The sequence below is a fragment of the Helicoverpa armigera genome, chromosome 3 (assembly GCF_030705265.1).
Source record: "Helicoverpa armigera isolate CAAS_96S chromosome 3, ASM3070526v1, whole genome shotgun sequence".
In the NCBI taxonomy this organism is placed as follows: Eukaryota; Metazoa; Arthropoda; class Insecta; order Lepidoptera; family Noctuidae; genus Helicoverpa; species Helicoverpa armigera.
Genome location: NC_087122.1, coordinates 3,011,801 through 3,155,979, shown reverse-complemented (window position 1 = coordinate 3,155,979; position 144,179 = coordinate 3,011,801). Strand labels below are relative to the sequence as shown.

Genomic DNA, 144,179 nt, shown 5'->3' with positions numbered 1-144,179 from the left:
TTTTTGGTGGGTACGTTTTCCAACAGCATATTTCCTCCTAATTAGCAATTCTTTCCGCCGCGCGAGAATCTTCGCAGACTCAGTTCCATTTCCTCTGCCACTCGGCTACGAAACGTTTGGCTTTTCAAATGCATTTTTATTGGTTACTTCCAGCGGTTTTATTGTGAAGCTGAGAGAGTTTCTGAGCAGCACAGAAGGAACTGCATAGATTGTATAATTTTTTGTTCTTTATGGTCGCTTTTTGCTGTAACGATTTTTGTGGTAAATAATACAGTTGTTTAAGTACATAAAATGCATGCTTTTTTGTACGTTTTCCTGGTAATTACATGCGTCATTATTCTTTTATTTTTTTTGGTAATAGGTATAGACAGTTTTATGTCTTCGAAAAGTAACTCGGTAAATCTTTACCGCTTACATAAAGTTGTGTTGTATGTACTTGAATTTATCTTATGAAACAATTCTTTTGAAAAATACTGAATTTAAAATAAAAATATACGGTTTGTGTTAGCTTATTAGCAATTTCTTCGCTTGAAACTTGTTAGTGTAGCAAGTTCATTTACGAAAGAAAGTGGTTGCTATTCTATTTAAAAAGTTTGTGGTTGAGTAATAAAGAAAACATATTAAGGGACCCCGCACAATGCAGATCTCAACGTCAGTTGACAATTTAGTTTGTCAGTTTTAAAGATAGATGATCGTGAATTTAATCAAATTAGGTACCATTTATCCCCATACTCATTAATAATACTATAAGTTTGCAGTGCAGTGTGCGAGAGCTCTTAAGATATATATGCATATTTCCAAGAACATTTGCGACAATTCTCAAGCTACAGCAATTGTGTGACAATAAAAGTAAAATCATACCTCAAAGGCGACAAAGCACATATTTTGTACTCCTTTTAGAAAATCCAATGCTGTCACATTTCCATAGACGTAAATCAATTTTATTTCTATTTCAACACGACGCAGTCACAAAATTCCTTTGATAAACCAGTGATCGTGGCTTCCGTGTAGAAAATTGTATTTCGAAATCCTTTAGAGCAGACTGCAGACTTTTAGTCGGCCGATAGTTTGTTTAGTCCCATTAATCAGTATGATGATAAATGGTAGTACGCGCGTTATAAAGATCAGAGTGCTTAGTGCGAGTTTTGGTGAATTTATTTAGGGACTCACATGAGAGCGCGTATACTAAGATTTGTATGGAACAAAAACAGCTCCGCCTAGTGTCAAAAATTGGAACCTAAAGTAGCGAGTGCCAGTTTACAAATTTTCGAAATCGAATCGCTCGGACTCTCAAGTGAACGTGACAGGCACGGGATTGGTTTATTTCTGCCGTGATGCGAGTGCGAGATTCAGATTTTGACAGATCGAATAGTAAATAAATACAAACGCGATCGAATTTAACCAAAAAGTTCTCACGAAGATTTTTGTGGTGAAAGTGAAGTGAATATCTCCATTCGTATATCAACAATTAAGTTTTTATTTAGTGAAAATAATACCAAAAATATGGCAGGACGCTTTTTCTTTGCTCGGAGGATGTTTGCGGCCGCAAAGGCCCAAGATGAACGCAACAAAAGCGCCAGAATTGGGGCAAGGGCTTGCGCATTTTTTAATTCGTTAGTTCACCTCACGGAGACGCAATTTAGACATAGATATAGATTGTCCAAGAAGATTTTTAAGTTCTTGTGCAGTTAACTGAGACAAAGCACAAATCTAAAATCCACTCTACGTGTTTCTTTGGAACATAAGGTACCTATTTATCAATTCATGTAAGTTACAATATCAATTTCCAAAACAAAACTAGGTATGTATATGATTGAAGAAACTTTCTCCTTCTTTTATTTGCAGGTGCTTACCGCTTTATTCTTTTTTGCCACTGGAACCTATCAAAGGCCAATTAGAGAAGCAAAGCACGTATCACACAAAATGTGCAGTGTGTATTTAGAACAAGTAACTGAGGTTCTGACTCATAGAAATATACCTATAAGCTTCCCTAGCACTCCAGGTGCTAGACAAGAACTTGTCTTCATTTTAAATTAATTAATTTAAAACAACTAAAAACTTTTTTCGGGCGTCGCGTCAAACATAAACAAAACATCCAAACAATAACCCCAAAAATTTTGAAAGACAGTCGTCCCATACGATTACATGCTAAAATGACGTCTTTCTAAATTTGGTAGGTTTATCCCACCAAGCGAACGGAACACCAACCTAACAAAAATGATCATCGCTATTCGCCGTGAGGAAACGTGATGCGAGTAATTTGCGAGATGGCAACTCGCACTCGCTTAAATATTGCATTCGGTTCGTTTGAAGTTGACTCGCTAAACTCGACAGTGACGTCATTCGCAAAATTTTGTTCAACTCGCACTAGGCACTCAGGTGTTTAGCCGGTATCAGTCTGACTGAAAACTTTGATTGGAATTAAGATATTCGTTAAAAAACTTTTTTGCCTAGCATCAACTGTCGGTCGACTGTTTAGTCTGCAGTTTGTGGGTACTCTAAGGGCTTTTTTGTCACCTTTGCATGATATATTTATTCATTTATGCGTCTTAAAGATGATTGGGTGTTAGGGATTGGGTGATATCGAAATGTGTGAATAAGCTGTAATGTTATGGCTTCTGGGATTTAGATTTCATTAACGAACTTTTTGTTTCATATGGCTGAGTAATTTTTACCTTGGAGTTTTTTTTTAATATATTTGTAATTTCTACAGTGGCTCCATGTAAAATACTCAGTTGAATTCAGTTAAATTGAAAACCAACCAACTTAGTTGTGAAAATCAGCAAATAAATGTCATCGACAGCTTTATAATTTCAATCTCCAGTCTCATTAGTAAGAAAACTTAAGCAATCAAATGTCGAACCTACTATATTAAATTCTAAAACGTACTAGAACTATTAAAGTCTGACTATTTCGAGAACAACTTGAACTTTCGAAGTTTTCCTCAGCTATCCTTTTCCCGACTCTCGAATGAAACTGAATTGCTAAGGATCGTTCAATTTGACCCAGTTAACCGATTCCAATTGAAATATGGTCAAAGTATCGAGTGCTACTTAGAATCGATAGCAAATTGCTAAGTTTGTTATACAAATCATGTATCGCGTCGAGAAATTGTGATGTTAGTTTGTGGTATGACTATGTATTGTAGGGAGCTGGGTTCACGATAAATTATTGCTATATAGGATTATTTATAGTTCATGGATTCTGGTTCTGGATTTGGTGAGAAATAAATAATTACACTCTTTGAATAAAGGAATACCTACTATTAATCAATCTGTAGGTTCATTTTGATTATATGAAGTTGATGCAAAATATTTAAGGAAAAATTGTGCAATAATAAACTTCAAGTTTTTTTTTGTTTGTACTTACCGTAAAAGCTATCATAGGCTAACTGCAGGTTTTAATAATCGATCTATCTGCAGGACTAGAGAATGGACATCGTCGAAGCGATGGATAGATCGGTATATCAGGAGCATGATAGTAAAATGGTCATCTCTTATGTACCAAATTGGAAGATTCGAAATGCAAATTCAATTACCTTCCTACATAAATAACTCATGTGGACCAAATTCGTAGTTTAAGCGGTGCTATTGTCAAAATAGGGATCCTTGTAGTTGCGAGGGGTCTTGTAAGGGTCTTGGGTACAGAATGCAATTTCCTTGACAACTGCCCCCAGGCGAAGAGCCCTTGAGAGAATTCGGCCGGCCCAAGTGTTTGCTTAAACGATTTTGAAAGAAAATTTTCGTTTTACATTAGAATTTACGTAGGAAATTACAAGTGAGTGTGAATGATATTTAATATAAAGGTAATATCGTGCCTGTTGTAATGTTAAAAGGTTGATTCATTTCTAAACACATATTTAGAATCCACTACACAGTGTTGGCCTTTAATAATTCCACATGAATACATTTCATTTTGATGCAGCTAGTTTCAGTAAATATTGACTACACAATACATGTTACAGAAAAAAATTCACTGAATTAATAATAAAAATAGAGTGTCAATTACCTTCAACAGTTTTAAATATACTTCTCATAATTGATATATCCTTTTTAATTGAACTGTAATTAATTTTAACTACCTTCAAACTGTGTCAAACTAATATTAAGTTTCTTCACAAATTAAGAAATAGTTCACAACCAATTAAAAGACACAAGTAACAGTTATATAGACAGATATCGTTTTCTAAGCGATTATCTAAATTATAGTTGGAGTGACCGCGTCATGTGTAATACCTATTTGAAAATTTTATACCAAGAAAGCTGTTGGGTATCAAATTGTTTCCCACTCATTGGTTTAATACTTATCCCAATTTTAATAATGATGGAATAAGAAAATAGTTCGTAAAATGGCGAAAATGACTTCCATCATTGTTATTAAAGTTTACGTAACAACTAATATAATCTTCTACCAATAGGTAATTTAAATAAGTGACCTGTGACCCATTCAGAGTCTATTCAAGCCTAACCATTGTAAACATAATTTACAACAAAAACATGAAAGAACTCGCATGACCTACTGTATTTTCATTGCATTATTAAAAAGGTAAAAAATGGGCCACCGTAATATGTGACTCGGCAATAATGAAGGCAATCGTAGATAATGATTTAATTACTTAATAGCTTTTAAACACTTTCGATAAAACGTTATTAGATATAATTAAATTGTTTTTTCTTCGTTGTTTTTTTTAGTTATTATGGTGTTAAATTAAAGCCACGTGTTATTTAAGGGTGTTTTGTACATATGTGTCATTGTGTTTTTGTTACGGCTGAAGCCCGAAATGTAGCTGAACCAAGGTTTAGCCGGCTTCAGCTAGATGTAACCGGCCATATGCGGGTAAACTTAGTTGTGTCCTCTAATCTTCGGCGAAAACTAGGTGTAAATCATAGCAAAAGAAAATGTATAATATCAATATTAGTAGATCTTGGAAACTGCATTTTTCAGTTTCTTTTGTAAAACTTTTTCAACTCTACAATGGTCAGGGGTCAGGGAGGGTCTTTTCTGAATCGAATACTTACATCAATATTTTCGAAAAATATGTACTAAGAAATATTTTCTCTAATTCGAACCAAAACCAAACATTCCCTCACCTGTCAAACAAATGACCTTTCAGAATCTGTCAATCCATGGAAGACCGATATTGATCAATCAGTCCCCCTGGGGTCAACGGCCGATGATTAGCATCATTGACAACCGGCTAGGTGTCGAACGAACCAAATAACCGAATAACCGCGGTTACACGTAAATTGCGAAGGGGGTTATGTTGGTGTAACTTGCAGTTTGGGGTTGAAAATTGTAGGCTGCGTGCGGTTGTGGGTTAAGATGTTATGCACAGTAAATATTGCACTACAATTCTTGCTTAAAGTAATGTATGGGACCATAAGTAGTAGCTAAGATTAGCGATCTTAATCTCTATCTATACTAACATTATACTTGTAGCTGAAACGTATGTTTGTTTGTGTACTTGAACACGCTAATTTCAGGAGCTACGATGGTCCGATTTAAAATAATCTTTCAATGTGAGACCATTTATCAAGGAAGTCCAGTATCCTGAGGGACGCAATTGAAACCGATAGACAATGTACCTAACCTAAAAAACTGTCAACAATGAATTTAGAGTTGCTAAAATTTCAAACATACCACGATATTTTGCCCAAACTAAACCTCAAAATAAAAGACCACAGGCATATGCTATTGTCAAAATAAATCATAACCCTCTTTTTCGTACAAAACGAGCACAACGATTAAATACAATTAAATCCTATGAATGCACGGAGTGTGCAGGCGCGATAGGGTTGTGACGTCATCCGTGAGTGATTGTGTTCGGGAGAGCGGTGACGGGTTAATAGATTTCAGTTTAGGGCTTTTTAAGATACTTTTTGGAGGTGATTTTTATAGAATAAATGAATGAACAGGGCAGGAAGAAGAGAGTAATCATAAGTAACGTTTTTTTAATCGAGAATATCGATGTTTGTCGTTAAATATAATTTGTCTAGTTCATAGCGAATATCAGTGAGAACGTAGATATTTTTTTCAATTTCGTGTATAGTAAGTATAAGAAGTAGAGTAGGCATAAGATAGTACTAAGTATAAGTATAATAGATACGTGCCCTCCCCGTCTCCCCCCCTCCCTTTATTTTTACTGAAAATAATAATTTCTAAACGATAATTTAAAACACCAATCAGTGTATTCTTTCTCCTATTTACCAAATTAAAAAATACGTGCAATATAGAAATAATGAACGAATCGGCACTAGAGTCTACAAATGATTCGATTGAAGTTTTTATTTTATAAATAACAAGAGCGTTCGTTCGACTGGGCATCGTTAACAACCTTTAGCTGCGGGCAAAATTAAATTATTAATAAAAAACCGATTGATCGGGATTGTTTCATTAAAATCATTAAAAAAGATTTTTTTGTGAACTAGGTGTTATGGGATATTTTATTCTGTTTGGATTATACCAAAATTTACTTATATTCTTCGCTCTTCTCATTTGTGGAAACATCCGATCCTATTAGATAAAGTTGACAAAATTATCAGGAACACCCTTTCTCTAATATTAAATGTGGCCCTGGACGACCGAGCCTGGCAACAGGCCTCACTGCCTATTCGCTTGGGAGGCCTCGGCGTCCGCAAAATTTCCAGTCTTAGTTTACCGGCATTCCTCTCCTCGGTCCACAGCACCGCAAGTCTCACTAGGAAAATTCTATCTTCCTCACTGGTGGACTTTGGGGTGCCGTGTTTGGCCGATGCGTTGAATACTTGGAAAATGACTTGCCCAAATACGGTTATGCCCAGTGACCCCTCCTCTCAGAGACAGTGGGATGGGCCGCTCTGCAGCATCACACGGAATGATCTTCTTAATACGTGTAATGGTGCTGCCGAGCGTGCTCGCCTGCTGGCTGTGGGAGTATGGGAATCTGGACTATGGTTGCAGGTTATTCCGTCAACCAGCATAGGCACTATGCTGGATGACAACACCTTCCGGATAGCTACATGCCTTCGATTAGGCGCTCCCTGTGTTGCTCCGCATCGCTGCCATTGCGGTGAAGCTGTCGACAGCCTCGGGCACCATGGTCTGTCGTGCTGCAGAAGTGCTGGTCGTATTGCACGGCATGCCAGCATTAACGACATTATCCGTCGTGCTCTTTCCACCGCCGGCGTACCAGCTGTTTTAGAGCCTAATGGACTGGTACGTGACGATGGAAAGAGGCCAGATGGTATGACGTTGTTGCCATGGAAGATGGGTAGGCCCTTGGTGTGGGACGCAACATGCGTCGACACCCTGGCGCCATCACATCTTCCTAGCACGGCAGTCTGTGCTGGGGCGGCTGCAGCTTCTGCAGAGACCACCAAGCGGCGCAAATATAATAACCTTATTGGAAATTATAGTTTTGAGCCGTTTGGGGTCGAAACGCTCGGACCGTGGGGCCCGAGTTCGCGGTTACTTTACAAGGACATCGCGAAAAGGCTTGTCGACGCTTCGCGTGACCAGAGGGCTGGCTTATTCTTTGGACAAAGAATTAGCATTGCCATTCAACGTGGCAATGCAGCCAGTCTTCTGGGCACGTTTCCGGAGGACAGTGATGCGGAGGAATACTTCGACGCCTGATCGATGCTCTTTTATATTATGTTTTATGTTTATATACATTTTGTATATAGTATTTTATTTTTAGTTTTGTATAAAGATAAGTAGCTTAAGTTTGTATATATGTATAGTTTGGATTTGGTTTTAATTAATAGTGTAAATTGCGATCATGAACACTTAGGTACTTTTATAGCGTTAGTGTAGTTATAACACCGAATATTGGTAATCTTTTCTCGGCTTATTTAATTTACGCAAAAATGTTTTGCTTAATAATACATGGAGACCGTATATCGGCAAATTCCATTACTCTCCTCAGATTCAGTATCAACAATACTTCAAAAAAATTAAGCACACGCAATCGAGCTAAGAGCGTCCGCAAACATTGCCTAACACATACTTTTCGATACCAAACATCGTCTAGACGACGACCAACTTAACAAGACCCCTCGGCCTTCACATCATCCCCCTTTAATTCTACAGATAGTTGGTAAATAGAAGGAGGTGCGGGAGGTCAAGTTAGACTGGTCTTTGCAAAGGATAAGGGTGCATCCAGATTAACAGGGAGATCGACAAAGAAATGCAATTAAATGTAAAATAGGGGATGTTTCACACGAATGTTGACACGGCGTGACGAATGGGGCAGATAGGTGTCAGTCCATTTCGTTTTTAAGTGATTTTTTTTAGATTTGTTTGCAGTCGTTTTGAAGTGGAGTTTATAGAGTGTTTAGCATATTGGAGCGGGGGATTTGTTTACTACTCAGATTTGTTTGAAGATTTTTATTTATAAAGAACTGCAGCACTCTCCAGTATTTTAATTATGTGCCTTCTCAATCTTGGGAATAACGCATTAGACTTAGGGTGGTTTTTCAGTAACAAACAATATGTTTTACTTCAAATTAGAACCTCTATAGCATTTTTTTCTAAGCCAGAGTTTAACTACTATCTCATGGCCAGCAACAAATCGTCGAAAGTGGATCATACCTCTTAAAAGCTACCACGTAAATTCAAACATCTTGATTACTAGAAATACATAATTTCAAAAATTATCTGTACGTGTACGACGTACGTATCCCGCGTCATATTTCCAGATTTTTCGTCCCAAACCAAGTGCGACCGTACCCTAACAGCTATCATATTCTGGACATAGATAAATAACATCCCCGTCCACTAGATATCGTATCGCCAACGATTACCTATTCATAAAACGGAAAGTTGAAACTCTCGGGAATCCAGTTACCGGACCGACTGAGCCAAGGAGATTTATGCATTTTAAATTACTGCTCAAATCTCGTTTTGGCTTCACGGTACGGTTACGATACGATTTTGATATAGCAAAAAAATATATTTTTTTAATGGGAAATCATCGAATGGGGTCATTCTCGTTGTGGGTTAGCAGCGTGAGGGAGTGTCAGACTCTTACTGATTAAAACCCATCATGTTCCTTTTTAATTCCTTTATGTAGTCGACAGCTAGCATTTAAAACCTACCTTTACGGTCTTCAAAGTATTGTAATTGGCTTTTGAGTAATTAATACCTTTATTAATTTAATATTATATGAAAATGAATATTGCTTAAATATAAATTATTGATATTTCTGTCCACCGCGGCTGATGCGACAATGGTAATTCATCCTCCGAGCCTTTTTCCCAAACTATGTTGGGGTCGGCTTCCAGTCTAACCAGATGTAGCTGAGTACCAGTGCTTTACAAGGAGCGACTGCCCTGCCTGACCTCCTCAACCCAGTTACCCGGGCAACCCGATACCCCTTGGTTAGACTGGTGTCAGACTTACTGGCTTCTGACTACCCGTAACGACTGCCAAGGATGTTCAATGACAGCGATGTTCAATGAATGCGACAATGGTAATTACCTTTAGTGAAAAGGAAAAGAAAATATGAGTATTAATGTATGTAACCGATTCCAAAGCCAATTTTATAGCTACTTATTTACAATTTCATTTGTTCACAAACATTTTACAACTACAAAATGAAAAAACAAACCATATTAAATGCTTCTCAACTACCTTTTTCAACTACAAACAACAAACTAAATGAAATGCTTATTTAATTGTGCTAAGCATAGAAATAAAAACATAATCAAAAGCTCACATTTCATAACCCTTTTAACATCTACAAAGTCAAGCAAACAAAAGTCATAAAAAGTCGCACAGTCTAAAACCGTTCCCGCAATGGTCAAAGGTCCAAACTTAACATGATAAAGATTAACTTTGATACGATGTTAAACCCAAGTTAGTGTAAGCTTAAATTAACGACCAGCCCGTTGCTAAATAAATCTATGTTTAACTTAATTATAAGGCTGTATGTTGTGTTCTAAAAAGGTTCTTTGAACATGACAATGTTTTTTCGACGATGCGGTGTACTTAATCTCATTTTTAGGTACCTGTAGCATTTAGAACAAAATGTCTTGTGGAGGTGTCAAGACGCAAAATCACCTAGTAAAGTAGCAAGCCAAAAACCAGGTATTCAGGGTATGAGGAACGTTACTAGCTTCGGCTTAACATGCCTTCTATTAGAAACTATTATTTTGAAAATAAAATCACCAATAGGTATATCCAAACCAATCATTGATAGATTGGTTTTACTTTGACAAGGACCCTGAACGCCTTGTTAGTTCTAATAACTAATCACGCCTAAGTTGCTTGACCTACAAGAAGGCGTCTGACCTACCTTCCTCGGGACACCTTAGCTATCTTTCCTCCCTCCGTGATGCATCGCCATTCTCTGTTAAAATCAAGTCCACAAAATAGCAGCACAATTTTTTCTTTTATTACAAAAATAAAATGGGGAATGGGGTTACACGGTGAAATTCCTGATATTTAACTACATACAGCACATCATTATCATAGGGTGGACGTAAGGGTACCTCATTAGCGATAAAGTATACCGTTTCGGACACGCATCATAATATTTTTTACTTCATTAAGGTAAGAGATGACAGACAGTGTTTGTTGAATTAATTAAGTAGGTATGTATTTTTTATATGAACATAAATTATGGACGAAGCTTTTCACGCAAGTTTTTTGGGACATCTTTATCGGCTTTTATGTTTGATTTATTTTATTAGCGCATAGTTTAGTTATTTGGGTGTTTTGTAACTTGTACCACAAGCTAGTCTACACTATCAATGATACATAAAATGATACATTTAGGTGAATCAATTATGTCATCTGGAAAAGAACTTTAACGCTCAACTTGTCTTTAAAAAGCCTGTGTGCAGGAAAGGCTCCAAAATATATCTAATAGTTTATCTATTAGATATATTTCAGATCCATGTACTAATATAATACAGAGGAATTTTTATTTGTGTGTGTGTGTTCACGTTTAGGAAACTAGACTATCACCGAATAACATAGGGTAAATTAAAATCCGGGTAAGGGCGTCGTTTCTATGGAACGCGAGTGAAACCACTAGAAAGCAACTGCATATATTATGACTGATAATAAAACATACCAAGTTATTATTAGATTCACCAATAAGCTAATGTCGTGATGGAAGATTCTCGGCGTAAGGTCAGCAGCACACTGCATCACTCTCGGAGACGCGTCATCAATCACTGCCCAGTGGACGACTATGTTTATGTATGCATGTCCTATTTACGATTCCAGAAAATTGCGAGGAAATCTGGAGAAAATGTGCAAGGAAATGTAGGGAAAATATTTTTATTTAAGAAGCAAATGAACAATATTATAACAGTGTTTAATGTCGTAAGGTATAAGTAATAAAAGGTTCGTCGATTTTTTGAACTTTGTAATAATACATTATGAATCCTCTGGTGTTTTGGATGTACTGCATTGACGGTAATCTACTATTCTATTAGGTATTATAAAGAAGAACAAATTTTGATTTTCATTGGTTATAATATATTGGTATCTTATAGTCAGAAAACTACAGAACCGATTTAAAAAAAATATTCGCTGTTGGGAAGCTACACTATCACCGCGTGGCACCGGGCATAGGCTGTAATTTTTCGGGAACGAGAAGTAGCTCGTCGCTTATATTCAGGCGACCCGTTTGTTCATGTACGCCTCTATCATATAAAAAATATGTTCTAAGTTCTATGTAGAGAATTGAAAATTCAATTTTGCTAAATGCTAGAAGTCAAACTATGTAGTTATAAAAGTTTGCATTTTTATGATTGATAGCATAGTTGCTCCTTATAGTTCAAGTTTCCGTTGATTTATTCCATAACTCATATAGTTGTTACGATAGGCAAACATAAGGATAGAATACTTAAGGCTTTTGGGACTTAGTTTTAATATTTATGAGGCATAAAAACGCTAAGAATACAAAGAGATCAGTTGAGAAAGAAAAATATTTTTACTTATTGAAATATTTTCTGAGGTGGTTTTCTTTTCGATTAGTAATTTTATGTGAATTTATCACACCAAGTGGACCTTTCTGTTGTTTTTAAATAAACGAATTATTATTATTATATTAATAGGGAAATATTTCAAATATTGGATCATAATATAAAATGGAATTTAGCAAGTAGTTAAGGTCAGGACAACGGTTATAGGTATTTCATTTGTTTCGTATTATTTTTTTAGGAGGCATGCGAAACCATGGAACACAACAAATGCAGTTTTAATGACATAAAATACAAAATTTTCAATCACAGTTTTATTTATAAAGTCGCTTAGGTAAACAAAAGTAATTTCCTAACAATACTGCAATAAATTGCAATATAATGAGATTACTTTCACAAAGAAAATCTTTAGAACATAAAAAATAAAATTAAAGGTGTACATTCACAGAGAAAGTGATTTTGTAAAGGAAGGGAGTTGCACCCTCTTGCAAGGGATGATATTAAGCAAAAAGTAAGCACAGGTTAGATATTTGCGAAAGGATAAACATGGACATTCCTTACCGGTCAAAAGGTTTCAAAATTATGTTAGAATTATGAATTTCTTGACTGAAATTAGTCTGCCGAATTATTTATACCCAAAAATGGTTTTAAATTATAATACAGTAAAAGTCCTGACTAAGACTAGACCCACATTTTAGACTGAACAGTCGGCCGACACATGACCCGATGGAAGGGAAACCTTTTTATACCAAATCTTGTTTTCTGTCAAAGTTTTCACTAGTTTTGATACCGTGTAAATAACTGATCTTTGTAATTAGGTTATTAGGGTAGGGTATTCAGCTGCATAGTGATTTATGAACAAATTCCAAACAAATTACCAGCCGAATAAAAGTTTGTAGTGTGACAACTTTTCCAAAGTACTCCAAAGCAAGGCATCGTCACGTCTTATCCTCGCTAATCTTACTCAAGCTGTGAGTATCGCGGCTAGAATGACAGTTTGATTCACTTAGCTCGTGTTACAACGTATAAACGCCATCAACTGGGGTTCGGGGTTGTTTTTATACTGCGGGTTGACAGATTTTTTTGTTGAAATATCGATTGGGAAGGATTTTGTGTTGTTGGAAATTATTGGTGTAGTTTTTCTGAACAGTAATTATGTAAAATCGATCAATTTTAGAAGTTTATACCTAAGTATATCCTAGTGTTTATAAGCCGATCTAATCAGCACGGACGGACAGACAAGGAACCTCTCAAAAACATAAAAAAGATTATGACGAATTGAGAACAGGTGGTTTTCAATCTTTCCCGACTTCTCAAAAAGGAAAATCTTTGAGAAGTCGAGTTTCACGGACGGTCCTGACTTTCAAATCTAAATTCGATTTTTTTAATACAGCCTACGTTACTTGAAAAGAGTGCAGCTTTCCAACAGCGAATGAATTTTTCTCCGCTCAGAAGTTTCGGGTACAAAAAACAATTTCGGGTACAACTTATTACAGTAAAGATTTCTACATACATTTTTATACAACAAAACCAACCAAGACCGTTTCACTCGTACCTACAACTACAAAGCTACTTAAACCCTGCATACATTGGTGCCAATATTGGCGCCCCAGCGTGCCGCTGACCGCCGCACGCGGTTTCGCAATTTCGGACTAACAGTCCGCGTTGTCCGCAGGCGACGACAGGGTTGCAACTACGTATGGTATTGCTATTGCTATTCTAGTTTAGAAAGGTGCAATGGATGCTCGTGAGATGACGGCAGAAAAGAATGGAAGGAAAAATATGCTGCGAAGATCCCAAATAAAATTGTGATCAGGGCAGGAAGATGATCATTCAAGTTTAGAAAGGTCGTTTCTCATTTTTAAACAGAAGAGGAGGATCCTATCGCTTTAATAATCCTAAGGAGTAGACAGAACAGGTAGGTAAAATAACTAAGTATATACATATGTAGATAGAATACGTGGGCAGGCGTTAATATGCATGGGTTTTAAGAGTATTATAAAACGTAGTCACTTTTACTATACTTACTATGTATTTTGACACTTTATGTTAGAACACAGACTGTATTTTAGTTATATACGGGCTGATCTTTTTATAATATTAGTGTACTTACTAATGAAAACAGTTGATATACTGATAGGCATAAACAAATGAATATACATACAATGTCCATACCAATTTCTATCGTCCATATCCACACGTAGTTAACCCCGTCAGCTTGTCCGCAGGCGTGGATATCTGAAATCTGTCGGCCGTGAAATCCTTTGGCTTAAATCGCTTAAAGCGCTTAAGCATCGCCTCATCACGCTGACCGGTCCCACATAGCATTTATTTGTTGCTTTTTTTGTTCATACAAACCGATTTTAATTTCTATTCAGTAGCATTTTTGGGAATAAAGAAGCCAGTTGTTTTTTTCTTGATGGATAGAGAATTGTGTTGTTCAACAATCATCGTATCGTATCGTATTTAAATTTACTTACATTGTACGCCTAGGCTTCTAACATAAAAGCGAATGAAATTCAGGCTTGCCCAAAAATATGTCATCTAATGGCCGATGGGCCCGTGCGGCAGTTATACAGTCAGTATCACCTAAATATCTTAAGTATCTATGTTAATATATTTAAAGAAAATAAGATATTTAATTCACGTCGATGTAGCTAGGAACAGGGACTCACGGATCCAATCGGATGGAAGTACATTAATCCGTTCGTTTGTCGAGAGAATTGATTTGAGTGAACACTTATTTGCTTCGTTTGATATTGTTTCTTTGTTTTGACTTTAACTATTTCATTAATATTTAGTAACTCTGGCATTTTAAAAAAATAATTAAAAAATCTGATTCATTTTCATACACTATTTTCTAAGAGAGTATAGTAAGTTCAACTCAGTCGTGCACGCGGCCTTATGTGTGGGTAACCCTTGTACATATACAGTGACTTTGTGTGCGTGACAAGAGGTACAGTCGGGTACAATACAGTTATTTAGGGGTTGTATACGGCTGTTTAAAGAAAAACAGTTATTACGTAATTTAATGTTTATTTATAATGATTATGAATCGCTAGTTGAAAAATCAAATGATGAATTTCCGGATTCGCTACTCTCCAAGGTGAATTACAAATTCTGACTCCATGTCAAAATGTCTATAGTACTCTTCTTTTTTCTTTTGTAGGTACATGTCGACAAGTATTACCCCACATCCCTTCATCAATTTGACTTAAACGTTCATTTATGAGTTTCATTATTTCCGTCTTATTTTGGTCGACATTATGCGAAGCAATATAATTTTTTAAAATTCCCCACACATTTTGTTTACATTATTATACTAGATTGTACCTCTTTTTACATTCTTAGTCCACACTTTTATTTATTGTCCGCGTACCCCGAGCTAGAAAATATGAAGGGAGTAAGTATTTAATTCTTAGATACTGTCAATGTCAATTTGAAAAGACGTATGAGAAAATAATGAAAAACTATATTTAATAATAAAATGCTTTGAATGTTGTTTCATTTTTTTAAACGCTTTACCTGACTCCTTAATAATTTCTTCGTGAAGAACTAGACATTTTTGTAAACGACTGTACCCATAACAAAAAGCGATAAGAACACGTCATGCTCGGACGACGTCACTGTCACACGAATGAAAGTTGTATATTTACAAGCCGACGCACACATAGGGCCGCGCGCAAATCTGAGTTGAACTATCTATATTCAGGTTGATCGGTTATCGTTCTTAACAGGAACTTAAAAAAGAATTACTTTACTATACCCAAAAATTCTTATTTATCTGCCTTCTATACCTAAGGGATACAAGTCCTTTATCAGCACTAATCACCACAGCATACCTTGGTAAATAAAAAACTTGGCAAATAAAATTTATTCTAAATACCAAATTAATCTTGAAACTAAATTAAGCGTTAATTCCATTAACAAAATGGTTTACCATGAAAATAATTAATGTATTTTCAAAATGCCAGGTAGAAACGCTTGGTATAAACCGACCACATTTAGAACGTACCACAACACACGTCGAGTGCATGCAGAGCTAGGGACTTGCGGTTTTAAACGATTACCGTTCTAATTTGTTCGCATCATACACACCTATGTGCTGACGGAGATGAATTAATTGGTTTTGAATTATGTATTTAGTAAAAATAATTATGGTGTAGTTCAAAGCTTGTTTAATTAATAAATCTAGCAAAATAGTACGAGGCTACCAATCAAATCATGCATTGCTTGGACTATTAAAACTTTTCAGTTCTTCTAGGTAAATGGAATGTTATGTGGTAAATACTTATCAAGACCTGGCCGAGTTCCCTGGGAACTATCTCCCCCGCATCCTCTAAGAATGTAGCCTATGTTACTCAGGAAGAGTGTAGCTTTCCAACAGTGAGATATTTTTTCAAATATATTCAGTAGTTTCAGAGACTTAGTACAAACAAAGAAACCTACAAATGTTTCCTCTTTATTATATTATACAGTACAGATGAATTTCGAATGGTAGTATACTGCTACTTACAGTATTATCGAACCCACCATACTCTTATATAAGGACTATTACCCAAGAGCGAACATTGTTTTACTCCTCAAACTCAAACTTCCATGACAAAAACAAGCTCCTACTAATAAACTCTAGTAACAAACTCTTAAGTAACTGCAAGTGTTTCCCAAAATTCCCGATATACCAAAATAAACCCATTAGAATAAGCCTTCAAACTTCACCACCATGGAACCATGGAGTAAGGAAATATGAACGGAGATGCCATAATGCAGGTAGGTCAGGCGTCTTCTTCTCGGTCAAATACGTAAGGTAGTCATGACCAAAAAGTTCAGTCACGAGTGAACTAACGAGGTGTTCAGGTTCTTTGAGACAGCTATCAACGATTTTTGGTATAACAAAAAATGTTCGGGTCCAAAGAAGGTGTATAAGGGCGAATTCAGTAACGTTCCTCGTCCCCCGCATGCGTGGCGTGCTACTTTCTTAGGAGATTTACCGTTGTGGCTCCTCCGGTCGTAATTTTGTTCTCCATGATAAGAACTTATACTTCAACGCGAAGTAATTATGGAGTTAAGAAATTCTATGCGAACTGATAGTTGAAGACTTGTAATCACTTAAGAAATTTATAGAAGACTTGCTTTTGCTAGCGGTTTCGCCTGCTTTTTTGAGGGCACTAATTTCTGCACCAAGATAAAACTTAGATTTATTTTGATGTACGTCAAAACCCATTCAGCCGTTTACACGTGAAAAGCTAACGAACAATATTGTAGGACTAGGCACACACATAAGCACTCACAATCTTTACAAAACTAACGATCTCTGCATACGTTAGAAACCTGATGAGTACTATTTATTGTATAAATCCGCCTGAACAACCGTTCAGCAGTTTTAGAGTTCATCATAAACACACATACATACTTACATACCTATATACGCGACACTTGTATAATAATAAAAAATATAGTGACAGACAGATACTTCACAGTGCTATATTCTTATAGTGATTTAAATAAGCAACTTTGCTTCGAACATTCTAGAAGGAAATGCATTATGCTGTAAGTGAGTTTGTAATTGTTGGTGATAAAGTTCCCTTGGAGCTGGGAGGTGAATCTGAAGGGGTAATTACTTCGGTATAAGATTGGGTGCTGCTGTTTGAGATTGCAGTTACCTTGCTGTGGAAACCAGTGAAAAAAGGTACTTGTGCTTTTGGTATTCCAAAAATCATGTGGTAGTTTAAAAAAAAGATACACTCGTTAAAAATATTTTTCCAATGAGCGTTTGCCACCTATTTTTACAGACCAAAAATACGAAACAGAATTATGCATTCATTCACTTACATTTAACAGTAACATTTTTACCACAGAGTTTACAAAAATGATAGCCTCTGCTATAGGTACTGTATAGCTTTAAAAACATAGCAAAGAGCACTCAATGATGATTCAGCTATGGTCATGAAAAGAAGATCCCGTCAGATTGAGAACCTCCTAATTTTTGGGTAGTTTGTTTAAAAAATACAATTAAGGAATGATCACTATAATGTTTCTAAAACAAAATAAATCTAATAGATCCCTAACCCCACCTAACCCATGTAAATCTACACTAAACACATAGATATACATACATATAGACAGTGCAAACTATGCGCAAGTCAAAATCAAACACGCCTGTCCTATTTTCGTATCGGCGAATATTCGGCGATTGCAAGCTATTTGAATAGAGTTAACCCTCTTCCGGGCATGATGGAGCGATGATTGATTCCTGTTTACATTGGGGTGGGTTGCAATTTAATATCTTATTGTTAATCGTGGGCCGCGTAGTGTTGACTCTGTGGAAACATAGGGAATCGGGGCTGAGGATTTTAGACGGGACCGTCATTTGTTTTAAAATGTGACGTTGTTGGACATTGAGTTTTGCAAATAGTATTTTTTTAGGACTAAAGACCTCTGCAGAAGGCGACGAAGGACTGGTATGATGATGATGATTGTTAAATATATCACAATTAATAGAAATTTGAATTGATTGAAGTAAAAGATTTGATTTTATCACTATTGCGAAATACCTCCTATGGCACAGGAGGGTATTATATACACTTTTAAAAGTGAATACTGGTTTTCATAAAAAAAACAATTGAAGTCAACATTGCAATGCAATAAAAACACTTTTAATGAGAAACCACTCGTTTGACTTTTGTTTTTTCCTGTCGTTTTTTACAGAAACTATTTGTATTTATTCTGTTCAGGCCAAACATTGGTTGTTCACACCAGTTCGTTGAAAACTGAGAGCTTTTTTGTACTGAAATTCGATATCAATTTGTTCTCTGTTATTTTTAACTGTATTTAAAATACAACAGAGAGGTTTTTTAACTAAAACTACAGTTTTAGAAATGTTTTGTGGTTTTTGTGCGAGTTAATTGCAATGGGTTCTAGTTATCACAAATTGGTCCAATTTAATAGCCATAGGTACGTACTTTGTTTGATCAATATATGAAGTCATGTTTAACATAATGTGATCCGTTTCAATTTATTTTATATACAGATACATATCAACATCACTTTCATTCTCGGCAGACTGACCTTTAGGTACTTACAAATATTTTTAATTAATTATATTCCTAACTATCTGTCTGACTATCAACTTGATTTTGCCAACACAAAATAGACCATCTTTACATACTCACAAAGTCCACTTTGCAAAATCAAAGATTCCATTGCCTGATTACCGACCGCTGACGTCCCATCTTAACTCCCGTATATTTCATCCTTCTTGATTCAGCCGTTTACTGTACGGCTCCATTGTTAATTATTATAAACGCTTTCAGTTATTGTTGTGTTTGGTGATTAAAATTTGGATTGTAAACTGAAATGAAACAATCCGAGAGGAAAATTTTCAAAATGTAAATGTTTAACTTGAGAGGTCGGCAATAGGCTGAGTTGCAAGTTTTAATGTTGTTTATGTCTTTCTGTTATCGGATCTAAGGAATATTAATGTTAAGCGTTTAAAATGTAGATGTTTTGGTGGAGCAAAGATTTGCGCAGGGTAAGCCGTTTTTGAACAACGAGAAGAGTTTTCTACGATCATTGACATTTTAATAAGCGGGAATTAAAATGTCATAATTAAAAAAATGCGACTGTACTCTGCTTGTATACATTTTCCCATAAATACAGTGGAAACAGGCGTAATATTATAGGGCATAATAGTGTAAGCACATAAAATGAAAACTCAGCTGATTGTCATCGGCAGCTCTCGGATGGTTTCTAAAATTGATTGGTTTGAACTCCCTCAAGTCATGTATGACGGTGTCCAAATTCCCTTTAGCACTAAGGTTAAGAACTTGGGTGTATACTTTGATAGCCGAATGTCCTGGGAGCCGCAGATTCAGAAAACCAGTCGACGGTTATTTGCAACTGCAGGATCCTTAAGACGGCTGCGAAATTTCTTACCCATTGCCACAAAAATTGCGCTTGCACAGTCTCTTCTTCTTCCTATTCTTGACTATGCTGACGCCAGCTATCTTGATCTCAGAGAGGACCAGCTAAATAAACTTGAGCGCCTTTAGAATGTTTGTATAAGATTCATATTTGGATTACGCAAATATGATCATGTGTCAGAATTTCGTGTTAAGCTCAAGTGGCTTCCAATAAGACTTCGTCGGAACGCTCACATACTCTCCTTGCTATATAGTATTCTTTTTCACCCTACTTCCCCTTCTTATCTTAAGAGTCGTTTTGAGTTTGTTTGTGATACGCATTCAAGATCACTCAGGTCATCAGAAAACCTAAAACTTAAGATGCCAGTGCATTCCACATCATTTTATGATAAATCGTTTGTTGTACAGGCCACTCGTCTGTGGAATGCACTGCCAGTGGCAATAAGGCGAGCGCAGTCGATTGCAGTATTTAAAAAAATGGTCAAGGATCACTACTTGGCTCATTGACTACTATCGCTGTATTGTTATTCTTTTATCTTTACTCTTCTATCTTTACTTTCCGTTTATTGACTATTATTTATTTTTATTTATTTTATTTTTTATTCTTTCTTTTTGTTTATATCTTTGGTATTTGTCAATTATATATAACCTATATGTATGTACACCCCAAACTGCCCGTTTTTCACTGTATTCTACAGATAAACTCCATCCAAAGGTTGTCTGGAAGAAATTGCTATTTAGCAATAAGACCGCCGATTGTACTGTGTTTTTGTATGTTGTGATGTCCTGTGTTGTGTCTTGGTGTACAATAAAGAATAATCTAATCTAATCTAATCTAATCTAATCTAATCTAATGAGCGAAGAAAATAATTTACATAAAGATGACTATGGATTTAAACCACATGTTGAAAATCAGTTGTAAGTCCGCTGGAAGTTGATTTGAATGAAAAATTCTTTATTCACCAACAACCAAAATTACACCTTTAAAATAATATGTACAATGATCTGAGTGCTCATCCTAAACTTCTAAACCACTAAACACGCATAGATATTCCATAACCAGCAACATAGTAACTCCATTACACAAAATCTAATAACGATATCATCAATCTCAATGAACAGTGGTAAATTCAAAACACTCAGCTGATTGTCTTTGTAGTTTAAAACAAACTTGTGCATTTACTGCGAGTGTGTCGTGCATGGTCGGCGACCGCGAAAGGACTTGATCGTTTTGTGATATACGGCTGTTTAAACACGGTTATATGCGAATAATATGTTTCAGGGCAATACGTGAGCTTATCATTTCCAAATGATGATGAATTGATGTGAAATTTAAGTTTAGTGGTTAATTGACTTTAAGTCGATGTAAGCCGAATATTCGATGAAAAGATACGTTATAATTTATTAATCTTCATATTAATTTTCAATTTTCAGGTTTACTACAGTGTGGGAAACAGACCGAAGATATTAAATACTATACGCTGTCTGAAGATTATACAATCAATTCAGATATACTATTCAATTTATATCCAAGTTATGTTGTGTCGGTGTTTGCTTCCGATTTCGATACGGTATTGAATCAACCTACTCTTGAAGATGTGTCACCCAACTTGCTAGCCATCCAATCAAACAATGTGTATCCCAAGTAAAGAAAATTCCTAATCACATTAACGTTGTTGTGGTGCAACCCACGAAGTTAGTCCATTATGGTATTATCGATGGGTTTCAAATTGCATCAACTCTATGGGGAATCAACCCCATAGTTTTCCAGGGGGCGTTAGTTTTTTCGGAGACCACAAATTTTGGAGTAGATGTCCCTTGAAATCGAATTATGCATTGTATTGGAAATAATTTTGTTATGATTTTGAAGAAATTTCTTTGAAAAATATTCATTTCTTGGTGTTATGATTATAACATGTAATTACTTAATAATTTTAATAGCAAAAGCGGTGTTACAAACTTTGTTATCTTACCCCAATTTGCATTTAAACGCAAAAATGTTTGACACAAAATTTGTCCCTGCATAAATTCCCTATGTGAGCTCCATAGAAAATCCTGGCCGCTATTTGACTTGCAAATTAGAAGGGCACTTTCAGGGCCAACTTAATCGCCGTTAAGTTACCACCCCACTTTAAGTTAACGCAAACTTATGTGATAAAAACATACCTCTGTGCGGAGTCCCTGAAAATTCGGAGTAACTGGCCAATTTAGTGGGCGGTGGTTCACTTGTTAGCAGAACCCGACAAGTGGGTCCAAGTACTGGCCAAAAACTTGCCTGAAATTTGCTTCGAAACTTCGGTGGGTCAAAAAGTTATATACAAGAAGACCAAATTGGTTATCTACGTTATATTCTCGCTCGCATTAAAGTTAGTCGAGTTTATTGAGTGAAAAGTTTTATTTTGTCACCAACAAGTTATTTTTGCGTAACTTTTTCGGGGAAAATAGTTCACAACGTCCTTGAACAAGTTTGTGCTTTTGATCTGAATGGACGAATGTTGTTGTGGTCAATATTTTACATTGCTTTGAAGTTGGACGTACAAAAAGTTAGCAGTTTTTGAAAGTTGATAACGCCTCGTGTTACTGTTTATGATTTTGCGGATAGTTTTGGTCAAGCTTGTAAATAAATAACAGCCTTGTTAGATTAACCGATCTTATTCGCATCTGTAACAATCAGACAATCCATATAATCCTTACGTTACTGACACACCTTGCCCTGGATATTTTGTAGTCTAAAAGTTGCTCCATATTCATTGCCAGAAAAACAAAAGAAATCCGTAATGGCCTCGACAAAATCCACCAACTACCTAAACCCTACTCAAACATCCATTACATAATGTTCTAGCGTCGATTTTTCGGTGCAGCACGGCCGTTCAGAGACAAACTCTATTTTCTGAATATATGCCAGTTCAAACTTGGCGAATGTCGTACGAATTTGAAACGATGCCAAGTCCCGCAATCAGAACAGTATGTAGGCCAAGAGGCTGCGGATGGCGGCTTTCGGCTTTTTTGTCTGGAGAAAACAAACACAGGTCAGGCGTGAGGGTTTAGGCTATTTTCGTGTACGTTTTGAATAGGGAATCTTAAATGTCTCTTGTGGCAGCCCTAACGATGTGTGCCTGTTATAACTGAGTCAAGATGGCTTGGTATATGTAAGAATAAAAATAAAACTGTGTATTTAATATTATAAAGTAAGTATGCTCTGTCTGATCACAATAAGTTTATAAACAAAATTAATTGTGCCTAATTGTTCACAAATGATGCAAAGTTCCAGTCTTATACGTAGATACTCTAAACGTAATACCTAAATTGAAAATGAAATTAACACTTATTAAGTACCTGTGAGTATTTAAAAACCATTCACTGACATATTTATAAAGAATGACAAGTGTAACATACCTAGTTAAGTTTTGCATGTCATTTGCAGAAATATATACCAAAGTAACTGATTTCTTCAACTAAAATAGAATCGAAAAATAAACATCAAAACCAGTGTTAAAAATATCTATCATCTACAAGATATGTGATACACATTGCACCCCGTATTTGTCGGTAAATATGTCTGGCCGATCAAACAACATATCTGGACGAATATTTGCTCGAACCTTTAAGATTCTTGTATTGTTAGGGGATTTGAGGGAAAAGCGGGCGCGTTTTTATTGGGATAAAAACAGATAGTCCCCAGGCCGGCGAACAAATTTTTTTTTGATACATATACATTTAAGACTTTGTGAGTGCCTTCCTTACGATGAGTCCGACAAACTTTTCGAATGCGCAAATTTTGGTGCCGCTGCGTTTTTTAATGCTTGACTCCTGAAATTGTCGATATGACGTCACTATGGCTCTTCGTACATACACGTTTCATTTTTTGAGATTCGTTTAATAAAGTTGACTAGAGAATGGTGGTCAACTTGTCCGATAAAGATCGTGCTGCGTTTGGAGTGTCCACCATCCTGAAAATGTCGGTATGACGTCACTACGACTCTTCGTACATATACGTTTCATTTTTTCAGGTTTGTTTAATAAAGTTAACTAGAAAATTGTAGTCAACTTGTCCGATAAAGATCATGCTGCGTTTGGAGTGTCCACCATCCGAAACATGTCGATATGGCGTCACTGTGTCTCCCCATACATACATGTCGGACAAATACTATTCTGATAGATAATACTATTCTTATTGCAAATATCGACTTGTCCGACAAATGTAGTGAGTCAAATAGTCAGTTCGACAAGAAAATGAGAAAAAAATATTACAATTGGAAGAAGTTTATTCTTTTTGTCAATTTCTGACTTAAATATTCACGTGAATTATTTAAGTATATTAAATTGGCATACTACTTACCAATTTTAATTACTATTTTAGAAAAAGTAGCCTGACTAAGACGTATTGTTGATAGTTTATATTATGTTAAGGAATAATATCCCACATCTATTAATGGACTATATATCAATCAAAAGGTCTTTTTAAGTGCAACATTTTGTCTTAACATACCACTTATCAATTCTTAGTATTTTAGAAGATATAGCCCAAATAAGGCGTATTATCGATAGGTTTTACTATGTTAGGGAATAATGTCCCACCTCTAGGTATGAACTATATGTCAATCGAAAGATCTTTTTAAGCGCTATATTCCGTCTTAACATACCACTTACCGATTCTTAGTATTTTGGAAGATATAACTGACCTAAGGCATATTATTGATACTTTACATTGTGTTAAGGAATAACATCTCACTTGAAGTTATGAGCCATATCTCAATCAAAAGATCTTTTTAAGCGCAAGGTTGTATTAACATAACTCCGACAAATTGTTAGTACTTTAAAAGCTAGAGCTTTTCTAAGAATATATTATCGGTAGGTTCTGTCAAGCTAATCCATTACTTCTTAAGTAACAAACTATATATTATTTGAAAAACCTTTCCAAATGAAACATTTCGTGTTAACATACTTCCGACAAATTGTTAGTAGTTTAGAAGCTAAAGCTTATTTAAAATTATAATTATTGATAGATGTTTTCAATTAAATAAATCCCATCTCTAGTAATGAGTTAATACATCATTCAAAAGACGTTTTTAAATGCAATATTTCATATTAAAAAAACTTCGGCGAATTGTTAGTATTTCAGAAGCTAGAGCTTATATAAGATTATTTTATCGATAGGTGTTTTCAAGTTAATAAATTCCTCCTGTAGTAATGATACATATATCATTCGAAACGACTTTCTAAATGCAACATTTACTATTAACATACTTCACACCAATTGTCAGTACTTTATACCAAATCTTAAAATATATCTATATTTTCCGGACGGTGGACACTCCATATGCAGCATGATCTTTGTCGGACAAGCTTACCACAATTTTCTAGTTAACTTTATAAAACAAATCTCAAAAAATGAAACAGGTATGTACGAAGAGTCGTAGTGACGTCATACCGACATGTTTCGGATGGTGGACACTCCAAACGCAGCATGATCTTTATCGGACAAGTTGACCACAATTTTCTAGTTAACTTTATTAAACAAACCTGAAAAAATGAAACGTGTATGTACGAAGAGTCGTAGTGACGTCATACCGACATTTTCAGGATGGTGGACACTCCAAACGCAGCACGATCTTTATCGGACAAGTTGACCACCATTTTCTAGTTAACTTTATTAAACGAATCTCAAAAGATGAAACGTGTATGTACGAAGAGCCATAGTGACGTCATATCGACAATTTCAGGAGTCAAGCATTAAAAAACGCAGCGGCACTAAAATTTGCGCATTCGAAAAGTTTGTCGGACTCATCGTAAGGAAGGCACTCACAAAGTCTTAAATGTATATGTATCAAAAAAAAATTTGTTCGCCGGCCTGGGGACTAAGAATTAAAGGAGCAAATCGAAATTTTATGTGTAGCTATGAAAGTTAATGAAGAATACGGATATTAATTAACAACAATCTAAACCACGAGAAAAGTTACCGATGCCTATTCAGGGTGGCTTCTTCCAAACCGTTACCCTGAAGTAACAATTTTACAGGTTAAATTTTTTTTTGGTTTGGTTATTGCTATCTCGTTAAATGGTGCAACCCATTCTCAGAAAGAACCTTGCACACCTGTATTATTCACACTGAATTAAAAAAAATTAAATAAAGGGAAATAATTAAAAAGGTTAAATGTATAAAGGAGCAGGTACCTAGCTATTTTGGTGCACAGCGCACCAAAATAGCTCAAATGTTATGACTTGCACACTAACATAGCGAAGAAACAGGAATAGTGAATAGTTTCACTTTTCTGCACCGTTGAGCCGTACGCCATGAATATACGGGCAACTTTCAAAGTGGAAATCATTGCTTCCAGAAGAATGAATTGGTGTATTTTTTTTAATTTCATTTTTAATGTCGCTTCTAATTGAGAGCAGTGAACTTAAGTCGCGAGTTTATTTTATATTAACGCTTATTTTAAAACTGAATAGAAAAAAAAAACTACGATAATAATGTTGGATCTGAATTCAAATTTGTAGAAAGCTACAAAATGAACGAAACCACACTAAATGTTTGCATTCAATTTACTCTCTCAAATAAAATGTTCTCTAAAATATTTTAGCAAAACGTTAAACAAAGGCCTCACTATTTTCCGAAACACTTAAAAACAAATCGTGAACAAAACATACAATTCGTAGTTCAAAGTGACGAACAGTATCTCCCTTACGGGCCAATTGTCGCACTTTCCAATTACTACACAAAGCGGGTATCGCACCGTTTCGCACATAACAAAGGGTGGCTTCAGCCACTTAGCCCCCTTTTACTCTTTGTACCGCATTTTAAAATTCCATCTATAAGTGTGAGCTACACCGGAGTGTAATTTTGAGCTACGCTTTGTAGGTGAGAGCTGAGGTTCTTTTTTTAAAGAGTGTTTTTTTTTCTTTCGGTAAACATGTCGTCTATGTGACACCTACTGGTGAAATGGGATGGCTTCTAAAAATGAAAGTAAGATAAAGTTTGGAACCTCAAAAATTAATCATCAATAATACCTATATACAATTATACAAATATCAGTACCTATTATTTTATTAATTATTTTAATGCCTTAAAAATAATAAATATGAGTACTTATGTCAGTTAGTTACAGTACGGTGTGAAACACAGCCTTTCCAATGCTGAAAGCGCACCGATGCGTTTCGACTCGAGCAATTATTTTAGTTTTCACTCGCTCGAGCGCAAAACTTCTTAGATTCAAAAACTTTTGTTAGATAAAGCTGGCTGGAACTATAAGGTAATTTAATATTGGTAGTTTTGTGCCAGCAATAGTTCTTTATACGGAAGAACGGCTTTTTATTCTTCGTTGCTCACTTTTTTAGCGCGCAGTTGGCACAAATATGATGAATGATCTTCGATATTTTATCATTTGTTTTATTGGTGTGACAAATAAGTATGGGGACACTAAAACACACGCAATATCTTTTATGGGAATATGTAGTCAATAAGTAGTACATTATGGTCGGTAAAATATTTTTTAAATTATTATCGACCTTATCTGTGATACCTATTCCTCGAAAAATTATCGCCATACAAATCAAAATATTTAAACTAGGTACTTATAAACTTTTTGTTTACACCAGGTAATTTGAAAGTGTTCTAATTTGTGGTTAATTTTGTGAAAACAAGAAAATAATTCAATTTAAAAGTCCTGTAAATTAAATTCCGTGTTTTTTAGCAATTAAAGTAAAACGTTGATTATTGTTACAGAGTTTTCTTGGCTTATTACTCGGCTGGACTAGTTTAAAAAGCAGTTCACACGTTTATTGGTAGAAGCACGACCAACCTCCTTTTATAATATTTTTTGATTGTTAGCAAGCAAATCTAGCCTTGGAAAGTTATCTCGAATGTTTTATAAGTGACGCAGAAGAAGTGTATCGATACATTTACGAGTATTTATAAGTGGAGCTAAAACTAATAAAAACATCGTTGTTTACGACTTATGTTGAAAATCGATACCCATGTTTTTTCTTGGTCATCCTCCGAGCCTTGTTCCCAAACTACGTTGGGGTCGGCTTCCAGTCTAACCGGATGTAGCTGAGTACCAGTGCTTTACAAGGAGCGACTGCCCTATCTGACCCCCTCAACCCAGTTACCCAGGCAACCCAATACCCCTTGGTTAGACTTGTGTCAGACTTACTGGCTTCTGACTACCCGTAACGACTGCCAAGGATGTTCAATGCAACAAGATAAATGCACATATTTATAAACAATCGGAACTTAGACGCGATACTACGTATAAAGATACTACCTATAGGTAGTTTTCTCGTATCGCGTTTAAGCCCGATTGTTTATAGTTAAATACATGTTCAGTCCCGATTATTTCTAAATATGCATGTACCAATCGCGAGAGGTAAATACAACAAAATCTTTTTTTTTTTTTTTCGAAAACACTAGATGATTCCTCCTTGAGGAAACTCCTTGGTGACATAATAAAACGTTTCTTGACTTTATGTCACGACATTCACAAGGTCGTGTCTTCTATGCCATTTCACCACATCATTCCTCAACCACAAGGCTGTTCTTTATAGCTCACTTCGCACATACGAAACCTACCTCGTATTAAACGCTGAATAAACCACATTAAATGCGCATAAAATTTTAAAAACTTATCCGAGCGACACATTATGTCCTAGTAGCATGCTATGTTCGCATGTCTGTCACCCGTTTGATACAATGCCTATATTGTGGTGCAATGCATAAGACTTTATTCTTTTGTTTTTTTTTTCTTTTTGGAACTTTTCGTCACGATTTGAATTTGGAATAGAACTAGTGCATTGAAGGAAACTATTGCTGGTTTGATGGATTTTATTTGTAGCCAGTGTTTTAGGAATGGTATGTATGCAGCTTAAGTTTGGTGTCGTAAATAAATAGAATATGCTGGGACTTGGTTAGTATATTAGAGTTATAGTAGGTTAGGTAGTAGGTATAGGTAATAATGGACTGGATTTTTCAGGAAATATACTTTATTTAGGCTTACCTGTTAAAAGGTTTTCTTTAAAAAAAAACAACTTTTCAGAAGAGGGTGAGTTACCGAAATTTCAGCTGATTCTTGATCTCTTGTAGTCATATCTATTTGCTACTGGCAACCCTCTGCCCTTATCCCATTGACTGTTTACAATAAGTATCTAAATAATCTGCTCTGTATACGCATTTGTTCTCTCTACAACTTATAAATTAGACCTCATAAACAACAGAATTCTGAGGACCAGGTTTCTAGGTTTACGACTTTATAACGACGCGCTAACCAGTGAAATATGTGCTGTATGTGTGTACTACATGATTATGTAAATGCGTATACAAAGACTTAGGTGTGTGCCCGTTATTATTCTGAACAAATAACTTATCTGTAATTGCTTTCAGTTACAATATTATGGCTTAATGTTAAGGAAGTGGAAGGATTTACAGTACTCAACGTACGTATGTGTGTAAAATGGATTAGAACTTGCATGATAAAACGCAAAGATATTTTTAAATCTACCGGTATTGTAAGATGATTTCTACGTAAAGATAGCTTAGACTACATTCTCATGTTCTTTTGAACTAAGTAGTTAGGTATCTATCTTACTAGTTTACGTACTTGGTAACTTTTGAAGTAGCATAGATGGCCCAGTAGTGAATACTTTGTATCAGAAAATGCCTCATCCATAATTTATAGGTAATACCAAAATGTTACCTATGCTGTATGTTACCAGTTAACTTATAAACATACATGTTACAGGTACAGAAACTCGTAAAACATTTCTCTGTTGAACCAAGTATTCACGATTCCATGAATCGAGCTAACTGCATTTGAATTTCGAACATGGCGCCGATTTCAATGGCCAGCACCTCTTACCCGGAACGCCAAGTTTACGATACAAAGTCTAAACTATCGCGGTTCGACACTGCTACTGCTCTAGCGAGATTAAGCGAACTTCGGCCAACTTCGGCCAACTTCGGCTAAGTTCGTCAGTGAACCGTAGCTAACGGTTAAGAAGCAAAACAATACAGCGTGTTGTTTAGAAAACTGTTGATGAAGTTTCTTGCCCTGGTATTTTAAAAGCGATACGTTTAAGGAAATAATGCTTTTTCGCAAAGTTGCTTCAGTATAATCTTATGTGTACTGAACAGTCTCTTTTACCTACCAACTTTCATCAGATATATTAGATATTTCTTATATTGTGTCAGTAATATGTGGTATATATAGATAAATGGTTCAACTCACCGTAAGTCTGTCTCCATAGACTGCGGGTTGTTCGAAAGAGATAACGCGGCCGTGGTACATAAAAGGCCTATGACGGAACACGACGGTTTTTAGTCAGTAAGAGTCTGACACTCCCTCACCACTGCTAACCCACAGCGGGATGATCATTGATGATTTTTGACGTCGTTAAAAAAAAACAAAAGTCTGTCTCCATAAAACTTCTACTTAAAAAAAAAAACTATATTTAAAAGTTCTCACAACGTCATCATGTCATTCTAAATTCATACCGCTCTCAAACTGAAACCGTTACACAAAACAGGTAGGTAGTAGGTATACTCAAAAATTAATCAAATGTAATTTCCAATCCCATTTGCTTTGGTCCGTTTTACACAAAATAGACGCGGTCAGGCCGCGGCTTGTGCCCGTCAGCCACACACTTACGTGAATGTTAAGGTTAGCTTCCATTGCGGTGTAGCACAGGCCAACACGAACACACGAACATTGTTAGGTACAGGACTGTTATGTGTCGAAATTGTAGCAGCCATTTTGTTTTTGTTTACGAATACACCGGTACATAAGGTACGCCCTTGGAAAGGAGTCAAGATTATGAGATAGGAAATGATTGCTCTATCTTGTTTCAGTCAAAGAATTATTGACTTTAAAATAATAATTAAAATATTAGAATCTAATAATTTATTGTTTCTACAGTATCAAATAGTACGACATAGTGACCGAATTTTTTTTTTCTGTTACAGCTATTATTGTAAAGTATGTTTTCACGAATAAATGAATTGAATAATAAGTAGGTATGTCAATGGAGAGCATCTCTTTTGGGTGTTTAGTGCTCTTTTTGGTGGCAAAATATTATATTTTCTGATTAAGTTTTATGCATTTTTACATTGCGTATATATTTGTTAGTATGGTGAATAAATTCAGTGATTATGTACCTACGATATGTTACAAGAGCTACAGCAATCAAAACAAAATAGGGACCGATACTCATCATGAACAGTGACCCTAACACAGATTGCATTTTGTGGCAGTGCTTGCATCTAAACAGAATTTTGTATGAGAACTGTAATTTACGTTTGTAGTTATAACCAGAAACCTATTTGTGCGAGAAATATGAATTGAAATAAGCCGTGCAGTAGCTCGGAATTATTCCATACTATTAATTGCATGTCTAGGCTTGCCTTCCGAATAGACTGTTGTAATTTAGTTCTGAATATTTTCGAAGTGAAGTTATGTTTCTTTTCAGTATTTTTTGGGTTTTGAGGAAGATTTTTAGCGGCAACGTTATTTTTGTCAGTTTCGACAGTACAATTTGTCGAGAGTGTTTGAAAATCTTCATTAAAATTAGCAAGTGTTATTCGCAGTAAATTATTATAACTTAAAAAACGAATACATTAGAAACATTTAGGTTTGTATATAAATACTTATTGAAGTGCAGTAAGAACACTCACAAAAGTAGCCTCAAATATCCAATACCATCAGAAAGAGACCATTAAAAAATACAACACAAAGTTCACACTACGCCAGCTTTTCATTTCACCGACAGATAACAAAGTACGTTCCGAAACCTCGTTTGAAATACACTGTCGTTTATTTGAGTTGCCAAACAAATTGTGGGCCTTTTTTCGCGGCAATGAATGGGTACTGGCTGGACTGCACATTTTGTCGCCCAAAACTTTTCATTCGAATACTGTTGATTGTCAATTGTTCTTGTATGTTGGGATGGGTGTTGTCTGGATGGAGTAAGGGATTTCGTTTTCTATGAGTTTGGTGTATTGTATACTTATGTCTTGCTTGGGGCTCCGTTTTCTATAAGTTTTAGTGTTTATGTATATTGCTTTATGGAACCACATATAAAATTATAATGCTAACACTGGTACTCAGCTGTATTCGGTTAAACTGGAAGTTGACCCCAACGTAGTTGAGAAAAGGCTAGGCAAATAATGATGATTGTTATGGCTTATGTGAGTAAGGCCTTAGACACCTTTCATCATCATCTTCAGAACCTTTTCCCAATTATGTTGGGGTCGGCCTCAAACACCTTTCATCATCATCATCATCAGCCTATCGCAGTCCACTGCTGGACATAGGCCTCTCCAAGTGCACGCCACTGAGATCGATTTTCGGCTTCTCGCATCCAGCTTCTGCCAGCCATTTTGCGCAAGTCATCACTCCACCGTGCCTGAGGACGTCCTACACTACGTTTGCCGAGGCGTGGTCTCCACTCTAGAACTCGTTTGTTACCCCAAAGGTTGTCATGACTTACGGAGCCGAAACGTGGCCGGTACGGCTGGTCCACAAGTTTAAAGTTGCTCAGCGGGCTATCGAAAGAGCTATGCTCGGCATTTCTCTGAGGGATCGCATCAAAAATGAGGTAATCCGTCAGAGAACCAAACACCTTTACAGAGCTTAAAATATTATAGAGTATGTAAACATAACTAGCTAAACTATAGCAAACAATATTCAAAGAACAACACTTCTACATAGTGTTCATACACTAAAAACACGGTAAACTTGAGAGGCTTGATATCGCTAAGTTTGAAGTGGTGTGTGGCAGTTTGTACTATCTAGTTCAGTGAGCACATGCGGACTAAGATAAGCAGAACGAGTTCAGATGAAGACTGGACATAGATATCTAAGTATAATATTATGTAGATAAAAGATATACAAAGTTATGCAAAGATATGCTTTTGCTTGATTTCTTAAGACTGTATAAATACCTACTTCAAAAAGTATGTTTTTGAAGATTGATCAGAGGTATTTTGATAGTCCTACTCATATATTTCAATTTGTTTTCGTTACTACATACCTACTCCTGATAATGACAATCTACGTTTGAACGTAGTCTAGGGCATGTCACGCCATTAATTTTTATCTGCTCTTTATTTTCGAAAAAAGTTTTTGTATTAGACGAATCAAACACTTTGTTAAAAAAATTGGAACTATTGAGTTATCTTAGGATTTAAATGCAATTAACTTTGTTCACGAGGATAGTGTACTCGTAATTCAAAATCAATAATTGAAATAAGTGCTTCAGCTTCGTAGAGGCAATGCCACTTTCCACATATTCATCTGTATATAGGTACCCATTGTTATTTATATGGTATCTATATGTAGTTCCGATAAATACATAATAGATTAAACAGCTTATCCAATAACCGATTCCCAGTACAAACGGAGGAAACTAATACATTCGCAGAATCGGCTCTCAAAATAGATGTAACGTAATAAAACATGTAGATAAACAGTCGTCCAATATTGTGAGAGATCACTAAATGTTTGTCGAGATGAGACAAACAAATATGGCGTTTCCTATCTGGAGAGCAAACTAACGTGGATGAAAATATTTTGTCGATACGGATGAGTCAGGCGGGTATATGTAAATGTTGTGTTTGTTTCTGTGTGCTGTTTTGGCATTAATTTATATTTTTGGATAGTTATCCTGTCTTATAAAAGTGCCATAATGTGCCTAAATAAAACATACATAAAGTATATTACTTAAATAACAAATTGAATATTTTTTATTAAATCAATATAATTTAAATTTAGAATCACACGGACCATTTTTGTCACTTATCTGCGCAATCAAAACTAAACTTTTGAATTTGAATTTCGAACCATAGCGCGTTTTTTTTTTCCACTTTGCAAATAACATCAGCCAGTCATAATTTCCATCCAAAGAGTATCGATAGGAGTCTAACATTATTGCATATCTTATCTATCATGTCTTTCTATTTTAGAATAATATATTTGACTTTTCAGCTTCATATAACATATCTATTCGCAAAATGGATAGATAGTTTATAGAATTTCGCAGTTACCGTAACAGTGCACAATAACTAGGATATGTGGATATGTGAAGCGATGAAATGTGAGTCTGTGAGCGGTTAGGGTTTAGGCTAAAAGCTTAGTCTTGCTCTCAGGTTTAGTGCTTGGGTAATTGTTAATAGAACCACACCAAAATAGTACCGTTTCTAAAAGTCGCCTATAATTTAAACCAAACTTTTGAATTTAAATTTCGAACAAAAGGGTTTTTTTTCGGTTGGCAAATAACATCAGCCAGTCATTATTTCATACCAAAGAGTATCGATGGGAGTCTAACCTTATTGGATAACTTATCTATCATGTCTTGGCGTTTTAGATAGAATTTTGACTTTTTAGTTCCATATAACAGATAGATATGATAGATAGATAGATAGTTTATTGAAATCCGCAGGTACCGTAACAGTGTACAATAACTAGGATATGTGGATATGTGAAGCGATGAAATGTGAGTCTGTGAGCCGTTAGGGTTTAGGCTAAAAGCTTAGTCTTGCTCTCAGGTTTAGTGTACGTGCTTGGGTAATTGTTATTGGTTTTAAGGGAGTGAGAGGCAATAATTTTGACACGTAGATGGAATTTGTGGTCTTTTACGTTGGTAATGTTAAAAGTCACATTTTGCTACTACATTATTTAGCTACTAAAAAACTGCAAGAAATTAGAAAGTCTTAAGCCCATTTTATGACTCCCAGTTTTTAAGCTTCGCTATTTGTAGGTACACATGTTTATTAATAATCGGTACTTATATAAACGAGATACTGCAGGTACATAAATAATATGTTGATACATAACATGCTATTTCAATTATTTCTTCATAATTATAAAAGTTTCATATACAGCGATTATTATTAACCCTTAAAACTAAATTATTAATTGGTAACTATCCAAAGTATCACCATACATATAGGTAGGTACTAAAAGACACTAAAAATTAAACCTTTATCTACCAGACGGCATCGAAGTGCAAACCTTCATACTAGAAACTCTTAAAACACTATAATAAAGATCTTTTAACGCAACTGAACTCGCATGACCCTCCATAAAAGATGGAAAGACGTGCTGACGCCATTTCTACTAAACCAGCAACTTTTCATTTAATTAGAAACTTTTATGTCTTTTGTGCACTTAAATGAAAACTGCTAAAATAATAATAAGTTCATGAAAAATAAATAAGTATTTGGAATTGTTTACTACGTTTATAGGTATTAAATTATATAGTTGGTACACCTATGTACCTTCATGAGCTTGACTTTTTGGATTTCATTTTTCTGTAGCTGGACTTAGTTGGGACAGGCTCATACTTAGACTTTCTCAATGTCATAATAATTATTATCACCTGTTGTAAATAATGTAACTATATTTATGATTCGTACTAGTAAACAATCATTTTAATTAAAACACGTAATATACGAGTTTCCATAAAACAATTAAAAATGCGCAGTTCAAATCAAATCAGTCTATCCTATTCAAAACTCGTTCATTCATAGAACCAAATTCGAATTTCAAATCCGTATAAATTGTCGTTGGCACGCGGACCGTAAACTCGTTATTCAAAAAAAGGTTCCGTTTTTAAATAAATGAAAAAAAAAACATAAACTTCACGCCAGCCGTGCATACTTCATAGTCGTATGAGTTCCCAGAATTTTCCGCAAGAGTGAGCGCCGATCGTCGTCTGCTTACATTATGTCGGAGATACGTTGAACTAATGTTATTGAATTGTAAACTATTTTATTTAAATATTTGAATTCTGGATTTTATTTCTACAGTTTCTCTGGATGTTTTATATTTAATTTGAAATCCAAAAGTTAAGCACTTTTACAAGTCTGGGCTTTTAACTATATAATTATTGGAATACAATATACTTAGACCCTAAAAACAAAAGAAAGGAAAAGTGTATTTAATCTTCCTTTTCTCATTTGCGAATTAACCATCAGCTCACCCATCCACTGAAACCACTAACCGATTTACCCACCACCCCACCCAAAATAAACTACAATAATTAACATTATAATCACAATACTAAGTTCCCTTATTAAGTGGGACCATACATCAGTGCCAGAACGAAGCGCCGCCATATTACTTATACATTCGCGGCAAACGGCTAATCTGAACGCAGCGGTAAGTTTTCTCAACTTACCGTGTTTTGATGTATCGCTTTGTAGATAGATTGTGAACGCAGCTGAATGTGTAATGGCTGGTTTTCCGTGTGGCCAGGATCACACAGGATTTAGATTATGGTTTGTGTGAATTGGTCAATAATTATTAAGTTTAAGAAGATTTTTTTTATCGATTAGGTACTAAAGAGCTTCCGAAATTATATACGAAAGCAGGTACCTAACCCTATTTATTTAGAACTGGAAATAACAAATTAATTTACTTATTATTATAATCGTTGTTAATAAGCTTCCTCATGAATTGTTTTGAAAGTTTCCGAATTGAAAATTGGATTTCAAATTTTAAAATTCAATGGTGCTGCCACCATTGTATAGCATGCCCAATATTAGAGTTTTTAAGAAATTTACCTACTTAATAAACTGTTAATAAGTTCACATCACTTCAGGGCATTATCTATAGTCAACTTTAAAACACAATATACTCAATTTGCATATTGACGGAAGCTTCTAATTTAATCCGATGTAAAACGGAACTTGTATTAATTCCCCTTAACTAAGTTACAGCTGCTTTTCACAATATAACGCTATCATCCGTTCATAAAATCACACTGTAGTTTTTTTTTTATCGTGTCCGATAGAAACTCTTGCGTAGCACTCTACTTATAAAAGAGAATGTAATTTCATTAGTACTCACAGAACGGTCCTAATGCAAAACGGAAACGCCTCTCCCTTGAGACAAACTCAATTAATTCCCTTTAAAACACGAGTCCCTCTCAATAAAAGCCTTTAAAATTTAAATACATTTTGACTATTTGAAAGACGGCGTGTTATATTCTTATACATTACTCTTCTTGTGTGCCAAAGTTTATGAGTGTCCAAGTCAAGTCTTCGATGTATAATAGAAATTTGAGTTTGGAATGATAGGGTTGTGCTGTGCGCATGTCAGTGAGTAACTTGTTGGTTCGCCGAGCTGTGTTGAACGGCAGTGCGGCGCGGTACCGCGAGCGTCAGACTTGTGTCCGCTTGTGACGTGTATCCGACCGGCTTCCGAATTCGAAAATTTTCCGGTCGGTTAGTTTCGAAGCGCGTTTTAAAATTCGAATGGAGATTGCTTTTTGTTTTATTTATGCAGTTCCAATTTAGAATTTTATGTCCAAGCATTTAGAATGTTTTTGCCAAAACTTTTTACGATTTACGAATAATCTATTGTCTTTTATTTTTATTTCAGTTCTGCAATAAAAATGTGAACTTTAAAAAGTATATCAACTCTATAGTCCACTCCAATTTCAAATATGCGGACCATTAAAATGGATACAACGTAAACAAACTTTTGTTAAATCAAAAATGTGTTAAAATGTACTCGAAAGTGAAGATAAAATGACTGTAAAGTGAAGTGGAATATGGCTGCTAAAATTCTTGTTATCGCTTGGGCGGCCTGTGTCGCGTTGCCATTGGCAACGGGCCATCTGAACGTGCTCATAAGCCAAGCTGAAGTGATGAAGCTGTTAGGTAAGAATCGATCTAATTACTATTCCGATACTGAATTTGAAACTATCGATTCTTGGAAATGAGTTGTTTGCTTTGATTTGTTTAGTATTGTGTAAGCTGTTAGGATGGATGTTTATTTAGTTTAGTTAGTAGATATTAGGTATCTAGGGTTTATAGATAATATAGTTATTTAGGTATTCAACTAAGATCCTTATTTACTACTATAAGTGTTAAGATAGTTTAATATTCGCCGACCTTTTAACTATTTTTGTAAAAGAACTTTCGAACTTATGTTTAAATAAGAAAATATTTGTTAGCTATATCATTATCTAGGACATTACGATGTATTACTAAGAACCTGTACAATCGACATTTAACACAAAATATCTCCCCTATAATGATTAAACTGTTTATCAACCTCTTTCCGAAACTTTTCAACATTTAGACCTATTTCCGTCAACATCTATTACAATAAGCGACTACAACATAAAAACGGAACCCACGCCAAAACACCCCCAAAACAAATTAAAAGTAACCTAACACCTACTCCATTACGTTCCAATTTACTAAAAACTTTTTCACGCATTCCTTGTACAAACACAGACTGTGACGTCATAGCATTTACCCCACTGCGCAGGGAGGGGTAATGTTTGTCTCTATTTACACACGTCTCATATCTGTGACACTATCGAAGCATATAATACAAAAGACTTGCTTTAGACGTCATCCCCAGCTTCCGAAGATCAAAAAATGTAATTATCTACCCTCGATCTACCCTCAACCATTTATATTTGTTCTACAAATTCGACGTATTTCGTACGCAATTGGGTTGGTGTCCACTGTCACTATATGACAAAATACAGGAAAGGAATTTTTATAAAATAAGGCATATTTTATAAAAAATATTTTAGATCTTATTTAGATCTTAGACTTAAAATATACAATGCAATTTTAGTAACCAAAATAGCACAGAAATCTTTAAGATTTAAAATAAAAAAAAATCATTATTAATTAACATTAAATTCAGTATCTAACACCTTTTGTTGTACGATAATTTAAGTTATTTCAAATAGCCCACTAATTCGCTAGTAATAAAATTTTACCTCTTTAATTATTTTCTATATTGCGCCGACCCCAAGTAAAATTTGGGAACTGGGCAGGAGAAAGAAATAATTATTTTCTATATTATATTCGCAAAAAATCCGTCCTTTCCAATAATTTCCCGGATAAGAAATTTCCCGCACCGTAACACAACGAAAACGCGCCCCAACCTCCACTCTGCCACTAGTTTATTACTTTAGGGAGCTCGCGACATCAAGACTATCCGAATTGGAATCTTATTACAGATAAAAGAAACTTGCCACCGTGCAATGCATACGCAACGAACATTCCCGAACATTGCCGAATATGAACGAATAACTCCGATTGACTCATAAACTTACATGTCATGAGATAAACGGTATAAAAATAAGTGTAATATTTATAAGCGATTCAGAAGTCGGTACTCCTAACTACCGATACTTGTGCTCGATATTGGTGGCTGCCTATTTTTTTATATTTTTGAATGCAAGATATTTTATTCAAACTTGGCTGCACAACCGCACTTTTTGAACGTTAACATTTTACAACAGACAGCCCTGAAAACGCTCACTTTTCACAATATTTTTACATATTGCTATTGTTTAAAAATAGAAAAAAATGGTATGTATTGAAATAAATAAATGGAATAAAATAGTGTTACAAAAACTCTAGATAGTATATTCTTGGTTATATTTATGCCGATTTCCAGCTTATAAGCAAATTCTGTTACGGCAGAACGAAATGTAAATTCGACGTAGATAATATTATTTCTTAGAAATTTGTGGGTTTTTGGAATAATATTGGTGAGTGAATTTCCATTGTAATTTCCCGCAGAAGTGTTGATGGAAATATTATACAAGCTGTGTTAATATGAACTTTATTTTTTATGTCCGAAGAGTTTTTGTTTACAAAAATCTATACTTATTACAGGTATCTACATATAGAAATAACAAAGAGGAAACATTTTTTGTTGGTACTCTAAAAGCTCCGAAACTACTGAATCGATTTGAAAAATTAGAAAACTACATTTTTTTCTAGTAGCATAGGCTATATATTTTATACCGTAGTAGTTCCTACCGGTCACGGGTGAAAATGACTAGTTCGTAATAATTTAAAAACTTGATTTAATCGTTAAATAAAAACTTAAATGGTAGACAGCGTTTAATGCAACTATAGTTAACAAAGTTGGAATTAAAACCGTTTCTATTATTTCATGGCCGTTAAAAAACTTCGTCTGTAAGAATTGGAGCCAGTTACTTTATTCTTCTTTTACCTTTTGGCTTTAAGTTACAGTTTTAAAACTTTCAAGTTAGCGTTGAATAAGAATTACTAGGTATTTGCTGGCAAAAGGTTCCAGTTCTAGACTTCTTAATATTACTTTCTTAGATTGTCTTTTGTCATATTTTCTAATACACTCGTAATATCCCAAATTTTCCTACAGTCTTTGCATGTACTTACAATTTTGAAACTTTTTAGAGCCGACTTTTCAATCATCAGTTAACTTTATCTGAAAAATAAATATAGCTGTTTGACATATTTTCTTTACAAAAGTTGTCAAAGCGTAAAATTTTTCAGTTATAAGTCATCTAGCGATAGAAAATTCCGATCCGATTCTTATTTTGACACGCACTAATATTTCTATCACTACATCGTTGTGACTCACCATTAAACGCTACAAAATTATCTCTAATCAAATTCTCCGAATGATTCATCTCGACCACACAATTATAATGGTTCAACAACCCAATCCTTCATTTGATCAACGAAATAAAATGACGACAAATGACAGCTAGGTGTCAAAAAATAATAGACTGCAGTGACATCTGTCAGTGGGGGGAATTAATGACAGTTCAAACATCAATTTGGGAGGGACCTTATCGCGTCGCCCCATATGGGGTGGCTACTACTTACTTGTGTGATGTAGGGAAGACAGAAGGTTTATACAAAGTGGTATATTATGAGTCTTTGTATAGTTTGCACAAAGAATAACATGGGTGATAAAGTTGATGCTGACAGCATGATCGCAGCGGTGTTTAATTAAGATTAATAAGAGATATTTTATAGCTAAATGGACCAAAACAGCTCAAATTACATTAAAACTATCCAACAATTACTTAAGGGCAATTACTCAAACAATATACAAACTGTTCAGCAATTCCAGCAATGTGCTACACAACTATGTATCTACTTTTAAAATGAGAGTAATTTTAAAGAAATGACAATCCAACTATCAAGAAAGCTGTGGCATAAGAGAAAAAAATACATATATAGTAATCAAAACACGAGTACAAACAGAATCATCTCTAAATCTGTGTTCTATTGCGATTGGTACTTCTCACTTCTATTTCCTATCATCTTGTCTGCATACGTCGGGCAAGATAATTGGATGCCGTTTTTTACGTATACGACTGCACTCAGAATGGAATGCGAATGAATGTAATTGGGATTTAATTAGTTGGTGTTTGAGTTCTACTCGTTATGGTGTGATTTGTGATTTGAGGTTTAAGATTTGATTTTAATTTTCACTTACTGTAATTTTTTTATTGCTTCCTGTACCTACTGCTTTCCTAAAATGTATTCATATGTATATATCAGAAAACAATTAGCCATAATTTAGGACATATCGTGTCATAATGTGTGCACAGATTAGTGGTTAAAGGCTAAATTGAACCACTAATTTGCGGACTAATAAGACACCAATCGTAACATACCCTAACAAATCTATTGGGTACCAACAAGTCGAAAAACATGACTACTACCCCAAATCCCCTTACAAGAAAATCTTTACAATATTATTACTGCGCTCGTAATGGCCACATATAAATTTATCAGTAAGGATGTTTGCACCATATTATGAGGAAATAAACCACTTGTTGAGATATCGTGATGGCAACACATTATAGTAGACCGAATTTATGGCAGAAGGTAATATTGATATCTTTGACCTTATTATTACGCCAACTATTATAATGAGGGAAAAGAGAACGTAATTTGAGGAAATTGTTTTTCTAGGTCCGAAATTAATTTTAATTTATTTTGTAGGAAATAGACATAGGTCAATGTTTTGTAAAACCGAAGAATATGTAGTTGTAGTTCTCAAAATATTATTAGAATGTTTATTCCGGTAAAAACAGTACTAGCATTACGTACATAAGTCCTGCTATTTTGTACTGTAATAAGCGTTAGTTACGTAAACTATGCCTTCGAATAATTGTCACTTCTCCGAATCAGATGAACATAATGTAGTAACCTCTCCACTCAGAGACATTTAATGATTACTTAAGTCACTCTTTAGTGACGGAATGTCATACAAATCCTTCACTAAGGAATGGCTTTTATTAAGTAACCATTAAATGTCTCTGAGTGGGGAGGTAAGACCGAGTAGATAAAAACTAATAGGTATTAACAAAAATACACTTCATCCTCTTACACTTTAGCTTACATTTGACCCAAAATTACGAGATTCTAAAAATATCTAGATCGAAGAACTTACAAGATCGGTCCCATTGATAAGTCGATGAGGTATTGAAACGACCGTCGATTTTATTACTAGCTTGAGATTTTTTGCTATCTTCTTCAAATTCGTGCCTAATCGAAGTTAACCTTCATAAATTCTTTTTACTGTGAATAAGGTTTCATTTTTACATTTCGGTAAAATAACTGAGAGATTTCCCAAATATAAAACCTTGCAACTGTAAAATACTTGTGAACTTGTGTTTTATTGGTTTAAAAAATATACTTATGAATAGTCTATCTATGTCTGTAAAAGACCTAAAATTACTAAACATTAAGCTGAAACTGACTGATAAATTAGAAAGGCTACATGTAACGCGTCAGCCGAAACAGGAACAGTCTAACAAAAGTGACCTTAATACATACCAAAGAGTAACATTTGGTTATCTAACCCCAAAGGCAAAAGCGAGGCATACGTTACCCATGTACGACCAACTGTAGGTACTATACTTACTAGCTAAACATGTACCTATTAATGACAGTATCTATTAATACCTGCCAGATAACTAATAGTTATCAGGATGTCCTTAAAACGTGACAGTTGATTAATATACGTCTTGTCACCTTATGAAACTTCCCCTCTCTTAATTAGCTTTTTCCGTTTCATATTCCATTTGCCTGTTATGTCTCCAGTATCACTTCACTCAAAAAGCCTCCGATCCTCTAGCCTCTACGGTTTGAACTATGAATGTGAAGGAATAATGAGTGCATCTCTATCTGCACAATACTTATGCTTATGCACTATTACATTATCTTTTTGGTTATGGGCAATCTTTAAATGACCCATCCTGTGTCTGAAACTCAGTTCGGTTCCTTTTGGAGTAAACAAGACTGCTTTAACTCTTTCGTTCACTCGCTCAATATCACTACACAAATTTATTAACTTCAACACCATAGAAAAAACCCACTAAAAACTACATATCACGGTTCCAAAGTTCCGACTAACACGAGACACGAGACACGTGACAAATATGACTAATGTACCGTCAACCGTTCCGAATCGCGTTACAATATAATTGGGCATATTTTCTCCTACCATATTTCATATTCTGTTTTGAGTAGCCATGCCCATAGATCATGGTGTATGATTGAAGGGGTATGTGGTAGATACAAATTGACTAGAAGCTGATGTGTCAGGGTGTCAGGAGTAATGGCAGGAGTCATTGATGATTTTAATGGTTTTGATGTTAAATGAGTTCGGTCGTTTGAGTTTTGGGTATCATTTTTAGTGTTTTGATTTATGATTTAAATGCTTATTCGTTTGTTTTCTGTAGTTATATTTTAAAATATTATGCTCAAGATTATCGTTTTGTTGTTAAATACGCCCTTCGCATTACTTTCAATGCCCGTTACTTTTCATCCGCCAGTCTCAATTTTTTGTTTATCAACTTGATTATTTAAATAAAAAGATCTTACAAGTCTTAAAAAGCTGTAAAATATTTATTCTTAGTCTTAAAACTTGGTCCCCAATCAGGTTCATCAGCCCCAACTTTACTATCATCATAAAACCATAATGAAAGAACCAAAGGCATCAAAGAAAAGTTTTTCGCACTCAATAAAACGTTTGATAAAATCTTCCCAAAGGTCCTCATAAACTAGGGCCAATGAAATGACTTCGTTTATACAATGAGGGTGATAATTCAACAGTTATCATTTTTGGCCGCAATTTGCGTTTCGGGGCCCACTGGGGGCCGTTTGATTGGACATGGCGAGTTATGGCCGTTTGTTTTTTTGTACACAATTTATTGCTGTTGTGTAGTATGTCGTTTGGAAAGAATGGTATTTTGGTCATATCTTTTGTATTTTGGTGCGTCTTTTGTATTTTTTGTTTTATAGATACAAATTTTTGGACGAAAATGATTGGCCAATGGTAATTTTTTTTTATCATACATTAAATATACATATTTAAAATATTCATATTTCAAGAAAACCTTGTATAAAACAGAGGGTATAAACTCCTCGCATTTTTAAGTATGACATATTTCGACGTCCACAAGCGGAAAGACAAAGTTTTCTTTACACCGAACCACTTAACGTCACCGCTGTAAACAGTAAGACAATTTACTTTCTTCCTACAATTTCCCTTAAAACACCAACGTAATAGAAAATGTCAAAGAACCAATTACGCTAAACGTCTAAAGTCTAGGTTCCTTCTATAAATATAGGTCTGGACACCGTGGGAAGGACATCTGGTGTCCGTCGCGACGTACGGAACCGTTTGTCAAGGGTTGACAATTACTATTTACGCGTCTACGGAACTCTGAAAATTGAATGTCATTCTTGTAACTGTAAATGGTCGTTGAGGTAATAGCTTGTGTTTATGTCGTGAATAAACTGTGGTAGAAGTGGTGTAATGAATGGTAACGTAAACTGGGTGAGGGTTTGGGCAGTTTGTTATAATTTTAATCGATGACTAATGACTAGTATTTCTTTGGATGTTCTTAAACAGAATTTTTTCATAGATGATATACTACGGAAACCAAGATACTTTTATCATTTGCGAGAGGACTGAAGACTTTTTGAGTTTAATCCATTACCTAAATAGCAAGTTGGTTAAGGTGAGAGATTTTTTGGCGATAACATATATTTTATCTTATTTAAAGATTTTTTATTAGATAAAGTTTTATCTGGTATCTAGTGGGTATCAGAATCATTAATACATCGTCAAAGGCATATAAAAAAACTACAAAACATTTCAGGATTCTTTATTTAAGAGCAATTTTTTATTTTATTCCCTAAAATTTATCTTCTATCTAGTGGGTATCAGAATCATTATTGCAGGTGCATATCTCTAACCCAAACAATCTGACGTACACTTAGTGGCAAAGTAAACGAACCGCGAAGTGTTTACGTTTCGTGCGCCTCGAGTGTACGCCGTGAAAGTGTGTCCTTAACTTGCTCGAGAGTGCACGTGCGTGATAGACTTATTGCTTGCTTATAATGGCTGATACGTTTTATATTTAGGTAGTCAGTTTTTTTGACAGCGAGTGTAATGCTGCTCGTTAAAAGAGGTTTGGGAATTTTGATTGTATTTTTGTTGAATAAAGTATGGGAGCTTAGCTTTATAAAATCAAACACAGTCTAACAGGATGTTGACTTTGCATTTTAGGTAGGTAACACACAAAAAGTACCTTTCAATTTAAAATATATAAAAATTTTCAATTTAAAATATATAAAAATGGGTCCACTTAAAAATATGATCGAATAGAACTCGCCACTCGTTGATGACAAAATAATTGTCATGACAAAACACGTCACTTTTTGAAGATATTTATTTTTCCTGCTATGAAGTACCACTTTTTTTTTAAATTGGTCATTATTACGGAATTTTCACACATACCTAACATACCTACGTAGATGAGATTTATATTGAAAAAATCTATTTCTGTACGCAACCAAATTAATAAAAGAAAACCACCCAAAAACCGGCCTGAAATTCGACATCCCCAATACATTACCAGCGACATATTACCTTTTGCTTCGTCGGTCAATAATACAATATTTGGTCTCCCAAACGTAGACCACTTGTTGCCAATGCGTACGTGCGTGAATCCTCTTGCTCCTAAAATAATGTCATTTCGAACCCATCTGTAACATCGTCGGGAAATTAACTGAAAACCAGATACTTTTTAGGGTTCCGTACCCAAAGGGTAAAACGGGACCCTATTGTTTTCGCTTCTCTGTCCGTCCGTCCGTCCGTCTGTCACCAGGCTGTACCGTAAACCGTGATAGTTAGAAGCTGAAATTCACAGAAGATGTATTTTTGTTGCCGCTATAACAACAAACACTGAAAACTAGAATTGAATAAATATTTTGGGGGGCTCCCATACAACAAACGTGATTTTTTTACAAATTTTTGCTCGATATCGATAAATAATTATATAGAATATTAGTTTGGATGGTACGGAACTCTACGTGCGCGAGTCCGACTCACTCTTGGCCGGTTTTTTTATATAAGTATTAGAAAACATTATTAGATAGGTTTACAGATATATTCTTTTTATATGACAATAGAGGTTCTCATATTATATTTGCGATACGAGCCGAGGTTTATTAAAGTCTATTTTTAGACGAGATTTTATTTACTTTTGTGTATGTTGAAGGAATATGTATGAGGAATATATTGGGTAGGTATGGTAATTTTTAGGTTATTCCTGTAATGTAAACGGGTATTGAATGTCATATGATGAAGACTTTAAATAGCTTTAATAGCCTAACCGTAGATCTAGGAAAAGATCAGTGAAATCTCCTAAGACATAATCAAACAGAGAAATATATGTAGGTTTTTCTGTTGTCTTTTAGCTTGATAGATCATAATTATCCATTACCAACCACTGCTATTTTCACCTAAAGGTAGTCTGGGAGAAAATGTCTGAGGCGTTAAGTCCGCCATTGTAAAAAATATGCATGCAGTATAAGTAAATAAATATATCACTCCACACAATTTTTTTATTGATTTTAGTTCAAAATTTACTTCAATCTAAACTACCACTTAATCAATAGACCCACAGAAATATGTCTAGCACCTAGACGTTCTATCGAATGTTTTTGCTAACTCACAAGATTTGACTAATGGGGCGCTTGTCTGCTACACCCGTGGTTTCCCACAGTCACAGTACCTACGAAGTAATTTGATGTACACTAATCCTTATAAGACTACGTAGCTTGGTTTGTTTTGCAGGGTGAGCTTATTTAATTAATTTTTACTATGGATTATGGATCTAATTAGGTGTGATTTGAAGCGCTTGAGCTGTGTTGTTTTTGTAAGTGTTAAAAAATCTGTTTGGTTTTAAACTACGTCAAAAGCGAGAAATATTGACATCAAAGTTTGTATTATTATAAGATTGAATAATTACAGTACTTTGTTACGTTAACACAGCAAATATTACAGTAATTTTGAAGAACCATTACCCAAACAGCCAGAAAACCCGACCAGTACCTACAAAAAAATAAATTCAACATTATTTTAAAATAAAAACTGTGGAAGCATTGAAGCGATGAATCAACTAAGACGTTAATGACGTGAAACTTATCAAAAGAGTTTTTTTTTCAAAAAGGGGTGATAATTAAAAAGGTGAATTTTAACGAGGACGATTGTGAACGCCTAAGCAGGTGTCATCAGCCATCAGACTTCGCGTAATGAATATATTTTTCTCTCATTTTCATATTTTTTTTAGAAGATGTTTTATGGCTTCGTTTTGTGACTTGTTTGGGGCTTTTGTGACAGTTTTAATGTGAAAATGTTGAATGAGAGAAAATATAATTTATCTGTCACCGATCGCCCAGTATATAGGATGTTCTCAACTTCTCAGCATAGCTCTTTTTGATATTAAAATTAGCATTTTATCTACGTAGGTATGTGCGTAAGAATATTTGCATATCAATAGGGTACTTATGCTTTTTTAGATTTTTTTGGTTAACAACTCGGGTTTATTGTAACAGTATTGTTTCATCGACATCACTTTACTAGTTGCATTGTTTCCACTTTTAAAAAACTACAACTCTCACCAATTGCCAAAATAGGAGTGTGTCCAACAAAACTACAATGGAACATTAAAATTTACATAGCGGAGTTGTAAAACAAACTTTTACAATAAAGTCAACAGTTGTTGCCAACTAAAATTGTTACTGAAAAACTTAAGTCTATAAAAACAGTGGACTAATAGTGAACACAGTCACTTTGAATTACGATCAGGAACTTGAAAATGTAGTACAAATATTGGGAAAAGATGCTTGTAAATATCAAGGTGGGGGAAAATATTGAGAGGAAAAGTTTTTATTCAGAATTGTTACTTCTATTTTGATAATAAAGCATATTTACATAATATATAATTTGGAACAAGAATACTTTCTTGAACTTAATTTTGAGAGAAAAGTTTATTTGAGTTTCGCCTAAAGTTATTAATATCAAGCGAGCCTGTTTCATGAATGGGTAAACTTAGATGAAAGATCAAGTCTTTGATCTTAATACAGATTAGGAGAAGAGAAGAATCATCATCTCCCGAACCTTTTTCCCAACTATGTTGGGGTCGGCTTCCAGTCTAAACGGATGCAGCTGAGTACCAGTGTTTTTGTTTTTTGGAGAGAATATAATATTCCTGTTAGACCCTGAATCCAATATTAAGACTCTGTTAATATTGCAGTGTCTCATAATATTTGACGGCAATAGTAGACATAATTAGCGCTTTTGTTTAGATACGAGCAATCAATCAGTAATTAATGTAATACTATAATTACCGCGAAAGCGCAGTGATCATTTGACGTTAATTATCATATCAGATATACGGTATCATTAACACAATCTGATCTTATGTTTAATTGTATTATGTGGTTGATTTATTATTGTAGTAAAATCAGTAGATGCTTCTGGTATTAAGGTCTTATGAACAAGATTGGTCTTACTTACGGACGATAGTCTTAGATATACCTAGGTCTCATAAAACAAGCGAAAGAAAAACGACTTCTTTTTTCATAAAAATTAGACATTCATTGCTGTATTAATTAGCAACATTCCAAAGTTTTGGTTATATTTAACTGATAGTACCTGAATCAACATGATATTCACTTTCCATAATCTTATGATTACCTATAGCAGCATTTTGCGCACTTACAATTATTTCTTATTCAGTCGCATTTTGTTTGCCTACAATTATCTAATCCTACATCCGACAATAATAATTTACAAGTAGGTACATAAGAATAGCAAATTCAACATTGCCAGCAGAATGAGGCACAGCGCAAACTTGAATTTATAGCAACGATAACAAAACTCCGAAGAGGCGGCATAAATTCTGTTTGCAAGACTTCGCGTACAGTTTGCTACTGAAAGTTAGGTGTTAAAAATAATTCAGAATTCTAGGTGACAAGATAAAGGAAAGACTTGAATAATAAACTGGATTCTTTGTTAGTTTTATTTAATCTAAAAAAAATAACATTCGATACGTACTTTTCTAAGACCAATGTCAAAATATTCTATTGTAGTACCTACCTAACTTTGATCTTTCTAAATAAAATGTTTTTTTTACTTAATTCTTTGTTTCAACTATTTTGAACACGAATTTAGAATTGTTAAAATATTATTTTATAAAAATTAATAAATCTAGATTATAACCTATTAAAAACATTTACATTATTTATTTTATTATTCCCAATTACCGTTCACAAAATAAAGCTACTAAATGTTATTTGCTCATTAAAGTTAATTCGTAGTACCAACATTATTACGACGTCAAAAACACGAGTCCCATTTTATCTCTCAAATACAGAAAACTTTTATGTTAAGTAATGGTGATTTCTTATTCAGATGTTGCTTAGTAACATGAATATAAGTATATACCATGGAGGCAGGAAAGAAAGCAGAGATGCCGTTAGGAAGGTAGGTCAAGCGCCTTCTTGTAGGTCAAGCAACGTACTGTAGGCCTGATCAGTTACTAGATCTAATCAGACGTTCGAGCTCCTTGTCAAATCAAAACTAGTCTGTCAAATCGGTCTTGATTGATTAGTGATTTTATTGTGAAAATGATGGACGGGTTCCACAGAAGTCATATTATTTCTTGACCCCCGAACACCCACATTTTCGCGCGTTACTTTCTTAGGAGATTTTGTATTTTGACATCTCCGCCAGTCATTTGTTCTCCATGCTGTATACAGTCCTTGAAAGATCTTGCTGGCTTGCAGCCAATAGAGAAAGTAGTACTTATGTAGCAAGTAACAAGTTAGTATATTACTCTACTATCTGCTTCCCCTTGAGTAGGTACTTGCGTGCAATTATGTAGGGGCACGCAAATCTACTTTATTATAGTTTCTGTAGTGAAGTATTTTGCCTGTAGTTTTATGAGTGGTTTATGACAAATATTTTTGAATAATAGTCGTGGAAGTAGTAATTTTGTAATGTATCTGACATGAGACTACATACGTTTTCTTCGTTTTATTAATAGTACACTAAACGATCATTTCCAGAATTATTCAATTATGTATTTAGTGAAAAGTGGCCTTTTACAAAATTCAACAACGAAGTCATCTATTCCTACCCGTGGCGGGCTAAGCTTTTTTTACTTAGGTATTTAGATAAGACAAGCAAAGACCAAAAAAAAACTTTTTCGTGCAAACCAAAACACCGCAGCGGTTAATTCCTTAAGCAGGGGTGAATCAGAGTCGCGGAATCTTCAACATTCCTTCAGCATTATCGCGTCAACCCAATTTAAATTCGTGGCCAAAAAACGACAAAATGGCGTTCGTTGCTCGCGTGCTAACCGAACATGGAGACAATAAATAAGCCTTTATCGCCATTTTAATAAATGTACGTGGAACCTCCTTAGAATAAATAAACGGTGTTTAGCAATAAACGGAGGCTCGAAGGAGAATTTCCTTTGCTAGAACTGTAGCGTTATGAAAACTTTTGTTTGGTAGTTGCATTTTCATATAGGTGACAAGTCATTTGTAACTACAGGATAGACCGAAAACATATAGGCCATAGGTAAACCATGATGGGTAAAGAAATGCACAATCCTTAATATGTTTGCCGTATACACCAATTATGGAAAGCAAGCGAGCGATAAACATTAAGACCATGGTGGCTTTAGGATTTCTACGTATTGCTAGGCTTCAATCAAAGACCGTAGAACACCATAGACACAAAAAAAATCTAGTAAAAAAATGCGTAAGTTCAAGACATAAAAAAACTACACAATGATCTACAAAACTGTCTCTTCTTACCACACCTTCTTTCAAACCCCAGACAAACTCCAAAAACCAGACATAATCATAAAGCTTACTAAAAGACACTTCGTTGCCGCTGACGCCCAGCGGTGTCGTATCACCTGACGATTCGGAGTATAATAGTTCATTAAACGACTTACAAGTAGTTAAAAAATAAAAAACATATATCTTCTAAATACTATCTTACCAACCTCAGACAAGTCCCAAAAACCAGACATAATCATAAAGCTTACTAAAAGACACTTCGTTGTAACCATGAAGCCCAGCGGTGTCGTATCACCTGACGATTCGGAGTATAATGGTTCATTAAACCCTGGAACCGGAGTGCGTATTCTCGTCACAGTGGACGAACTTTATGGGGACATTAGTGTCATTTACCTGGTCGTTATATGCCTTAAAATTACGTTGTGATGGTGTAGTTTTTTTATGGAGAGAATTTTGATTGGTGTTAAACATGAGCTTTTTATGATCATTGATTGGTATTTGGTTATGAGTATCAGTAGTCAGGATTCATGACCTTATTTTTAAATTATGGTATGTCTTAAATGGATCAGTTTTGATACACTGTCAAAGGGAGAATTTGATTGGTGTTAAACATGAGCTTTTATGATCATTGATTGCTAATATGTGTCAAGATTTGTAAGGTCTTATTGGTTTTTATAGTATGGTATGTCTTTATTGACGTTGAAGTTTTAATACAGTGTCAAATGGTATTGAAATTGCGACCCTAAAATTATTTAAAGACTATTTTGATACTTCCCTAACTATCTATTCAAATTGTAAACTCGTACGTAGGTATCTAATGTCATTAAAGTAGCTATCTATATTATGTGTGTTTATTTGAGTACCTAGCATTTTGTTATACTATTCCAAAGAGCTGGCCTAACGCAAAAAAACTTCCCTTAGACTAATGTAATTTGCCTACTTCATGCCAATTGAATATGCATGCTATAATAAATCAAATAACTATGTAAGTGCGTGTTATTCAGGTCTATTATTCAAATGTATCAGTTCACTGACTCACCGGTAATTAACTTAACATTCTACAAAGCAAAAAGGATAAAAAACCAACTGAATAACTCTGAAAATGTTAATTTGATAAACTAATTCAGTAATTTGCATACCGCTTCTGGGAATAAAAAGACAAATGCTCGCATTTTCAGATTCTTTTTTGTTTTTTTTTTTTATGCTACACTAGAGATAAAATGCATTCTGGAATGCTAAAATTGGAAGCATATGCTCATAATAAAAGGATGCAATTGAGCTTATAATTTTTACATCGTGTTTAAGCAATATCCTTGTCGATATGACGGGCAAACGAAAGGTAGGCATAGAATCTGTTTTTGACAGTTTCCATTAACGAAATTAATTATAATATCGAGTCTATTAAAAAGTCAATTTTTCAGACTTCCCAAAAAGATTCTGTTTCATAAATTCTTCTTTACTCTTCTCACTTTTAAATTTTTTTGTCACACCATTGGCCATCTTGCTTTTAAATGGTTGTGTCCCCCAAGGCTCGCTCCCCCAATCAAGCCTCATTACACAGCTCCAACTGGGTGCATTCACGCCTTTGAGTAATTAATACTAAATATCTGTTAATATAACAGACTCATTTCCTTTTTTACTTGTATTTTTATGTACCTGTTTCATAAATTCTCTGTTCTAAGTTTTGATTTTCAAAATTTTAGTTTCACGCTATCGGCCAACTTGCATTTAAAATGGTTGTGTCCCCCAAGACTGGCTCCCCCAACCAAGCCTCATTACACATCTCCAACTGGGTGCATTCACGCCTTTGAGTAATTAATACTAATATCTGTCAATGTAACAAACTTATTTCCTATTTTACTTACATTTTTATGTACCTACCTGTTCCATAAATTCTTCTAAGTTTAAAATTTTGGTTCACACAATCGACCATCTTGCTTTTAAATGGTTGTGTCCCCCAAGGCTCGCTCCCCCAACCAAGCCTCATTACACATCTCCAACCGGGTGCATTCACGCCTTTGAGTAATTAATACTAATATCTGTCAATGTAACAGCTTTGAGGTTAGCTAGCTTAGCTAGGTATTTAGGTTCATCTATAAGGGAGTCTTTTTGTTGTTTTTAATTAGATGTAGCTTCATTATTAGATTTATTATCTAAGGTTTCTATTTGGTTTATGTTTTCAAGTCGAACATTGTTTTTCTGTGTTTGTTTGAATTTGACGATCTTGGCAACTGTGAAGCCAATCTGTCCTTTAAGAAGCGCCGTACATATTATTATGTATTATGATTCAATGGCATCTCATTTACCTAGCCTTTTCCCAACTACACTGTGATCGGCTTCTAGTCTAACCTGAAACTGAGTTTCAGTATTTTCTTGAATTCCATCATCATTTAAATCATAATCCTCAAGCAAAACATCATTTACGCAACTTACCATTTCAATTACTAAAAAATCCTCCTCCAAGCCTCGTGTTACACTTGGAATTATTCCGAGATTACTCCCTCCGCTCTCATTACACTGGTACAATTGTCTTTGTGTAATTAATACAAAGACATAGCTGCAAGGCTCTCACGTATTGTCTTACGGTAAAACGTGTTATTTCAATTTTTAGATTCTACCTTTTTGTCTAGTGTCTCATTATTTTAATTTGCTTTAGGTGTTTTTGTTTTGTAGTGTTTACATCATATTTTAGGTTTTATATTGGGTGGTCTAAATGGTGCCACCAAGCTACTAAGTCTAGATTCCTCATGCTTATGTACTTAAATAAAGTTACCCAATTTACATTTATGTGCCACCATGTTTAGATTGATACATTCACTGACTGTAGTACTACCAATATTTCGTTATTTGATTCAGGTTCATTTTATTTAGGTCTTTATTTCGCTAAATTTATATATTCCTAAATAAAAATATTGTGAATCCTAACTGTCTGATCTCTTTAACCCAAGACCAACATTTTCATCCTCATAATTTTCATTCAACATTACGTATAATTTTCATTAACAGTCCCTCAAGCCTCATTACATCTCAGTACATTATCGTTTGAGTAATTAATACAAAGGAATGGCTTCGGGCTGCATGTTGTCTGTCATTACTAGGTTTCAATTATAAACGTGACCGCTACAAAGGATGCCGCGCGAATGTGTGAATTGCTTGATGAATATTTTATTGTTAGTGTTTTGGGTATAGTTAGTGTTAGATAGTTTTAATTGTGTTTAGCTTTGTTCGATTAGGTTTTTGAATTGTTTGATTAAATGTCTCTTATTGATTTCTGACACTTACGCGAATATTAGACATTTAAATAAAACTACTTTTACGGATCAACATACCTCTACAAGATGCGGGTGTATACAAGCTTGAATGTGATTGTGGTCTCTCTTACATAGGCCAAACTAAAAGAAGCATAGGGACCCGCGTAAAAGAACACATCGCCGATGTCAAACACCGCCGTTCCAGACAGTTAGCAGTTTGTGAACACACACTAGACAAGGCCCAGCATTACATCAGATTTGATAAACCACAAGTCCTTGCAAAAGAAAACCGATTCCTACCTAGGATGATTCGCGAGGCTATTGAAATTAGCGGAAGCGGGCCTCTCTGGGATTGCTAAGTGGTTAAATTCGCACCTATTAACATTAAACACCTCTAAAACAAAATACATTGCATTTACAAAATACAATCACACTCAACCTGGGCCTGAAAATGACCTTAAAATCCACGGTTGTGGTAATCTTCTTGGCAGAAACTGTACTTGTAATGTAATCACCAAAGTGGCTCAAATCAAATATCTGGGCATCATGGTTGACCAGCGTTTGTCTTGGCATGCACACTTAGATATGGTCATGACTCGAACTAGAAAGCTCATCTGGATTTTCAAAACGCTAAGACATGCCACCTCAAAGACTCTTTTAAAACAGATATATAGTGCACTGGCTCAGTCTGTGCTGATGTACTGTATACCTGTGTGGGGCGGGGCTACAAAAATCAAATTTCTCGAATTAGAGCGAGCAGAGAGATCTCTGTTAAAAGTTATGTGTTTTAAACCGTTTATATTCCCAACTGAAAATCTGTACTCAATAACCGATCTTCTCACGGTCAGAAAACTTTATGTGCTACATATAGTATTAAGATTTCATAAAACTCTCCCCTACGACTCGAGCCTAGACACTAAAAGACGGAAGCATTATTTTGGTTGCACCAACAGTCACCGTGAAATCGGAATATGCAAAGAGGCAGTATGCCAGACAAGCTGCTTCCCTTTACAACAAAATAAATAGACATTTACATATTTTCCCCATGCGATTTCGTGACTGTAAAATATCTCTAATAAACTGGTTGAAAAGCAAGAGCTATGATGACATTGAAACCTTTTTACAAACTATTACGTAATAATAATATTATGATGCAGTGTTATACGGACACATGTATATCCTTACATACACAACACACTTGCACTTACCAACCCACACACACCCAAAACACACACACATACACACTCACACACCCACACACACACACCCACACATACACATACACACATACACACACACACACACACACACACACACACACTAGAGTTTACTGATTTGTTTTTCTTTGAGTACTTTTCTTTTTCCATTTCTTTAGTTTTTAAGTTAAAAATGTAAACCCCTGTAATTAATTAATTATTAGCACACTCCTACATACTACTGTTACTAGTTTTGAAGAGCGGGGCCTCCTAGCACAGGTATTTTTAATACTTAAAAGGAGACCCCTGCGTAAGATTTATTGTAGTAGTTTTTAAGTTGCTGAATAAAGATTTATTTATTATTTTGGTTTTAAACGATCGTTTTCTCAGGTTTTAATTTAAACCTGGTCTTTTTAGGATCTTACGGGCAAAGCCAAAGTGAGATCCTAATACTTAGGATATAGATCCCAATATATATATTCTTAGAGGTCAGATCAGAAGTGGTACTTGAAAATGAATAACACACGTCTATAAACATTTAACCTGGTAAGGTTTATTTCTTACAAAGGATTTAGCAGAAGCCAACTTTGAATAGCAAATACAATATCGATAATTAATTATAAGATCACGATGTGACATCTTCAACGTCCGTCATCCTTCTATCCGTCATAATTTCTTCTTCTATACCAGCCCGGTCAGGCCAGGTTGGTAGCAAGGAGGATTCATATCTAACACGGCCGTTCCTGACCCTGCGGCGTCCTCGCCAGCAGTATTATTCGACTCTTCAGCATCAGATCAACTCCCCATAAGCTGATCACCGACATGTTGCTCATGATCTGAAACATGTTAAGCAAGGTATAAGTAATTTACTCGTAGTAGTCGTTTTTGTGTAGGTATAAGTCTGAAGCAGGAGAAAAGGAAGGGTAACAAAAAAAATGTTGCATGTAATTTCACAAATTCATAGCATAGGCACGCATTTAGGCTATAGGTTGCATACTATGACGACGTGAAACAGAGACCCATGCGTCCGTATGTTCTCGGTGACAGAGGCTCCCAGTTTGCTTGTCATTACACACGCTCATAGCATAGGCACGCATTTAAGCTATAGGTAGCATACTATGAAGACGTGAAACAGAGACACATACCGTCGTATGTTCTCTCAAAGTGGTCTAGACAACTAGCACCATCAGTATGTCAAAGTCAAAATCAAGGAAAAGACCATTTCTAAGCTAAAATTACAGTCAAGGTCAAAATCAGTCATTGAAAGTAGGTCAATTAGATCAACACATCAATATTCATGCACCCTTTCATGGCACGCACACAAAGACTCATGTACATTCGAACGTCCTCAAAGTCCTTGTCATTGTCAAATTGCCTTGCAGCTCTCAAAGAAAGCCAAGGAGGTCACATTTCGCTCGGCCACTGCTGACCATTCATTTGAAGGATCTAAGTTTTCAAAGAAATAAATCCATGACTTAATTATAACTTTGACATCATCATCATCATCATTACTCATCGTTAATCAAGTGCCAACAAACATAAGTGATCAACGGTTAAAATTGACGTATGCAGTGTTAATCATCTTTTATAAATGGCAAAGGTCACGATGGTGATTCAATTGACGTTGCCACCTTAGGACACCATGACGACCACAAACAAGGAACTAGCCAGCAATATTGGGCCGCGCTGTGGGCCGCGCCGACACGGCCATCCTGCGCTTTACACGTCCTCGTGTAAGTGCACTGTAATAGAAATAATACCAAGGAACATCTTTGAACATCTTTTCATGACGGACGTTGAAGATGTCACAATCTTCAACGTCCGTCATCTTTTTATCCGTCATAATTTCTTCTTCTATACCAGCCCGGTCAGGCCAGGTTGGTAGCAAGGAGGATTCATATCTAACACGGCCGTTCCTGACCCTGCGGCGTCCTCGCCAGCAGTATTATTCGCCTCTTCAGCATCAGGTCAACTCCCCATAAGCTAGTCACCGACATGTTGCTCATGATCTGAAACATGTTAAGCAAGGTATAAGTAATTTACTCGTATTAGTCGTTTTTGTGTATAAGTCTGAAGCATGTAATATGTTGAGAAAAGGAAGGGTAACAAAAAAAAGGTTTCCATATTTACTTCTACTTGTATGTAAATCATACTATGGGCGCAAGTGTGCACTCAAGCGCCCACAGGCAAAGGCATATTGAAAGGTGTTATGGTAGTAACCAGCTTCAGACTAAACACGAATAAAAAAAAGTGCATCGTGAATGACAGAATCCGGACTTCCATCACTCGCCATACACCGCCAGGTGACAGAGGCTCCCAGTTTGCATGTCATTTTACGCATTCATAGCATAGGCACGCATTTAAGCTCTAGGTTGCTTACTATGACAACGTGAAACAGAGACACATACCGTCGTATGTTCTCCCAGTGGTCTAAACAATAGTCCCACTCAGAAACAGAGACCCATGCCGTCGCATGTTCTCGATGACAGAGGCTCCCAGTTTGCTTGTCATTACACACGCTCATAGCATAGGCACGCGTTTAAGCTATAGGTAGCATACTATGAAGACGTGGAACAGAGACCCATACCGTCGTATGTTCTCTCAGCGGCCTCCAAAGTAACACCGCCACGGTATAAAGAGAGCTCTCAAAGTGGTCTAGACAACTAGCACCACCAGTATAGAAAACCAAAGAGCCGTAATCTCGTACGGTATAGTAGGGTATTTCAAGGTCAAAATCAAAGAAAAGTCCATTTTTAAGTTAAAATAACAGTCAAGGTCAAAATCAGTCATTGAAAGTAGGCCAATTAGATTAACACTTTTTCACATCAATATTCATGCATCCTTCAATTAGATTAACACTTTTTCACATCAATATTCATGCATCCTTCAATTAGATTAACACTTTTTCACATCAATATTCATACATCCTTTCACGGCACGCACACATAGACTCATGTACATTCGAACGTCTTCAAAGTCCTTATCTTTGTCAAATTGTCTCGCAGCTATCAAAGAAAGCTGAGGAGGTGTCCACTTCCATCGCCGTATGCGGACGTAGTGGCGTTCTAATAAACTTTTGTAAGAGGCACCAAGACACAAACAGCCAGCAACATTGGCACACTGCAACGCAGGCAGCAGTTCTCGAAGTTGTTCGGGAATATGTATACCTCGGGCAGACATTGCAGTTAGGTAGAAACAACTTTGAGGACGAGGTGAATAAGAGAATTCAGTTGGGTTGGGCTGCATTTGGGAAGCTACGTCGAGTCCTAACATCGTCGATCCCACAGTGCCTAAAGACAAAAGTCTTCAATCAGTGCGTCCTACCTGTCATGACTTACGGAGCCGAAACGTGGACACTGTCGGTACGGCTGGTCCACAAGTTTAAAGTCGCTCAGCGAGCTATGGAAAGGGCTATGCTCGGCATTACTCTGAGGGATCGCATCAGAAATGAGGTAATCCGTCAGAGAACCAAGGTCATCGACATAGCCCACCGAATCAGGAGCAGTAGGGCTGACCACGGTCTTAGCAAATATCCACCTCATTCGCTTCGTGTCCACGAGCACTGCCAGCCGATAGCTAGCACATAGTGTGACTCTTTGCTGTTATTATACGCGCAAAGGCTTAGCGCGACCAAACATGAGTCATGCATGATGTTTGTTTGCAGAGATATTACAAGAAGCATGGAGTGATAATGCCTGGTGAGATCAATCCAGTTCTTATGTATCCCATCATGACCTTTTACCATTATTTTATAAAAGATGTACAAATGACAACTTTGTCAGACCTTTGTTTTATGTGAGAATTACGTAATAATTTTCCAAATCGGTTGACTAGATCCAGAGATTTCCTCAACGTCACAAACTTTACTTCTTTTGTTTAGATAAATAGTCACACATCGCCGACACGGCCATCCTGCGCTTTACACGTCCTCGTGTAAGTGCACTGTAATAGAAATAATACCAAGGAACATCTTTGAACATCTTTTCGTTCGGTCACTTCTGACCATAAATTTAAAAATCGGTGTTCTTAAATAAATTGTATCCAATTAATCTTTAACAAACAAACAAATTCGCCCGACCCGGGGATCGAACCCCAAACTGCACAGCAGTCGTGCTATGCGTCTGCCAGATCAATGAGGCGAATGCGAACTCAACTTGAGAACCACATGAAAAATAAAACAGGTCACCTGATCGCCTGAATGCATGATATACCAGGCATACTGTCCACTCGCTCTCATCATTCGAGCAATGTCGCGCGATGTGCTGACCGGCGGCACTCCGCACAGCATGCAGCAATAAAGCAAGCGCAAGAAGTGTGTAACTTCAGCACATACGTCGTCAAATTATGTGCTTCTCACGTAGTAAACCTCGTTGTGTTTTCTGGTTTCAGTTTATCTCCGATATCTGTAGTTAGAAGGTTAAGGAAGTAGGCTTTGGACTAGATTCAGGCATCTGAGTGTTTAAGCATTTAATTGACGAACTCTCATGCATTATTAGTAAGGAGTATAAGAAATAAAACTTATTTACGGTTGAGATGTAGTTTCAATAACAGAACAAATAATTACTGAATTTAGACGGCAAACGAAACGGTAAAGAACGCGTGGCAAATCCCACTTCTGATCTTAGAGGTCAGATCAGAAGTGGTACTTGAAAATGAATAACACACATCTATAAACATTTAACCTGGTAAGGTTTATTTCTTACAAAGGATTTAGCAGAAGCCAACTTTGAATAGCAAATACAATATCGATAATTAATTATAAGATCACGATGTGACATCTTCAACGTCCGTCATCCTTCTATCCGTCATAATTTCTTCTTCTATACCAGCCCGGTCAGGCCAGGTTGGTAGCAAGGAGGATTCATATCTAACAATATATAATACTATTGGGTTTGGGAAGTTTGCTGGTTGTTCTGTACTGCATTAAAGTTATTATCTAAATCTAGTTGCAAAAATTTTCTGACAATACGGCATGTGTTGAGGATAGCTGCTTTCTGTAGAGTGAGGTAAGTATATTTGGAGAGATCAAGTGCGGCAAAACTATTAAAAATTTGTTTAGGGACTACACCTGTGGTAGATATTATTATCGGGACTATTGTTACTCTATTCATTTTCCAAACTCTAGTTATTTCTTCTTGCAATTCTGTATATTTCCTTATTTTTTCTGTGATTGTTTTTTGAATGTTGTTAGTGTTTGGGACGGCTATGTCAATGATGAATGTGTGTTTCTTGGTTTTATCTACCAGTGTGATATCAAGTCTATTGTTATAAATGGTGTGGTCTGTAATTATAGTGCGGTCGTAATACATTTTAAAATATTGATTTTCTAAGACAGCTCTTGGTGTGTATTTGTAATATGGTGTGTAAGGATCTTGTGCGAGTTTGTGTTTTATGGCGAGTTTTTGGTGTATTATGTTTACTAATTGGTTGTGTCTGTGTGTGTAATCGTTTTGTGTTAGTGTGCTGCATGCTCCTGTGATGTGTTGTATGGTTTCGGGCTTACTATGACATTTTCTGCATAAATCACTCCTAACTGTACTATCCCTAATTATATACTTTCTATAGTTCTTTGTGTTAATGACTTGGTCCTGTATGGCTAGCATAAACCCTTCTGTCTCTGGATATTTATTATTATTAATTATCCAAATTTCAATAGAGAAGATGGCTGGTGCATACCACCTGCTCGGAATCCCATCATAGAAACTATTAAATCAAAATCCAAGCCTACAACTGCTCGACCTAAGGATACAGTGAGCTCGTTTTGCGTGAATCGGATTGTCAATAATAATTAACAAAATGTAGGGTAGCTGTTTGTAACTAATATATCAAGACGACCAACACCTTAGTCTGCCCGTGACCATGGATGCTGTAAAGGATCCGAAACGTCGGGATTAAATAATATAATATAACCGCGAGAAAATCCGTAAAAGTAGTTTTATTTAAATGTCTCTTAATTTCAGGACAGGTTGAGTTTCGGCTCAATGCCTTTTTTATATTGCAGTTGACATCGTTAAAAATATATGATTTTGTTGAACTTCATAGTTCTTAGCAAGGAGAATTATGTTTAACTTAGAAAAATAACACAAGAAACACAATTGCTTAATTTACTCGGAAACAAAACATGTAAACAGCGATATTAACCTGTTGTGCAAAATAACACTAGCGTCTTGGTTAGTCGGACTCACAGGACGACTTTCAACACCATTATCAAACACAGGACGCCTTGCCCTGTAATGTGCTTCTTCATACATCCTAACAACATTCGGTTTTGTACTCACCTGCTTTACATACTGACGGGCTTTCACCCTAACAAAAAAACTCTTAGAACCATTTTACACATTACATAGCTCCTCCCCATAGCAAAAGCATCAATTCAAACTGCGAACCAAAAGACTGGCATCTAAGAAACATACAGAGTGTTCATCTTTTGTATACCGTTCGGATATACAGGGAGTGCAAAGTAGGGGTGTGTTCGCGAGTATTTTGCACTCGTTCCGTACTAGGGTGGTGATTCATCAATTGTGCAAAGTGCCACTTCATATACGTTTCGTTTCACTGTCGCTTTGCAACCAAATGTAGGTACGCTGATTGGATCATCAGATTTTTTGTGACGTTTTTTCGCGATTAATTTTGACGTTTGGTCAAGCGTTTTGAATTGAGTAGCTATTAAGTTGGATTGGGGCGTTTTATTAACATGTAGATGAGCGACGGTTTTATTGGTTTTGGAGAGATATAAAAGGTGATCCAGATTGTACAATTTCGTTTGATTTTTATGATCGATTGACATGATCTTTTTGCTTTATTTTGAGATGAGTTATCTTTGGTAGGTAATTGTATTTTCAACAAAATATATCGATCTAATTTATAACGATACACTTACATATAGTTTCGTCCAAAACTAAAGAAAGATTTTAATGCATAAAGTATCAAAACTGCTTCTCCGCGCTACAGTAACACTTCTTTTCGGCTAAGCAAATAGAGTTAGTTGGATAATTTGACGCGCTGTCCCCCCGGGAATCGAACCTGCATCTGTTAGAGGGAAGCAAGCTCCCATGTACGGTGCAATCGTCCGTAATGCACTTTGAATTAGAATAATATGATTTTAGTTTCCCCACTATGCGTTTGAAATTTTTATGAGTTGTGTTAGTTATTCCTGAAAACTTTTTTTAGAATGTAATTAGATTTTCATATTTTTTTGTGAGTGTTAGCATAATAATCATGCATTAGTCAAAAATGTTGTTCATAACAAACGTGAAATATTCTAGTATTTATGTGTACTTTACTCTTGGTAATAAATTAATAGCATGTATTCAAAGTTTCGACCAAACAGAGGCTGTTATATATTTTCACTATTCTTTTCTGATCAACGAGATAAACTCAAAAAAATATATGTTCATCCTCTCTCTACTAAACTCATTAGTGTTAGCAACTGCTACTTAGAGTTGAACAAATATTTCAGTGTCTATTTATTGAAGAAGACCATTGAATAGTGGCTCTAGTCACTAGAGTGGTTCGTATAAAATATTCCTCCAAGTTTTGCTCATATAATATTCACTCTAATTTCTATTGTCTCAGGTCTAGATGCAGAACTGTACTACGTGAGAGAGGGCGTGGTGAACAAGTACGCGACCAGCTTCATAGTGCCCGTGCCCGCTCATATCGCCGACCTGCAGTTCATGTGGCAAGCGCTCGGCGATACACCCGTGAGTTTTACTTGTTTTACTCAGAACTGTACTACGTGAGAGAGGGCGTGGTGAACAAGTACGCGACCAGCTTCATAGTGCCCGTGCCCGCTCATATCGCCGACCTGCAGTTCATGTGGCAAGCGCTCGGTGATACACCCGTGAGTTTTACTTGTTTTACTCAGAACTGTAGTACGTGAGAGAGGGCGTGGTGAACAAGTACGCGACCAGCTTCATAGTGCCCGTGCCCGCTCATATCGCCGACCTGCAGTTCATGTGGCAAGCGCTCGGTGATACACCCGTGAGTTTTACTTGTTTTACTCAGAACTGTACTACGTGAGAGAGGGCGTGGTGAACAAGTACGCGACCAGCTTCATAGTGCCCGTGCCCGCTCATATCGCCGACCTGCAGTTCATGTGGCAAGCGCTCGGTGATACACCCGTGAGTTTTACTTATTTATTTAAGTAATAGCAGTACTGAAAGCCAACCCTAAAGCAGTTAGGACAATAACAAAACGATTTCGGCCCGACCTGGGAATCAAACCTCGTGCTCAGCAGCCGGGCTTGCGGTAGCTAGACCCAACGAGGCAGACATATGTAGATATAACAGTAGCCAATATGCTATTCTGATTATGTAAGTCATATTACTGCCAAGTTATGTAGATAAAAAACAATGTTATATGTACAACAAAGTTATAAATATGACAGTAATTTCAAATCCCACCCAAAACAAAAATGTGAAAGACTGCCAAGTTCGATAATATGGGAATGCTTCGCCTATAAAAGAAGTGAGATCTGAATAAGTACCAAGTTCCATACACATACCTCAGTTAAAAATAGTTACTTTTTAATGATGTTACTTGGCAAGTTTTCATACACCTTGTTATAAACCTACTAAACGCAATGGATCAAGTATTTAATTTTCTATTAAAACTTGCCAAGTAATCATCATTAAAAAGTAACTATTTTTAACTGAGGTATGTGTATGGAACTTGGTACTTATTCAGATCTCACTTCTTTTATAGGCGAAGCATTCCCATATTATCGAACTTGGCAGTCTTTCACATTTTTGTTTTAGGTGGGATTTCATTTATTTTTGTAAGGTTGTTTATTTTATTTTTTTCTTATGATGAAGTTAGTTAAAGAAATGTCTCATTTATACTATCTTTTAGATTTTTTAATATGCACTATGTTTCTTACAAAGAAATGAACTAGATTAACTATGACTAGATTTACCTACTGACTGACATGACATGTTATCATATATTATGTTCGTGGATCAAAGTTACACATTCGTTATTTTCGAAAGTGATTCACACTTGGCCGTTTTCAGATTTTTACTTTACTTTGACTAAATACAAACCTTTGTACCATTCGAAGATATATTATATAAATATAGATAAATTTAGTTCGTTTTAGTTCCTTAGGGGTATAAATTTACACCGGGTATAAAACACCTTCATTATTTTGAAACCGACTCACACTTGGCCATTTTCAGATTTTTCCCTTTACCTTGACATAAAGACCTACCTCCATGCCAAATTTCAAGTCAATACGACCATTGTAAGTGGTCTAGGTTTTTGATGAGTGAGTCAGTGAATCAGTGAATAAGTGAATAAGTGAATCAGTCAGTGAGTGTATAGTAAAAAAAATAGCGATTTCCTGACGTCAATATCTCAAGACCTACAATAGGTATAATAATGAAATTTTGTATTTTAGATAAGTGAGGGGGTCTCAACAGATACTAGAAATTTGATATGCGTAAATAAAATAGATTTTGAGTTACAGGGGGGTCGAATTTGGCCCGAAATGGTTCGTGTAATATAACCCACGGCCGGTGAGTCGCCTTTTTTGCTCGAACTTGGCGGACACACTGCCGTGTGTCTAGATTGTGTCGCTTAAATGTGCGATCAGATATCGCAAGATAAAACAATATCGCTGAATATTGAAAAAGTGCTCGCGACTTGAGTGCATTTAACTATCCCTTATATAAAATTATGAGCACCGTTTACCTATGATATGTTTATTCAGATTTTATTCTACCATTCCTATTTACAGTTGTACATAAGAATATTTACCTACCTACTTTACTTCACTATCAGTTTTACTCACCTTCTATTTATAAAGCAAAATAGAGCAACCTGCAGATTGTTCAGTTAGCATGAACATTGAAATTATTTACTATAAACAACAAAATAATTTCATGCAGAATTATTTAAAGTATCAAATTAAATCCGCTGATTTACACAATAAAACTACAAAATTAATACATTTTAGCTCTCTCTTTCAGTAATCCGTAAAGTTAACAATAAATGGATCGTTTTAATTACAATAATTCTTTAGTACAACAGCGTGAACAGAGAATAATTTTATTTTCAAACTTGTAAATTAAATTTTGTATTCCATTGAGCAAACATTCGTCCGATATTGAGCGTGGAACGTTCCGTATTTTCCAATTTGGTTGGACGCGATTTAATTTTCGAAAACAAAGGACTGGATTAAGTCGTAATTTTTTTCTGTTCCTGTTATTTAGGGATTAGGAATTTGTATTATTGGTTTCCTATTCAAGTATATTATTTGAGAAAAGCGGTTGTAGTAAATATAGTTCTTACTCATATATATAGTTCATTTAAGATTTCTAAATCTGTTCTAGTCAACAAAATTAATTGCATAATTTTTATGAAGCAGTTGATTTTTTGTCAATTATCTATTCTTCCAACATACAAAAAAGTATAGTAGGGAAACTTTTGAAAGAACCTAATTAATCGTAAATACTCTGAAATAGAATTAAGCTGCAAATGGTTAAACATGTTTAAAAACCTAATACAACGTGATCATTCTAAGCCATTTCAAGTGTAACCTTCAAAAACATTTTTCATCCTTCACACGTCACTCACGTGTAGAAAGTCAAACACCCTGTCTATATTAGTACCCATATTGATCGTCCTGTCGATAGACTGAGGTCATGGTGCACTGACTCATCGTGAATAATGTGTTCTAATGAGAATAGATGTCTTTAATGTCTTTAAGCGCCATGGAGATGGGTAGAAGATTAATTTGGAGGTTAAATGTGTCAAAGAGATCTTTGTATAGGTACAGCTGATGAAATTATGTTTTATTATTTTTCAATGTTGATATTTTATTAATTTTATTATTAAGTTCAAATAATGAAGTGATCTACAGAGAATATTACTAACTAAAAGTTTGGATCATAATTATATCATCATTATCATAATTATAATGTTATGAATATGGTGGCAATGAACTGGATTGTACGTAGGTACATAGAAGTTACGCTCATCGCATGGTAGTTAGAAATCACCAAATTATATTGGAATGCTTTGAATAATGGAGTTTGTTTTAGCTTTCAAATTGTTGTTTATTCACCAATACATAGGTTTAGTAGCTATTACCATATTTCTATACTTACTACAAGAGAATCGTGCCAGTCTTTGCCCTGATACTATTAATTGCTTAAAGGTATGAATTTGAAAGGTGTAAAAATTCTCTGTTAATTTAATCAGACCACAGTTCTGCCGATGTGTCCATTTTTGAGGCTTAAAATAAATTAACAGAGGCTGACGCTTTTGATTTAGGATTTTGTACTATTTATTTACCTACACATACGTATATAAGTACGTATATTGTTCTAGAAATTTCCACGACATTCATAGTGGTGTTACTCAGCAGTTGCCGTACGTGATGGGTATAGACTACGAGAGCCGACAAAATTCTTGTTAATATTTCCTTTTGTGAAATGAAAGACACGTCAAACTTATAACAGCCCGTTGTTTTTGCGTCTGTGGTTAAAAATAATGAAGTGGCAAAAATGTGCGATTTGACCATTGCTTTTGCACCAAATGAAATATATTTTTCCTTCACATACCTAATTTACATATGTTTAAGTATAAGTACATATAAGTTATGTACGTAGATTGTTCTAGAAATTTCCACGACATTGATGGTGTTGTTACTCCACAGTTGCCGTACGTGATGGGTATAGACTATGAGAGCAGAGGCGCCATGCTGCCGCCGCAAGTCAATATCTCTGAAAGAGGGTTTGTGCCTACTACGCTGCAGACTTTTAGGTAAGCTAAATGTCATGTCTTAATAATAGTATTTATTTATTTATGTATCCTTCAACTTAGCAATCTGGTTCCAAACAATAATCTAATAATTTGTTAGGTTTCCCTTGTCAAACTGTCTTTGGGTGACTTCACACCTCATATTCTGTCTGTGAATCTACCTTACAATACTCCTTGAAATGCCACCATGTGAGTCAGTCCCTATGTAACCCCTGTCTAAAAATATTATACTGAATATTCTTATGTTACTAACTAGTTTAATTAGGATATATCCAGCCTAACTTGAATGTATGAACTGGTTTAAAAGTTATGAGCTGTATAAAACGGCAACAAATATTTCCTACTTTTTTAAACCTTGAAATATAGGAATATGGGTGCATCAGTAATGAGGATGAGTCAATAAGCTCACAATGGGCGCTTTATTTATATACTGCGATTTTTTGTCGCAATTGCTAAACCAATGTCGAGTCAGAGCCTCTAGTGAATAATTTGAGGCTTTCGTACTATCCATATTCGTACGTAAAATAACAGTCGTGTCCCCAATTAACAAATACCATATCACTTGTTTGTTTACCTTATTACCCACTCAAAAGTACGTAAATAAGAGAAGATCAAAAAATCCCATGAAAATAAAAATTGTTTACAAACTTTCAAAGTAATTTATTTCCGAGAAGTATCACAAACAAAAATAAAACAAGGAAGAAATGGGAGATAGATTGGAAAGTGATACGCCCTCGTTGTCTCGTATTTTTAGGTGTACCTATCATATTTTTGTTCTTGGCACAAGTTGTTTAAGAGTGCTTCATTAACTTAGACTGCTAAAATTATTTCTTGTGTTAAAAATAAGGCTTAGGTAGGTACTATTTTAGGCTATCGTAGATTATAATCTTTGTTGTAAGCTTTTCTTTTTGTTTGGACAAGTTAGAGTTATTTTTACCAAAGATATTAAAATTCTATCTCATTATATACATTTTATGTGTGAGAGGAGGCCTGTGTTCAGCAGTGATACGATAAAAAGGCTGATGAAACCAATAAATTCTCCTTTGCTATGGAAACATAACAGTAGTACCAAATTTATACATATTTTATTAATAGTTAAACTAATCTTGTCATGCTCTCGGCCGTGCTCTCGCTGTGCCGGCATATTGGGCTGACATAGTGTAGTCTCAATATATAACATGTCATCGACTCGAAAGAAGAAGAAACTAATCTTTGCTTCTCCAACAGGGTTCGTTTACCATGCACGGGTACCAGGAGCGCAGAGATCCTCGTGACTATGCAACTGAACATATCGGCCCCGGATCGCGCGCACAAAGACGTGCGGTTACTCTTCAAGAGGAATAAAATTTGTTTGAAAGGTAAGAAAAACTAAATCTCTTCATGTATTTTATTTTTGACTAGCTTCTGTCAGCGGTTTCACCCGCATCTCGTAGGAACCACGGCACGAACCCGGATAAAAAATAGCCGATAGCCTTCCTCGATAAATGGGCTATCTAACACTGAAAGAATTTTTCAAATCGGTCCAGCAGTTCTTGAGATTAGCGCGTTCAAACAAACAAACAAACAAACTCTTTTAATTACCCAACTTCGCAGGACAAAGTGCACAAGCATTTGCGCAGACACAGGTGCACACGCTATTCCTTCACTCTCATAGCCCGATGGGACGGCAATCCGACATGACCGGAGAGAGATCAGGCGCAGGACAGATATTTACGTGCTCTCCGATGCACGTGTGAGTCAATCACCAACTTCAAGGCTCCGGGATGCTTTGTGAAACTTTCTAAAATCTACAAAGACATTTCGGCTCAACTCGGGAATTGAACCCGAGACCCAGTGCTCAGCAGCCAACAAGGCAGTTTATTTGTATCATGTAATTGATTGGGTTTTGTTTTTTCTTTACTATATACCTACAACTAAAGTCTCCTAGTAGTAAAACAGAACATTTTATGTTTTTATCGAATGAAGATTGATTTGAACGATTAACCCCCTATGGTGTGCTTATTAATGGTGTTCTGTGTAACACGAGAATAGTCTTATATTGATGCTATGTATCTCCATCTACATACTTTGGGTATGACCACAATGTTTCAATATTAAACTACGTTGTTATAATGCGTTACATCTATACTAATATTATAAAGCTGAAGAGTTTGTTTGTTTGCTTGAACGCGCTAATCTCAGGAACTACTGGTCCGATTTGAAAAATTCTTTCAGTGTTAGATAGCCCATTTATAGAGGAAGGCTATAGGCTAATTTTTATCCGGGTTTGTGCCGTGGTTCCCACGGAATGCGGGTGAAACCGCTGGCAGAAGCTAGTTGCAAATAAGATCCATAAGTCATTTTTTTAATCAGTGAAATAAGTTTTTTTTTAGAAGCATATAATATTTCTCATATATTTGGAACACGAGTTCCCAGTTATGTTCCTAACACAACTATTTCCAATAACACTTAAAACTAAGAAAAGTTATGTGACCTCCTTTCTACAGTATCATATACTTTTGTCTCTGGTGTGCAGAGTTGTACGGATAAAACTATGTCCTTGGTTTACTTAACTAAAGTTACGTAGTTTATACTTGGTCCTACAGGAATTGATTACTGAATACTGGGGTAAAAAGTATCTTGTTAAATTGGTAGTGGGGTTATTATTGTGTCATTATAGGTACCTACTTACCTATCAGTAATTATAATGTTTTAGGCCGTGTAATTCGAGGCATTGTTTTAGAATATAGATCCTCTATACGCCAAATTCTATAATTGAATGTTCAATTTAATGCAGAAGTTTGATAATGTTTTTGTCGCTTTATTTAAGTTAAAATTGTGACTAAAAATAATTAAGATGGAAGAATTACCTGCCTCCAAATGAATGTGCAAAAATAAATTCAGAACATAAGTGAATCGATTCACAATAATTATAAAACCTTTAATATTGTGGCTAACATTTGTTTCAGTGATACTGTGACAAAGAGCTGTAATTAAAATATTTCATACAATTATGGATGAGCTGTTCTTATAAACTGAATACTTGATCCCAAAGTCTTTGTATTTTACAACAATAATTAATAACCACTTAACCTAACGCGAATTCAGTTAAGTGGAAACATTATTCGCGAACTTTAAAACTGGACTTTATTATTCAAGACTTTAAACTTGGGAGCAAAAACCGTTACCGTAGAAATGACTTTAGTTTAATTTAGAGCACACTGCAAACTTTTAGTCGGTCTATAGTAATGCTTGGGCTCATACATCAGTTTGAAGATGAATGGTAGTAGGTACGCACAATTCAAAGAACAGGTATTTAGCTGGTATCAGACCGACTGAAAGCTTCCATTATTTAGAAAATGGGCAAAAAAAACACGTTTGTTGTATATGAGCCCCCCAAAATATTTATTTTATTTTAGTTTTCAGTATTTGTTGTTATAGCGGCAACAGAAATACATCATCTGTGAAAATTTCAACTCTCTAACTATCACGGTTCTTGAGATACAGCCTGGTGACAGACGGACGAACGGACGGACAGAGGAGCAAAAGGTAGGGTCCCGGTTTGACCCTTTGGGTACGGAACCCTAAAAATATACAACCAATGGGTGAACTGTCGACTGTTTAGTCTGCAGTGCGTTGGTGATCAAAAGCTGGACTTTATTATTCAAGACTTTAAACTTAGCAGCAAAAACTGTTACCATGGCAACGCCTTTAGTTTAATTTACTTGTTAAGTAGTTTTTCAGTTGTTTCTCACTCGGCTCACGTTTCTCTCTCTTTACTTTGTTTTGAAATATTCAGCGAGTCATGTCAGAATATATCATGTGTTGTCGTCTTTATTGTCTTTTGCTGTTCGTAGGAATTTTAATGGCCTCTGTATGAATGTTAGATATGCCATAGGTTGGAAGTATATGTGAATATGTGTCTGTTTTGTAGGCACTATTTTCTGAAAGAAAAAACAATGGTTTTTGACTCCTAAAAGAAATTAAAAGTCAACAACCCATTTATACTAACACTAGCCTTCGTCCGCGGTTTCACCCGTGTCCCGTAGCCGGATGGTGACAAAAACTATCCTAAAACCTCCCGGGTCTAAGTTATCCTCGCATATATCTCAGCTTTCTGAGGGTAGGCAATAGATTGGCTAGTAGGCTATAGGTGTATGAAACTGCATGTGGAAGCTAGTAAGTACTATACGTATAAAACTTCAACGATTTCTTCGAACCTTCATAATAATGTTATTATCAACTACCCATTCTACAGACAGTACCGCTATGAAAACGTAAAAATACTGCATATTGGAATACAAAGGAAAATAAAAATTTCCATTTCAAATAACTACAGTCATAAAGTTATTGAAAAACTGACAAACTAGTTCCCCCTCCGTACAAATCATTTTATAACTTCAATTGACTACTAAACCCATAAAGATGGGTGCGAAGTTTGTATGTTATTCACCGCAATAATAATAACAATAAATTTCTGAGAATACACTCAAAAGCAACCCTAATAATCCATCGATAAATATGTGGAAACTTCGAGTTTTCAGTTAGTTTACGGAAATAATTTAGTTGAGTAGTTTCTTGTAGTTACAAGAATGTTAGCTGAGATTTAGGTAGGTAGCCGAGGTTCTCAAATATTGCAGAGTATATATTTAGACATAATATATTATTTGCTAAAAGCCTGAATTGAGATTTGTAGGCATCTAGACCTCAATCACCATTCATATAGAATTATGGTAATGTCTTTTGCATCCTATGTTGTAATTGCGCAAATAGCAAAAAGGTAAGACATTTTAATCGGCAAATAGGCATAGAACCAGATACGCAACTTACTACTACGCAACAATATATATCACATTTTGGCAGAATAAATTTATATCCGCGGACGGATGACTAAGCAGACGATAATATTACAGAATCAAGCTATCAAAATACACAATCATAAAACCCTTCAAATTCTGAACAAGCCATATATACAATATACATACATAAGTAAGCCTACTTGCAAATATATATCATACTCCACTCAAGTCAAAGTTACGAACGCAAGCAGTAATAAGAAACAATAACAGCGTCAGTATATCCTTATCGGTGGCAAGTCAGAGTTGTGCCACAAATCACTGCTCTCTTTATTAGCATGTAGACGCAACAGGATATTCGAGGGATGGAGATGTATCGAGAGGGGATCATGTAGGGCTGTCAGTTTGGTGTACTTAGGAATTTGAATTTCGAAGATTATTTTGTGTATATGTGTGAAAATGCATAAGTGTGTGGGTGTTTCTGTATGAATTAGGTTCTAGAGGGTTAAGTATGTATAAAAGTATACCTACATCAATGAAGTTGAATATCCTCTGTGTGAATTGAAGCTCTATTGCAGGACGTTTAGTTGATTTCAAATTAAATGAAAACTTTTCGTGGCAATGTTATGTGTTACAGCCTTTTTATAGCCCACTACTGGGCACAGGCCTCCTCTCAGAAGGATTGTAATTAATTCGTAATTGTAAGTCGTGGGAATAAAATAAAATAAAATGGGAGCAAATTAACAAAAATACAAAAAGCATTATCCATAAAAAGCGGTTTTCTTACCTATACCTACTTACATGTTTTTACAACACATGGGGTAGGACACCCTATATCAAATTTTCTCTCAAAATCCTCAATAATCCTTGCGTTACAGTAATCTCAGGAAAATCCTTTGCCAGCCCTACGTACCCTCTTTTAATGTGTTTACAAGACAATATCGATTGTTCCTTTGTACATTTTATTTGACTTGGTAATTTTCTTGCCTTTTACACGCGTTTGCATTTCTTAATGTTTATTTTTTTATTTGCTTTTTTGTTCCTTTTATGAACCAAGGAGTTTTATTTGGAACCACATCAAAAGACTCATTTTTCGTCGAGTATGGTAATTTTTATCGTCTTTAGAATCTTGTTAATTGATATTCAGTTGGGGTACATATGTTTTGGGTTTGATTTTAATAATGCTGATATTTATGATTTGGTTGCTTTCGATACTCGCTTTTTTTTTGGTTTGGCAACGCTTTCAAGGCAATTTGCCTTTATGTACATTGCAAAGAGACTGCAATTCTTTGCAATTATGTAGGATCTTCGTAAATACTTGCTTTCTGTGAATTTTATCTACCATGCAAGTACCTATAAAAATCAACAAATTCTGATATAATATAGGTACCTAAGTAATTACTAATTCTCAATAAACTGGTGAACTTTATAATGGCAAAACTCTTATTCCTTAGAGACATGTGCTCGGTTGAGTAGCTTTGGAAAGTACCTGTAGCTTGAACTTTGTATGGGTTGGAGTATGTTGTTAGCATCTGTTATCTACAGGTTAAATAACCTGGTTAAAGAAAAAAATACTTAAAGTGTTCTGTTACGTGCAAATCATGTTGTAAAATAAAGGTTTTCGGGGGATTAAGGCACATGATTTTAAGTAAGAAATTATTTAAAACTAACCTACATACATGTTGGTATATTAAACTATGTGCCTTTTATTTTAACAATTATAGATATTATAATTTTTATTCACTCTGGGGTATATTATAAGTTTTATTCCGATGTCAGGCCTTCTATGAGCGTACTTTCCAGAGCTGAGAAAGAAATACCTTCACACACTATCTATACTATATAAGTATAGTTGTAGACACACAAGAGTGTGGAGCTAATACATTCTACCTTTTTCAACATACTGAAGTATTGAGGAAAAATTGATTTAACAATAAAACCGTATAACAACACTAAAATTAACACAGAACAGGCAATTTCCTTACTTTTTTTAGTTCATCCACGTGTAAATCGTTCACGCCGTAATATCAAGGGGACGATGTAATAAACGTTGAGTATTCCAGCTCATTATGTCACCATTATACACCCTCGTTTTATTTCCAAGTTTTTTATTACACTCGATATTCAATTTAGTGGCCATAAGCGTGAAAGCGTCTCTTTTATGTAAAAGCAGTGAGATTGTCGTTGTTTTTTAGACAGATTATATTTTTCAGTGTACTTTATGAATAGACTATAAAATCTCTTTAAGTGTTTTTTATACTGCTTAAATTAAATCGTGACAATGGAATTGAGGAGGTACTTATTATTATCAAAGGGGTAGATTGCGGTAAAGAATGTTACTTGTGAGATGACGTCATACAAGAGAGAATGGAAGAAGAAACCATGTTGCGCTGTTTACAAATAAAATTTGAATAAGGGAAGATCATTCATCAGTCATTCATTCAATAGAATGATGTTCAATAGATGATAAGGATAATTTTATACTTAGCTTGAGAAGCTATTCCAAATGGATGTAAATCCACAAATAAAACTGATGACTGTATCTAAATAGGCAGTTTGCTGTCCAAAATATGCAATATGCCAGCTTGTCTGTTTCGCTGCCAAGAGCGTTGTTCGCTCGATAGCCAAATTGTTTATCGGCAGAATTTATAGCGACGTTTTTAACACTCATCATAAAAAGCTTACGCGTGTATTTTGTACTTTCTTGGCATCCCTTTTTGTAGTAACTGAAAATAAAATTACGCAATAGGTGAATGGTTTTCTGGAGGATTAAATGAACACAAAATTAAGTTAAGTGAGTAAATACATACTTGAAAATAGCATTTTTGGTAGATGACAAATCATTCTAGTCCTTTTTGCGTGGGAAATAGGAGAGAAAGTCAGATTTCGATAGACTAAACCCCACCTTTGTTCCTTCTGGAGCCCTCGATTTACCGGTAACTCTTTCAAATATTCCCGCAGATCAGTTTATCGCTGAATTTTGTGAAACACAATTATACTGACACACTCACCCTTTCTCTTCTTGAGTCTTTCGTGCTCCAGGGCTGCGATATCGGTTTCTTACAATCCCGCTGTACCATTAACAGCCATTAACTACAGAAAATCAACCATTAACTTATCCTTCTTACAATATACCCAAACATGTTTACCAAACTATATTATCATCTCCAAATAGCTACATTCACATTTCTTTTCACCCAGGTCTATCAACAGTAGTAACCCACAACGAAACAGCGCGACTCGCGGGCGACGCGTCACAAACTACAGGAGGCGTGCTATTCGCGGCCGGGGGCTGTGCGGCTGCTGCGCTCGCGCTGCTCACGGCCGCTGCCGCTGCGGGCACCCTGTATAAGCGAGGCAGTAAGGCGAGGCATCATGATTCTATTCAGTAAGTGTATCTGTTCAGTAAATACCATTTCATTTACCGTCAGTTGCACTAAGCTCCATTAAAATTAAAACTTCTTTAAATCTATTGCTAACACTTTTTATCTTGTTGACAATAAAGAGTCAGCAATAGATTTAAAGAAGCATTAACGTTAATGGAGCTTTGTGCAACTGACAGTTAATGTTGTGACTACGATTTAATTAACTAATTGTAACGGAAATTGAGTTAAATACCCAATTGCACACACAGTTATTTTCTATTTATCTCAAACCCCGCTTCATCTTTACCCTTTCTTTACTGAATAAATCAATCCTCTGTACTTAGTAATGGCTAGACATTGATAACTAGAATTCTCAGAACTTCTAAAATTAACATCTAGGTACTTCTTTTCACTGGTCGAACTAAATGAATCTAACAATTATCAAGTTCCACGAAGCTGACATAATTAGACCAAAAGGTTTTCGTGAATTATGTATGTTGTATTGAACAAAGGTTGGTAAAGGGTATTAGGACCTTTCTCAATGGTGTACATAAATCAGTCATTATGTAACCCAGTTTATACAAGTACAAGGACTTAGAATTAGCCTAATCCATGAACAAAATAGGCTTGCAAAGATATTAAAATAATGTAGATGAGAAGTTATCTGTAAAAAACATATCATGACAAAAAAATGTTTTTCTATTGTACACATTTGGGATCGATAGCAGTTAAAGGCACTTATGGTTTCATAATTTCATAATGACATTTGATCATGTATTTTCTAATGCAAATATAATGAATACATGACATGCATGTCTTTATTAAAAGAAAGGCCCAGACAGACTAATAAGTTATTCTGTTAATTAATTAGAAATCCTCCTCTTTTCCTATCCTATTCATCAAGATGATTCAGGTTCTATCAACAGTTTCAACACAGAAAGTAAATTCAAAGAAACAACAATAAATCATTAAGAATACAAAGTAATAACTTCGTTAATATTTATACGCATCAACAACATTTAGCGTCCGATCTGTATTTAGCGAAATATAGCAAAATATACGGCTTCGAAGTTTTGACGCAAATTATCTCACTTCGTAACTTTGTTCCAGTTAATACTGAAAGTTCTGAAATAAAGTTCATGTAATTTATTTAGCTTATGTAACAACGGTATCAACAAACAGCCAATGTGATGTTGTTATAATGGGAGGGAATATAATAAGGGCTTTTGAGGTTTCGCGTAATAGGGCTTTTCGATTCATTAGTCTTGAGAAAGAAAGAAAATGCATTTATTTATGAGAACATGTCGCAAAAACTAAACAAAAGAAATAATACAGACATGAAACATGAACTACTTCATAGGAGAAAAGAAAGAAGAGAAGAGATAAGGGGAAATATCAGTCATGCCCAAATTGAGAATAACCACGCAGTCGTGATGACGTCCTTATATTACAAGTATAGTATAAACAAATAAAAATAGATTTTACAAAGAAAAACAGAAAACCACTCTACAAGTTAATAAGCAAAATATCACATTACAGCCAAGTATTTAATTTCATTGTATTTTTCCTTGTAATGGAGAAGAACAACATAGGTACAAAAGCACTCATATACACCGTATATTTACGTAATCAGAGCTGATGATACCATACAAGGTTCACAGTAATTGCTTGAAAAACAAGCAAAGAAATCTAATCACATTATAGTCGAGAGGGAAATATTTTTAAAACTTTCAAGAGTTCCTTGCTCCCGCCACTCGAAGTAAATTCAATAGCCGGCTCGTTGAACAAAGTCGTTTAACTAGAAAAACAAACATTACGTTTGACTTAGAAGTTTGAGATTGGCTTTTGATGGAATCTATGAGAATATGAGAACGGGAAATTGGATTTTAAAATGTTAACGAACTTTTCATTACTTAACCTGAAAATTAAAAAAGAAATTCGAAATCAATTAACGGAAAATATTTTTCATGAAAAATAAAAATATAAAATAAAACTTCGTAGCAGCGTAGCCAGTGAGCGCTACGTTCGTAGCACAGGACAGTGATGTAGTACGGTTCAGCGACGCGTAGCAGCCGGGCTGCGTAGTACAACGCTGTTTAGCGTGGCGTAGCACACGTATTGATGTCTAGCTATATATTGACATGACCTGGTCATGTTAGGACAATATATTGGAAAATTGTTTTCTATTAGCATGAGATATGACGCTATTTAAATGGTGGTTTGTTGAATATCCAGTCAAGTATATCAAATAAAAGCGAACAATTCAAAAACATAGCAAAGAACAAAATTAAAATAATGTTTATGTCTTCTTCTACATTAAAATTCCAATAATTCTTGGAAACTAATTCGTGAAGAAAAAATATTACTTTCTCTTTCAAGCTGATTCGTAGAAAATTTGGTCTCAATAACCGATTTTTCCCTATTACGAGGTTAAAGAATCACGGCCGAAATTTGCTTACTACAATGAAAAGACTGAACACAAAGCATACAATAGCGATACATTATGCATGGCATATAAACTGCCCGTAAATTAAGGACGAAACTAAATTCTTAGAAAATATTCTTGTATAGGGACCGACCCTCGGCCCTTCGGGGTTTTATAAATTTTTCAATAATATACCAATTTCAACACAATATCAGGTTTAAGTTGACCTTAAACATGATGGTTGGTACGATTGTAAGGCTAAAGCGTACTTATTTTTTTTTTTTTTAGTATGAATATACCTTACCTACTTATTTAACTTTGAATAAAATGAATTTGAATTCACACTGTAAAGTGGTGAAAATATTATTAATTTTATCATGTTATATTATGATACATCATAATAATACCTAATTCAAAAGATAAATAAGCGCTCACAAATTAATTACATAAATTAAAACGCTGCTACTATATAATTAGATTTAGATTAAAGTTCTAAGTTTTTTTGCCATAACCTTAAATTGTGAGTCAAAACAGTTGCCTTTATAACAAACACTATCATCATACATATAACTTCACAATTTTCGCAGCCCAATCATAATATTGGGACAGCCCAGCAGTGCAAATGTAGGCTAAGAAAAAAAAGAAAAATCATAATATTCTATCCATAGTTCGCTTCATCGCGTACCTTGGGCCAACCCCCAAAAACATATAGGGGCCAGCGACCCCCGACATATGTGATGGATGATGCGGTACGGAACCTCGCATGATAGACAGGCAAAATGTTTTTATAGTTACTCGATATCCCGCGACTTTATCACGGAAAACTTTATGGCGCAAACACCAATTTATGTACCTACAAAATCGTTTATAGTTTAGATCGGATGGCTCTATAAAATTGAGGTGCGTGGGTTGTTGCGGGTTTGGTATGTGTATCAATTAATGGTTACTTTTTTGCGAACTGTTTGTAGGATTTTTTATAACAGTATCTTAATTTTAGATACATACTTGATACACATACCTATAAAAAATATTATAGGTATCTTACTGGATACAGGAGATCGTTCCCTAAAATAGTCGTAAATAGTAGGCGAAAATACTATGTATACATATACCCAACTTTCACTAGCTGTGTCCCATGGGAACTACTTCGTGCACCCTGACAAAGTATCTTATACTCTTCCTTGATAAACAGTGAATGGAGTCGTGGTGGCCTAGTGGGCAAAGAACCGACCTCTCGAGTATGAGGGCGCGGGTTCGATTCCAGGTCAGGCAAGTACCAATGCAACTTTTCTAAGTTTGTATGTACTTTCTAAGTATATCTTAGACATGAATGACTGTGTTTCGGATGGCACGTTAAACTGTAGGTCCCGGCTGTCATTGAACATCCTTGGCAGTCGTTACGGGTAGTCAGAAGCCAGTAAGTCTGACACCAGTCTAACCAAGGGGTATCGGGTTGCCCGGGTAACTGGGTTGAGGAGGTCAGATAGGCAGTCGCTTCTTGTAAAGCACTGGTACTCAGCTGAATCCGGTTAGACTGGAAGCCGACCCCAACATAGTTTGGGAAAAAGGCTCGGAGGATGATGATAAACAGTGAAATGACATTCCAAATCGATCCAGTACTTCTTGCGATTAGCACGTTCTAACAAAAGAATCTTCAGTTTCATAAAATTAGTATAGATAGATCCATAGGTTCACAGATATAGATGAAAATCAATTCTAAGCTTCAAAGTAGAAACTGCGTGTTCTAGAAAGCCTTTTTTGTTTCAACTTTTTGAGTATTTCGTTTGTGTTGCATACGCGTACAATTTTCGCAAAAATCCTTTTTCAAATTGCATAGCTTTGTTTCCTTGTCAGGGAGCCCGTTTGAACTTTTCAACGACTTTTTGCTTTAGCTCTAGCTATTGGTTTTAAATTTGTTTGTTTGTGTGCTATACCTAGTCTATGGAAACACAAAACCGAGTTAAAAAATAACTTTTTTTCTTCGTTCTAAAACTGGAGCTGGAACTGGCATTTTTAATAATGTTTGGAGTTTTCAGACCGACACATAGAAAAGTCGATATTGAAAAGAGGATTAAAATCATAATTTTATCGAATGTATCTTACTTTAACAAGATCCCGAAATCTCATAATAACTAGTTAAAATATGAAGTTTCAGCAGGTTTTTAGTTGACATACTATTTAATACACTTGTCTCTTTTTAATCATCATAAGTTCCTTAAGATCCTATCCTTTCCTTTCAATCATCATCTCTCTATGGCGTTCATATTTTGCCATTCTAGTTTATCCCACCATAATTCAATTCTCAAGTTATTCAAGCATATATTCTATCATAAATACACATTACTCTGCACCTGTAGCCCATATAACTTCATCAGATACTCGCTGACCGCATCCTACAGAGACAGCCCGAATCAATATGTAGCTGCACCAACGTGCTATATATGTATAAATAATAAATAATGTTTACTGGCTCTACTCTAACCATGGAGAATAAAATTAATAGCGGAGGTGCCAAAGTAACTGCGGAGTCGTTCGAAAGAGTGGGAAAGGTCATTTGACGATATTCCATAAAAAGGTGCTAAAGTAACTCGCCACAATTCGGGTGCATGCGGGAGACGAGGAATGTTACTCTCTCCGCCTTTTTACGCCTTCTTTGGAACCAAACCATGATTTTGTATAACATAATAACAAAAATCGTTGACGGATGTCCCAAAGAACCCGAACACCTCGTTAATTCACTCGTTTTGTCATGCCCACCAAACGTATTAGACCTAAAAGAAGGCGCCTGACCTACCTGCATTATGGCATATCTGTCCATCTTTCCTTACTCCGTGGATCTAACCTACTTTCTGAGTTAACTGGTCGTTACCGTATTTTATCTGTGGAGTGGCCGATAGTAATTTGCTGCTGAGTTATTTTGTATTTGGAACGTTCGATTAACGTATTGGCATTGGTGCAATATATTTGAAAATAGTGTTCGATATCGTTTTTTAATTGCAGTGTTGAAACGAACGAGCGCTTTGAATAATGAGTCGGTCTCGATGGAGTTTTGAATATTTTGCTTTGACGATTTTCTTTATATCCTAATCCTGGAAATAAAAATATGTTTTTTTTTTATGTCGTTTACTGATATTTTTTAGTATACTAGTCATAATAACTAGTTTTTCACTTTTAATATGGGAATTGGAAATTCAAGATTAAACTCTTTTCCGATTCCTATTACCCGCGGTTTCATTCAATGCAGTTTTATCAAAATCCATTGACCATTTTGCACGCTGTGAAGAAGTTACAAACATACACACACCAATATTGACTTTTATAATATCACTGTAACATGAAATACTAACGTTAACTTTACTTTCAGCACGTCATACACGACAGCGGCATACGGTAGTCACCAGAACGTACTCCTCAGGCTGGACACGTTAGGAAGACCACCAAGTTCCACTGGATCCTACGCTACTATTGCAAGTTTACACAAGTTTCCTTTCGGTAAGTAAATAACATTGTCCTGTGTTGTTCTTTAGGTGAATTTCCAAGAGCAGCTAGGCATAGGATTTGTTGTGCTTCCTATTAAAGACGATTAATTTTACATTTAAGGTGTAGACAGTAAACAATATAGCAATTATTGTCGTTTCGACAAATAGATAGTTTAACCCAACAGCACACCTGAACAAAGAAAGCTTTCAGTGGTCAATCGAAGCAGAGAATAAAATCTTCATTCTAATAACAGAGTACCAAAAATATTTGTAGTACAATCAAATCATGATAAAACGTATCTCCCAAAAGAAATTACGGTTAAAGTTTTTCGTAAAATAAAAAAGTAATAACGGTTTGATAAAGTGTTACTCCACAAATTACCTAATTACTTCCTCTTTACCATTTTTAATTAAGTTAACACGCCCAAAAAGCTAATACAAAGTAAATTAAGAACATTAACATAAAAGATAATTATTGAATTGGTATTTAACTTCACGACAGTTAGGATAATATACCAATAAAAGAACCCATTTGAGTCGTTAATTTGAAACTTTCTTGCATAACGTTCACCATATCGATAACATTATCGTAAGAGCCTAATAATTAAGAAACCAATTAAAGTGATTTACATATTATTTTATCAAACAATGCAAAAAATCTTCTTCTTCCTGTCTTGTTCCCAAGTTTGGGGACGGCTCAATATGGTTTTCCGCTTCCATTTCGCTCTGAAGGCTTTCATACTAACATCCACATCATTATGCGTGTCCTCTTTCATACAATCAAATCATCTTATCCTTGGTCTATCTACCACACTCTCGACTCTCCACTCATCCACATTCATACTTATTCTTTTTCGTTTCACACTTTCTCATGACATGGTCATTACCACGACAAACTCTGACCTCTCATGTTTTCTCTAACTGGCGCTACTTTCAGCCTCCGATACACCTAGTCATTAATCACTTTATCCATCCTGGTTACCCCACACGTCCAACATTCCCGTCTCCCGCTACTTGCACTGCAGTTACTGCAAAAATTGCATAACAATAATCACTGGAAATAATATTTCTACGTGTTCCCTCCATTACTAAAGCACTCGCAGTACCAACAAAATATTTTCCAACAAAAGAATTTATAGCAAATGAGAAAATGTTACATACGGAATGTTATATAAAATTTCACTTCCAGTATTTTTATATTATTTGCTTGGAAAAATTCCGTACAAAAATTCTGGAACGAATATAGTGAGACTACCGACCTAATTATGTGCATGCTTCCCGTTAAAATATTAGGGCGATATGTATGGCATTTTATATCAATTTCACGAAACCATAAGTATATTTAATTATTGTTTGAGCTCATAAATCAGTATGAAGATGATTCGTGGCACGCACATTAAATAGATCAGGTAGGTATTTAGCCGGTATCAAACTGACTGAACACTTTCATTAGAATCAAGATTTCTTTAAAAAAATGCCAACAATCAGGGCTACTGTCAGCCGACTGTTTAGTCTGCAGTTTGCGGGTATTCAAAACTATTCAATGTTTCAAAATACAGTAAGCCGAAAAGCTATTGCATTGCGCAACGTTTTTTTGTTCGGTGCTTCAATTCTCGGATACATTTTTTCATAAAGGTTTTTTTCGTGTGTGCGTGGATAGGCAAGTATGAAACTACATGTAGGGTATAGGATATACGGCTGCAATAGTATTTCTATCGTTTTTTATACAAAAGAAATAAGCATCCATACTTCTATACCAAAAAAGAGATTTTTTTTTATTGCTAGTTTGTACCCAAAGACTCCGAAACTACTGAACCGACTTGAAAAATTATTTCTCTTTTGAAAAGCTACGCTCTTTCTGATTAACACAGGCTATATTTTTTCTCCGTACGGGCAGTAGTTCCTTCGGGACGCGGGTGAAACCGCGGGAAATCGGCTAGTATATAAAAGAGCATGTTGTATAAGTCAGGATGAAATTCTCGAGAAATAAGTTTCTGGTGACGTATATTATTCAACTCGAGCACGATTTATGTGATATATTCACATTGTAGATATTCTTTAAAAGAAGGAAAATGTTTTCAAAGAAACGCTGCGCATATTATTTCTCGGAATGTTTGATTTAATTCTAATGAAAATCGTATTCCGCGCTTTAAATAAAACTGAGATTACTTTTTTATAAGTTGTGTAGTGAGTGGGTAAGGACTTAGGACAACTATGTATCAAAATGAATAAAAAGGAAAAGTAAAATTAAATATGTAGTGATTGTAAAAATAAAAATACATCTTGATTTATTGTTTAGTTTATTTGCCTACACACAAAATACTAGCTAATTTCCGCACCCAAATAGAGTTACTTTCGTATTCAAAGTTTTAATAAAGCGTATTTAAAGAAATATCAGGCATAACAATCGAATTCAGCATATTAAAAATAGTAGGCGGAAAAGATTGAAAAAGTTACTTCACCTACTTACAGGAAATAAGTATTTCAAGATAAAACGCTTATTTCTTTGTGACTACTTACCTGGTTTTGGCAAAATACCGATGTTATAAATAAGAATTTCTTCCCCAGGCAGTCGACGGTCACCATCACCGTATGCGACCACGCATATAGGAGAGCATGTCTACGCGAAACCTGAGTCCAGAGTGTCATATTACGCTGCTTCTAATCTCACGCATGTTTCTCAAGTAAGTTTCGATTGTTATTTACTAGTTTATAATACTAGTAGAATATGTGTATAAGGAAAACCTGAAGCCGAAGTGAAGAAGACATATTGCACCGACCCCAAATAAAATTGGTAACAGGACAGGAAGAGGAAAGCCGAAGTGCCGAATAGAATAGAATTGATAGCTAGATTTTTTAGGAGTTCGGTTAAAAACTACATAAGTAGGTACCTAATACTGTATTTATGTGTGGTGCTGTGAGCATACTAGGAATAAACCTTGCTCAGTGGCCAACAAAACCTACTGAGTTTTCAGACTCATTTTTTTTCTCTAATTAATGTCAATAGTTGACGAGAAAAAGCTAATTTAAAATGTCTTTCAAATCACAGTGTATGTACTATTTTGTTTCGAATAATACCATGGACTGTCATACATTTATTTTACGGTCGTATATTATTGATCTACATCAAGTATTATTCAGCAGCAGAGCGTATGACAACCAAACCAACACGGCATAATAATCGATATATTCAAATTGCTGAGTCAATGAATGAACAGTTAACTAATGATGTTAGCTTAGGTATTAATTAAATTAGCTAATTATGTTAATTCGTATGGCTCTACAAATAAACAAACGTAGTCATTAGACTGAATATAAAAGTATATATAGCTATTGTTATAGCCTCATTACGTCGATAATGTATCCCATTTTGTACAATTGTGGTTGACTACAGCCCAAAATTACGAATACTAACTATTCGAAGATTATTATGCGGTTTGAAGCCACGAACTACTAATGTTAGGATATAAATTAAAAGCCTGATAAATGCGTAATTTAGATTTAATGTGACCAAAATTCGCGGTACTGATTAGGTTTAAATATATCACGGTACAATCATTTGTTCGTTTGGTCGGGTTGTTAAAAAATAAATGGAATGAAATAGGTGCAAGTGTTGTCCAAAGTCTCTTCTCTGGTAGTAAGACTAACTTAAAACTTTAAAATACAGTTATTGTAGAATTGATGAAGCTGACTATCTTTTATGTGCTCGTAAACACTTTTTAAAAAAAGGTATGAATGAAATGTGTTCCGTATTTACAATTACAAACCTACATATAGGCATAGGCCTAAGAATTTGGGAAATGGTGTAGGAACTAGCAAAAATGCTTTGTAAAATACTCCGACTATAGTTTTCAACATTCCTTTAACAATACATTTTTGCCAAGATAAAGACTTGAACATGTATAAATATTCACAAGACCAAGTGACATCAAAGTATTATTACAAACGTGACCCTGTAAAGACATTTGGCACGGTAGGTAATGTGCCTGTAAATTCACCAGATAATAAATTAGCTTTGTGCTGGCGTAAATTTTAGTTTACTGCCCGTCGCGGGAAGAGTGTGACTGGTTTATGTTAAAAGCGATGGCGATTCGAAAAGAATGGGATGATGACCAAACAAACATAATATTGTCATAATTAAAATATTGGCATGTATTTTCTCGGTGTAATATGATTTTGTTAGTACAGGAAAATAGCACTAATTTTATTAGTAGACAGCGAATTATTATGTTACAATTAGCTTTTGTGAATATGTGATGAATATCATTCCCAAGAACAGGTCGCTTACCTAGCAAATTTGTTATAGCAGATGTATTTTAAATCTATCCAAAATTTCATCGAACTTTGTACTCCTATTGTAATATTTAATTTTTTTGAGATAGAACACAAACACATACTTAGGTACCTAACAACGTACAAAATCCCTTCTCAGATACCTACCCAACTCCGCTCCCCATACATCTCCATATTTAATTCCTTACATCTTAAACCACGTTGCCACTAAATTCAGCCACTCTCCCAGATAAATTAACCCACATTAAGGTAATGCTTGATCTTTGGCTGAACAATCCGCAAACACTTTAATGGCACCATAAGTCGTATGTACGTAACCGAGTGTGGAATTAATTGTGGGGGCCCATGGAGTAAGGAATGATGAACAGAGATGCCATGAGTAGGTCAAGCGCCTTCTTCTAGGTCAAAATTCGTACAGTGGACATGTCCAAAAGGATCAGTTACGAGTGAATTGATGAAGCGTTCAGGTTCGTTGAGACATCTGTAAACGATTTTTGTTACTAAAGAAATGGTCACGCCTTCACGGCAAAATATGGCTGAACTATTAAAATGTAAATGTAATGTATGCAGTGTATGAATTTTTACCTGTATTATACCCATATTTGCGATCTACACCTTTAAAAAGACACATAAAAGGGTGAAGACAGTAACTTTCCTCGTCACGCTCACCTGCATTTCGGCACGGTCCTTTCTTAGCAGAGTTTTCGTAATGACACCTCCGCTAGTCATTTTGTTCTCCATGTGAGAACCCCTCACGCCTTTTTCTTGAGAGGTAAATACGAGTGGAATTTAGTCATTTGTTTTCGAGTGGGAGTCTGGTAGATTGCTTATTTGATTTGTTTTACGTGTTGGAAATAGGTGGTATTTGATCCTTGGTGTTTTGGAGTACCTACTTCATTTAATGAGCAAAGTAAATCAGGAGTCTAAATTCGATTTTCGACTTTGGTGTGGAAAACCAAACCAAATACCAATTAATAAAATAATAAAAATTTCTAGAATAGTCTTTCAATGAGAATGTATTTACTTAGACTCGAAAATATCTATGATAAGAATAATCAAGGTATAAAGAAATAAAGAATGGAAGTCACTTTTATCAATTTCATAATCATTTACGTATCCGTATTTGATTGAAATCCAAAATACCAACTAAAACTAACATTTAAACAAATACCACTAATGTTAATGGCAGTAAAATCAACAAAAAAACTTATAACACCTACGAAAGTCAAAAACAAAAGAAAAATAAAACCCATGTAATTTGACTTTAATTAACTGTAGACACCCTTACCCCAAACCATATAGTTCGCACCATCTCCGTCATTACGTAGGTACCTACAAGCCTTGTGCATTACAAGGGCGAGAGAATTGTGCATAGAACGAGCCCTTTACCTCATTAACAATACAATTTAAGACGAAAACACGGAAAATACCATATAAATTTTAAAAAATATGTTAGTTATATCAATAAAAACACAAAAAAATCATAGTTATCGGCACGAATATTGAGCTCTGGCCTACATCTGCGCAGAAGTGATTTATTGGGTCCCTTTTGTGGTATGAAGTGAGGTGCGGGGGCGGGCTAAAGCGGTGATTGGCCCGCAGTGCATCGCGTCATAGCCGTCACTCGGGATTGGTTCTCCTAACTAACTATATGAATTTCAAAAAACAAAACAAAAATAAACCCTAATTTGACTTTAATTAAGCGTAGACACCCTTACCCCTAACCATATTTTCATTACGTAGGTACCTACAAGTCTTATGCATTACAAGGGCGAGAGAATTGTGCATAGAACGAGCCCTTTACCTCATTAAGAATCCAATTTAAGACGAATAAAAACGGAAACGTTTATAAAATAAAAGCAAATTAGACAGGTATCACAAAAATTATAGTTTAAAACTGTAAAAAATACGCTACAAAATAATAGACATAAACTCTAAAAAAACACGCTTTTAAAAATCAAAAAATAATTCGGACATTTAGTTTGATGACAGAAAGCGTGGAGCGTTTATGTAATCTTTACTCTTTTCGGACAAAACGCTTGACGCTTTCTTTTACAATATAATATAACAAAAAAAAAGTTGTTTGGTGGTGAAATCAATAAAACAGAAAGAAAATAAAACCTAATTTGACTTTAATTAAGCGTAGACACCCTTACCCCTAACCATATTTTCATTACCTACAAGTAGATAGACCTACAAGTTTTGTGCATTACAAGAGCGAGAGAATTGTGCATAGAACGAGCCCTTTACCTCATTAAGAATCCAATTTAAGACGAGTTACAGACGCCCCTGCAGGTGATACAAACGTAATGCAATTAGCAGTCTTCTTAGGCAAGTATTGAAAATGGATTTAGAACGTCTAGATGCGACAAGAACGTAGTTAGTGTTCTGTTGTGGTACATTGTTTATACGTAGGTACACAGTATGTGTACTGTGTGAGTTGAATATTTCGAGGAATTTGCGTATTCCACAAAAAAAGTCAAGGTGCAGTCAATAATGGGTATTTGTGACTGTATTAACAAAAATTTTGTTTCTGTAGTTTTTGGATAGTCATCCATGAATCAGCATTTTTTCGTATTCAATTTGAACTAAACTTATACAAGTGGGTTTATTTACTGCAAGATATTGATGAAAAATATACCAAAATGCCCAAAAAGAAATGCTCCGCCGCGACAGTGCAATCACTGCCGTGACCAGGATTCGAACCTGGGTTACTACGGCCACAACGTAGGGTCCTAACCACTAGACGATCACGGCTATCGGAGCTGGTGTAAGTAACAGCGAAATGTCTCACCGGATTCAGAAACTGGAGCACTTTCACCGTTGAATTTGTCACGGTAAGCGCAAGAGCAGCAAAAAACTCGTTTATGCAATAACGGTACTTGTAGCACGAATAAAATAAAAAATAAATGGTAATTTGATACCCATCTTATGCGGTATATGACGTCACGCCCGTGTAATTTCTAAAATAATCCGTATGTGCGAAAATTAAACTGAAATGTAGAATATTATATGCATAAAATTTATATAATATTATTATTTAAGTGTTTGATTGCAGCACAAATAATCAGTAGCAAAAAAAGTTAATTTCAACCGGCATACTTAATACACATAAAAGTATGCAGGTTTTCTCAATTAGAATACCAAAAGAGGATTGACTAACAACAACATAAAGGAAAGCAACCTTATGTCAAAGTCAACCACGCCCAAACTATCCCCAATTCCGCGCTCTAGTCTCTTCCATCAATACTAGTCGTTTCATTATTGGTCTTGGCAAAGAACCGAGTTTTTAATTTGCAATCCCCTTTGTCCGTAAATTTATCGCACCGTTGAAAGTCTTTGGAAGGAAATATGAATTAGTATCCTTTGAGAAGGGCTCCTTAATGAACGGAGGTGTAAATAAGAAGTTTCTTATTAAACGAGACGGTTTTGACACAAAGACGACGGAATCTTATTTGCGGAATGAATTTGGGACGTCAACTTTTGTAATTGATACTTCAGGACAGGTTGGGAGCTGCGAATTAATCTTTATTTTAACGACATTTACGATAGGGTCATAATATATTTTACTTCTCAGTTTTGTAGTCAATATCTTTATGAAACGCCATTTACTGTACCTATCCATACTAAAAATACTTCATCCTCATCCTCCGAGCCTTTTTTCCAACTATGTTGGGGTCGGCTTCCAGCTTTACTACAATTACTTATTATTATTATTTTTAGCATATAATGACCCACTGCTGGGCAAAGGCCTCCCCATCTTGCTTCCACACTTTTCGATCTTAATACATAGTTAATGTAGTTAAATATCAAATTAGCCCCCATCTTTCAAGTTAACACATAATTCAACTCAAAATGGCTACAGTCTACTCTCATATTATTTATCTATGAAGCCACTTGCGACACTATCAAAGCACTCCAGCAAAATCGCTTCATAGCCACCTAGAACCGTGCAAAGCTGGTCGCTATCTCACAAACTCGATTAAGGATATCGTAGCCTGTCGTCCGGCTGGACCACGGAGTAAGGAAGCATGAGCAGAGATGCTATAGTGCAGGTAGGTCAGGCGCCTTCTTCTAGCTCAAATACCTAAGGTGGGCGACGAAAATGATCAGATACTAGAGAACGTTCTTTTTTTTATGTCATTTTTTTTTGGCTGAAGTCATCAAATGACGAATGATGTAAGGGGTGCGAGTTTTAGGGTCGTAATGACTAAAAGCCATCACGTTCCTTCTTAAGGTCTTTATGTGCCAGGGCCGCCGTAACTCTTTCAAACTATCCCGCAGCCCCGAGACATTGAGACATTTGTCAACGATTTTTGGTATTACAAAAAATGGTCGGGTCCAAAGAAGGCATAGGTAGGCAGAAATAGTATCGTTCCTCGTCCCACACATTTTGGCGCGCTACCTTCTTAAGCGATATTCCGTTATGGCACCTCCGCAATTCATTTAGTTCTCCGTGGTCTGGATGCAATTATGTGTGCGCACCTGCCTCTAGCTAAAGACTAGTTCCACGTCCAAACTAACTGGATATGCAGTCCGGTGATACGTTTTAGTTAGATCTTGTTATTTTGCTGATTAGGTAAAGGTTTTTTCTCAAGTGTCGAAATGGGTAACGTGTTTAAATGAAAAAGGGAATTACCAACTAATCTTTGGCAACTGTAGAAGTTTTTATTTTATAAGGTAGTTTTGCAGTATAAATGGGAAATGAAAACTGACGGATATATCTTACATAATATTACATAAAAGGTTATCGTACAATCAAAGCAACTTATTTGCTTCTTTTAACCATAGTGACTATGTCACTCCAGTTTAGACTAGTTTTCTTGTTATATTGGGACTAACTAGAAAAAAAATTGTATCATGTTCCTAGTTAAGAAAACTGTGTCTTTAATTTTTCAAGCTACGTTTGAAAATATGGTTTCATATTTCACAGTTAAGCCACATAAGCCTTTAAACATTAGACCAATATCAAAACCCAGTCTTCTTTCCAGCAAACATTAACAAAAGACCGCATAACCGACCCAGCGGAACAGCTCCGTCTACTCACGACCCCTCGGTCAAACATCAGATTGGAGATACTGGTTCACGAGGGGACCTTCGGAAGGGTCTACAAGGGAGTCTTCAAGAGAGGCGACACCTATGAGGAGGTCGTTGTGAAGACTGTTACAGGTATGTCTTTAGTTTTTACATTTCAGAAATTGAGAGCCCAAAGAAGGCCATAGCCCTTAGGACCTATAGGCCTACAGGCATATATACCCTAAGGGCTTTTCATGGTATCTAATTTGGTAGTTTACAAACAGCAAGGTGGCTTGACTAGTTACGCTGCCATAGAGTCCCATTGAAATATTTAGGGTCTTACATATTTAGACCCTAGCAAAAAAGGCCAAAATAAATACTTTTTTTACTTACATTTTATTACATTAAAAAACAATTATTAAAAAACATAAAATTTTGAACATCCTAGGTAGGTACTACTATAAAGATCTAATTTGATACTGGTATTAAAAAGCCTTAGAAACTGCAACTTCCATCGCATGCAAGTTTCATAGTAAATTGGCTATTCTACTCGTATACGCGAATATATTTACGCTAACGGGATTGCTTTTGATCTCATCTCGGCAGATGAGCGCCGATGATAATGTAAGCGGAAAATATCTTCTATGTGTAGAAAAGCATGTCTAAATATACTTAAAAGTATTATGATTTTAAATACGAAACAGTTTTTATAAACCATTTTTATGCTATACAACATTTTTAAAATACATAGCAGCAAGAATAAACGATTTGAAAACACAAGCCTCTAGTCAACCATACAAAACAGTATTCTCTTGAATTATTCAGATCACAGAAACATTTGTTCCTAGATGCGGCATCAGCGATGCAGGCCGCGTTGCTTGTGGCTGAAGGGTTGCGACTGTTCAGCTTGGTGCACACAAATGTGCTCACGCCGATGGCTGCGTGCGCTGAGGAGGCTCGCAAGCCACTTCTAGTTTATTGCTGTCCTTCTCATTCTTCGAATCTTAAAAGGTATGTAGACAACCTAACTATTAATGTCCAAAGAAATCGATCGAAATCCATATTTTGGTTGGAAAATACTTATTCATGAAGGGTTAAAAAAATCTTATGTATTAATTATCCCAAGTATACTTCCGTGCCATGCCACACACCTCAATAGTCATTTATATCTTAAGCTAATCAAGCTCACGTAATATACTTTAGGTAAGCGAAATTTTGTTTAAAGACTCCTAGGTAGCAATCAGATATTTTTTTACTGTAATCCTTGGTAGTTATAATTCAGTTATGGTACAAGCAAGGGACAGTTAAAGTTTTACTTCTGTGGACAGAAGTAAATATGTATAAATAAACATAGAGGGCCTTACTACAAAAACTTTAAACCCTGTTTTACACTTGTCTAATAAAATTTTGGCTGCAAAATGAACCATATGTCAACGTCATAATATGACATTTTTTTAGACAAGGCATAAACTGACGTTTAAAAGTTTTTGTGGTAAGACGGTATGTCACTAACTTTTTATGTAGAGGTGACTAAACTAAGTATATCGATAATATGTATATAAGAAGATATAATATATAAATATTTTGTTTACCAGGTTCCTAACATCTTGTCGGCTAGGCCACCAAGCGGCCCCCGCGACAAGAGAGCTGGTAGACTTAGGAGCGCAGGTGGCGTGTGGCCTGGCTTACTTACATGTGCAGAGGCTGGTTCACGCCGATATCGCTGCTAGGAACTGTGTGTAAGTGTTAATTAATTCATTCAATTGTTGTTCAACTGTGACATCTTTTAGATAAGTCTTCGTTGACTAGCAAAGTCATAATACCTCAGGCTTGTGAGGTTTGAAAGGTTTTGTTACCTAATTGATAATTGTGCGTATTTTTTTTTTCATTAGCAAAAGGAACTGTTCAATTATTTACGTGTATAAAGAAGGCTTCATCTTCATTTGCACTATTAAAGTGTTAAATGGCCAAGAAAGGGTTATGTGCAGTGCATTATGAATTGTTATGTAGTCTCGCTATCTAAACATTAACAAAAGCTGTTTCCATGTTTTGCTACATTTGGCAAACGTAGCGACGTAAATTGTAGTCACATTAGCAAACCGGACGATCCTCTCCGTATCTCGAAAACCCTAATTTTACTGATACCAAGTTGGACTTACTAACTTCAGTTGAGAGCAGAGTAATTATTTCCACGGGGTCTTTTGGAAAAATAAATCATTCGCAACCCAGTTAAAACTGGGTCAAAGAAAATATGGTATACTTAGCTAATTATGAAAATTTATTTATTTGTTTTTAGAAGGCAAATTAATAAAGTTGTTGAAATGGCGTAACAAATTACTTACTTAACTCTGTAGGTACCTATACTTAAAGCTTATTCTCTCAAAGAAAAGTCTCTCTTTATATTTGTGTAAAACTTATCCCAATCTATTGACGATGCAAAGATTACGCGCACGCCTCTAGTGGCGACATTAAGAAGCTGTCTAAGAACGACACTGACAGCCTTTTCTATACAATTTATGTCACGATAAAAATTGACACTTTTTTCTTTTTAATTTGACGCGCGGTATTTTGACATAAAATGTACGGATATCTGTCAAAGTGTCGTTCTTAGACAGCTTCACAATTTTGACACTAGAGGCGCTAGTTAGAATCTTTGCATCGCCAATACATCTAAACGTGAATGCAAATGCAAATGGTCAACTACAAACTAAGATAGATAAACTATATGTTGTTCTTTAAAAAAATAAAGTGGTTGCAAATACGACAAACAGTTTAAAATTCCCCCAAAAAACATTTAAATAACAATGACCTTCAAACCCATAATTCAAACGCAGGGTGGACGAGAAACTAAGGCTGAAGGTGACAGACAACGGTCTATCAAGGGACCTATTTCCTGATGACTACCATTGTCTGGGCGACAATGAGAACAGACCTGTCAAATGGATGGCTCCAGAGACACTGCTGCAAAACCAGTACACCACGGCTTCTGATGTGGTAAGAATTGCAAATGATGATTTTAATGTTGAAAGACTTTTGATGAATGAATTTGAAGGGCATAATGATAATGATGACGGTGAATGCTTTGGTAATGAAGAGTTTGTTAAATATGAACTTAGTTATAAAGTTGGTTAACGAGTCTTTCATGAAAATGGAATTTGTCAAAAAGCATTAATGATTGTGAATTTGTTTTGGGGTTGATTCTTTGTTATACCTAGAAGTAGATATAAAATTTTAAGGAGTGGTACAAAATCGAATAATTTGTGAAATGATGATACATCTTATTCCATGGCCCGAATCAATGTTTATTTTAAAATTACCTATTCTTCTTTATCTTCTTTTCCAAAAATCTGACCTGATGTTTTTATCTGTTACCTATTTAACTCTTGACCTTGTAACCATGCCATGTTTTTGTTGTTCAGTGGTCATTAGGAATAACTCTCTGGGAGCTAGCAACTCTTGGAGCATCACCACTAGCTGAGCTGGATGCTGCTGATGTAGGAGCGTTCCTGAGTGGGGGGTACCGACCTTCTCAACCGCATAACTGTCCTGATGAATTGTGAGTTCTTACCGTAAAGTAGGAAATTATATTTCTTCCTGTATATCTTCTTTATTTTATTGGTATAAACGTTTTAAATTTGAGTTAATTTTGCCACGTGTGGACAGAGTTACTTGTTATTTTGTCACATTTGAGAAAGTTACCTACTTGTTACTGTTAGAGGATACTGTAGTCTAAAATTCTATAGTGTTTCATTTTTATTTTTTTATCCAACATAAAAATTATTATTGCACTTGCAGCAATACCAGCAGATATTAATGAAGTTCAAAATTAAGTCAAAAGCTACATCTACATATTCATAAGTCCGTTATTAAAGTCCAACTACTTATTAAGCAATGCAAAAGAAAGTCGCATCAGTGTAAATGTTTGCGCCGATTTAAAACTTCAATCCGATTTAAAAGCGACGCTGAAAAGTGTCAACTTCGAAAGTCCGAAGCGAAAATGCAATTTACTAAAAGACTTTTCATTGCCAGCGAATGTTTTTGGTATTGACATCGTCTCTGCTTTCCATTTCATTTTCGAAGTGTTCAAGTTTACTTACTTGCTTAGAATAAGGATATCTTTTATCAGTATTTTAAAGGATTTCGATAATCTACAGTCACGAGTCTCCTTAATTTCCACTTCTTAACTAACTTGAATCTGACTTTTTAATGGTTGCAAAGTCACTATAATCTATAAGGAAAACAAACATCCAAATTAAGAACCTCCTCCTCGTTTTTTGTCGGTTAAAAAACAATCAGTTTTAGAATAAACAAGCATAATCTCATCAAAGGAAGCTTACATTTTACATGGCAGTGTCATCTGTACTTGCATACTTCCTTTTACGTTTCCTCGACAACTGGTAGTGTATAGAGCTAAAGGGAGATAAAGATATATTTATAATCCTTTTACAAGCTTTTATTATTTCTACCCAGGTACGGTTTAATGTCCTGGTGCTGGACTCTCGCTTCTCCCGCCAGGCCGACAGCTCCTCAACTCCTCGCAGCGCTCCACGACTTCAGGCAAGCTCTCAGCACTTACATATAGATCTAGAACAATCTACCAAATTATAGGGCCATTGTCTTTTTGAGTCCAGAATATTTTTTTGCAACCTTAGGAAGATGATCTCAGAACTTAAAGAAATATATAAACATCCGAATTGAGAACCTTCAAATTTTTTGGAAGTCGGTAAAAAAATTGGGCTTCTATGAGATTGGGAGGCATGCCAAATTGTTTCGTCAGTGGTGGTGAAAAAGTATGCTGCGCTCATTAAGACGATGGCCCTTTTACTACCAAAGTTTTCAACTCATAAACTAGTCTTAACAATACTTGTCAATTTCTGAAAATTCTTGGCACAACTATACTTTATTTTTTCTTCGATACCAAAGTGCCTGCCAAAGTATCAAAATTAGTCGCCGAGTATAATTTAGTGAAGAAATATTTTTATTTTTTATGTTGGTGTTTTTGAATAAGTCGTAAATTATTTATTTTTGTTAAAATGATAATTTCAATAAAAATAAGAGAAATAAGAGAAACTTGAAGTTTAATTTATGAATATCAACCTTGTATATGAATCCAATGCATGCTACCGTTAGGAATTGAGGTGAATGTATATTTTCAAATGAAATAAAAAGTGATATAATATGTAATAATTAAATCATAATTTCTTAGGAACGACTTTGAGGAAGCTAGGTGAAAGTAATATTAATTACTCTAATTGAAGAGAATACCAAATAGGTTAAGTAAGTGTTTATAAAATAATTTAGCACAAACATTTATGGAATTTAATGACTATGTACAGATAATCTTAAATACCGAAACTGGTAGGAAAAATAATCTGTCTAGAATTAAGAAGATTCCAAATCAAAGTGAAAATAACAATATATTAGGCACTCCACGATTCAGATGATCGAATTATAAGATACCTTATCCAGAATCAAAAAAATAAAATTTCCCTTAAATTGATTTTAGAATCAAAAATAATATAATAAATTAATTCTTAGTGTGTACAAATTACGGACTCGATGCAAACGGAATTTAATTTTTGATTAGACGACGCTTAATAATAATAATTGATATACATAATTGAAATTATCTGTCTTACTCTACGAAACTGTATATAAGCCATGACCATAATATTAAACAAAATTAATTTGTGCTTAGCAATTAATACATATGTATATTATTCAAGGATCAAGAAAAATAATAAGTTTGTGTTGTACCGTCACGAAAATAAGACTTTGTTTTAACCACTCAAGCGTCCAAGCCGCGCGGTGATTCTCGGCCCACCTGTCCGCGCATGAAATGTCAATTCCTTTTTTACGACCAAGCGAGACTCTCTCAACAAAATCGATTACTACTGAAAAACTACAATAGCTAGATTCGAATAAAAAATACTCACGGAAAGCTAAAAGAACGTCAAATTTAATTTGATTAAAAGTAAATTACTTTAATTAATATTATATGATGATAATAAAGTATAAAGTTGAGGATATCAAAAAAAATATCGTAATTTTTTTTTATTCCGAGTTTTATAAGAAAAATATAGTGATTACTGGTAACAATGTTTTTTTATTATATTAGTACAGGATATACTCTTTAAAATGATACCAATATCTTAATATAAATAATTAGTTTTCTGTCATGAAAAAATAAACAAAGTTAAGTGTTTCTCAAGCGGTCACTGGGCCTCGGGCGACGTAAAAATGTGACAAGATGGCCGCCCGGCTAATAGCGTGTTCACACGACGAGGTTGTTTTAATGCAACACGCATATTACTGTTCGGTATGTTTATTGAGCAAACATGTTTACTTTTATATAATTTTATTACATATAATTTTTTATTATGTTAAATAGAAAAAAAGAAAGCGGTTATTGGTATTACAGTAAAATAAATACACTGTAAAACTGTAATTTTAGGTATTTTTCATTCTTTGATAATGAAAAACGAAAACGAAATAAACATGCCATCACCTATAAGTAGATACATAAACAAAGCCAAAAACCACAAAACATTCCCAAATTGATCATAAAACGCTCCGTGTGAACAAACCATTATTTACGTTGTAAGTAGATCAGTCCAAGGGGAGTCGGCTCACCAACACTAAAATCATGAATAACGTCTTAACATTTTAATCATTTTAGACCCCATCTCAATGTATTTCGTTTGTAAATGGCCATTAACGTGCTAATAGTGAACGATTCTCGTATATTTTGCATTTATTTAACAAAAATAACCATTTAGAATACACTGTAAACAATAGAAAAGTATCAAACGATGATCGTGTAGTGATCGTATAACTTTTCCAACTAAATTATACTATGTAAACGTTTTGAAATTGTCGTAAAAATACATATTTCGTAAAGGAAATTTCTTCACGTTTATTTTGATATAAAATAACAATCTAAATAAGGTATAAAACAAGAAACTTACCATATTTTTGTCAAGAGCTCCACACACAAAAAAGTTACTTGTCAAAAACGACGAACTGTCAGTTCAATATATTTTTTTATAAATTTATTGTTGCCATTGCACAGAAAAAATCACAACTCACGGATGACAAATTTAATAACGCGCCATCTAGTATCAATCAACTATATTAATACCACCTGGCTATAGCGCTGTACACGTTTAAACTGAACGATGTCGTTCGGATACTGTAGTCACCATGAACGCTTAAGGCAAGATTTTTTTTGGTGACTGTTATCACCTCGGACGCTTGAGTGGTTAAACAATCACTTTTACATCACATGCACGATATTAAACTATTGTCACTATGTGTATTGTGTTATGTCCTTTTTTCTTTTATAAAAAAGAAAGGAACATTACCTAAGCAATTCCGTATCTGATAATTACAAAAACTTTTCAAAAATCTCACAGGTAGCTTCTGGTTTAAGATTAATACAAAATTATTATTTTAATACAAAATTATTTAAAACCAAAGATTTACCATTTGTTTTAAAAATATTACTACCTACTTTAAATCTAAGAAAAGAGCCAATAGGCATTTAATATAAGCTACTAATATATAAGTAGATTAAGTTTAATGTTAGGTTCCTGAGGACTGTCAGTCCGTCCAGGCCAGCAAAAAGGATCAAACACCAAAACAGTAGTTAGTTCACGGCTTTGTAACGATTGGCTTCAGCGAATTTAAACTTTATTGTCTCAGTTGTTAGGTTGAAATTCCATTGAGTTGTATTTATAGCGCGACTGAATAATTTTGGTCCTTGTATGTGCAATATATCAGTAGATTTATTTGTAGTCCCAATTTATTTAATCAAAGTTACCTATTGAGAATGAATTTATATTATCATAAACTTAGCACAGTATGGTTGTCTATTATATTATTGTTTATAAATTCTTTGAAGCCAAAATTCCGTAAAACAAGCCTGAACCAGAAATATTCGTCTATTATACCACAATTATAAATAAAATCATAGATATTATACTGTATTCAAATGTGTGTTATAGTTAAAATGGAATCTGAACAATGATAGTGAAATATATTGTAAATATTAAAAGATATTCGGTAATATAAATATTTTTTGTACTAAGGAAATGTCGAGACTTGTGGAGTAGATGACGATTTGGAAATTATTCTTAGTAAATCAGTAATTATCACTCGTCTATCTAATCACGAAAAAAATGAAAGGATGTGACGTACTTAAAACTTGTGCTGTAAAAAATACACTCTCAAAGTTGACTTTAAAATTAAAATGATGATTACTAACTAATTTACTCTTCCCTGTTTTTTGTTAAGTTTTTCTATTATCTTGACATTCAACAGTTTCCTTACTGATAGAGTTATTTTGTTTTGTTGATGCCTACTTAGCTTAGAACAATGTTTATTTCTTAATACCTCAATATACGCCGTTTCTGTTGTAACTAGCAATTTAGCTTTTGTTAAAGCATTTATTTTATGTTTCCAAATACTTAATGAAATAACTGTTTTAAAGCTGCGTGCTCAATATAAATAATTTTTAAATCCTGTTTTAAAGATTTTTTTTTTACAAATAGTATCAAGATCCCTGTAGCAGAGTTTTTTTTCTAAATTGTGTAAGTATGTACATGCTATCTATATTATGTATACTGTATCAAACGCGTTATGGATAAAACAGGGTGGAAAACTCTTAGGCATTATAATGCATTATAGACGTGTTTATTAAAATATGTTGCGCTTTCAAATTAGCTGATAATTTTGACATTTCTGCTATTGTAATATCGATGTTGTGAAATATAATCTTAATGTTTTTTTAATAATTGGATTTTGTACTAATAAATCAAATAGATGTTTCCTGTTGTCCACGATTAAATAAAACAATAGTGTCATTTAATATTTTAAGAACATACTGTATCAAAAAATTACTAGGATAAATGTCATTTGTATCTCATAGATGTCGCTAGAATACTAAAATATTCAGATAGGATATAAAATTGTCTTAGTCTACTTTAAAAAAGGTGGATGTTAAAAAACATATTTTCTTCTCTTTCCCAATCATTTTCCTACCCTTGATTGAAAAGGATATTTTTTTAAAACACCACTCAAAAGTATATTTAAGTATGATGAATTATTTAATGTGTGAAGTAAAAATGTATGAAAATGCGTCATAATGACTCGAGTGCCAGATGAATGTGATTTTCTAAGTAAATGTTAATGTGTTTAAATGTTAAATATAAGTAACGTAACTGTTTATTTAGTATTAAGTGGATGTACGTATTATATAACCAATATGGCTTCAATGATAATTATGATGAACGAAATAAAAATGTTATTTTATAATATTTTGTTTGTTTCATTTTTTTACCCAAAAACTATTCAATTTCTATTCTAGACAGATAGATAGAATACAATAATTCAGCACAGACAATAACAGACAAAGAAATTGACTAAAAATAAAAAAGTAAGTGGGTAGAAAATACAAATTACCGCTACCCATATACCTACCTATCAATGCCAAAACGAACCAGGTACCTTCAACACACGGATTTGTCATTTAAATAAATATGGGAATTGCACTAGAGACTTAATAAAAATAGGCCAAAAAACCCGCCCTTTACACCATTTTCTACTACAAACACCCCTAACCTTGGCCCACTAGCAATAAATAAGAAAACAAACGGACTGTCAGACACTCCTCGCTATATATTATCCGATTAACATCGGACAACTTGTTAGCTTTTACTGGCTACACCTCATTTTTATCACAGTTTTTTTTAGGTTTTAACAAAATATGAAACATATACTAACAAACAAGGAGATTTGGAAGCTTTACAAAAATAAAATAAAAGTACCAGTAGTGATTTGTATTTTCAATGACATTTAAAAGAAATTGAGCTATATTATATTATAGTTAGGTATCTTAAACTTATTTTTATTCTAGATATTGTATTGTTTACAAAGAAAACGCCTTGTTGACGAATGTTCCGAGAAACCTGATGATGAAAAAACAAAAGAAGGAACAAAAAAGGAGTTGGAAGGCCGTATCATTTTCAAGACAATTAAAAGTCCAGAGTACAGAATGCAGAATAAAATATTAATAGGTTCCCAAAAATATGCGTCTATTAATAATAAACCTTTATATTCACAAAAGGTATCTAATATTCTACCCGTTCATGCGAGGTTGTCCTTGAAAATAAGGAAAAGCGTTCAGTGACCTCGAGCGTTACTCGTTGTTTGCTCAAACTTGACTGACACACGATTTATCATGTATTCATCTTGCTAGCTATTGATAATAATGTATGTTATTTACCATTTTACTACGTAAATAAGATATTTTTATGAGAAAACAGAGAGGAAAAGTATTTGAAGCGAATTCGAATATGGTATTTACTTCCTAGTTACTTTTCAGATGTCAAAGTACTTAGTAGATATAATATATTCTTTTCCTTTCATATGTATAAAAAAGTCGTGTTTGTCAAACAACAAATAACTCAAGAATCGCTGAACCATTTAAGCTGAAAAATCGTTTGTCAACATTCAGCTACAGCAAGCAGTTATCTCGGAACGCGGATGAAACCATGAGCGGTAACTTGGTAATGCTATACATATTATAGGAAAATAGACCAACTACATATATTATCATTATACAAGACAAAGGAACTATGAACTAGGTTTATATCAAATGACGCATATCTATTATCTTAAAACAATTTACCAAAAGCAAACACTAATTTCCATTTAGTTCTCTAACCTAACAACACAAATACATGAGAAATTTCTGAGAATTTATATCTAATTTCAGCAAACTGTATAGACGTGTAACAACATGATAGAATTGCTTTACTTTCCTCAAGAGATCAATAGTTTATTGTAATCACTTGAATAAAACATTTGAATAAAATACTGAACATTTTGTAACATTTGAATAAAATACTGAAACTAGGGAACATTTCATCCTGATTTAGTCGTAAGTATTCGGAGAAAATACTGGTACTCAGCTGCAAGCGGTGAGACTGGAAGCCGACCCCAACACAGTTGGGAAAAGCATAGGTAGATGATTTAGAGAAATGTTGACTATGATCTTAGAAAACAGAATAAATATCAAGATAAATACAAAAATGACGTTAAAAAGTTAATCATGTAAAATAAACTTAATTATCAACAGACGTAAAGTCATTACGATACAAAAATCATTGCATTCATAAATTGATGAAATAACTACCAAAATCCCTTGATGAAGCAACTCGTGTAAATTAAAAAAGCAATAAATCCATCGAGAGAGTTCATTAAAATTTCGCTGCTGAAAAAAGAACTTACAGATAGGTACACATTCGTCGTTGGCTATAGGCGACTTTAATTATTTCGGCCTCTCAAAGCCAGTTTTGCGCTATATAAAACTTTAAAATATCCAATATTTTCCTTCGACGGCAACGGAAAATATTGCAATTTCTCTTTTGTATATAAACAGCCCGCGGGAGTCGCGACAAAGTGGCAATATACTATCTCGACGGGGCTTCTCAAACAAGGGTTCGAGAGAAGGAGGGGGATATTTAAAATTCAACGGGGGGGAAAGAGAAAGCTTGAAGTTATTAATTGGAGGGAATTGACGGAAGTGCACCGGAGCGGTGTTTTTGACAAATTCCGCTTTGATTCGACGATTACTTTCACCTCAACGCTTAGGGGTCGCCCAACGTGACTCGTCTTGGATGGCCTGTTAAAAATGTAAACGTTTATTTTACGGACCCCGGTATCATATTTTTGAGGGTACAAAAATAAAGACGTTGTAATTTGTTTTTTCTATGCTTGGTTTGGCTTGATAATGGTTTTGTTAAGCGTTAAAAGAATCAGTAATGTCTTTTGATGAAGGTAGATGAAGGTAGATGAAGGTACACTTGCAAAAATCGGGTTGAATTTATGACTCTTTCCTTTGTTTTACTAAATTATATGTTTTTCACAAAACTTCGTTGTCTGTTTTATAATGCATTCATAGACAACTTTGAAGAACATAGATTGCTCACGATCTAAGTTCTCCTCGAACTTTTAAATGCATGTCAAACATACACACATCTATCAAAACTAGTAATTAAAACCAATTTTCGAGTTATTGTGAGAAACTTCTAAATACACCTTTCGAGTTAATTACTGTTCAAGTATTTCAGGTTTTAAATCAAACTTTGTAATGGGGACTGAATTAAAATCAGGTGAAGTTACTGTTATGTTTTTGCTTCCTTGTCAGATGGATATGAATGGGATACTGTTTTACTGTTAGTTATAATTTGTACCTTGAGAATGTTTTTAAGTAAGTGGTAAACATTTTTTGTAGTTCTTTCTTTTTTTTTTAATCAGCCTCAGATATATATTTATATGAACAATATTCGTCGAAAAGAACTTCGAAAAATAGATTTTCATTTATTCTCCAAAAAATAAAACCTAAATATGATCCGTCCATCACAATACGCACTCCGATTTCAAATTAAAATCAGGCGACCCGTGAAAAACGGATTAAAAACAAAAAAATAAAAACGGGTTGTAAAAATTCTCAACGAAAAAACTAAATAGAATTCATTCGTCACGCTTCCCAATTCAATTGGGTTTCAATTTAATTGAATTAGAGTAGACAAAGCTATTTTTCAATTGTGTCATTGTTCCACGGTAACTTTTAATCAGATTATGTCGATTGTACCTGAAACTAGTCGTTTATTGAATCCGCCATTTTTATATTAATTGCCTTTTTTGTATGCGGTTATATTCATGTGAATTGGGGTGCTTTTGAATGGTATAACATAATTTGTAATTAATCAAATATTTTAATACAGACTTCCTTTCGACCATCTTTTTATTTATAACTAGCCATTTTCCCGCGGTTTCACCCGCGTCCCGTGGGAGCTACTGATCGCACCGGGATAAAATATAGCCTATATTACTCGCAGATAATAATATAGCTTTCTAATGGTGAAAGAATATTTAAAATCGGTCCAGTAGTTTTTGAGTTTATCCATTACAACCAAACAAACAAACAAAGTTTTCCTCTTTGTAATATTAGTATAGAATTATAGATACTTATTTATCACATAATAAGGTTTCAGTCAGTAATCAAGACACATGATGCAAGTCACACATGTAAGTATGAGTTACTCAGCCGATAAAATTGGTAACTCAGCAACATAAAAGGGTTGTTCTCAGCGGGAGGTAAATGAAAGCTTTTGATGACGATGATGACGGGTCAATCCCATATCTTGGTAGTTTTGGAGTAAATATAGTCACCAGCCATATTTTGGAGTAACTTTTGTACTTATGAAAGATTCTTTGTTTTGTCGTTTTTTTTTTGTTAACCCAATCAAGTTTAGAGTTAATATGATAGATAGATGAACCATTTATGTAAATACAAACAAGAATAGTTACAGTAAGAAAAAAAGTGAAAAAAAAAATGTTCACGACACATTTCATACATAATTATGTCCTAATCCTTTATTAATGTCATAGGTGCCTACCACCCCGATCTCCATTACTTACACCCGTGACTGTAGATAGCTACATCTGTGTGAGTGTGTGTGATAAGTGTACCATCACCAATAAAACCAAGCCACACTTACATAGTAGGTACACTATCCTGCACCGAAGCCACAAACAATTGTCAGGATCACTAACCTTCCTATAAACGTGAACAAAATGAAGTAATTCCGTTCTGCCCACGACACCGCCGGTGGCATCGTAAACTGCTGTCTATATGAAGTGAGAGCACCCGCACATTGCGAACTGTAAGTCGGCCGATGGTATGCAAACTTTTAGTCGGCCGATAGTTAGCAAACGGTTATTAGGCCTATAGTGAGCCACTTTATCAGCCCAATATGCCGCCACAGCGAGAGCACGGCCGGATGCGCTCATCAGGTCCTGCCGCGAGCAAGTTTCACTATAAGACGTGTCATCGACACGAAGATTAAATGAAATGAAATGATTTGATGATTATTTGCTATGAATGTAGGTACAAAAATATGGTGTTAAGTGAAAGTAGAGTCCAGTACATTCTACCATGAGACATGCCAAAATTTATAAAATATAATTAAAAAAAAAATGCAATTATTTGTCTTACATCAAGAATGAAGATGAAGATGAAGGCCTATAGTACGTTTGGGATCAAAAATGAGTATGAAGATGAATGGTCCTAAGCATATTCAAAGATCAGGTATTTTGCCCATATCAGAACGATTTAAAACTTTGATTGGAATCAAGATTTTCTTCAGGTCAACTGTGGGGCGACTGTTTAGTGTGCGGGTGCTCAACACTGCGATGGCATCGTAAAGAGCTGTTTATATGAACTGAAACTGTATCTTTTATAGCACCCACACATGTATAGGATATGTATCGAGGAAATGTTGTCTTATTTACAAGATGAGAGTTTTTATTTATTGTTATTGTTTTTCAGTCAATAAGACTTATAAAATACTATCAGGTAGCTTTACCCACTTGCACATGGATAAAAGGTAGCTGTAAGGTATGCCTATGTTGTTCTGATATGTGTAAGCTATACATATAATTAAAGAGTAACATTAATGCATTCCTACATACTTTAGCATTTGCTGAGCATATTTATGTAGATAGGATTCTTGAAGATTGTAAAAAGGTACCTATCTTACCTTTATAGCGTCAGTTTCACGTCATATTAGATCAACTATTTTACAACCGGAGTCAAAATTTTGTGTGAAATAATAAATAGTATAAACTCCAGCTATTTATATTAACTTTATTCCAAGGTATTCACGAAACTATTAACCAATTACCTCTCTACAATATTGACCAAAGAAAATCACTGAAAGTCGTAAGCTATAGGAAATCAAGACAAACTATTTTCAATGCAACTTTAGCCCTTCGGCCATCAGTTACTTTTCAGACAGATGATTGCAACCCATACGTCACTTGCACCCTATGTTTCTTCGCACTAGTGATGTGAAAGATCCGTCTTTGCCGAATTTATCGATTCTTAGAAAATATACCTAAAATTAGGTTCTTTTTATTACCTGTTATCAAGTGCCTTAGTAGCTGTTAGAGCTAATAAACCGATATGTTTTCTATAACTTGTCATTATTTAATGCGACATTATAAATTTTTATATCGTGAGAAATCAATTCTGTTCAAAATCTGTTCTGTAGGTACTCGTGTTTTCCATTAAATACTATTTTTATCAAAAAGAAGTACATGTTTTCACTTCACTATAACCGTTTAAATAAAAATAATAAAACAATTATTGAAAACAAAAAAACGTATATAAAAAAGGTACATAAAATAAAAAAATAAAATTACATGCAGAGGTTTATGAAAATTGAAATACAAACTTCTGTTGAACATGTTTTATTTGAAAGATTCTGGGTATTGAATGGACACCACTTTATTTCCAATTCTATGTAAAAATTCAATACCATTCACCACCAAAAAAACTCATACAGATTTATTGGTATGATTCACAAAAATTTTGTATTTTATAGTCAGAGCTACATAAATACCTACGCAGTCTCTTTCCGAATTACCAGTTTAGCCTTTTCGATTCTAAGAACATCGATAACCAATTCGATTACCTATCTCGATTCAACAATCGAATAAAACTCGCATCACTACCCACGATTTATAGTCCTTCATTACAGTCCAGCAACCACTTGAGAGCCATACCCAATCTTTGCACTTATCTCCAGAACAATCTTAACAGTTCTCACCTTTGCAGCATATGTCCTTAATGTTGTCTGTGTCTTTTATTCCTAAACATCTTAAACACCATCACTAGACATCCTGAATTGAACTTTATGTCTAATACTCTAAGGTGCAATGTTGTATGGGGGTGGTGATGCAGTTAGGTTGGTACTGTGGCAAAGATTTCAGTTTTTGTGTTTCAGCCAAGTCATCCATTTTAGGAGTGGGGCCGTTGACCAACGGTGACCTACTGTTATCATTGCTTTTGTTGGGACAAACTGTAAACTGTTATGGCGCACTTTATCTTTTCTTTTTGTTAAGGCTGTGTTAGATTTGTTTTTTGTATTCACAGCTGGGAGTAAGTGCTTTTGTAAGATTTTTAGGTTTAAGTGTTTTGTTTTAGGCTGTTCAGGAATTGTCGTACACGGTTAGAAGACGCATCAAGCTCTGATTTTATTGCCCTGTTAAAAGTGACGTATGGAGTGACAATCTATGCAAACCTGGTGCAAAGATGTAGATAAAACAATTGACAACTACTGGTTTTGAAGCCCAAATACGTAGTATAGATAGTTCAACTCAGATTTGCGCGCGGCCCTATGTGTGCGTCGGCTTGTAAATATACAACTTTCATTCGTGTGACAGTGACGTCGTCCGAGCATGACGTGTTCTTATCACTTTTTCTTATGGGTACAGTCGTTTACGAAAATACTAGTTATTCGCGGAGAAATTATTAAGGAGTCAGATAAAGCGTTTCAAAAAATAAAACGACATTCAAAGCTTTTTATTATTAAATATAGTTTTTCATTATTTTTTCATACGTCTTTTTAAATTGACATTGACAGTATCTAAGAATTGAATACTCCTTAAGTACATATTTTCTAGCTCGGGGTACGTGGACAATAAATAAAAGTGTGGACTAAGAATGTAAAAAGACGTATAATCTAGTATAATAATGTAAACAAAATGTGTGGGGAATTTTAAAAAGTTATATTGCTTCGCATAATGTCGACCAAAATAACAAAATAATGAAACTCATAAATGAACGTTTAAGTCAAATTGATGAAGGGATGTGGCGTAATACTTGTCGACATGTAGAAAAGAAAAAAGAAAAATACTATAGACATTTTGACATTGGAGTCAGAATTTATAATTCTCCTTGGAGAGTAGCGAATCCGAAAATTCATCATTTGATTTTTCAAATAGCGATTCATAATCATTATAAATAAATAAACATTAAATTACGTAATAACTGTTTTTCTTTAAACCCCCGTATACAACCCCTAAATAACTGTATTGTACCCGACTGTACCTCTTGTCACGCACACAAAGTTACTGTATATGTACAAGGGTTACCCACACATAAGGCCGCGCGCACAACTGAGTTGAACTTACTATAACTATTTAGTAATCTGTGGTGCAAATACGCATGCTATATTTTACACGCAAGTTAAAATCCGGCAGTTCTTTGATAATTATATCCGAATTAAAACTAGGATTATTAAAACTAAAATAGTTTTCTCCTTGAACTTTAAAAAAAAAGAACAAAAATTTAATTCTAAAAATAAACAAAACCTTCATTCAACAAATACCATTTTGATACCAGTCAACTTTACTCGAAGTTACAATTAAAAGTTCCCTAGCTGTTTACACGAACAGTCGGGCAAAGATATCCTATGGAATTATATTATTGTTTACTTTGTAACTCCGACATTTTTAATTAAGTCTCCCGTTGATAATTTACGTGTACGTCTAGCTGGAGATTGCTTAGATTGTTTGTTTTGAAAAAGGGATTAAGTTTTTAAGTTGCGAATTGTGTTTCTATTATTATCTAACGGTTGGTGTTGGTACTCTTTAATGTTTAAATCAATATTATAAAGCACTTTCGTTTTAGTCTAATAAATACATACTAATATAAAAGAAGAGGAAAAAATTGTTTGTTTGTGCGCAAAAGGCTAACTAACACTAGTGAACCAATTTGAAAAAATCTTTCACTATTGGAAAGCTACACTATTCTCAAGTAACATAGGCTATCTTATTTTAGTAGTTAATAAAAAATATTGTAATTGTTAATAAAAAGTTGTAATAAATTGTTTTTTCATTTTCCTTTTGAAATATTCAGCTTTAATTCGCTAACCAACGCTAAACCAATGTATTTGATCATAACTAGAGAGAAATATGAAAACAGTATGTGGAATTCGAATATTTAAATTATTTACATCAAACAATATATTTTTTACAAAGGTTAATTTGTTTCAAATACTCCAACAGTATTGGTTAACTACAATTAACAGTGTTCATTGAAACATTTGAATTTTAGTGTAGTGAAACGCAACGCAGCCACATTGGAATAGCCGGCATAAATTGTGAAAGCCAAAAAGTACTAAACACAACTGGCTAGCAGTTAAACCGAAAACTGGAGTTCCAAAATAACCAACAAACTAATTTAGGGACAAACGTATTCCACTAAAACTAAAAAAAAGTTTTTGTGATACAAATAGCGAACTTTCAAAAAGTAAAGAGTGAAGTTTTAATTTATGTTATACTAAATTATTACTGCTTTTTTCGATATTTCTTTATTTGACATAAATTTTCATTTTTAGATATAAAAAAATGTTTAAAAAAATTAAATTTTGACTCCCACTTTTGTTAACCCAAAATTATAAGTAACTCTTAATCGAGACTTAATGAGTAAATGTTGATGAATCCAATTAAATAAAAAAAAATGTGCAAAAAAAAAAATACTTCACACTCATTTATGACGCATATTTTCCCCTTCTATTCTTATTTCTGTTAAGTGTGTATGTATATGCATCTTATATTGCGATTAATTCCTTTCTTTCTTTCATCCCACGAAACAAACTATTAGACTAAAACCTCATTTCTAACACAAAAGGCTCTTCATAAAAAATGTGATCTAAAAGTACTAAGCGTATTATTTCGGCGTTGAAAGCTACCGGATATGAGAGAGCAAGGCTTTGGCGCACACCTTCCGGTCGGCCATGCTAGCCTTTGAAAAGGCAACACGTGCAGTTTTTAGTTTCTTTGTGCCTTTTTAAAAATTTTCAACAGTGTTCGTGTTCCGTTCTAGTTTTCTCTATTCTCTATTGTTGGCTGTCTTTAATTTTTCGGATTGGTTGAAAGATTTTTTTTAACCTCTAATGGTTTTTTACGGTATACCTACCTCGGTCTCTTTGTTACTATGAAGGATAACTCTGCATTTTTAACTAAAAGTCAAATGATCTAATAAGTAATTTTAGTTTTGCTGAACGAATTCGTTAATTTAATTCATTCTTTTCTGCAAGTCGATTTTCATTGTCATATGTAGGTTAACATGTGTATGTAATAATGTGAAGATTAAGTTAATATTTATTTAACTCGAAACTTGAACAAACCAAACCTTTCGCCAAACCTTTACTCCAATCACTATATCCCTCAAAAGCACTACCTTCCAAGGCACGTGCTTCCATAGTAAAATTTATGAGTGTCTCCCCCGGTCACCGAGCATCAATCCCGATTACGATGTAATAGCGGCGCATAGCACATTTGTCACTCAGGTACGGTTATTAGTCTGTTTTTCTGGAGATGTGAACTGTGAAGATAGGAAAATATTTAAAAAAGTAGAAGAAGACAAAATTGTAAAAGAAAACCAACCTCAAAATAGAGATAATTTAATTTAAAATTGGTGGAACGTCTGCGAATTAGTTGCCATTAACAAGTAAAATAGGAAGCAGTGTTCAAATTATGAACATAATTATTTGTAACAGAATATTAGGCTCTTTTGCTTGCAATCAGGAATTAAAACGAACTCTACACTTCAATCCTATGCAAATTCTGAATATAGAACCGACAAGTAATGTTACATCACTACAAAACTACTCACAAAGAATAATTGATTCTACACTACACATGAAGTAACTGTGTGGGGCTCAAAGTTAACAAAAAGTACACACTAGTTTCAGTAAGTCACGACTTTTGCTCGCGTCTGTACGATTCTTGCAAACTGGGTTTTTGGACCCTCTTGAGGGGTGACTACATTGCACTTCTCAGCACGTAAACTCGGTCAGTGACACGAGATATCTTGGTAGGGTTTATTTCACTATTTAAAGTAAAAAAATATTTGGTTCGGTTCGCCATACTATTTTAAAACGATCAAAATTCGAAAGTTTAGAGTCCCATAGGCTTTCACAAACCACATTGTTTTATATTTTCGTTTCCATCTTGACATCATAAATCTTTTTTATAAACGATATTCGCTTTCACAACCATATCGAACCCAACCGCCCATACTCGCCCCAATTGCCGTAGCATTAAAAATCTAAATCCTTTTTTTATTCTGAATAGAACCGACCTAAACTGGTTTTGTTACCTATCCACTGCGTCCCTAGTACCGTGGCAGTAAATTTAAAAGCAAACAAAACGTGCAATGTGCACTTTACGGCCTCGGGAGTGTCGGCCCATAGAGTCGATAGTAAAATTTACGATACGGCTGGCGTTAGTCAATGTAGACTGACTGTTTGCGGTCGATAAACTTAATTTGTAAAGAACAGTGGACATACAATTGAATAACAAATGCTTGTTGTACAACATAAATTCCTGGTTGGTTTAGTATTCAAAGTTATATTTTATCCCATTACCAGAAACAAATGCAAATCTCTCCGAAATAAGCATCAACTAATGGCACCTGGTAGCAATTAGGTAGCAACTCTCTATATGTATTTCGAGGGAATTCATAAGGAGTGACAGCATTTCTGACAGTTCCAATGATCAGTGTGCATAAAATTTGAGAATCAGAAAATAAATTGTGCTATGGAGAAAGAAAATAGGCCAATAATGAGTAGATAATATTACAAGATCCGAACGCACTATGGAAACGGAAGACCTCTAAACAATGCCAATCACCCACGCACTCACAGAAGCCACACTCAGCTTAGAAATATGATATTTTGGTTCTAAAGCCCTTGTTATGAATATGAAACCTTGTTAGTCCTGTAATAGAATGAAGAATGGTATGGTTTTTTAGTAAGAAATGGCCTTAACTTTGTTCCAATCATAAGTCCTCTCGATATTTTATGTTCTTCTGACAGACCTCTGATTATTACTATGATTATACAGATCAGGCCCTATAAGCCTGTGTGCAGTTTTTGTATTCCATTAAAAAAAAATAACTTCATTACTACTAGTTTACTGGTACCTGTTTTATACACTAAAATTTACACGAAGCCTCCGATTTTACCTGAAAATGTGACTAAAAAGGTCCAGAGTAGGACAAAGTAGAATGAATCTCAGTCCACAATTCTCACTCACTTTTACACACATAACAACACATATGTGGTTCCTACTCCTCATGACAGATGACGTCATTACCAAACTATGACAGCGCACCCCTTTACCTAAATCAAGAGCAACACCAGTGGAACAAGACAACATTTTTTGGAAAACCTTCATCAGCAAAAACAAACAAAGTTATTACAGTGTTACATGGAAATATTGCGACAATTTGTCTCGTAAGAAAGTTGACGAAACTTGCGTGGAACGAGGTGATCGATGCGTTACTAGGCGGGAGGTGAAACGAGGGACAGTCATCAGTTTTAATGTGGGGCCTGTAAGTCTGCGATTTGTCCATGGTTTTTCTGTTTTTTTTTTTCGCTACGTTTAAGGTAAAAAAACTTATTGCCAAACTTTAACCTACCAATAGTATAAAGATGCAAAAAATCATGTAAAGAAAAAAAATCTATATACGGACCCGCTCAAAACCATTCGGATTTGTTTACGTTGTCATTCTTTCAAAGTGATGACAGCTTGCTTGAACGAGCGACGATGAAAAAAGTAGCGAACCAACTGCTTTAGTCCGCCACTGTACTTTATGTTCAAAAAGTATTAAATAAATGTTGTCCATTATAACACGACCCCAAAATCGTGAACAAAAATAAAATACACAAGAAACATTACTATTTGCTATTTAATAGTATAACAAACTCAGTTCGCTGTCTTCATGACCCCACAGGCCAACATTACAGGCGTAGGAAGATCAAACGTTGCTATGTCTACAACCGTTTTACAATAGATATTAGATGTCAAAACATTCTCTTGTTTCGTCAATATCCACCCATTATTTTATTGGAAACTGCAGGTCTTTGTTCTTGATCCTATTTCTATTCAAGTTTTTTTTTCTTATAAGTATCAATATACGGTAAGATTTTGTATAAAGACTTTAATATATCCACTTGTTTTAAGTTTACTCATGAGACCTTTCATAAGACCATTTAACGGCTACATAAAGATCAAATAAATATACATAAGGCCTCTGTCTTTAACATCCTAAAAGTCGGTTATTAACATCATTATCAAAGGTTAGAGACCTATATTCCCTTCAGTAATGGTCTCCAGAAAACGTTAAAACACCCTCAAATGTCAGCCCAACTTTATGTAAATTCCTTGTTTATTTGTATGTACTAACTTCAGTATATAAACAACTCCTAAACGCTTGAACCAATATTATAATATCGTCACTATCATAGTTTCGTCATAATAAACTCATCCGAACTTTGGTGCTATGAAACCAAAACAATAGCATTTTGATAATTGACATTGTTTATCAACCACTCAAAAACAAACCTAATTGCTCTAAAAATAAAGTTCAAAATGGTTTGGCGATGTATTAATTGTGTTGTTTACTAGAAGTTGGTTAAAGTTTAATTGAATCGAGGGTAGTAAGCGAGTCGGGATGGGGTCTTGATGGCGAATCAACGATTTTGTTATATAGAGATCAGTCTTGTTTACATGTCTCCCTGTTTCATTAGGATTTCTTATTAATTTTTCAATTGCTTCGGTCCCTTTGAATAGATGTCGTAATGAAGTGTGCTTGTGATTTTATGGGTGTAGGTACTTTAAAGACTTACGTCCGTATTTATAGTAATATATTAAAGAGGAAACATTTGATTGTTTGTACCCTAAATGCTCCGAAACCACTCAACTAATTTGGAAAATTGTAGCTCTGTTAGAGTACGATATTCTCTGCGCTGAACATAGGCTAGGTATTATCCGGGTAAAGGAAGAAGTTACCCCGGGACGAGAGTGAAACTGCGAGAAATCAGCTAGTAGAGAATATTATGATACTTGGTTTTAGATAATGACACTGCTATATTCTAGCTTTATCAAATTGGTAGAGATACCTATGTCGAGTTTGCAAAAATATTTTTTGTTGACGTTATTATTGTAAGCATCTGTATGGGTCAAGAATCCAAGAGCCAAAATCAAGTTTACCAAAACAGTTTTCTAACACTCTTCTGTAAACCTATAGCCCAGAAAATATGGCGTGCAATATTAAAGAAACTTCCATTTCTTTTGACAAAGGCTCGAGCAGTTTAAAGGCAGAGAAGAAACTTTGAAAAACTCTATTAAGAAGGCAGATTAAAACTGTATAATGAAGTTTAGGTGTAAATTCTTAGAAAGTAAGGTCTTTATAGAGAGTTTTCTTTCTCAAGGCATTTTATAGTTAGTTAGTGGTGAAACTCGAGTTCTGTTTATTATCATGGCTGCATTATTTTTCTTTGATGGAAATTTTTGTTTATATTAAACCTTAATGATATTGAGAGAAATATGTGTTGTGTACATGGTGTAATTTTTAACCGACTTCTTCCAAAGAACACCTTCTTTACGATTGTAAAAAAATAAAAATTACAACGCTTGTTGAACGCTTGTCTAAAAAAATGACAAATTATGACGTTGAAATAATGTCCGTTTTGCAGCCACATTGTAGTAAGACTATTACCGTCTAGTTTATGCCTTGTCAAAAAAAATGACAAATTATGACGTTGGCATATGGTTCATTTTGCAGCCAAATTTTTAGACATGTGTTCAACAGATGTTTAAGTTTTTGTAGTAAGGCTATTAATGTTTTGGAATTCACGACTCATCATTTTACAAGGGATAGTTATACTACTCTAGAGCTACATTTACGACAAAATACTTTTGATAATATAATTTCGCTCTACGAAACAAAAGGCATATAGGTAATTTGACCAATAATTTTTTGGTTATTTCTCAAATGTAAACACAAAAACAACTTTAGTCCTATTTGTGACACTTAAAATTACAACGAGAACAGTAACATTTACAACTGTGAACTGTGTGTGAACTGTGAATCTGTCCTTTGGGATCTCTTAGCTCGCGGCCATCTTAGCTGCTGAAGTTTCAGTCTCAACATCTAATTAAGATTAATTATTATTAAAGCAATTTCAAGGGCCATGCTTTACTACAACTACACGTATATAGGTACAATAGTTATTTATGTGTTAGTAAACTTTCCTGGTGCCGGTCAGTTGCTGCAAAACTAACTCACCTGGATATAAATTACCTTATTTTAATTAAGGTATTTTACTGCAAAGTTTCATCAAACCCGGTTGAAGAAAGAAATTAGAATATATAGAGCAATAAACATTCACATACCCAAAATATTATAGGTACTTGCTAATTTGAATTAAATCTAGCTAGCTAGATTGTAAGATTTACTTCAGTATTCTTGTAACTCATAAAATAACAGATTCATTAATTTACAGTACTAGTTCCACTCTACTCAAATAGAGCAGTCAACCTGAAATTCAATATAATTTAAAGCGGCTCGTCTCCAACAACGGAATTCTACCAAAACCCAACTTTTCGGCTAAACCTGAAACTAGTAAACACGGCAATACATTACAACGGGCCCAACCGTTTGTCAAACGAAATTCCCATTGGATTTAATTTGTCACGTATTTACATAATAAATGAACGCCTCCGCCTCGAAGCGGTGTAATCCGGTTTAATCTGGTTTAATCCAGCTTAAACCGCTTTTATACATCATTGAGAGACTTGATTCCCGATCGGGGCACAATTTGCATGTTATTCCGTGTTAATACCTTAATAGTGGGTGTGCCAAGTAATTTTGTAATGACATCATTTGCATAATGTCGCCTAAGGAGTTTGCTTTGGGAGCTCGCGTATTTAATCGAGCAGAATCTCTTGTGAGCAAATGAGACGTGTTTGTGCTGAGTTTGCTCATTTAGAGACAGATTTCAGATAGTGTTTTACGCTTAGCATATAAAACGACATTCTTTAACGATCTCCCATAAACTGTTATCTTATCTAAGGACCTTTCTCCACAGTATAAAACTTTTCTTGTCACTTTTGACTCATTAGAAAAGTGAATCTCTTGGAGATTTGAGATTTAGGGAGACCAAACATTTCAGCCATTAGTTCGATGGTGGGTAAATTGATAAATAACAGTAAATTCTTCTGTCCCTCTTAGTTACAGTGTCACTACCTTCGTTCCGATTAATTTACTTACAGTTTACAGTTACACTGCGTGTCTGTGAAAGCGGGACAATCCTTAATTGTTCGGTAAAACTAATTTTTAACCGACTTCCCAAAAAGGAGGTTCTCAATTCGACTGTTTTTTTTGTATGTTTGCTACGCGATTACTCCGCCATTTATTTATCGATTTTGATGATATTTTTTTTGTTTGATAGGATCTGGTCAACTTATCCGGTTCGATCTCATCCCGCGGGATGAGTTGTCCTAAAGCAAGTTTTGTATTGGACAACTCATCCGATCCGCCATTTCTATTTTCTGTGATAAAGATGCACCTAAGGTGAAGAGACATGAACATTGTCGAATTTGTTAATAGTGTGCTCTGTTTAGCTGGGTGAATTTCAACAGGTCCAATAAAATCTTCATTTCCGTGGATTTTTTATACTTCAACTTTAGAACAAGAAAAAATAGTGTTTACTAAAGTTTTTGATAAGATATGTATTCTTACTTAATATCTAGTAGATAGCTTAAAAAACTAACGAGATATACAAGACTAAAATTTTCATACCACGGCGGTGAAACTTGCATGCACGGCAATGAAACATGCGTCCATGGCAATGAAAACTATTCCTGCAGCCATCGTTTTGACATATCTTTCTCTTTCTTTTCTTAAATACTCCTCTAGTAAAACAACCTAAGTGAACCTGAACCTGAAGTGGTGTGTAAGTTTATCATTTTGTGAGGTGAACGTGGAAATATCTTTTTGTAGTTGACTATATAGTACAAAATGTTTTTTTTCTTAATCATGCCGTGGCGATGAAAACATAAGTCACGGTAATGAAACATGCGGCCACGGCAATGAAACGAAATTGTTTTACAAGGCATGGCTAGGGTTGTAAACTGACGGTCACATACGATAAGTGACCGTCAATTAATATTAAATGACCGGTCACATTGGACATTTATTGTCAGACTGGTCAGATATATTAAATAAGTATTTTTTACTTGGTACAATTATTATTTTCGTCTCAAGCAAATTAAAAACATTATGAATGTGAAATAATACCTATAATTGCCTTTCTAAACCAACATAGTGCATAGATAACCTTTTAAAAAGATAGACTCTCAAGTACGTATTTATTTTTATTGATGTATACCTACTGACAAATCATTAATCATAGAGTGTCGGTGAAATCTTTTTTTTTTATCGACGTTAAAAATCATCAAATGACCCCTCCCGCTGTGGGTTAGCAGCGGTGAGGGAGTGTCAGACTTTTACTGACTAAAAACCGTCGTGTTCCGTCGTAGGCCTTTAATGTAACCAGAGCCGCGGTAACTCTTTCGAACAACCCGCAGCCCCGGCAGGCCTTGGCCCAATTGGGCCCCTCTGGGGTTGCTGACATCTCTTTGAGGAGCGCGTGTCGACACGGGTCTGTCGTCTAAGTAGACAGAGGGACGATGAGCCACCGGAACTCACCGCCCACAGACCCACACCTACGGTGGCCGGGAGTCATCTCGCGACACCCGGCGCCCGTGGTGTCTACCTGGTCCAGCACGGCGGCTGGGATGAGAGGTGCGAACTCTCTGGCGTTCCGCCTCCTCCTTCTCGAGCATGATTGCTTCGCAGAAGGAGGCGACGGCATCCCATTCCCTCTCGCCCCAGACCATGGCCTGGATCAGGGCCGGACGAGAGAGGTCGCCGCCGCCTCGACGAGGACCCAGCGGTGCCCTTCCCATGCGGGGCACACCTGGACTGTGTGGTCCACCGTGTCCTCGGGGCTGTTCGCACAGTGGTGACACCCGGGCGCCTCCTCACGACCGATTCGGTGCAGGTACCTCCCGAAACAACCGTGTCCGGTGAGGACCTGCGTCATGCGGTACGTGAGGGCGCCATGACTCCTCCCGAGCCACTCCTCAAAGAGAGGACTTACCGCCACGATGGTGGCGTGCCCTGCACTGGGTTGCGACAGTCGCTCCCTCCAGGCCACCATGAGATCGCGCCGGAGCTCCGCCCGCTGCGCGACAACTGGCCGCGGCAGCGGAGTTTCCCCCCGGCGCAGTGTCTCCTCGCGCCAGTCGTACAGGCGCAAGAAGGCTCTCGCCTCCAGATCCCACGGTGGCAGTCCAGCAAGTAGGCCAGCTGCTTCGTCGGAGATCGTACGGTACCCCCGGATTAGCCTAATGGCTATCACCTTTTGGGGCACGTTCAGGTAGTGTACAGCACGCGGCCGTACCGAACATGCCCATACCGGGGCCCCGTAAAGGGCCATGGACCGCATGAACCCCGCGTAGAGTTTACGGCAGGGGGCGTTTGGGCCTCCCAGATTGGGCAGGAGCCGTTTGAAGGCAGCACCTGCCTTCTCCAGTTGCGGGCCCAAACGTCGGAAATGCTCAACGAAGTTCCTCCGGCTGTTGAGGACGAGTCCTAGGTACTTCATCGCCCTCTCGACGCCGATGGTACCCCCCCCCACCGTGACTTGGGAGCCTGAAGGTGGCGCGTTCCGAAGCCCATGAAAGCACATGGCCTCGGATTTGTGCAAGGTCACCTCCAGGCCCAGCAGCTAAATCCTCTCGATGATCGTCGCAACCCCGCGCGTCATTATCTCGGCCGCCTCCTGGTGCGACCTCCCTTGTGCCAGAACCAACGTGTCGTCAGCGTAGCAGACCACGCTGACGCCGCTAGGGAGGTCGGCGCGCAGCACCTAGTTGTAGCCAATGTTCCACAAGAGCGGCCCAGAACCGACCCCTGCGGAACACCGCACGACATCTCCCGCTGGGCGAAATCTTATCTTAAAGATCGATGAATGACATTTGGTTACCTCGATGATTCTAAAACTTCCGTAGTTTTATAAAATAAAGAAAGAAAAAACGTTTATTTCTAATAAATTCTATTTTTAAACAAAAAAAAAAAACGATTCTGACGTTGCTGACAATAAATGACAATAAGTGACCGGTCAAATTGGATAAATGTCCAATATGCTCGGTCAGATTAATCGGTCACATATAACGTGACGGTCACTTTACATCTCTAGGCATGGCAATGAAAATTGTTTCATTGCTGTGTATTTTTTTTCATTTCCATAGCAAATTTTGACCACGGAAACCACGGGAATGAGAGCACGGCAATGAATATCAAGGCAAAAACATCAAAAAACTAAAAATCTGTTAATAATTCACAGTAATTAACACGTCACAAATAAACATAAGATAGATGGCATTGTACCGAATGATCAATTAAGAGGACAAACTTATTCAAACAGAAGTAAGACCTATCCACGGCGATGAAAAAAAAATGTCCAGTGATAAAAAAATTGCATACTTGCATTTATGGCGCGAAAACGCAGGCACGTGCACACGTCATTCCACGTCGAACACTTGACGTCTACTAATATGCAACATTTAGCGCACAGCGGGAGGGACGCAAACCGTTAGAAAAGGCAATATTCTCAAATATGTTTAGGACATGGCGATGAATGGTAGTTCTGGGACAAACTATTTTTTATTTACCATTTGTTGTATTGTTTAAATATTTGAACAAATGTAGTCCGTAACAATACTTTAACTATTCACGAATCAAATAAAAGTAGGTTTTAATATAAATAACTAATACATTTTTATCAATAAGGTCTAGTACACATCAAGGTGACGTGTGGACAAACACGGCAATGAAAGATTTTGAGGTTTAATTTTTTTTTTTTTAGAGAACCAATTAATCCTATTAACAAAATATTTAGTGCTACACATAGATTACTATTTCACCTACTTAGAAAAAAGTATTAGAATATTATAACAATGATTTTTAGTACCGATTTCATCGAGGCCACGCAATTTTTGGTCCCGGGAAATTCACCCAGCTATTTTATATATATTATATTTTATTATATATTATATTTTACTGTTTTCAGTTACAGTGTCACTCCCTTCGTTCAGTTTAATTTACTTACAATTCTCAGTTACACTGCGTGTCCGTGAAAGCGGGACATCGCTTAATCGCCGAGTGACACCGCTCGGCGAGTCCATTAAACTGAAGTTTAGAGTTTGTTGCTGATGCTAGCTGATTTAGACGCGGTTAGTTCAAATGTTACTGGTGATGAATCTATTGGGAAGGATTTTATTTTGATGTTTTGGATGATTTATTATATTAAGGTAATCGACCATAATTTGTTTATTATTACTATTATAATATCTAGCTACTTACAAAGAACGCTTTCACCCGAGCGGTTTTTATCGCCCGTAAAAAAACCGAGCTTACATGCCCAACACACACACAGCGGAAAAATCTGTCGCGCAGTTCCATCTGTTGTACAGTTGTACTGGTAGTTGTCAATTGTTTGCTGTTGCACGTATTCGCGCGATGTAGCCCTTACAAACCGAGTGATAATATGCCGATCAGAAAAGCCGAGCGGAAAAACACGCATAGGGCGGTATTTTAACGCTCGTAGTAATATGCCTTGAGGTTCTAAAGTTAAAATGTAACTAAATTCTAAAGCCATTTTAACCTCATTTTAATAGTAGTTAACCAATGCAATATTTAATTTTATAAGCCATTTCTTCATAACATACTAGGTACCCATATGTAGAGCATGAAAGTAAGTTTCTCACAGAATGCACCTGCCACCGCACTAACTATGCGCTATACCAGTTTATGCATGCAGTAATCAAAACTATGTCATTTCAGTCTCGCCACTTTGGACTATGAAATATGGTCGCGATGACAACACTGCATTTACTTCAACACCTGGGGTTCGTCAGAAGTGTTTCAGTGGTGTTGCATTATTTAGTTAGAACGAAGTGTTACAAAAATATGTAAAATTCCCAATGAAATATGTTGCTTATTTACAGAATATAAAAAAGATGCTGTTTATACTAATAATGTTTATGATGTTTTCTGCTATGACCATTGCAATGGCCACGTTAGATGGCATTGCTTATTTTTTGTCCAGAATAATAATATAAAACCAGCCTTTGGGCCACGCTTAGTGAATTCCGTGATCAGAACACGAGCATTCAGACCCTATCTGCAACCTCGACTTGCAAGTTTTAGAAACAAAAATAGTAAGAAACAAGTGACATGTAACTTAGTGAGTTCCAAAGCACGTACCTACTTAAATAAATTTAAAGTTTCTTAAAAATAGCAGTAGGTAACTAATTCTACATTAGCATTGTTAACAAAAAAAAAATGATAATTCTTATATACCTAATGTAAATAACCTACTGTACATATAATGGGTACCAGAACAATTTTACGGCTAAACCAATCGTAAAACTAAGTCCAAATCCGGTCTAGTTCGGTTAGTACTCAATTGGGAAATCATAGCGTAACCCAGTGACACGGGTTATTTATTACCTGTTTTTACGTTCCTGGGAATAAACACGAAAAGTATTTGTAGCAGTAGATAAAGTTAAATAGTTCTAATACCTGATGAAATATAGAAACAATGGTTTGAAATATGCTAGATAAGCATTTAGTAAAAATCACCAAAAAAAAAAAAAACAATTTGGTTGAAGTGCATTTTGAGCTTAATTTTTACCCTAAGTTCTCATATCTGCAGGATTTTGTGTTCTATCCCAGTACCTAAATAGTCCGAAAACTTCACTTCATTAACATTTGTTTTGAGAAGTCAATTCGAAACTAGACATCGTCGCGTCATCTAGACAACAAAATTGTTTCGAATGTTTGAGATGATTACACAACACTATTTATCGAAATCACAAAGAAACTGTAGGTAACTAATACCTTAATAATTGCACCTAACAACCAACCCAGACCCAGAACTCCAAAACCTCGACAATATCCAAAGGTATTTCAAGTCAATTAACCGTTTTAATACGAAACTGATGAACCATTTGCAATATTTGGACAGTGCACAATGCTATCGTGTACAAAGGCGAGGTTTATGTACTGCCGATCAATTATACGTGTGTCGGCTACTGCGACTGGCGTCCTTCTATCCAATTAGGATTAAAGGTGTGGTTCCTATAACAGCGATTAGAATTATTTTTAACACGCTTATATTAGTTTCACTTGTTACTAACTATGTACCTGACTAGCGAAAAAACACAAGAAATCCAATATGGCCCCATGATATTTATGGGTTTCAAATGAAAGGGTTTGCTGGCAGGAACACGAAGAAAAGTATGAAATGTCATATACAAATTAAATCTGATGAACTACCATCGCATGGGTATTAAAGCACTTTAATGGGGAATTTAGGACACCTAATTGTCAGTGTTTTCCATATAAGTCTACTTCATAGTATTCCGCTATGCATACACTTTAAGGTTTTAAGAAAACATAATGGAAACCTATATTTGTTATTTATCTTATTTTTCTGTATACTCAATGTAATAGATACAAAGCCAGACAACTACTAAATCAAACTATTTCTATACAAACCACAGTTTAAGTGGGCGTACCATAGTACAAATTAAAAATATGTGTCTTTTTCGTTTTCTGCCCACGCAGCAGACACATCAAATTACTCTACCACCCACATTATAAATGTAAATGGATATTTTCCCATTCATAACATTTCTTTTCAGACAGTTATTAGCTAAATATGTATGTACAAGTAAACATATTTATCAATTTCATAAAAATATGTTGTAGAAAAATAACTGCTTTGTGTGGAATTTAATATACTAGTTTTTTTGTGAGCAGTTCTAGGAATGCCTCTTGATATTTCTTAGTTGACGACTGATAAAAACGGCTCATCATAATCTAATTTAGGTATTGTGGAATAAAATGAAAAAGTTATAATTGAAAAAGCGTTATTAAGAGACCATTTCAAAACACATGCACAAACTTTACCTCTATGTCTTACTCAGTATATCAATAACTCTGTTCTATAACCCGAAAATTTGTACGTCAGGTTTCACACAAACTTTGCCTGCGTATTTATGCAGTAGTATGTCTATATTTCTGTTCCATACGAACCCTGACCTACAGCCCACGAAACAGCTACACCTCTATTTTTAGATTATCCCCCAAAGTACAACATTATTTTTAGATTATCACGTAACTAAAATCACCCGCTCTCGCCCACACAGTGACCACAGCCCTAATGGGTACTGATCACAGGAACATCGTACCGTATTAGTGGCTGGCTTTTTGAAAGGTGTCCGTGATTGCTTTTTAATTATTTATCGGATCCTGTATGTGTTTCCTGGGATAGACGTATTAAAGGATAAGCTGGGTGCTTTATTGCATTAGGATTTAATTTTTATGGCACTTTTATAGAAATAATTAGATTTTTCTATTTTCAAGTAAATTATGAAAAAGCTCATTAGTAGTTTTGTTTTGAGGCTAAGGCTGATTATGAATCGCATTGCAGGCTCTTGTCAAAAAAGATAAAAACCAATGGTGTCTGTAAAACTTTTTTTAAAGATTTTTGTATATTACCTGAGACACATCACTTTCGTTTTTACCCGACTGCCAAAGAAGGAGGGTAATGTTTTTCGAGTGTATGTAAGTATGTATGTATGTCTGTTCCTTTGTGACCTCCTGTAGCCTAAACGGCTTGATGGATTTTGATGTATGAGGTATCGTTAGATTTGTCTTGATTACGGGAGTGTCATAGGATACATTTTATCCTAAAAGGCCCACGGGATATTTTTTCTAAATTTCCCTTTAAAAAAATATGTATGCGGTATCATTAGATTCATTTCAATCACGGGAGTAATTAATATAGGATACGTTTTTTCTCAAAATTCCCACGGGAACATGTTAATTCTGCGTCAACGCAAAGCAACTCATGCGTTAGCAAGCAAAAAGATAGGGCGTGGCCTGGCATGCGGCGCGCGGCGCGGTGCGGAGGGGGATATGCTCGAGTATACAGCCCGAATGCGGGCACACGCATAAGGGCACACGTCGTTGACGGTCGTCTCTAAATAGCGATTTTTTCGATACTTCGTCGTCTGACGCGAAACTTATAAAGTATAAATAACTCGTTCTTTTTCTTTCGTGTTTCTCTCTTTAAATTTATTCGTTCTTTCTAATTAATTAACTCGTTCTTCCGTTCTTTTTTTTGGTTCTTTCTTAAATTCTTCATATTAATTAATAATATCTTCTTCTTCACTACCAACAGTCCAGATTGGCGGTAAATTTATGTTGCGGAGTAACATCACTCGTAATCTAAAGCCAAATGTCGTCGAAATAATTTAAAATGGTACTTACATATACATAGTCTTCTACATCTACAACATTTTCGTTAAATAAAAACAGCTAAAAAGTTATAAATAAAAGAATTATTATTAAAAAAACAAAATACCCGACTGCACACTAAAAAAAGAGTAAAACAAGCCCCACAATAATATTGATCAATCAAATGCTAAAAACTAATTATGTAATACCGTTTAAACAATACCTATATTAAAATACACTACAATATGTGTTCGTAATCGATAGTTAAATAAACAGAAACTTATTTTGAATACAAATTTACTGAATATAATTTATAAATATTGATGGAAAGCATCGCAGGCGGGGACCACCTTGACCGCCACCAACGAAAATTCTGCTAAATGGTGCACAACCGAAATGACTATAAATAAGCCTCTGTTGGTCCCCGCCTGCGATGCTTTCCATCAATATTTATAAATTATATTCAGTAAATTTGTATTCAAAATAAGTTTCTGTTTATTTAACTATCGATTACGAACACATATTGTAGTGTATTTTAATATAGGTATTGTTTAAACGGTATTACATAATTAGTTTTTAGCATTTGATTAATCAATATTATTGTGGGGCTTGTTTTACTCTTTTTTTAGTGTGCAGTCGGGTATTTTGTTTTTTTAATAATAATTCTTTTATTTACTCGTGAAAACCAAATAAATGTGACTCATTCTGTGCCACTTAAAATACACTCTTTTGCAAAAAAAACGGGCACCTATGCGAAATCTTAGTTTTAAGGACTTTACGTGTATTTCAAAGGGTTTTAATGATTGTAGTATTTTTCTAGCATCAAAAGAGTTAGCTGAGCATGCGTGAGAGTGTATTCTAAATTTGAATTTTGTACAATTGCTAAGAAATTGGTTAAACCTTGTTTTGGACTAATTGCTGGCAAAAAGTTCGTCGGTGTTTTGAAAAGTTTTTGAAGTGATTTTCAGGAAAATGATAATGCAGTTTTAATTAATGATTAATGTACTTTTTTGTTAGATCAGAACATTTTTGAAAAACTATGCGCATTTGATAAAATTTTCACCTGCTCTAAATGGGCTATACTGATGATTGATGGGAATGTTAAGAGTTTCGGTATTTTAGTGTAAAGCGTTCTATTGTTTAGATATTGTACCCACGTATTTTAAAATATCGCTTTTTCATAAATAAACACTATTTAGAAGAGTATCAGTACCTTTGGCTGCGATAAAACCAATTTAAAGTAAGCAGTGCCGATCACAACTCGTCTCCTATACGACTTTGACATTTCTAAAAGTTTTGAAATTCTACAAAATACAGAAAATAGCGCATAGACTGTGAGCACGAGGTCTTAAGGTCTCGTAATTACTGATTTTTAAACAACCTCGTCTCTTGGGAAACTCCGTAGACCTCTGAAGATCTATGAGTCTGAGCGTTCAAATAGCGTGTTTTCATCCCACGGATATTTTATTAAATAAACTTGCCTACACCGAGATTTTCTGGCATCTGCAGCACTTTCCTGCTTAAATCATAACAATAATTGGCTAGCTGCTCATTTCTTAAGAAACATACGTTTGGCCAATAATTTTGAATTCTTTACTCCCTTTCAGCTAAATCGTCGTTTAGTAACCCGATACATAAGGAGTTATCGAGTGCTTCAACGAGGCAATAATTTGACTTTTTAGATAGTTTTAACCCTCCTCATTATTTTTCATGTGGTTAATTTTAACATTTATCACAAAATTTGGTATTTTTTAAATGTCAAAGTCCGATAGGAGGCGGGTTGTGACCGGCACTGCTTACTTTAAATTTGTTTTGTCGCAGCCCAAAGTACTGATACTCCTCTAAATAGTGTTTATTTATGAAAAAGCGATATTTTAAAACACGTGGGTACAATATCTTAACAATAGAACGCTTTACACTAAAATACCGAAACTCTTAACATTCCCATCAATCATCAGTATAGCCCATTTAGAGCAGGTGAAAATTTCATCAAATGCGCATAGTTTTTCAAAAATGTTTTGATCTAACAAAAAAGTACATTAATCATTAATTAAAACTGCATTATCATTTTCCTGAAAATCACTTCAAAAACTTTTCAAAACACCGACGAACTTTTTGCCAGCAATTAGTCCAAAACAAGGTTTAACCAATTTCTTAGCAATTGTACAAAATTCAAATTTAGAATACACTCTCACGCATACTCGGCTAACTCTTTTGATGCTAGAAACATACTACAATCATTAAAACCCTTTGAAATACACGTAAAATCCTTAAAACTAAGATTTCGCATAGGTGCCCGTTTTTTTTGCAAAAGAGTTTACATACTTATTTTGAGAATAGAATGATATAAAAGTCTCACATAGGTAAATAAATTGCCAAAAATAGTTGCGTCTGTCTAGATAAGACGTCCTACAAAATGTTACGTAGATTTGTTAGTTTATTCATACGTAGGAGTCCCAAAGAAGTTAGAATTCGTTTGTGGTGAAGCTCGAAAATAAAGTGTTACCCTTTGTGATATCAAGTAGGTATTTTTCAGTTATATTATTTTGTTATTGGAAATTGATTGATGTCTTATTTTTGGGCATAGTGACACCACGTTTTTAACAGACTTCCCAAAAAGTGGGAGGTTCTCTATTCGTCGCAATGTTTATTTTATTTTTATTTTTTAACCGACTTCCCAAAAAGGAGGAGGTTATCAATTCGGCCGGTATGTTTTTTTTTTTTTTTCTATGTTTGTACATCGATTACTCCGAGGTTTATAGACCGATTTACGTGATTCTTTTTTTGTTCGACTTGGAATAGCTGCCAGTTGGTCCCATAGTCATCAGGTCAGGATCTGATGATGGAAACCCTGAGAAATCGAGGGCAGCCTTCGAAAGTTGTAGGCATACATAGGGTAAAAACTTGACACTCAGGTGCACGCCTAAAAGCACTATTCAACAGTGAAGATTTGGAGCTGATCTGATGATGAAAACCAGAGAGGGTCGAGGGAACTCGACAACTGAATATGTAAACCACCTCGTGTTTGGGCTCAAATTATTTGTATTGACAAAACCTTTGCAACAGTGAAGGTTTGGAGCTGACCTGATGATGGAGACCAGAGAAAGTCGAGGGAACTCGACAACTGAATATGTAAACTACCTCGTGTTCGGGCTTAAATAATTTGTATTGACAAGACCTTTGCAACAGTGAAGGTTTGGAACTGACCTGATGATGGAGACCAGAGAAAGTCGAGGGAACTCGACAACTGAATATGTAAAATACCTCGTATTTGGACTTATATTCTTTGTATTGATGAAAACTTCCCACTTATATGGATAGTGACAACTATTCGTATCACTGAAAAGCTTTAAATAAAAAACTTTTTTACAAACAAAATTAAACCGACTTCCCAAAACACTAAAAAGCAAAAAAAAAACTATTTTTAGGTGCATCGGCCTAGAAGTCGGTGGCAAAATTAACTTAGTAACATCCATTAGACACCGACTTCTAGGCCGATGCACCTAAAAATAGTTTTTTTTTTGCTTTTTAGTGTTTTGGGAAATCGGTTTAATTTTTTTTTATGTATGTTATCCTATTACTGTTTACTATTAGGTACTCAAAGACGCCTGGACAGATTCGCAAAATTATTTTTGACAGCGTATACTTTTCAGGGTGGTTCCATACTTATAGGGTATATTATAGGATCTGATGAAAACTCTGACTCGATTATTAAATTGAAATCATAAATCAATTAAAACTAGCTACTGAACCTGATGACCAGAACCCAAAAGTCACATTCCAACTAACAATTCCTGGCAAATCGAATGGGCAAACAAATCGATACCTAGGAATCGAACCAGTCGAGTGTTCGATTCTCAGATAGTTTTATTCATTTCAGTAGATTTCACGGGCGAGGGGATCGCAAATTGCGCCGCTCGCTCCCGGCGCGGCCCGTAATCGATTGTGCTGCCATCTGTTGGCAAAATAATGACTCTGTCTGGTATGCTTCTCCTTTATTTAGATATGGTATATGGTAGGTTTTGGTTATGCCTTATCATTCAGTGCAACTTATATTCGGTATGCCGTATTTCTTATTTTTCATTGCAACTTTTATTTTTAAGTAATTTTCTAGTATTTCATTAGTTATGCGATAACTACACATATATATTAGAAGTTTTTTATGACCAGCCTTTTTTTTTAATTGTTAACCTCCTTGCAACCAATGTTCAACCAGGAAACGGCTATTGTACTGAAAACTGAAGGTACTTACTAGTTTCCTTTCATTTATTTTAAGACAAAGTCTCAAACAATTTTCTTCGCGGTGAAAATGTAAACATGACGTAAAAATATTCTTTCTGAAACATAAACCAAAAATAACACTTATCTTCTCTCTATTAAAATCATCTCAAAACTTAACATATACTACACAAAACGTCGTGGAAGACCAAAAGCCGGTCATAATGAAACTATTTATCTCCGGGACGCACTGATCAGCGCATTCCCCCGGCCGATACAATGTGGAACAGCCGATTACTGACACCTCTCACCAACGCCTTTGTATGGAGATTATTTTCGCGGGAAATGTTTGTGAAAGGCGGTTTTGGTACCAAAACATTAAAAAAAAAGTTTTTTTTGTGTGTGACTTTAATTTTGGCTACAGTTTGGGGGCTTTTGTCCATCAGCACTGACGACGAGGACGTCTGACAAAAACTAATTTAAATTGATATTTACAAAACTCCTACATTGTCTTATAAAATAACTAGCTGGTGCCCGTGACTTCGTCTGCGCAGGTTTAGTATTTCGAACAATGTGTTTACAAATTGTAGCCTATGTGTTATTCTGATGTATAAGCTATATTATTGTAAAGTTTCATTAAAATCCATTCAGTAGTTTTTGCGTGAAAGAGTAACAAACATCCATACATCCATACATACAAACTTTCGCGTTTATAATATTAGTAGGATAAGAATACAATGATAATTGTGATTTTCGATCGGTTTTTGTAATTTCTCTTCATTATAATATCTCCGAGACGCACTGATCAGCGCATTCCCCCGGCCGATACAATGTGGAACAGCCGATTACTGACACCTCTCACCAATGCCTTTGTACGGGGATTATTTCGCGGGAAATGTTTGGTGGTGAAAGGTGGTTTTGGTTCCAAAAGATTTTCTTTTTTTTTTTTTTTGGGTGAAATGTTTTTAATTTTGGCTACAGTTTAGGGGGCTTTGTCCATCAGCTGTGACGACGACGACGTCTGACAATAACTAATTTAAATTGATATTTACAAATCTCCAACATTATCTTAAATAATAAGAAAACAATGATAATTGTGATTTTCGATCGGTTTTTGTAATTTGTCTTCATTATGATATCTCCGAGACGCACTGATCAGCGCATTCCCCCGGCCGATACAATGTGGAACAGCCGATTACTGACACCTCTCACCAAACGCCTTTGTATGGGGATTATTTTCGCGAGAAATATTTGGTGGTGAAAGGCGGTTTTGGTGGCAAAGATTTTCTTTAAAAAAAGAATCGTTTGTTGGGAAATGATTTAATTTTTGACTTAAACAGCTTGGGGGCCTTTGTCCATCACCGCTGACGTCTTACCTACAATAACTAATTGAAATTGATATTTACAAAACTCCTACATTGTCATATCTATATCTATATCTATACATATAATAAATCTGTAAAAAAACTGTGTCTGTACATTGAATATATTAAAAATATAATAATTGGGTGGGGTTTAGAATCAGTAGTGGAGCACAAATCCAAAAAAAAAATTCTGTCTGTTTGTCTGTATGTCTGTATGTCTGTATGTCTGTATGTCTGTTTGTTTGTACACGCTAATCTTCGGAACTACTTGACGGATTTCAATGATTTTTTCTTTGTTGTATCGGTATAAAGTCGGGGCAACATATAGGCTATAATTTATCTTCGAAACTTGAAGACCTGGTGCAGAACTCCAACAGACCAATAAAACTATAAGAGATACAAATATGGTGCCATGGCAAAAATTGTTTCATTTGATGAGCATTTTCAGCTGAGATAATAAATTTTAAGATCTGGAACACCTGATGTGGAACTCCAAGAGCCCAGCTTCTCTGTACCATATACAGGTATGAAGTTTTAGCTAAAGTTGTTCAATTTGATAAGCACTTTCTATTGAATTATACAAATTGAAGATCTAAAACACCTGATGTGGAACTCCAGGGGCCCAGCTAGACTATAGCATATAGAGGTATGACGTTTTAGCAAAAGTTGTTCAATCTGATAAGCATTCTCTGTTGACTTATAAAAATTGAAGATGTAAAATACCTGATGTGGAACTCCAGGAGCCCTGCTAGACTATATGAAGCATATGAAGATATGACGTTTTAGCAAACGTGGGGCCGAAGCCAACACGCTGTAGCCCTTTTGAGACAACTTTAATGAAATGGTGACACAAAACCGACGATTATCCCTTTAAACACTATAGAAATGAACCCAAGGACAATCCCCGGTGGACGTCGTTAAAAAAAAGACAATCCCCGGTTCTGTGCTAAACTATTGCTAACTATGGACGAAAACTACTTGGGCTATTGTGATGGGATGTTAGTGGATGACAATGTATTAGGTACATGTGAAAACGGCAGGTGGAGACTCGCCACCTCACTTACTGGGCCCCCGGGAACCAGTCACTGAATAGCAACAAGAGGGCAACAGGGACATGAGCGGCTGAAGGGTGAGGATACCTCGGCGGACTTTAAACGCAGATTACGCGCTCCCTGTGCTTACCATGAGGCACCTACCCTCCGAGCAGGGCTACTAATCCTGCTCTAGCGACTCCACTCTGGATGGCCAAGCCAAGCCAGAGGCGTGAGACCTACCCCCGTCATGATTCACTCCGGCCGGTCGGAGATGGGGGACAGTATACACTCCCTGGAGAACTCCCTATATATAGCCCCGCGGGGTTGCTACTCCCCGTCATCAGCCTCAGATGTCCTGCGGTGCCTATATCTCATTATTATTGTCGTTATTATCTCAAGAGCCTTTGTCCCAATTATGTTAGGGTCGACATCCAGTCACGATGCAACTGAGTACCAGTGTTTTACAATGTGTGACTGCTTATCTGACCTCCACAACCCGGTTACCCGCTCAACCCAACACCCCTTGGTAAGACTTACTGGCTTCTGACTACCCATAACGACTGCCAAGAATGTTCAATGACAGTCGGAACCTACAGTTTAACATCTCCTCCAAATAACGATCATTGGTATCCAAAATATACGTAGAAAGTACATACGAACTTAGAAAAGTTGCATTGGCAGGCACTTGCCAGACCTGGAATCAAAGACGCACGCTCATACTTGAGAAATTGGTTCTCTACCCACTAAACCACCACGAATTCCACTAAGTCACCACGACTTTGTCATCTATTTAATGTTTTTTTACGTAATAATACGTGTAATATTTTTGCCTCACACAACTTAAATGCGGACTAATTAGAATCACTACTTTTATCCCTATGGTCACGTCTATTGCGACTATTCAGATCTTTGATTTTGCTGACCCCGTAGTCGCTGGCATAAGGGACAGGATCCGCGTACGAAGTCGCGGGCAGAAGCTAGTAAAATAATAAGAATGATAATTGCGATTTTCCAGCTATGTTTATGTAATTTCTCTTTATTATGATATCTCCGAGACGCACTGATCAGCGCATTCCCCCGGCCGATACAATGTGGAACAGCCGATTACTGACACCTCTCACCAAACGCCTTTGTATGGGGATTATTTTCGCGGGAAATTTTTGGTGGCGAAAGGCGGATTGGATTTAAAAGATGGATCAAGGTTTTCTTTAGAATAATTTATTTGAGAACAGTTTTTTTGTCAAATGATTAAATTTTTTTACTTAAGTGTACAACTTGGGGGCCTTTGTTCAGCAGCTGTGACGATGTTGACGACTTACATTTATTTTACTAATTTACTGAAAATGCAAAATTATCGTTATAAATAAGAATGTGATGATAATTTCGAGCAGTTTCAGCAATTTCTTTTTATTATCATTTGACCAATTTTCGTCTCATTATTTTTTTTGTCTTATTATGGACCCGCCTTTATTCTTTCACTAGAAATATCGAGCAGCGTTAACTTTGATATAAAAGCAAGCAAGAAATACTCTAAAATATTTCATCATTTTTTTAATTATAGTGCTAACCTATATCACATACACTTCTAGCACATTATATAACATACACGTATCGTTAAGTCTACGTCCATGTTATACAAGGCAATGTTACACTCACGTGCAAATTAACATACCCCGGTACAAGCCGTGCTGCAAACAGAACATTTTATCTAGTGTTGCTGGCAGTGTAATGTGGACAGCTAATTTCAGTTTGTATACAGGTGTATTAATTAAACTAGCTTGAAAATTTTGTTTTGTGGGAGCTTTTAGGATTTTTTTGGAAGTGTTCTTTAAAATGCATTAAAATAAGTGTGTGTGGAAAAAAAATGTCAGTTACAGTTATTTTGTAAGTGAAAATTGTAATAATTTTAAGATGAACTAATAAAAACGAAGAAAAACCCACTAATTAAATAAAAAAAAAAAAAAAATGCAAAAATTGCTGCTGCGAAAAATAGTATATTATCACTTTAACTTTCAGTTTTATTACATTATTCGAACTTGAAATAATTCAATTTCAAACTGGAAAACTTAAAGAAGGCGTATAAGTATGAAAACAGTAACGTTCCTCGTCTCCCGCACACCCGCATTTTGGCGCGCTACATTCTTAGGCGATTTTCCGTTATGGCACCTCCGCTATTCATTTTGTTCTCCGTGAGTGAATCTCGTAACAAAATACTACCAATAGCGTGTATTTATTGACATCAATATTCTGAGCTCACTTGCATACAATGCATGATGCAATCTATTTGAGGCTTTACGAAACTGGATTAGGTAGATCTGTTTATCATAAAGCGTATTTTGTATAGAATGGCTGGATTTACGTTTGTAACAGATAGTTACAGTATTTAGTTACATTACCCAGTGACAGCGATGAGGAGCAATTTTTTGATGCCCTGTATTAGTTTTAAGTTGTATATATATATAAGTTTATTTTATTTTCAATTAATGTAAATATTTTGTGAATAAATAATATTTAGTTATTATTTTTGTTATTTTCTTTGAACAAATATTTTAATACGAGATCTTGTATTAAAATTAAGTTTAAGTATTAAGGCTTTCATTGAATAATAAACAGTTTTGTAATATTTTTAATGAACAGTAAGATAGTTGCGAAATCTAGTGGCGCATATAATTGATTGGTTTTGTTCATAATTTTCCAACTTTCAAACAGTAGAACGAATTTTTTAATGACTACGCCGTACCCGATTAAGAGTTCCTAGTTTAAAAGCAATCAGATCGAAAAGTGAGAACATGATATAAAATCATTATTTTTCTTTATCTCCTGAGAATACAGGTCGTAATTTTAATGTTTCTGCCCTGTTTTATGAACGTTTGACACCGTTACCAAAAGGGGACGTTTTCAAATTGATGTTTAATTAACTCATTGGCAGATTTCTCGAGAGATCAAAGCTCTTTGATGTTCCGTCGAGACATTTGGCTGTTCGAGTAATTTTAAACGATTGGGGAAGTAGGTATTTCGATAAATTAGTCTTTTTGGAAATTATGTTCTGTTTTATATGTAGTTTTTTTATTATTCCTGTACTACTTAACTCTATGAAAAATATAACAACCGTTTCTTAGTACCTATAAGAACTACCATGTAATTGAACATTTTTAGATAGGTATTAAAAATTTCCCTAGTTACAGGCTTTTTATATTAATTTCAGTAATCAGATTATCAAACAAATCCAAGTACTAATTCTTTGCCAAAATCAATTAAAAATAACAAAACCCGGTAACCTACATTCAATTCCGTTTCCTAGTTTAAAGAAAACGGTAGTAAACACAATACATCTTAATTTGTAAGGGGCAGGTCTCCCGGATCTAATTAAGTAATTCCTTCGGTTCAACCAACCAGGCTTTTACTTAATGACAATTTAATGCTGAGAGAAGCCTTTAAGTGTTTATCTCACTGTTTATACTGTTTGTTTTTATACTGTGGCTTTTGACTGGGTCATTTTTTCTGGCCTCGAGTGTTATTGGGAGCGATTTGTTTTTGTTTTTTGAGAATGTGGTTATAATTTTGTGACCTAGTATCTACAGGATTGTTCGAAAGAGTTACCGCGGCCCTGGTACATAAAAAACCTAAGAAGGATCACGATGATGACGATTTTACGTCAGTAAAAGTGTGACACTCCCTCACCGCTGCTAACCCACAGCGGGAGAGGTCATTTGATGATTTTTGCCATCGTTAAAAAAAAGTTATGGGCGTTAATGGTAGGTGCAACTACATAGATCAAATCAGTTTCAAATCAAATCAGTTTATTTTTTTCATCTCCACAAATTACAACAAGTTATAGAGTTGACAAGACAAATTGACGGAAAATTAGTAATTTGTGGGAGATCTGGAGTCTAAACTAAGCCGAAGCCTGTACTATAGATCTCCAGGCCCCCCATTTAACAACATTATAACAACTGTCAACATGTGAAACACTTTTTATGTGTCTGTGTGATTGTGTGTATATGTGTGACAGGGTGTGTGTGTGTGTGTGTGTGGTGTGTGTGTGTGTGTGTGTGTGTGTGTGTGTGTATGTCTATGTGATGGTGTATACTGTATGGTGTGTACTAATTATAGTAATGTAATAGTGCAAAAGAAACCTCATTTTATGTTTGGACCTCAAGGATTTTTTCAGTTTCGGAGTAATTAAGGGTCTGCAACCATTTATAAATTTTATTTTTGCTTTCCATTATGGAATTATTGGAGAAAGGAATTATTTTATTAACTTTGTTTAACAACATAGCACCACGGTAAAGAAAAAATCTTTGTGCAAATGAGGTGTTCATAGCAGCCGTCTCACAAACCGCATGCTTTCTTCTAGTCTGAGCTATGTGTTTTCATACATGATAGATGTCTTCGAATGCCTACTTTTTTTGCATGTAAGTAGTAATTTGCAATATCAAATTAAATGTTGATGCTGTATTCCAGGAAAGAAGAGAATTGACTTGTTTACTACGTTAAACTGGTTGAAAGAAATAATGGGTTCATTAAGTACTTTGCATGTTAATCTTTACATGTGAAATTGCTCGTGCAGTACAATTTTCAATATGGTGTGCATGTTCCATGGTAACGTATTAAAGTCTTATAAATGAACGGAAAAGCAATCAAAATTGCAAATTCCAGCTACGATTAATAATCCGACTTCAAAAAACATATTTTAAATGGCGATTCAAAGAAAAAAGGAATACAGTAACCAAAAGTTTGACTCGTTAAAGTGACGAGAAAAAAAAGGGGCTGTAATTTTTTTCTTCTGATTATCACTAATTATTACGGGGTGACGGTCGTTTGCAAATTTCGGGGAGGGGGCGTTACGGTTCAATAACCTCAAATAGATCGACGCGTCGACGCCATCGCGATGATATTTTTATTTTTTCATACAAATGACGACAAATTTTATTTTTATTTTTTAGTACCCATTTTCTTGGCCGTTGAGTTTAATGTTGCATCGTCAGTTGTTTGTTGGGGAAAAATATGACAGTTGCAAAAGCTGCTTAGATAAAGAATCATATGATAAATATTTGTGTAAGTAATGCTTTTATGTTAGCGTAAATCTATGTATTTTATATGACAAGACATCATAGACAGATAATATAAATGCTATGAAATACAACTTCGATATTGATAAGATTCAATATTGATTATGAAATGCTTGCAAGCTACCAATAAGACCAAGATTTTGTAGAACTGAACTGAAACCTTAAAACATTACCTTAAAGAAACTACAAAAGCAAAATACACGACAATACAGTGATTGGCACAAAGAGCAAAGCGCCCACAATTTACTTCGAATGCAAAATGTTTATTCACTTTTCTTTCACCAACAACCGACCGATTCCTTATAAAAACAGAATTTTAAAATGCAAAGCCATCGTAAAATGCTTTCACGCAATATTTTGAAAGAAAACTCCTTTTCAAAGTGAGCACTTCAAACGGTTACTAGGAACCGTTCCGATAGGTATTCGTGTACCTAGTAAAAATATCGGAACAGGTTCGTGAAAGAATTTTTTCCGAGTATGGATTTATTTTTATGAGTATTTTTTGTTCGTACTTTTATTGTTTTTTATTTATTATTGCGCTCAAACTTCGCTAAGATTTGTGTAAGTACACAATAAGATGCGTTCAGTTCCTGTGTATGGAAAACCTTTTTCGCATAACCAAATATTTTTTTGTATCTACCTACTGTACATTAAAATAAATACCAAGACCAATAAAACTATATAGTTTTAGTTTGACAAGTGATCAAATCTCTTTATCGTTAAGTATAGAAAGTAGCATGAAGGTAATTATCCATTCTTGGGCTCTGCATTATTTGTGTACTAAATTAAAAACCGATTCAGTCATTTTGTCGTGAAATCGCAAAAGACAGAGTAACTGCGTTTATAATTAAGGATAATGATAACTTTGATTGAATTTCTCATCTAAAACTACTCAACATACTTACCTGCCTACCTACCCTCAAGTCTGCCAAATAAGGGCTCAATTGATGAATCACTGGCAACCCCCACTCAATAGGGTTGCTATATTATGTTTGCATTGTCATTTGATACTGAGAGAACTTAATGCAGTTGCTATGACGAATATTTGCGATTGCCACCCCTGGGCTGTGACGTTGTGAATTGTGGCACTGTTTGTATGTTTAGTATAAACAGTTGATAATGTCAAAATAATGCAGTTGACAGATTTTTAAAGCCCTCTTTATTTTTTCTAATGGTCTTTTGTTAGCAGTAACTTGTGTTTTGATTTGTGATTGACGTTTCTTTGTATTTTTTTTGGAAAATGAAGTGACTTGTCATGTATTTGGATAAGCTTTCAAGATTTTTTTTTTGACACATAAAATAATTTTAGTACAATGCATCATCCGCCAGCGGTTTTACCCGCGTGCAGTGGGACTACTTCACTTTCTCAGATAAAAAGTAGCTATACTATGATATGAGCGCATTCAAGCAAGGAAATAAATCCTCAATTGTATGATATCAAACTACTTTTACTACTATTTACTTGTTTATCATAACAATCTTTTCTTCACCGCTAAATTAACTCTATAAACCAACTACATATATGCCAAAAATCACTTCCAAACCCCCATAGTATCTGTGCTATATGGTACACCACCACATAGCATATATTTCATGAAAAGTGGCAAGTCATAAGCCGGTGTTAGTGTTTAATTCACTTAGCCGCGCGCCCCGGGCGCACCGACTGCAATAAAATTGCACCGGGGATTACAAAATGATGGAATTGAAAATTATATTGTGCCAACCCTGAATATGTAAGCCGCTTAAAACCGGTTTATAAACTGGATACTGATTGATTGGCTGTTGTACTTGTTTGTGAGATACAGAGGTGAAACTCTTTTCTTACATTTACTTATTATTTGGTATACTAAGTTCTGCGACAAGTTTTAGGTAACTTCTGTTGGTAACACCCTCATCCACCTCCGAGCCTTTTTCCCAACTATGTTGGGGTCGGCTTCCAGTATAACCAGTTCAGTTAACTAATTTGACTTTGACATTGTATTTGACATTAGCTGCCTTCATGGTATGATCCGCATTCTGAGGAAATTACTGCCACTCGTGTATAAAAAATACCCTATAATATTCGTTCTCAGGTTCTAGACTATCTGTGTACCTGTCTCTCTAAACTATCTGCGTGGCTATAGTTCAGCAGTTTTAGTATGAAAGGGTTAAACAGACAAACAAAGTTACTTTAAGAATTCGGCATATAGTATGAGTACAGTTACAGTGGATAAAAATAATGGTCTGTCAAAAATGGAGTGTCGTTCTTTTAGTAATATAAGAGTTTTCTTTTTAAGGATGTCAGTTAGAGTATACTTACTTGCAAACTGTAACTAGAGTGGTCAGTAGAAGTTTATTTACAGACCGGGTAATATTAAACCATTACTTTCTTCAACAACCTCCTTACATTTATTACTAAAACCTCGTAAAACAATACAAATAAACTCTAGAAAACTGAAAACAAAAGCCAACAAAACCTTCATATTATATTTCGAAGTACATATTCAGTTAAAAGTATATGGCAAAGTGGCTATCTAAAACCGCAGAGGGACGGCTGTTGTGGACCAACGATAATGATATTTACTCAGACTATATCCTTTTATTACGAAATAGGATATATCAATCACTTCCCACAAAGGAAATTAAGCTTTATGACGTTGAACATAAGGTTGGGTTTTCAACTGTTGATGATAAGGACAGTCTAGGTCATTCTTGCACCACTTGGCACTCTAAAGATTTCTCGAAGAAGGAACTCAACAATTTACTTGTTTGAAATTCATTCTGACGACTGAAGTTTGTTTAAAGAAGTAAATAAAAGTTTAATACTTTGGATTGGCGTCGAAATGTGAGATTCGTTGGAGCTTTTAGCACGAAACTGTCGTCCTGATAATAAGTGTTCGTGTGGATTTGTTTCGCTTTCAATTTGAAGAAGTTTTGTTTGGAATAAGTTGATGACAATGCAATTTTGTTAAAATAAAGCGAGATTTCATTGTTCTTTTCAGAATTTAAAGTAAAAATGAGCATTGAGTCACATTAATACAGGAAAATCTTCTAAGGACAAAATTGTCTTAAGCTGTGTTCATATGTACATAAATAGCACGGCATTAGTACCGATTTGTTAGTAATATTAACTTTTCTGTAGGCTGCTTTAGTAAAGAAATACAAATAACGTTAATCCTAGACAATCAAAAATAACATTTTCTAAGAAAAACTGTAAAACCTTACAGACATCCCCACATTTACCCAGCTATTCGAAATGCTATTACAAACTAAGCAAACACCCTTTCTAATTCCTACTACACTTACGTATTATTTATTTAAAAAGCTAACAGCGGCCGGTACGGCACACAAACCGGCTATTATCCCGTCACGAATCGGAACTGACGTTTGTGACGACGGCTAACGACTTCCGACTGACGTAAATGACGCTCTACGGTTGGTGCTATTCAAATTATGTGTGGGGACGGTTTTATAGGTAATGATGTATTTTGTTAAAGAAAAGTTTACATGAAATAATTTTTGTTTTATTTTCGGCATATATTTTGCTGTCACATAGCTTGGTGAAATCTGTACACCTTTTTTTCCTTTTGACTCTCTTAGATACTCTGAGATATTTCTTAGCATTAATTGTATATTGACGGCTATTATCCCGTCACGAATCGGAACTGACGTTTGTGACGACGGCTAACGACTTCCGACTGACGTAAATGACGTTCTACGGTTGGTACTATTCAAATTATGTGTAGGGACGGTTTTACAGGTAATGATGTATTTTTATAGGAATGGTATTAAAGAAAAGTTTATGTGAAAATAGTTTTCTTTTCTTAATCCGATTATTGTTTTTTTTTTTTTTAAGGATCGATTTCCAACGGATGAAACGGGACCCTATTACTAAGACTACAGTACGTCTGTCACCAATAGAATAATTTTCAATGATAATGTATTATTGTTACCGCTATATTATAACAACAAATACTAAAACCTATAATGCAATAAGTATTTTAGGGGCAAAAATTTTATATCACGTTTGTTGTACGGAAACACAACAATTTAATACATTTAATTGCTAGATGATTATGAGTGAATTCGGCAAATATGACTGGAAAGTCCCCACTTGAGCGTTGCACATTAAAGTTATTTTATAACAAAGAGAAGTACATCTAAAAACCAAGCACACACAACTTACAAATCCCTTTTTCATAGCTTTCAAACTCCTATATCATAAGGGTAGAAACACATGGCTCAGTTTCTTAAACATTTTTCTTTTAACGTATGCTAATGTCGGGATAACCGCCCACTGGCTGCAGCTTTGTTGTTATCAAACTATCTTGTTTGTTATTACCACGAAGGAAGGAAAAATAGCGGAGATGCCATAAGGAAGGTTAATCAGGCGTCTTTTTTTTATTTAAAAATCATCAAATAACCCCTCCAGCTGTGGGTTAGCAGCAGTGAGAGAGTGTCAGACTCTTACTGACTAAAAACCGTCGTGTTCAGTCGTAGGCCTTTTATGTACCAGGGCCGCGGTATCTCTTTCGAACAACCCGCAGCCCTGCGTTATGACATCTCCGCTAGACATTTTGTTCTCCATGGTTACCTACTACCCTTACGATTTGTTTTGCTAATACGAAAAATATTGGGAGTTTGCGAATTGTGTGTTTGAGTGGAAAATCGAATTTGGTTGGTATAATTTTGTTTAGGAGGCAATTAAGCATACGTAAATGTATGTCCGCATCGATGTATTATAAATTATATATATAATTATAAATAAGAAGGTACTTTATAAAATAAAAAATAAGCATTAATGCTATCTGCTTGTTAAATTGTATTAATATGTAGACAAGAATATTAATTTATAAATTTCAACGCTCATTCAAATACAAAAATCTTCATCAATAACCATTTATCACACAACATTAGATTTTTTTTTAAAAACAAAAGGCGGTTATACGTTTCACACACACATCCTTATAAATGACGTATAAAGGTTTGTATGTACCTCGATAATGTATTTACAACGTCCCCCTATCATACTCGTGTACCTAACTGAATGACAGGTGTTTATCATTAAAATATTTCAGTTGCAACGCTCAAGCAACTTCAGTGCGCTCGAACGACTCGCGACGACGTAGATATTATACCGACGAGTATTTTCTACGTAGATACCTAATAAAATTAATAACTTATGATAGGGAGTTGGGTAAAAATATTAATTTCGTTTTTTTTTGGAAAGTTTGATTTGCTTCAAAATTAATTAAGGTACATGGTTTGATAAAATAAAAATATTAAAACCACGCCTTTAAGTATAAATTCATCAGTATACACTTATACTTATTTGTTGTTTTTCAGGCTCAAATTAAAAATAACTGATACTAACATATAGCAAAATCGGTTAGTTAACGTAGGTATTGTTAGCAGTTAATGATATCTCTGTCTGTCTATCGCTTTTCGTGTCAAATAGGTATTGAAAACATTAAAATATAATTACACACGTACTGTAGGACTTGTGAAAGGACAAATGCTTTTTGCTCGGTTGCGCAAAGTGGACCTTGGTAAAACCTCGGGAACGGCTAGTGGAAATAATTTAAAATACGTCAAGCTCCAAGTTTTCGTGTCGTCTACGTCCCAACAAACACAGTTTTATTATGCGGTATCTCTTTTTAACGCAATATTGAGTATTTCAAGTCGGTTCCTTTTGAAATTTTTTCGAGTGTGAAATTCGCTTTCATTCCATTTACTTTCGACTTAATGAAATTTTCGATACAAAACGTTTAAGGGGAACGGTATTGGGCTATTATGAAAAATATATTAATCATTCTAATTTATGCAATTAATTTCTAAGTTTTTTTTTCCTGATTGGAAAGAAGGGGGATATTTGGACGAAATCATTTTTTGATGCCGAATTTTATTTGCAATCATTATAAGACGATACCTATTTACTAATAATTTTCCTTCGTTCCTCTTGAAAAAATCACAGTCTACAAATGTATATCGTTTATTATTTTTCTGTACCTATCGACTATCAAACCGCCTAAAGCTAGATTCATTTATTAAAAGCAGGGGTGACCAACTCGTTCTAGCACCCCTTACATTGTAATCTTGTCGATGTCCCGAGGCGATCGATTTCCTTTGTAGATTGAAATGGTAAACAAAGATATTGGCATTTTTTGCAGTTTCTTGTATTAGAAGAACTTCCTCTTTTTTATGTGGGGGATATTAACGGATTTGTTGCTTATTTAAATAGTAAATAAAAGATTTTGTTTATGTGTTTCGGCGGTTTTCATAATGTGTCTTATCTGTGGTTTGTTTTAATTGAATTATATGTAAAAGTAAGCACCTTAATGCTCAATCCTTCTCCGTGTGAGAGTAGGCTTATGCCCAGCAGTGGGACGATAAAAAGGCTGTTACAGTAAAAGTAAGTACCTAATGCTTCGTAAAAATACCACTTTTTCCTTCGTTAATATAAACCCCGAATACCATACTTATGGTTTACTTTAATTACTTTATGTCGAGATATTTTTGGTTAGCTCCTTTGCTGATTATTTTGCGTCCAATAAAAAAATATCTCTCACTAATTCTCGCACTCCAAGGTCCCTTCTAAAATCATCTTAATCGCAAAAACAAGAAAGCAAAACAATATGTATCAAATGACGATGTTCTGCATCCAATTACTGAGCTAACAAATAAGGAGGTAGAATGAGAGGCAATCCCGGGACTAAACAACGGAACCAATTTTGGGCTCCGATCCGTGTTTGTCAAAGTGCTTCCTTCGACTACTAAGGGTTTACGATGTAAATAAGTTTTTGTTAAGTGGATTTGTGAATTTTGTGAGTTGAGTTTTGGTGGTGAAGATGGGTTCGTGGTGACAAGTGATATGTTTGAGGAAGAAAGTCTGTGTCAAGTAGAACTAAAGCATGCGAAAGGATAGCACACGTTGTCCAAAGTGTTACTTTATGGGACATCAGTAAAAGTGAAAAGGAAGATGAGAGAATAATTGACAGTCCTACTAGGTCACATTATAATCGATATTGTAGTTCATTATTATCAATATTGTAGATATTGTATCGATAGTTAGTTAGTAGCTTATCAGTTGTGTGTAAAGACGGTGTGTGTAATTAAAAATCAAGCCCTAAAAATGTAGCAACTCTTACACAGTCTCCAACAAAAACCGATTACGAAAATCGAATCGACTTCTAATCGAGAAAGCCCGGTAATCGTTTAGACGCAAGGTACGAGAAGCCTGAGCCCAACGCGGCTCTTTGAAACTAAAAACCGGAAATTGCGTCGCGTCGCCTTGTCTTCCCTCAATGCCTAGACGCAGAACATCTTCATTAGTGGCATAAATTAAAACGCTTTGCCGCGATATAAGAGGAAATATTTCGCGCGGTTATTGCTTTGGAAATTCTATTGTAACGTGGGTCCTTTTTCTTTTAAACTTTGAAGCAAAATAGGTGTGTAATGGGTTTCACAAACTGTTTAGGTTCCAAATAGATGGTCCGGTTTGTGTTATTTTATTTACTTCAATTTTAAAGGCTTTACAACTGTCTTTTTTCTCTTCTTATTATTGTCTAGGATTAGTGATTTTGGATGGCTGTCTTCCCTCAATGCCTAGACGCAGAACATCTTCATTAGTGGCATAAATTAAAACGCTTTGCCACGATATAAGAGGAAATATTTCACGCGGTTATTGCTTTGGAAATTCTATTGTCGCGGCTAGTGTTGTGGGTCCTTTTTTTAGTGGTTTATGTCCTTTTTCTTGGTGTTTTTAATCTTTAAAGCAAAAGTGGGTTGAAATGAGTTTTACAACATGTTTAGGGTTCAAAGTAAATGGTTGGGGTTTTCTCTCCTTCTTTTCAATTAGTGTTAGTTATTTTGGAAAGTTGTCTTCTCTCAAAGTAGAGGTGAAATGAGTTTCACAACATGTTTAGATAAATGGTCTGGTCGAATATAGGTTTCTTTGTAACGGTGTTACTCTTATTTACTTTTTCTCAATTTTGAAGGCATTACAAATGTGTGTGTTATCTCCTTCTTATTGTCCAGTATTATTTATTCTGTATCTTTGTCTTCCTTCACGGCTTAGATGAATTTCTTCATTGAAGTCAAATTAAGAAGATCTGCAACAATTAAAGAGAAAATATTTGTTTTTTTTGTTCATGATTTTTCAGTCCCATCTTATGTATTTTCTTTGGGCACAACGAAATATTTAAGTGGTGATAAACACCGTACAGAAAAGGCTTTTATTTTCTCTTGTAATTATTTAAATTTAAAAAACAACTGAACCCACCACGACCTCCAATTAACATACATTCAAGCACAAAATGAATTAAACCAAAGACTCAAGCAAAAAATCCAAAGAAAAATCCACGCTGCAAATTTTTGCAAGCAAAGTGCAATATTCCGTCTATTCTTAAAACAAACAGGGAACGCGGAATGGAATTAAAATTTCCATCAGAATTGTTTGTGTAGGCTAGACAGGAGACGGTGAGGGAAGCCTGATGGTACCCTGGTAGTACATCACTGTCAGCACTTTTATACTATATAATATGGCTGCTCAAAAATATGGTCGAGAGTTTTGAAGCTAGTGAGAAAAGCAGCGAAGGTAGCGCCATCTTTAGAAATGGTCGCTCTAATGTTATTCGGTTTATGTGACTGGCTAGAGTTGTACTAGAGCTGTAAACTTTAAGTCGGTTAATATTTTGTTTGAGGTCATACATCACTATCAAGATAAATCGTAATACGCACATTATTATAAAGAAGACGGAAAGCAGACGAAAACCTTTGAATCAATTTTTGGCAACCATCGGGCCGACTATTTAGTCTGCAGTGTACTCCAAAGCTATAAAAAAAGATTACCATGAAAATCAAAGCAATTGCCTCAATCAGCCAATCAGCCATTCACAATCTATCCAAAATGTATCAGTCCCTATTATCATATCCTATTTCTGTTACAAAATCATATCAGTTTCGTTCGTATCATTCCAAGGAAAAACGTTTTATCAATCGAGGGTAATTGACTGATTTATCGAAAGGTTAGGGCTCCCACCCACTTCCTGACACGCAATATTTAACATTGGCCCAATAGTTGGCCACAGATAT

At 35.2% G+C, this 144,179-nt stretch overlaps 1 protein-coding gene and 1 non-coding gene across 2 annotated transcripts; one reads left to right on the top strand and one right to left on the bottom strand.

Annotated features, from left to right (window-relative positions):
• The first annotated feature begins 36,953 nt into the window (after positions 1-36,953).
• LOC110383864 (tyrosine-protein kinase Dnt) lies at positions 36,954-94,976 on the top strand. The gene is made up of 16 exons (XM_064042968.1): positions 36,954-37,055; positions 37,213-37,493; positions 62,791-62,918; positions 62,963-63,089; positions 63,223-63,338; positions 66,878-66,984; positions 68,209-68,339; positions 74,958-75,144; positions 80,911-81,038; positions 83,594-83,709; positions 90,310-90,487; positions 91,183-91,345; positions 91,930-92,073; positions 93,169-93,328; positions 93,754-93,890; positions 94,805-94,976. Exons 2-16 carry the CDS (start codon positions 37,385-37,387, stop codon positions 94,914-94,916), a joined length of 2,043 nt encoding a protein of 680 aa, XP_063899038.1. The 5' UTR covers positions 36,954-37,055; positions 37,213-37,384; the 3' UTR covers positions 94,917-94,976.
• Trnah-gug (transfer RNA histidin (anticodon GUG)) lies at positions 88,004-88,075 on the bottom strand. The gene has a single exon. It is a non-coding gene; the product is annotated as a tRNA-His (tRNA).
• Positions 94,977-144,179: the final 49,203 nt, after the last annotated feature.

What these genes read in the sequence shown, in the direction of transcription:
- LOC110383864 (XM_064042968.1), top strand. Translation starts at nt 37,385, where the DNA reads ATGGCTGCTAAAATTCTTGTTATCGCTTGGGCGGCCTGTGTCGCGTTG. An exon ending in TGAAGTGATGAAGCTGTTAG is followed by an intron (nt 37,494 to 62,790) that starts GTAAGAATCGAT and finishes CTATTGTCTCAG; the next exon opens with GTCTAGATGCAGAACTGTAC. An exon ending in CATAACTGTCCTGATGAATT is followed by an intron (nt 93,891 to 94,804) that starts GTGAGTTCTTAC and finishes ATTTCTACCCAG; the next exon opens with GTACGGTTTAATGTCCTGGT.